This window comes from Thalia democratica, chromosome 9 (assembly GCF_965202585.1).
Source record: "Thalia democratica chromosome 9, ktThaDemo2.hap1.1, whole genome shotgun sequence".
Taxonomy (NCBI): Eukaryota; Metazoa; Chordata; class Thaliacea; order Salpida; family Salpidae; genus Thalia; species Thalia democratica.
The window spans coordinates 5,999,096-6,143,274 of NC_139173.1; the positions used below are offsets into that span (position 1 = coordinate 5,999,096).

Below are 144,179 nucleotides of genomic sequence, written 5' to 3' on the forward strand. Positions count from 1 at the left end.
ACAAAACAAGCTGTAAAAATTATTACTGGTAACGTATTTTATAAACTATTTACGAAATTGTTATGTTCTTGTATGTAAAAATGTGCACAAACTTTACATATTTTTAACTAAAATAGAAAAACTACTTATAATGATAATTTCTGCGTTTATAACATGTTAATACTTAACTTAGCTTTTTTTAATAAACTAAACTTAAAATTTATGCATTATCATAAAACTCGCTGATATTTTTGTTGTAGTTTTGCAGACTAATGTAATGGTTTTTTACTAAACTTATAAAATAATTAGGATTTGCGTACGTTAACCAAAATAATGTTAAGTTTTTAAGAATAACTTGGGAGCTAAATTCAATATTAAACAAATAAAAAACTAAAATGTTATTGCGAAATTAAAATATTATTTTAAATTAAGATAACTAAATAGCTATTGCAAATTATTGAATTTTTTAAATTTAAGTTTAGTTGATTTTATTACCTACATGTTTTTGTTTAGTAACAGTAATAACTGTACAGGTTTATATAACTTAAAGTTTAGACTTTTCTGAACAAGTTTCAATAAATTAATACAAAATAAGTCGGACGTACTTTACGGCTAAAAGTTTGTTTAAACTTATCTATTTTATACCAATAAATAGTTTTTTATAAAGAGATAAAGGTATACTTAAACAGGCAGTCATAACTTTCAAAAAAAAATTTAGGACCATGATTTAAAGATTTTCTCATAATTCTATGAATAAGCTGTAATTATGGGAAAACAGGTAAAACATATTGATGCTTAGTTTATGTGTGAAAAAAAATTATTTTGAAATGATTATTTTATACAAACTATTTAGTTAAAATTAATCTCTGACAATGCTATCTATAAATAAACAGTACTATCCTAATAAAGTATACTAATTGAAATGCTGAAGTATTTGAGCAACTTATTAATAATAATATTTAATAATAAGAAAATAACTTGTTTTTAATGTCAATTTTGCAACTGATCGATAATGCTAGTTTATCTAAACTTTTAGTTGGACTTAACGTAGTAAAATTTGTTTTTGACACTAAAAAAAATTAGCAAAATTTAAAATTTGAATGATCGATTAGGTAATCTAATTTGATTTTCTAATTTTAACCTTAAATGTGCAACATCCCAGCTGATATTAATGCAGCAAAATTTTTGATGTTTATCACATTTTAAACATCTGCACATGTTTGTTCCTCGTGAGATACTTATAAATTACTTAGCTTCACACGAAAGTGGTAAAGCCAGTCACGATGTATATTTGAATTTGAACTATTTTTTTGTATGCTAATTATGTAAAAGGCTTCCAATACAGTTTAAAAGGTGCTGAATTTTCTAAAGCTTTATTCTACATGAAGCTTTGTTCTGATAAAGTTTTAGTTTACGATAAACTAGTTTAATTTTAGTTAAGTGTTTTACTACACTTAAACTTATGCTTTAGTTTTAATTTAGTAAGTATTAAAAAACACCACTTTAAAAATGTTGCTTTTAAAATATATTATTTGTAAATAACAAATTCTTTACAATGTTTTGTATATTTTACTGGCTAGACTTTTTGATTTGTTTAAAAATACACGACAAATTGTTTACAGCTATTTTCTTTTAGATAACTGATCAGTTGGGATTTTTTGCCAAAAATACATGTTTTTATATAGTATATTGTTTATGAAACTAAACTATATGTTATATAATCTGTTTTTGTACTATAAAGCAGCTTATTTTTTAAAAATTTTAGTCAAAAGTCCTAGCTCAATATAAGGTATACGTTCGTGAAAGAATTTAGCAAGTTTTTTTGTTTTAAGTGTAAAACTAAATTTCAGAGAAAATATTGTTAAATATTTTATTTCTACACGGTTGCTGTTTTGTATACCCAACACCAGATAAAGTTAGTATATGGAAATAATTCATAATAGCAGTTTTTAATAAATACTATGTTCTAAACTCTGCAATTATATTAATACAAAGATCACATGTTTTATTTATAGTTTATCACACAGCTACATACTGATAGCTAGTCACGGAATCAGATTCAACATTTGTACTTAAGCTGTGAAATGTTCAAACCACGTTTAATTTTTTAGATCAGTTTGAAATACAAAACTCTACAACATTAAGTCTTAAGATTTTAAGATTTTTTGAAAACTTTAAAGAACTGAGGACAAACTTTTATGTATAAACCTTAAATAGATACTTATTACATTATTTTTCTTATAGTTTTTATAATTTTCATTTGCAAAATTTTTTGAAATCAGATACCATGTTTACGAAATGTAAACAAGTCGAAGAAATCTAAGAATAAAAATAACATAATAAAATATTTGTTTTTAAACATTTAGTTATATAAGAGTTTTACTCATGAAAAACATCTAAAATATGTTTTTGCTTCAGTGTAAACTGATAAACAATATTTTAAGAAGTTTGTTTTTAATAATTCAAAAATACTCATTTAACACAATATTAAAAAATAAAAAATTAAAGTATGCGTAAAAACTTTTTAGTTTGATTTAAACTTAAACTTCAAACAAAAAATTAAACTTTCAGATACAGCTAGTTATTGAGATTATAAAATGCGCTTATATAAATAATAAGTAGTGTTAGTTACTAATATAAGTAAAAGGGCTGTAATTTTTTTAAGCAGTGTAAATTATAAATAAAAATAAGGTAATAATCAAAAATAAAAAACAATTATACTAAAAAACTGTTTTGTAAATATATAGCATTTTGATCAAAAAATAACTAATTGCTTATTTTAATTATGTTGCTATACTTAAAACTTTGAGTTATAATACTAACTTATAAGTTGAAAATCGAAAGTTTGAATAGATGAAATTCCAGATTAGTTATTCCAACTTTAATTAAGTATCAAATATGCACTACTTTATTGTTATATGCTTGACATTTATGGCGTTCCAAGTCAATGGGCACCAAAACCCTGGTAGTTATGGTGACCAGTGCATAAACAATTTATATTCAAAACGATTGTGCCGTAAAAGGGTTATTTTGGACGAAGGAACATGCTTAGAAGCGTTAGTTTGATCTTAAAGTTTTTTATATAACATAGTTAGATAGCGTTTTGTTGTAAATAAAATTCATAAGTTAACATTTACAAATATACTGTTCATTCAATACATTATATATATATATAGATATATATATATATATATATTTTATTGAACGACAAAAGTAAAAAAGATCAAAATGTTTGGTCTTAGGACCTAGTTCACGAAAAAACCTAAATAAATAGAATTTAAAAGTAATAAAAATTTTAACTAAGATAGTTACCCGTGATAAAAATTAATAGCTTAATCAATATTTTTCCTTGTAAGTTAAAGCCGATTAAAAGTATGCTTTTAAGTGTACTTTAGTTGATAAAATATTTTGAAACGGTAATTAAGCTATGTAGTAAAAACATTTTTATCTATCTAATCACTATACGTACCGCTAAATTTACAATTATGATTAATTTACCATTCTATACGTTCAATAATTAATCTTTTTTTTTGCTAATGATATTTAAATGAACTGTTAACTGTCGTTTTTTAGCATAAACTTAATATTCTATGATATTTGTATAATTAACTCGAACAAGCTAGAAAACGTGTAATATCATTAGTATGAACAAATTAAAGACGAAAACTTACTTATAAATTTATTTAGAATCTATAAAAATTAATGTGTTATACACGATGAAAATATGTAGATTTTTTTACACCTAAATAGTATGTACCATAACTAGTTCAGACTTTACTGATTATTTTCTTTGTATAAAAACTTTATTTTTTAGAGGGTGTTGCTATGACAAAAGACCTTTAATCTCACCTAACCAAAGATGTTATCAAAAAGGTAATTTAGTTTTGAACAAAAATTTATTTGAAGTTTTCTATGCTGCATTTTTAGGTTTTTTGAAACTAAAACATATTTTATTTCAATAAAAAATATTTGTTTTTCTATTAAATAATAAAACACATTGTAGTACTACAAGTTATAAAGTTATTTTATTATTTTCTTTAATTTTTGTTTTAATCTTAAGCAAATTCTTTTTTTTTTTCAACTATTTAATGTAACAGAATAAATTTATTTTTAAAGGTGGTTTACCTTTTGATTTTACTGCAACAATTCAGCCAAACTATGAAATAAAAAGTTACAGCAGAGCAGGTCCGTTGTTTTAAAATTATATAAGAAAAAGTTTGAAATAAATAATACTAATATTCTATTGTTTTATATAGAAATTTTAAAATGTGTTTATCGATTATTTTATGTTTAACTTTTTTTTTAAATAGACCGTTTTACTTAGTCATGTTTTAATATATATCTTGTAATTTAGACTTTAAACTAAAAAATGTATACGTTTTATTTATGAACTATAAAAATATCGTGTATCTTAAAGTAGTTTTTATAGTTACAACTTTTTTTACGCTATGCGGTTTGTATATATTTTATGATTTAAAGTTCGTATTTTTTTTTGGTGAAAGCTTGTTGGAAGCAGTTGAAAATAACAAAAATGATTTATTGAGTTGTTTTTATGTTAAATAAAAAAAAGGTATGAATATATGGAAAGTTTGTAAACCATAAATTTCATTAGAGCAAGTATTTTGTCATTCTTGTCAAACATTCTTGTTATTCAAGATAAGATTTAAAATATACAATTTAATTTGTTAGTTTCACTTCATGACTTTATATTTACTTGTATTTTAAGTTATTTAGTAGTTTAGTAATTAGCGAAAAATTAATATGTTACGATAACAAAACTAAATTTGGATACAAAATATTTTAACATTTTAATTGAATTTTCTAGAGAAAATTTTTTAAACACAAAAAAAAAATTGTAATTGTATAAGTAAATTAGATTTTACATTCGCAATTGCTGTTTAGTTCAAATGAAGCTTTTTTTTTATAAAAATTAATTTTAATTTAAAAACTTTTTTATTACATTTTGTATACCTAAATTACGTAATTTAATATGCAAAAATAAAACCTAAACTGTTTTTTTTTTTCACAAAGTTTCTTTAATAGAGCTTTGCAAGTTTAAAAATTATAGTGATTTGTAAAATTACCTTGTAATTAGTATAATTATTTATAAGCTTGAACATTCAATTTTTAAACTTTTAAGAGAAAAACAAAGTATCTTTTTTTGTCTAGCCTTAAATTTGTTAAACTTAAAATTAATTACGACTTTACAAAAAATTGAGTATATATATATAGTAACTGTTTTAACATCTACGTTTAAAATTTTATGAAACAAAAATATCACAGGTACAGTTATAGGTCAAACACTTCTTTTTTAAAAATTAAGTTAGTCTGCTAATAACTGCAGAATTATCAATAAGAAATAGGCAGTTGTATGCACTGATGTGTAACGTTTGAGTCAAAAATTAGTACATATCTAATCTGTACAAAAAATCAATTATTTATAATAATGATATAATTATATGCTTTTAAATTAAATATATATATATCAATCTGGCGTTTAAAAAATTTGTATCATAAACACAACATTTTAATTTTTTGATGTTTGAAATTTAGCTTGATATGGTAGTTAATTGCTTTTTTAATAGAACTTTTACATAAACATTGAAGGGTAATTATTTAAGTTGTTTTTATGAACTTAATTAAACTTTAATGGTTTTTTTAATCTTTCAGATACTAAAATAAATTTTGATAATATTTACAGCTAGTTCTAAAACAAGTAGTCTAAATTGAATATACTTTTAAACTGACTTTAGAAACACAAATCAACTTATGTTTTATATATAAAATTAATGTTTGTTTAGTTACACCATTGTTTAATTACTTCAAAATATTTTAGAGAAAACTTAGAATTCGTACTAGTTTGTAACCACTTTTTTTACAATAAAATATTGAAAAATAAAACACATGTTAACCAGGACACTTGTTACATATTATACACTTTCTTAAAGCAACTGAACTTTTTGATTTAAGTCTACATTATCTTACTTGTTTTTATTTTTAAATTCTAAGGATTTAATTGTGATTATTAGCTTTTGAAACTAATAAAGCAACATAAGCGTCTTTTATTAATATTAGTTTTATAATAATATGCACTAACATTATAATTACTTTTATAGGTGTAAGAGTGATAGGAAATAACAGATACATGCTTATATGTGATTTTAACAGAAAATGCAACAATAATAACTTCTATCACCACAAGTTAACAAGGTTGTTAATATTATACTACTTTCAAAACTAGTTCAAACTGAAAAACTTAGAAAAGTGTTATATTTGTTTGCATCTGACACAAATATGCAATTTTTGAAACTAAATGTCTTAAAAGTTTACTATGTTTTGTAATATTAAAAATAGTTATATACTTTAAGCCGATAAAATTTAATTCAATATTTGTTGATATTTGCTCGCTATTTTAAGTTATAAGAACTAAAACAAGATTTTTTTTAGGTTAAAAACTATTAAGTCTTGTTTTTGTAACTATTGAAATTTAAGTTTTTAAGGGCTGACAGTATTAAACAAAAATAAAGAGAATAAATCTAAGGTTAAACTAGTCATACAACCAATTTTCAGACAAGAATGTGAAAGAAAGGGTTGTTGCTATAACAACGGGGTTTGTTACCAACAAAACTGGCATGTTTTGGATGAAGACCCGGCCACTAGCCCCGTATTGAAATTTATAAAAGATTTATTTGATAATAGATTTTAAAATTAATTAAATAAAGTATCTGACTTTAATTTTTTTTAATTATCTAAGGTACAACTACTCCGTAACTTTCAAACATTTGTTTTTTCAATAACTTTTTTGTCAACTGAGTTTAATAAAATATCTTTTCAATAATAGATTAAAAACCATAAACATATAATTGCTATATCATATCAGCTTTTAGATTTTTTAAGCTCAAAAATCTTAAGTTCGAATACTAAAGCTCACAAAAGATATGTTTGGTAACAAACTTAAAAATCATAAAGTAGTAATTCTTAAAAATTTTAAATTGATTTTTGTTTTGGAATCCCTAAGAAAAGTCTATAAACAGTTTTAAAGTTTCAACTGTTTGTTTTACATGTTCTAAACTAAAAAAAAAATAACATTTTTTAACTGGTTTTACTTCTTTTCACAATTTTGCTATTATTCCTTAACTTGAGTTATTAGAAAACTAACTTTAAAAACAATATTTACTTTTGAAATCAAATTTATGTCACTGCTGAGTTTTTTTAAATTGTAGTTTAAAAAAACTTAGCACTAACAAGCAAGTATTGATGTTTTGTTATTATATTTTTTTGGTTTATTTTCGTTTTTATTTTCTCAAAATATTTTTCATAAAACATTTTTTTACGACTAAATTAAAACTACAAATTTAAGATTATGGTTTATTAAAAAACAAAAACTTGTTTTGTTAAAATTTTTATAGCATTAAGTTTATTTTAAATATGTAAACAGTTTTAAAAACGAATCAATACAGTGTTTTGTAATGTTGTTACAAATAAAAAAGCAACTTCGAATAATAAATCTTTTTTAACAAACATGTGTTTTTAATTGTTTTTATTACTATTATTTTAATAAATAGGATAAATAGTATAATGCTATAGACCAGGATTGGCAGCCTTTTATTAAGAACATGCTAGACTTACAGAAAACAAAGGTCACAGTACTTGTAAAAAAAATCATTTAGAATAAAAAGTGTGTATTAGAACAGATATGTATTAAAACCAATATTGTCCTTGGTGTACTTTATTTGGCTAGTGGGCCGCAGTTTGCTGGCTCCTGCTACACAATAAATTCTATTTTTAGAATATTAAAATAGACTTATATAAATAACTAACAGAAGTTAACTTTTTTATACAAAAGGCTTGTTAACTCGTTATAGTGTAAGTATTATAACTGTACTTTATATGTTAGAATGAGATTTGTATAGTAAACTAGTAAACTATATATTCAACCACGACTGTTAAATATCTTTAAATACCAAATATCTCTTTGAGCGAAAAGTTTTATTTCAGTTATATATATATAATGTTTATTGAACGATAAAAAAATCGCCTAAAAAGTTTGGTCTAGGGACCTGGTGTACAAAGGAACCTTTCGGTTATCGAGTCGTACACAACATGCTTATAAAATTTCTTACAAGTGTTACACATAGTTTTTGTCATCTAAATATTTAATTTTTAGTAACAAAACAACCAATTAAACGAAATGAAAAAAAAGAAAACTAAACGAAAACTAACTCAATTCTGTGTCTTAAAATGTACTTAATAACTTTTCTAAAAACATAAGAATTAAAAAATATGTATATATATAACTTCGAATAAATTTATAAAAGGAAATAAACAAAACTAATAGCTATGTAAGCGATGTATGTAGTAAATACTTGAATGATAGGCAACAATTTTTTTTAAGAAGGTAAAAATTTAATACGCTGAAATATTTTAACGTTGAACTTTTTTAGTATTTTGTGCTTCAAGTGTAATTTTTTTTTTACTTGAACAGTAAAAATAGTTTTAAAGTTTTAAAGAAGCGAATTCTACCATAACTGAGCTTTTATAAAAAAATATATAAAGTTAAGCACTGTAACGTTTATGCAGTTAATAATTAAGTTATTTTATTAGTCTAATTTTTCTATTTTATTGAAGATATTTAGTTTTTTTTAAATATTAGTATAATAGTATTTATATTTAGTCTAGGTAATCTGGACTTTTGATACGTTGTTTTTTCACAGTGAATAACCAAAAGATCAGCTCATACAGATTTAAAAAACACGTATAAAACTATCTATAAACTATTCATTTTCATCATGAACAGTTTTACAAACAAAAAAATAGAGATTTTTTTTACTAAACTCTATTTATACAACAAAAACAGTTTTTGTATTTGCAATTTAAAGAATTAGTTTTCAACTAACTCCATGTTATACTAACCACACTGATACCATGAATCGAAACAGTTTGTCGTCTAAACTTTTATGCTAGTGTCCTTTAAAAACCAACAACCTACGGTTTTATTGCTAATAACTTTCGTAAGTATCGATTTACATTCAGATCTTATCAACAATTTTTTCCTAGTAAACGATTATTGTCTTGTTTTAATGCTAACATGATAAAATATATTTAAAATATCAAGCTCTTACAAAGATAAATCATATTGATATTCGAATCTTTTCCATATTGCAGTTATTGCTAGGTCAAACTTATACAAGAAAAAAAGTTGAAAAATAAAAAAATTGATAGAATTCTAGTCTATTAACTTCAGTTTTTAAACATAAGCTGTAAAAAAAATGATGTAAGCTTTTTGCTGTAACTTATTAATATTATAGACCCGTCATTTTTTTCCAAAAGTGTGAGCTAATTGTTTGCTTGTACCAGGGTTGCCACAGATCAAGCTTTCCGACTTTCTAAATCTAAACCCTTAACTTAGAATTATTCTAAAATACATAATCAAACACTTGAAACTAGAAAGCTTTCAATTTTATTTTTATACAGGTTAAAACAAGAGTTTTTTTGATGAATTAAATCATCTAACTTCCATTACATCACTTGAACTAAATGTGTATGATTGATGTATTTGCATTAAACAGCTCTATTAGCAAAATACTAATTTAAAACTTGCTACAGTTCTAGTTTAAATGCATACATATATTCTTTAACTCTTGTTCTGGATGTAATAGTTTCTGCTTTCATACTGTTACAGCTTTGTTAATACTAAACCCTCGTTCGACCTCAGCCTGGTCATTGTGCAACACATATATGGTTGCAATAACTTTCCGAGAGAAAATTTGGCAGGAACTTACAAAATAGAACTGGTCCAAACGATCTTTACTTTGCTTGAACTTTAATACATTCATTGGAAAACTTACCAAACTTCTAAATTGTTCAATGCTAGCATCACCTTTATAGTTGGAGCACATTTTTTACTTTGTTAAGGAGTGCACAATGTTTGCAAAACGCTTAACAACAATTGTGAATGTGACTCTAATTTTTTTCAAGGCATGACATGCTTTTTACGAATGTACTTCCAATATCCATTCTGCTCCGGAGATTTTCAACCGCTTTTATAACAAGCATTCTTTGTTGAAATGTAAGACCTTTTGTTTCTCAACTAGGTCTTTTATACTCAAATTGGTTGCAGCACAACCAAGTTTTATGGAAGCTTGATCGTTCAAGTAGGGTAGTTGTTCAATATTTAATTATTTGTCATTTTTACCACTATTATTTTACTTCAGGTCTACAATTTGAAATCCGCTATGTGGTGAAACTTAGTAATTGTTTTTCTCATAAGTAATATATTATCAACCTCCCTTGTGGATAGATTACTGTGTCTTATTTATTTGAACTCAATAGTTAAATTATTCAATCTGTTAAATAGAAAATTTTTGCAGTTTTATAAGAATATTTTTTATTAATTTTTGCCACCTGACGGCCTTATAAAAAAAAATATTAAAAATTGAACTGACAAAATCTGACGTTTTCCAAAAACCCCCGGTATTCCCGACTTTGTGGCAACCCTGTGATACAGATAACATCTTCCAAAATTAGTAGGTTTGCTACTCATTGCAGCAAAAACAGTAATTAAAAACTAAACCTTATAAAAAAACTATTGCAAAAACTGTGAGTTAAATTTTTGTTACGCCACAACTAAGTTATTAATGAATCAATCTAATTTATTTTTTTAATACTAGCCGGTAGATTAAAAATTATCGCAAAGTTAGCTGGAGTCTTGTATAGTTGAAACATATTTAGGTGATGAGAAATATGGGTTATATATGAGTTAATTAACAGTCTAATTTTAGTTCTACCCATATTAAAAAAAAATTGAGCTTAATTTATTTATCCTTAGTTTAGCATATAAACTGATAGTATAAAAATACTCATTAGCAAAAAAACTACTACTATCTTTATTTTCGCTGATTAGTAAGGAACCACCTTCTAACATTGAGAAAATACACTAAACAATGTTTTAATATTAAAATGCAACTGAAACTTTATTTATAAAAAGCGAGCAACAATTTTAAAAAAGTACATAAAAAATTACATAATATATTCAACTATTTACAGTCTAATTACTGCGATTTAAAATACATTCAAAGATGAAGGTAAAATTAATAATAACTAAAGTTTATATAACTAATATATATAATTAATTTAAATTATTTATTCTTCCATTGAAACTTCGGCTGCTGATGAATTGTTTTCTTCCACTGGTTTTTCCTGATTCTCAGCTCTAAATAAACAAACTAACAATAAATACAATAAAAAACTTGTAGTTAATCTAGGATTTTTACATTTAAAGTGAAATTTGAAAAATATATTTAGACAATTTTAAATTACTTAATAAAGCTTAAAATGGCACGAAAATAATAAGTTTCTAAGTTATACAAAATACTACTGTACAAACTTTAGAAGTTCACACTACAATATTAAATGCTGATTTATAATATACATTAGGATTTACAAAACTTCAACAAACTTTTCCGAGTCTCCATTTTCTTTTTCTTTTTTCAAATCTTCAGAAATTTCGAACGTCACTTCTTCTATTTCCTCAGTATGAATTTCAGGGCTTTGAGTTCTAATAATATTTTTTTATTCAAAAACTATTTTTCGCGTTTATACAAATAACAAATAAATGATATCTATCAAAATAACGAAACTTAGTACTTAACTTGCATTTGTAAGTTAGATAAAAATTATAATTTAATTTTAGTGGTTTATTAGTATTTTAGTTACAGTAGCGTAAACCTTATTAAAATAGACCTATATTGAACATACATCTACCTATTGCAACAGATTTTGTTGTTATTTACAAAAAAAAAAAAACTCTTAAATATTATGTTTTATAATATTACGTACTTATCTGGGCTTTAAAAAATTAATGTAAAAACTAAACTACACAGAATTAATATATTTAAAAAATAAATAAATAATTAACAAACTAACGATTCAATTTTAGCAACTACTTCAGTTTCAGACTTCGGACTTTCATCACCTTTATTGCTGCTAAATAAATTATTTTAATGTTATTAAACTAGCACGTGATTTTTCAATTTAAAAAATTTCTAAAAGTCAGAGAACAACAATATCAAATGTTATGTTAATTTTGTTAGATAACAACATAAATATATATACTCATCAGTTTATTTTACAGAACTAAACACTTATAGTTATGCACTTTCAAGTTTCTTTATATAATTTTTAGTGAAAACTTAATTCAATTTAATTGAAAAAACTTTTTGATATATTCAAAACTTGCTAAAGCACTTATTGTTTAGTTATTTTATTATCCATTAAACATAAAAAACTCAACTAAAAATTTATTCAAGCCTATTTCTAAATTTTGTCAACGTTTTATAATTAATTTTATTTTTTATCTCTGCTTTATTTAAGAGTTTTATAATTAATTTTTAACACAAATAAAAAATATAAATAATTATAAATTTTAAATACCTGGCATCATCTTCCATCTTACTGCGTTTGGGGCTGCTTGCGGATTTTTCACTAGATGGAGACGCGGAACGCTTCAGGTCCTTTTTATCAGGGCTTCTAAAATAAATATCAGATAAATTATTTATATTATAATTCATATTAATAATTATACTAAATATGTGTACTTAAATAACCTTCTGTATACAATGATATACCTTAAATTACAATCAAACTAACTGTCAAATAAAACATATTTAACAAAACCTGATTTTATACTTGTGTATATTATAAGCATTTTATACAACTACTCCAGAAATTTGAGTTTGTCAATTATTTAAACTAAGCTATGTGATAAAACTAGCTAGAGCTTTATAACAAAAACAAACTTAGACTTGTCTCTGCTTTCAGATCTTTTTCTGCTTTCAGATCTTTTCCTGCTCTTTTTAGATTTCTTGTCCTTACTCCTGGATCTTCTGCGGCTGAAAATTTATAATATTTATATTGTGTGTAACATTTAAGTTAAAATAGTTTAATACCATTTTTCCAAGCAAGACTTATTTTTTAGCTAAAAAGCTCTTAGAACTTGCATTGAGTTCTAAAAATATATAAAAAACATTTTCATTGTACATTGAAAAGACATTTCATTGTAAAATATCTGAGATAAATTGAAAAAACTTAATTTCAAAACAAAATTTCTTATGTATTCATAAACATAGTCTATAGTTTGAATTCAGCTGATATTGTTGAAATCAAAGAACAAAATAACTGCATTCTGTATTTAACTTTTAATCAAAACCACACATTTTTTCTATAACAAACCTGGACTTCCTGTCGCGGCTCCTCTTTCGTTCCCTGCTCCTTGACCTCTTCCTTCTGCTTGTTGATCTCTTCCTCCTCCTTGAGGTGCTTCTTCTCCTCCTGCTGTTTGATCTCCTCCTTCTCCGGCTGCCCGATCTCGACCTTCTCCTGCTCCTGGACCGCTTCCTCTTTCTGCTGTTGCTCCTTGACCTCCTCCTGCTTCTCGATCGCTTCCTCCTTCTGCTGGTCGACCTCTTTCGCGATCTGCTCCTGCTGCGGGACGACTTCCTGCTCTTCTTGCTGTTAGAAAGAGTTTGTATTTATAATAACAAACTCTGTTTTAACAGTTCATTCAAACATGTTGTAAATTAAGTTGGATCAAGTTTTACATTTCTATGAATGAGTTCGAAAATGAAGAACTATTAATTCTCATATTTTCATTCACAACTCTGTAGTCTCTAGAAATGTGTTGTTGTAATAAATGAGAAACTACGACTAAACCTGCAGATTTGATTTTATTTTAGATAATTGATAAGGTTCCTGTTAGTTTTTAATCAGGTGTGCACATTTATGTTGTAATGTTTTTCAAAACCTTTGAAAGTGTTATTGAATACATACATATAGCCAATATGAAATTTTAATTATTTAACAATAAAATTAATACGTTTCATATTATATTGTAAACATTTTAAATAATTATTCTGCTACAATACTATCTAACTCAACTTTTTCCCAATTATCAAATAAAAATCTTTATTTTAGAAAAAACTATAAAAAATTTAAAAACCTTTAGAAATTTATTAAAACTGAAAAACTGTACTATTTTTTATTTTGGTAAATTTAACTTATCTATATTCTAAAAAATGAAAATTTTGTAAATATTTAATGAAAAAAGAAATGAATTTGAACATTTTACTTAAAAATTAACTTGGCATTTTTAAATAAACTAAAAATCATAATTTATACTGTTTATTGTGAAAACTTAAAAAGCATGTAAAATCAAGGAAACAATCAAAAAGTTTAAAGTTTAATTGCTTAAAGTTTTAAGTCTACAGTAATCATAACCACTTTTATTAGAATAATTTTTTTATTGATTTTCCATGCTAACAAAAGAACACAAACTGCACAATTGTATCTACTTCAGAACATAGAAATTATTTACTTAAGAATTTAGCATGATATAAAATACTTTATAATTCCACATGCTTTTCATTTCAAAATTTAACTTGATAGTTTGTTTTTTATTTGGACTTATACTTTCAAAATTGGACATTTTTGATTGTATTTCCATATTACAAATTAGTTGCTTCATAAAAGAGATTAAATTTACATAAGTATAAAATAAATAAACAATACTAGAGTAAAGAACACAAAGTTAACAAATCAACTATTTAAATTGTTCTTGTTTAAAACTAAATAATTAATACGACAATAGATAAGCATATAATTCAAGTAATATATTTTATCAATAAAATTAGATACTTAATTATGTATTTTAAAGCTTATACTCAATAGTTAATTATGTTTATAGACATTTAAGTAATTATAAAATTTTGTATGATAATTAGATAAAAATAAAATGTTCAAGTTTTTTTGTAAATAAACCATAAGCCATTAATAATGCGATAGATTATTAACAAACTTTTGCAAGCAATTAAGTTAAACATTAACTGTGTTATCCAACTACAATGAATTATAAGTAAACAATGTTAACATAAATTAAATTTTATTGTTGATAAAAAATCAAAGCATATAATATAAGTAGAATACAACAATAAACACACTCAGATTTTCAATATATTTTTAAGTAAATTAAATATTTAACTAGCAATGCTTCGAAAAAACTAAGTCAAAACTAGCTACTTATATAGCTTAAACTTTACCAAGTTATAAATAACTTAAATAAAAAGTCATAAATAATTAAAACCTATTCTTTTTCTTTTCAAAACTGCATAATAAAATATTTATAAAAACATCATTTTGTTTATTTTTAACATGTCAAGTTGTAAAACTTAAATAAGTATTATTCCTAGTTTTATAAAATTGTTGTGTGTTTTGCAAACTGTTTTTTTAAATAAACAATGAAAAACAAAAAACTTATGAAAAACATGCGTATTATCATTCAACAATAAAAAATTTTACGTGTGGAAAGAATTCAAACAAGTTTAGCTTTGATGCTTTCAATCTATTAAGCTGTAAACTGCAGTGCAAAAAACAAAGTTTTAATAAAGACGAAATATTTTAACAACGTTAGATTACCTCTTTAATTATTTATTTCTATACATCTTATAAATGTTGAAATGGTAGTTTGTAATCAACTAGTTTTCAACTTTTAGTAGTTATAAATAAACTTTACTAATATATAATTTGAAGTGTTATTCTGAAATCTGAGATTGTTAAAATTATAGAAATTTTTAATCTTTTATAAATACTTTGATAAAAAGTTGTTCATTATTCTAAGACTGCAGCTTTCAATGTGTTCATAACTCTTTTTTAAATTAAACATGCATGTACTCATTAAGTTACATTCAACTATTGAAACAACTTAATTTTTTATTTGAAAATAAGTATTTTTATAAATATTTTATAATAGTTTTTCGTTAACTTATCCACATAAATTAAAAATAATACTTGAATTTATTTTTGCACTTATGTCTAGCGAAAGCACAGGCATCATAAAACCACATTTTTAATTTATTTAAACTTATCTCTTTACAAAAACCTAGTTAATTTGTCAACAAAAAACTGAAAATTATTTTAAATTAAAATTCACCTCTTTTTGCTCTTCTTTTCCTTACTGACGCTTCTCTCTTTACTGACGCTCTTCCTTTCTTTCGATGCGCTCTCTGCTCTCTCTTCGCTTTTCCTCTCCTTGGACGCACTCTCGCGATCTTCGCTTTTGCGATCTTCATTGGCAACACTGTTGTGAAAATAAAGTAAATAAATAAAAAAATATGTTGTGAATGCGAATATTGCTTGATGACTAGAAAGTACACCGGAAGTTCCCAAAGTAAAGGGCTTTTCAGAGTATGATAAACAAACTTTTTGCCATCTTGTTACAAAACTTTACTGTATTTAATTCCACAATAAAGAGCTCAACTGAAAAGGAGCAAATAAACATCAATAAGACAACTTCAAATTGAGAGTTTTTTAATCTGAGTTTTTAAATCGTGATCATTGCGTTTGCATGAAACACTGTGTAGAATAAAGGCTCTCAAGTTGAAATTGTTTAATTAATGTAAAAAATTTACTAGTCTAAATATTGGAAAACTTTCTCGAAAACCAATTTCACTCAAATCCTGGTTGCATGAAGACAGAGGGGGTATTTTTTTTGAAGCAATAATCATTGCTGCATGACCAATACTTCAAACAAAATTTTTAGTTTCCCAAAAGGGCGATACCACCCCTTTACTTTGGGAAATACTCATCTCTACACCTTAAGTTATTTAACTAACAAAAAAAAATTAAAAAGAAGCTACCAGTAATTTCTTGTAAGTTTTAGGCGTCATAAAAATAAAACATAAATTTATAAATTTAAGAAGCTTATAGTTTTTGTATTTTTTATATTTACCTCTTTTCTTTTTCTTCGTCATCACTTTTACTCTTGGATCTTGACCTTTCTTTTTCATCACTGTAAAAATTATTAGATCAAAAAATATACAATTGTAATGGTACTTAATGTTAGCTAGAAAAATATAATAATACCATTAACCTTTGAAAAAGTATAATTAATTTGTTTTTGATATTGGTTAGTGAAAAAAGACTTTTAAAAAACTATAAAGTAAAATTACTAATTATTCAAAACAAAGTTAAAAAAATAATTTACTCAATTATACTTATTATATACCTTTTAGCTTCTACTTCTTTTTCAACACTTTTTCGTTCCTCCCTTTAAAATTTTTTTAATTAAATTTATTTACAAGTATGCAATAAAAATTGTGTATCTTAATTTTATAATGCCTTTCTTAAACTTAACAAAAAAAAGAACTAGCCAATAGAACTAACTTTTGACCATTTTTGTCATCAGGACTTTTAGACTTGGAACGAGATCTGTAATAAAATATAAAATAATTTGTGGTCTTTATCACCATTATTTTACTTGTTGGTATACACCTCAAATTTGGAAAAATAAATAAAAAAACTAATAACACACATTCATAATTTTTCACTATTGCTTAAAATTAATAAAAACAGCAACACAATCTAAAATTGCTTTAAAAATATGAAGCAAATATTAGATGAATTATATACTAATATACGAATAATCAAGTTCTGTGTAGAAGAACAAAACATATAGTAACAATATTACATGGTTGCCAATTAGTCAGCAAAGTTTTCCTTAATTTTTTGTATAATCGGCAACCACATATGTACATAATTTATTGTCACTTTTTAGGTAAAAATTTGAAAGGCTGTTTTATTTGGCAAAGTTGTTAAAAAAAAACTTTTTCGATTAAGAAAGTGACAACCACGTATATTCTTTTTACTATTGATTTATTTCAAACTACTTTCAAGTTACCTGCTCCCCAAACTGGACTTGGAGCTGTTTGAGCTCGATGAACTGCCGCTGGAGCTTCTTGATCTCCTTCTCCTTGTGGAGCGAGACCTTCTCCTGCTTCTGGAGGTGGACCTCCTGCGAGACCTCGAACGCCTCCTTGAACGAGAGCGCGATCTGAACGATCTGTTTTTGTAAGTGTTGTTTAGTGTTTGTTCTTGAAGTTTTTGAAAATCAAAAAATAATAAAAAAACATGAGTTGTTTAGTATCATGTTGATTAGTGTTTGTTTTTAAAGTTTTTGTTAATCAAAATATTTTACATTAACAAAATAGACGAAAACTTCAATTTATAATAAAAAACTTTACTGATATTCTGTCTAATGCTACTGAAGGTTTAAGACAATAGATGTGTTATGTGAATGTGCTATATTCTAAAAAGTGCAATGTGAAAAGAAAGGTAAATAAAAATATCTGGAAGAATTCAAGGAAATCAGCAGTGTAATATAAATAATTTATAATGATTTTAAAGTGTTTTCACATATTACTTAATGCAGTTTTTTAAAGAAAGATCTATATTTTTTTTCATCTAGATTATCAAGTTATTATGATCTTAAAACCTCTATATTCCCTATTAAAATACCTGTTTTTTATAAACCTAAAACCTGTAATAAAAAATCATCATTCAATTTTGTTTTTGATCGTTGTTCATAATGAATTTTCATTAATTAATCATTAAAATCATTTATAATATCACAGTAGAACATAAACTTTTATTTTTGTACACCAATAAATACTAAACAGATCACTAGTTTAATTTCTTTTCTAGGATTAGGATTAATTCAAAATATTTGGCTGTGGAAATTTCATAGGTGGATCACTAGTTAATAATTAACAATAAGTATCAAATCCAATTTTCTTTCTTCAATAATTCATTCTTTTCCATTTGTTGAAATCAGAAGGAAAATGTTTGGACTATGTTGCATATTTCAGGAACATAACTTCTAATTAACAACTTTATATAATTTGCAAATATTTTTAACATTAAAAAATTATATACTACCACATTTTAAAACGTTTTAAACAAAGATATAAAAATAAAACTTACATACAAGTTGTAATTGTAAGCGCTAAAATAAAATTAAATGATTAAAGTTGTAAATAAACGCCATCCGTAACAATAAAACATAATTTGTACCATTTAAAGTGCGAGTTCTGATCAGCTCATAGCGCTTGCTGAAGTAGTTCACCGTCGATAAACCTCCACGGTATTTAGCTCAAGCGCTGTTTACGTTAACCACATTACTCCCTTGCCACTATTACCTGACTCATCCAATTACTTACACCTCCTCTCACCTTACACCTCGTTGCAGTAGTAAAATGCCACTATACAGTACAGATGAACAGTCTGTAATGGGTTATGTTTGAAAAAGGTTAATTGTAATTTGGTTAGTAAGCTGCTGAGTTAGGTGAGTTGCTGGATTTGTCTTAATCATCTCTTGACCGTTGAATTGATGATTCTCAACGTTGAACTCTATGCTCTGTCCATACTGCTCCCACACCTCACAACTCCATGCCTACACAATCCGTGTTGCTTGACAGATCTTACTGTTCTCCCATTTAGAGCTTTGCACACCCAACAGCGATTGAAGAAGAGACGTTCAGTTTGGTAAAGCGCATGTGCATAGGACCATTGGTTAATTAAGAAAATAAACAGTAAATAAATTGTTAAATTTTAACTACAAAAAGCAAACTAATGATCTTAAATATCCTTAAATACTTTTATTAAACCTTACACACCAACAAACAATTACCTCCTGAATTTGGGGCAGTCCCTGGATATGTGTCCCATCCGGTCGCAGGTGTAGCACCGCTTCTGGCTGTGCGGGGCGCCACCGAATCGTCCACCGAACCTCCCCCCAAACCTGTCCCCGTAGTAGGGTCGCGGTGGTGGTGGCCTCGGCCTGGAGCGACTCACGTTGTTGGAAAGGTCAACTTTAACCCGGTTGCCGCATATCATCCTTGAAAAATTAAAATTGAAATCACCCAAATAAAAAAAATTATAAGAAAACAATTAATATGATGTACTGACAAGATTATAATCAATAAATATTTAAAAAACACACACTAGTTATTACCTGACTTACTTCACTACCCAATAGAAAAAATATGTAAAAAACACTATTCACACTATTTACAGACAAACGTTTAACTGCAAACTGTCTTTCATTAATTCAAACAGTACGATATGAACTACAAAAACATGACTCACTTTCCATCAAGACCCCTGACGGCGTCTCTCGCGTCCTGGGAATCCTCGAATATGATGTAAGCGAACCCGGGCGGGCTTCTGGCGACCCACACAGAGGTTATCTTGCCGTAGTACTCGAACTCGTCTTCGAGCTCCGATTTCGAAGCGTTGTTGCCAAGGTTACCAACGTAAACCTTGCATTCCCTGGTAATTATGAATTTATGGATTAAATTTTTTTATTTAAACTAAGGCGTGAAGTGTCAAAAACTGTAAGTTTATCTGAAATATTTACTTAAAACTAAAGTTTTATAACTCAACAAATCAGTAAGTGAGCTTTTTATTTTCCAAGAAGCCTGACAATAATAAATTACAATCTATACATATTGTGTAAAAAAAAATTAACAAAGCTAACGTTTAAAAAGTTTATTTAAATCATAAATTTATATAAACTCAACATCCAGTTTATACTTAAGCTACAAATTGAAGATAATGCTAGTTGCTGTTATTTCACGTTGTATAAAATCAGCCACCTTAAATAATATAATATAACTTGATGCAAATAGAATCTAGAAAACATTGATAGGTAAACAAGCTATAAGGTTAAAGGAAGTTAATTATTTATACTCTTATGCTTCACTCCTACTTTTTTTTCTTATCATATTTTAAATAATTATCTATAGTTTATAATATAAGGTATTACATAGGGATAATGTTAGTTTTCATAAAAAAAAGATAAACCTAACAAGCTGTGGATAGAACTCATAGAACTCTTAAATAATAAGTAAATTTAGTTATTTAGTAAACCTGCTGCGACTCCTACTTCTCCGCCTTCGTCCTCTCGACCTACTCCTTGACCTCCTCCTGCTCCTAGATCTGTCCCTTCTCTTCCTACTTCCAGATCTCGACCTCTTCCTTGACCTGTGTAGAGTTGTGTAGGTCTTTATTACATTGTTATCTTTACAGTTTGTTTATTATTCAAAAGTAAATAAACTTAACAAATTAAATAAAGAGTTACTCCTCAACTAAATATAACACAAAAGAACTAGAAAGTAAATAGTTCAATTTATCTTATCACCTGCTTCTCTTGATTTCTCTGCTCCTCGAGCGCGACTTGGAGTCGTTACTGCTGTTGCTGGAAATGCTGCTGTCTCGAGCAGGCATTTTATTAAAATAAAATTCTGTTGAATATTGGTTGATAAAAACATTGAGATTGCAGATTGGTTAAAAAAGTACTTTTGATGAGGAACGAAAGATTAGTATCAGAAGAACTACAAAACCAAGAAATAAATAGCAAAAAGGATTTTTTTTAAGAAACAATTATCCAATCAAGTTCATAACTAATAAGTTTGAAAAACTTCAAATACTAGAAGATAAACCACATGTTCCTAAACACAATATTTAAAAGTTCCTTACATAAAAAAGGTTTCAGAAAAATTTAGCAGAAATATAACAAAATCTTTGGAAGTAATTGGTATTAATATTAAAGTAGCTAAAATTGGAAGCTATTTCTTATTGAAAGATCGGATTGATAATTTTTTCAGTAGTTGCATTGTTTATAAGTTTCAATGTCCAGGTACCTGGATACCCAATATATTGGAGAAACGGAGCAACAACTGTTTGTCCGAATTAAAGAACATACTAGGCCAACAAATAGTGCAGTATTCTCACATATAGAACAATGTAAAATTTTCTAAAATTATAATAATATTTTCAATTGTTTTGATGTAATTAAATATTGTAAAAATCTAAATATTTTATTAGCAGTAGAGGCAGTTATGATTAAAAAATTCAAACCAAAACTTAATCATCAACTAGGTCCTGATGAAGAATCTAGAATTACATTCAACGTTTTTAAAAATTCATTTTTGTTCTAATTGTCCTTTTTAGTTTTTAGAATTAATTTGATTATTTTAATATTGATTGTTTTTTTAAGTTTACTGGTATTTTGTTTTATTATTAAAATTAGTTAAATTTTGAAAGCACTGTTTAAATAAAATTGTCTAATGGAAAAAATATGATTATTAGCAATTAATTGGTACATCTTTCCTTTAAATAGTTTATCAATAGAACCTTTCAAATTTTTTTTCTAACTCTTAACTAAAAAACTAGTCTCTTACTTGCTTTTTTTCTTAACCATTTTTTATTTATTACTTTAAAAGCTCTAATTTGCTCATGGTTGCCACAGATCAAGCTAAGAAAAATTTCCTGAATTTTCTAAATCAAACAGCTAAATTTAAACCAACTTATTCTAAAATACATAATCTAAAACTTCTAATTGATAATCTTCTAATACATAATACTTCTAATACATAATCTAACGCTTCTAAACTATATAAAGCTTTCAATCTAATTTCAATACAGGTTAAAACAACAGTTTTTTTTTGCTGAATTCAATCATCAAAGTTCCAGCACATCACTTGAACCATCCGTGTATGATTGATGTATTTGCAATAAACAGCTCTATCAGAAAAATACATGTATTATTACCTTATAAAAACAGTTTGTCTGAAAAAAGACACAATTTTTTAGCATTTCCTAGCATACATGTATCTAAATAAACGAAACGACGTTATAAGGAACTTCTTAAGTTAATAACAAACTTTCACAATTAAAATCTTAAAAAAATAACTAACTTTTACAGTTGAAACCTTAAAACAATAAAAAACACAATTGTTTAGAATTTCCTAGCATAAATGTATCTAAATCAGGGTTTCCCTAACTTTTTTGCAAATTGCCCCCTTTAAAGAAATTGTAAAGGCATGGCCCCCTTCAACAAGTTTAACTACAATAAAAAACACCAAAGACCTTTTTTTTTTGCTCATCATCTGCAACTCAAGAACATCTAGTGTAAGTTTCAAATTATGACCTCCTGGCCCCTCTGTGGCTCATTTACTGCTCATGGCCCCCCTCTTACCCCTTTGCTGCTCGTGGCCCCCTGAGTATCTGTCATGGCCCCCAAGGGGGCCACTCAGTCCACGTTGGGAAACCCTGATCTAAATAAACAAAACAACATATAAGGAACTTTGACAATTAAAACCTTAAATTAATAAGGAACTTACACAACTAAAACCTAAAAACAATAACCGTTTTACAATTAAAACCTTAAAACAATAAAGAACTTAATCTTTTAGAACTTTTAAAAGTAAACTTTAGTCTTAGACTTTATATTATTTATTAGACTTAATATAAAAGTTGTAAAACAACCTAGAAGGTAAATTATCTAATAATAAAAAAATATTTACTTAATTCACTATGGAAGTGTCCTTGCTACAGATCATCAATACTAAAAAGCTTACAAAATCTGCTTGTTCAAGTAGGGTACTTGTTCATTATGTTAATAAAAAAAAATTGCGGTTTTATAAAGGATATTTTACTAATTTATACCAGATGAAGGCATTGAAAACTAAATAATTTTTAGGAAAATTTGGTACTTTTTTTTTGACTTTAAAGGATTTTAATTAATTTTTACCTTTTGAAGGCTTTGGAAAATAAGGAATTTTGTAAATCTAAACTGACAAAATCTTAGTATTTTTTAAATTTTACAAGTTTCCTGACTTTTTTTCAAAACCCCACATTTTTCCTGACTTATGTAATTTTTCCCGACTTTTCCTGACCTTGGGCAACCCTGTTTGCTACTTATTTTTAAATATAGAAGCTCACACTGTTTGATACTGTTGTTGAATCGTGTGGATGTATTTATTATTAACTATGGAAGGAAAGACTGCTTAAAATTTGAGAATTGACTTAAGAAACAATATGAAATTAAGTTTTAATGAATTTTTAAGAAGTTAAAAGTAAAACGATGTGTACCATACTTGTGAAAAGCATTGCTTTATTTACTCGAGAGTGGAATTATTAACTTAAACAAAAGTTATACGCTTCAGTGCTCAATTGTCATAACAACTATTAACATTTTAAAAACTCTGTTGTTGACTATAAATAAGTATCAGAAACTTTTCTTACTAAATTAACTCTATCTCAAAAACTAAATTGTTTCTTTTCCATATTATAAAAAATTATACTTATTTTATACTTAAATATAATATCAAAAAATACATTTCCTGAAAATTTAAAGTATAATGCTTTAAAAATAAAGTAGGGAATAGAGTTTTAGTGAATTTTTCAAAATTATAAGAAAAACAGCCATGAAAACTTTGATTTCATTAGTTATATTGGATTTTTTTTTTACAAAACTGATGTTATCATAAAAGTTAAATGATTTTTTTTTTGCAAAAAGTATCTTATAACATATACTCCAAACAAGAGCCAATGTTAATTTTTATAAAAAATAAAATTTTAGACCCCCTATGCCCTAAGTATATTAGTTGTTATCAAAAGTTCGTAACAGTACTAAAAATTTTTAATTATTAAATGCTGCAAAAATTTAAGATTGTTTAAATAGAATATATTTCTATTCTATATTTCTATAAGTTAATTCATTAGAATACTTGTTTCTAAATTTAAACAAACTGTTAATAATTTTTGTGTTGTTCATTTTTCAAGCTATTTTGTTTTAGACTTCAAGTCTATAAAACACTTAATATATATAGTTTAAAAATTTTGAACACTTATTTTGGGAAATACAGGTTGTTGAGTATTATTATACTGTTCATTATTTATCTAATGTGATTGGTATGAATATTTAAACTTACTTAACTTAAATACAAAGTTTCTTGAGGACAAAAGTGGGGTAAACATTTTTAAAACTACATATAAAAATAAGCTATAAAAAACTTATAAGCAACTTAAGTTTGAGATTTCAATAAGTTCCTTTTGGGAGATGCCATCTTACCAGGATTGCCACTCTATAAGTAAAAAAATATCCTGAGATACCAAAAACTATTTTGAGTGCACTTAAACTACCCTGAGTCATCCTGAATTTTTTAAATCCTTAAAACAATATTTTTGACTCTGATGCAAACTACCTATACCTTATGTTCATTTTTATTCTGTATAATAAAAAGAAAAGCTGTTTATACATGCTGCTACATTTTATGTTTTATTAAAAAATATAATTGTTAAATTATTCTTGTTTAATTATACAATTTAAATAAACTGAAACAAATATAAACAATGATAGTGAAACAGGATCTATTAAATCTTATTGAAGATTTAAAAAATATTTTCTGAGATTATTACCCTTAAATGTAACTTGTGTTTTTTATTAAAAAATATTTGGAATTAGCCTGAGCTGAAAAAATATAAGAGCATAGGAAGGTTAAAAAACTATTTTTGAAATTTGGCGTTGATATTTACATACTAAGCTACAAATTACTTTTTACAGGAATGCCACTCATTTTTTCAAAAAAATTTCAGGTTTTTAAAATTTCTTCCAGGTTTTTACAAGTACAAATTTTTGGGTCTATTTTTAGTTTAAAGTCAAGTTAATGGTAAAAAACTGTTTTAAATAGTATAAAAACATTGAAAACATACTGATCTATATGATAATATAATTATCTGTATGATAAATTTTTTGCTTTATATCAATTTTTTTTTTACTTCAAATGTAAAAATTGTTTGAAATTCCAGGTTTTTTAATGATTTTTGTTCAAAATTTCTCAAATTCCAGGTTTTTTTGATTAAGTTTTCAAATATCAGGTTTCCAGGTGGAATCCCTGAAATTGTCAAATTCAAGGATTAGTAGCATTTGTGTTTTAACTGCTTGTTGGAATTCTGAAACTACTTTTGCAATCAAAGAGGCTTCAATAAATTTTTTATAGGAACCGTAAACTAAAAAGGTGAAATTATTCTATTTAACTAAAAGTTTATCTTCACCTACAGTTTTTAAGCAATTGTTTTAAAAGTTTCTCAGAGTAATCTTTAATAAATTTAAAACAATTTGTAGGAAACAGATTTATAAATTTTGTATATATATTTTTTTCTTTTACTAAGCCAAAAAATGATTTTTTTTAGTTTATTCATAATCTTTTTTATTATCTGCTTCCTACAAGTTTTTTGTAATGTTATAATGTTAATTAGTACATTTCCTGTAAATTTGAAGCAAATTGCTTTTAGAGTATATGAGGAGATATATTTTTAGTGAATTTTTAATAATTCTGAGAAAATCAACCTTGAAAATTTTTGATTCTATACAGTTGTATTGGACATTTTTACAAACCTTGTTATATCTCAAAGATTAATTGTTTTTTTTTTGTTCTATAAAAATTATCTTACAGTTATTATACTTTACTCTAAGCTTTCAAATGAGAGCCTATGTTAATTTTTGTAAAAAGCAATGTTGGAACCCCTATGCCCATAGTTTTTTTTTTTTAATTATATTTTTTAGTTTTGTCTTTTTTTTTTTTTAAATCTGCTTTCTATAAGTTGTTTGTACTATTTAAAAGAATATTTGCTCTAAGTTTGAATCTTTTGAATCATAATTGCTTTAATATGAATGAAGAAACAGATTTCTAGTAAGTTTTTAAAACTCAGTGAAAATAGGCAAACAAAAACTTTAATTCCATAAAGTTGTAATGGATCATTTTTACAAAACTGGTTGTATCTTGAAGCTAATTTTTATTTTTTGTTTAGTAAAAAGTATTTTTTAGTATATTATATACTCTAAGCTTTAAAATAAAGAGCCAATGTTTTTGTTTAAAAAATGTTGATCCTGTTTGTATATGAAACCTGAAATGCATTATTTTATAGATTGTAACATGCTAAAAGATTTTGTTAAAAAATCTGTTTTCCATTACCATGACCAATTACAACATACATGAACAATATGCATGCTGCTTTAAAATATTTTGCATAAATCATTGAACATTTTGGAACTTAAAGTAAGAACTAAAAATTTAATTAAGAAAATAAATTATTTTTATAAACATGTTATAGAATGTGTACTTTTATGCATAAAGTACTCTTAAATCATAAACCAATAGTTAAAACTGCACAACTTCTTGAAATTAAAGATGTTAATACTATCAATTTCTAAATTATGATAGTAGCTTATAAAATGTCAGCTAAAATTGTACAAGCTAAAAAATTAGTTATACCATGTAAGCTATGTATTAATATTACAATCTAACAGAAAATGCAAAGTTTATAAGAGAAACTTTATTATTTAAATTTTAAGCCTGTCATTAACTTCATAATATGATAAGTTTATAAAATAAAAAGTTTTCTAAAAAAGACCTAATTTGATAAATACTGGGTTCCACTGAATTTTCAAAAATAAACCCTATGTCAATTTCAAGTCAGGCCTTTCTAACATGTAATAAAAAACAGTTATAAAGGGATGCTAGCTGCTTTATAAACAAATGAAAATATTGTTTATTCACTACCTTTTAGAGTTTTGGCTTTAAAAAATTCAAAAATTGCACAGAAAATAGTTTGAAATATTTTTTCTTTTAACATATTATTAATATTTAAATATGGCCCGCCACTTGGTAAAAATATGCAAGACTTTGTTTTTTTTATGAAGATTTTCTAAATTTTTTTCACAAACCTGTAAATAATTTGTCTTTGATAAAATTGTTTTAAGATATTTCTTCCAGGTTATCTGAAATTCTTCAAGGTTTTTAAAAGTACACGTTTCTGGGTATAATTTTAGTTTAAAGTCAAGTTTAAGGTAAAAAACTGTGTTTAATAAAAAAACAACATTGAAAAGATACTGTGAAGCTACTTTAAATGTGTTTTTTAAAAGAAATTTTTTTATTTATATGATAGTTTTTTTGTGTTGAATCAAAATTTTACTACTCTACATGTAAATATTGTTTACAGGGTTGCCAAATGTTTTGGCAAATTTTCTCTAGGTTTTTAAAAGTACACATTTATGGGTCTAACTTTTAGTTTCAAGTTAGGTTTAGGGTAAGAAACTGTGTTTAATATTATAAAAACATTGAAAAGGTACTGTAAAGGTACTTTAAATGTGTATTTTAATAATAATGAATTATGATTAAGACAAATTTTTTGATCTATATGATATATATTTTGAGTTCAATTGAAATTTTACTATTGAACATGATAAAATTGATAAAAATTCAATGTTTTTTTATGTGATCTTTGTACAAAGTTCAAGGTTTTTTTTTTTCAAATTCCAGGTTTTTTCAGGACTTTTGGCCTAAATTGTAAAATTGCAGGTTTTTACAGGTTATTCCAGGTTTTTTAGCAACCCTGTGTTTAAAATTCTATGTTTTTCCAGGTTTTTAGTGATTTATATTCAAAATTAGAGGTTTTTTTTAATTACTCAAGTTCCATGTTTTGGCCTGAATTGTCAAATTCTAGGTTTTTCCAGGATTGTAGGTTTTTTTACACCCTGTTGTTATTTCAGCAAACTAAAAGAGAAATAAACTCAACAAATAACTTTTAAATAGTTTTTTTGATGTCCGATAGTTTATAAAGCTATATGTAAGGTTATCAAAATTGTTAGAGTTAATTATACTATATATCTTTTACACTTAAACTGTGTATTTAAAGGTTGTTTTAAGTAGTCGAATTTTGGTATATATTTAGTTGAGTGTCAAGATATGTTTTTCACTCTTTAAGAATCTAATCCTAAAAATTAAACTTTAGGAAGATTTAAATGATTAAAGGATTTACCATGACAATTAGATTTCTATAAAAAAATTGAAATTATAAGGAACCACACCATCTACTGATGAAAAAAATCCCCTAAAAAGACCAATAAAAACACCATTAAAATATGGAATAAAGCTGCATTATATTGAGGTAACCTACCACAATAACCTAAGTAACCTGAAATATACATAAACACAAGTTTATTTGTTTCTTTGTCTTTTAATGTAAAAAAGTTTAATTAGTAGTAATCATTTATTTGTATTTGTCAACAAACTTAAAGTTGTGTTGATCAAAAAAGTTATACTATTCAATAAAATATTCTTAAAAGTTATATGGCTTGGTACTACAAGTTTTATCAAAATTAACAAATTCAATGAAGTTTTGTTCATTCCATATTTCTCTTTGTTTAGTTTGGTCAGTTGCACTAGTTTTTGAAAATTTTACTAAAATTTATGCAAATTCAATTTTCTAAGCTAGTGATAAAATGGACTTAAACCAAAAAATGAGTTTCATAACTTAGCTAACATAAGCAAGTGCTATGCGATGCGCAATGCGTATTGCGTATAAAAATAATTCTTTTCTTCTTCTACTTTTATTATAGTTTGAGTTTTGAACATAGAACACATGTTTCAACAAACTAACTTTAAAAATAACTTATGCTTTTTTATAAACTAAAAACAAACTTTTCTAAGTTATATTAAGTTATAAACAAACAAGCTTTTTATGTAGGTAAGGTAGTTTTATGCAAATAAAAGTTTGTATTTTTTATAAAGTTAAATCCAAAAGAAGAATTTTTTTAATTATAGATATTTTTATGTAGTGAAAGATTTGTTTAAAAAGAGATAAAAAATCATTTAACATATTCTTTTAATGCTAATGTTAATCAATTGTTTTGAAAATAATAACATACAAAAGATCATTTTTTATAATTAACGGTTCAAAATTATTTTTTTAAATATTCATTTGTACTAACACATTAGTAATAAGGGTACCTACAAAATAACGTGAAAGAAGTAAAATAGTAAAATAATTTTCATTTCCTTAAATTTTTCTAAATTTTCTTAATTTATAAACAAGTTTTTGTTCAGAGTTAAATACTTTGTGTTTATTGTACACAATGCAAACTGTAAAAAGAAGTAATATATATCACATTATTTATTTCTTAAAAGACTTAAAAGAACAACTTAAATGTTTTTTATAATGTACATTTCTAATAATTAATTAAGAAATGTATTTAACTCTAGACTAGGGGCGTCGCGTTGGGTGGCAGCGATTGGAGCTGTTGTTCTACGTAGTCAAAAGAAAAAAAAAGAAAATATTTTTTTTTATTAATTTTAGATTTTATGCCTTTTTTCATCGAATTTAAAAATAAATTTGTTCGTTTAAAAATTTTACATTCAATCTTTAGATATTCGGTAAAATATCGCTTCATTTTAAACATATACAAATTTTCTATACAAAAAGCTGTTGGAAAGCTCAATTTTGCAATAGAACGTAAGAAATGAACTGCAGCAACAAGTGAATTAAAAATAGTTTTTAAACATTATGCATTGGAAAATGTAGTTATTGTAAACCAATTGAATATACTGAACTGAATGTAAAGTTTACACTTAGAGTTGAATGTTGCAAGATCAAAACCCAGTGGTCAACACATATACAACAAAGATAAAACTATCAAAGCCAAAAGTTATAAAAAGATCTTGAAAAGCATTGTTAATAAAAATTACAAAACTTTATAGTTTTGTGTGTGCTTTATTAATAATTGTTTTAGTTATAGTTCAAAAAAAATTAATCACCTTTTCACATCAATATTTTCTTATTTCAGAATACCTTACAATATTTTGAAAAAATCTATCTATCTATGGCTATCTATTCCATTTTCGATGACTAAATAATTTTTTTTGAAAGGTTTTATTCTTTAAATAAGCAATACTTAACTAACAAGTTTTAAATATGTTTTTCTATATTGATACATATAGTGTACAAAAAAAGCTTTAAAAAAATTAAAGATACTCCATTATAAATAAGTTTGGCATTCAGTTAGTAAAATAATTTTTTTGTAAAAAAATAAGGATGAGATTGGATCCTCAACTATTTGTTAATTAAAGTTATAATGGGGTTGAGTGGTGAAAAAGTCTTTTTTGCTGTAAATATATTTTTTGAAGTTATTTCATAAATCTTTAGCTAGCTTACAAACTAATTTTACTTATTTTTAAAATTAAAATTAAACGTTTAGATAAGGCCGTTCATAGTAAGAATCTCTTATTAGAGGGAACGTTAAAAACAAATTATAAAACTATAAAACCTATATTTTTTTTATTACTTAAGCTAATAACCTAAAGTCTTTAGGAAATGTTACTAGCTTGATTAATAAACAAATTTTTATGACATAATTTGAAAATATTAAGATATATGAAATCATCATTAATATTGAATGTATTTACTTGAAAAATTAAATTGGAGATAAGTAATAATATATTTCTAGTTAGAAAATTTTGTACTTCGCTCACATAAAGGGAACTTTAAGCTCTCCAACTTTAACCAGCTATATGTCAAATTTCAATTCCAAAGAGCAATTAAAGCAACTTATTGTTTAGTTAAAACTCTACAAAGTAAGATTAAGTAACATTTAACAACATTTTTTACCAATGCTTTAATATTTGTATAAATTTCAAGTCAACTCATACATCATTCATGAACACTAAGCTCTTAAAAAATAAAAGGTATTTTGATCAGAATTTTACAAATGCTTTTAAAACTAAGTCAAAGCTAATTCCTTTTGTAAGGTTTTTAACAGCAAAAATGACTATTTCACTAAAACTTTATATCTTCCTTGATTTTTTAGTAATTTTTTGCAACTTTTTTAGCAAAATATATAAGATAAAAAAAAATTATAAACACATATTTTTAATTTTATAGTATTTTTTACTTAACAAAAGTATTTTCATACTTTTTGCCATAAAGTATAAAACATGAAATTTATAGGAATGTTGTTGAAGTAGTTTTGTTGCTTTTTTGTATTATTTTTCTTCATACTTTTTTAGAACATTGGTTTTATGTTTTTAAAAAGAAGTAAACATCTACTTTTTAATGCTTTCATAACATTCAAGTTTTCACTCTCTCTTACGACATCATAAATATTTATTTTAAGAAAAATATATGAAATTAAAAATACCTTTGTCTCCTAAATGCCCTTTTATTAATGATTAGATATTAGTGTTTATAGGTTAATTTGCATGTTTTATTTTTATTAGTTTGCAAGTGTTATACTATTTCATAGATTTTGCTTTATTCGTTAAGTTTGCATTACAAAACTAGTTTTCATTCAACTTGATTTTTTATTTGCAGAAAAAGTTTTTCGATTAGAGTTATATCTTTTTAATAAGACTTTAATGATTATAGATGATGATACAACTTTTAGGGTTTTTAGTTCGAAAACAAGGAACTTTTATATAATATTTTGCTTTATTTGCATGTATTAATATTATGCGTATTGAAAGCTAAGTCTGACTAAAATTTACTATTTTTTTCAATAAGTTTTTGTAAATGTCTACATATGTGACATAAAATTTACATTTACAATTATTATATATTATTACCTGTAGGAAGTTTAGGAGCTTTTATATAATGCCTGAATAAACTTTATCTTTTTTTTGCTCTATAAAGTTTTAGAAATAATTTTATAAGTATTTTTTTAATTAAATTTTAACAACTTCGTTCTTTTTAATCACTTGCATAATTTTTGTATTCTGTTTTTTATTACTAGTTAGTCAAGTCATGATTTTAAGTTAGTAAATATATAATTGTGCAAATATAGAAACTTACATGGATAACAAAAAGTAGCTATAGTTGTTAAAGAAGAGTGAAGATATACAAAGGTATGAAATATGTTTTTTTTCTATATATTTGTTATTTTATATTTAATTTAAGATTTATTTAACAAATATGTTCAAGTTTCTTTTTTTGAAAAATTCGCTATTTCTTTACATAAGTTTTATGTTTTTTATCTCAATATTTTCTAGGGGATTTTTTAATTTGACAATGTCAATCTGCAGCACCCCCTAACAAAAAGACCACGCAACACCACTGCCCTAGACTATAATCGGCTGTAATAGTAAGGTTTTTAAACTCTTTCACTACGCAAAAGGTGAAATTTCAATACAAAGCTGCACATTAATGTTTTTCATTGTAACTTAAGTTCTAGTTTAAGTTCTTAAGTTAACTCAAAAAAGTTTTTGTCAATAAAAGTAACTAATAAATTGTTTTTTAGTGGTAACATTTAGAATTAAAGTATACAAAGAACTTCAAAATCATATATTTAACAAGGTTTTTTAATTAAATTAAAAATTTATATTTGAGGTTCTAAATTGAACAAAATAGTTCTCAACTTATTTAAAAATAAGGAGACAAATATACAACATTAATTATTCAAGATTTTTATTTGCAAAACCAAGTTTCACCCTTTAAGGGATCTTTAGTTACAATTTAAATCTGAAAAATAAGTGTTAAACAAAACATGGAAGTTTTAATAAAGCAAAACAAAACAAGTAAATTAGAAATTGTAAATTATGTTAGTTAAAAAATTAATCAAAAACTTTTATAAAATGCTGAATAAACACTATGGGTCTAGGCTCTTAAAAAAACTAAATGTTTAAATTTGAAACTAGGTTTAAATTGATTGGCAGCCTTTTTAAGTCACCTGTTGAAAAATAAACAAAGTCTTTAGCAGATTGCAGTACTTAATAAAACTTACATAGCTTAATAAAAATATTTTTTCAAATAGAAATATTGTTCATTAAGCAATATTTATTTTTAACAAATAAATCACCACAATGTAGGTTTAAAAAACTTGTCGATTTTTGTTTTACGGCTGTAAAAGTTTATAAAACGGTTTATGAAATTCTTTCACTATGTAAATTCATTATAAAGCTGCTTATTAATAAAATCTAGACCCCTAACCAATTGTACCTAAAGTTTAAAATCTAAACCATAACCGCTAACCTTACTAGAGCATACAATAAATAAATCAAAAAAGCACTTAGAACAGAAAAAAAAAACTAGTTTTAGCCTATTTAATCACTTAGATTTTGCATCTTTTTACATTTTTGTTTACAAGATGTTTAGCTATATTTAAGTCGCAGATTTCTGCTTAACGCAGGGGTCGGCAAACTGTGGCCCGCATAGTTAAAATCTGCAGCCCGCGAGGTGCCTTTTAGCTATAATCGTAATTTTTTAATATGATCAAAAAATGTTTTCGTAGTAATAACGTACAATTAAGCTATAATTTTAATAATTACTAAACACTAGTGGCCTACAAACGCTTATTTTATCATGTTTTTGTTTTAAACAGTATTTTTGTATTGATTACTTAAATTATTTTTAGTAACTGACGTCTTTTTTCGATATAGTGCGATCTATAAGCAACTTTTTTTTAAAATGCCCCGCGAACTATTAAAGGCTGCCGAACCCTGGCTTAAAGGTTAGATTTTTGTCAGAGGGCCGTACTTTTAAGGACCCTGGTTTAAAGAACTACAGCATTATGACGCCATAATCAAAAGTTATTTTTTGATTTTGTACATATAAATAATGCTGCTGTTAATTTCTTGATATATAGACCTGCTTTTACCATGAAACAACTGTGAAAATTTAAAATCTGCGGGTCACTTATATATTTTTTAAAAAAAGCGTGCCCCCTGTGAGGATCGAACTCACGACCTTCAGATTATGAGACTGACGCGCTGCCTACTGCGCCAAGGAGGCTCACGAGCGTACACAGTTGCAACGGTTTATAAAGCTGTTTACGATAAGTATGCTACAAAGTTTTACCGTGCAACTGCTCTCAAAAAAATTTGCTATTGTATTATAATTTTAAGTACTTGATAAGTGAGTTTTACTTGATAAATGAGTAAGCGCAAAAAAATTGTTAGAACGACTTAATTCGATCATCATATGATGTAGATTACAACAAACATACCTTATTTAAAACATATCTTAAAATAACTTTTTTGATGTCTAAATTACGACTTGAGAAAAAAATTTAAAAAATTTAAGCTTATACATTTAAACCCCTTTCAAATACTTGAATTATGTTTATCAGCTTTGAGTTTGCGTTATTGGCTTGATCTTAGTTATTTTTCCAATATTGTTAATGTTTAACAGATTGTAGATCTGCTGATATTTTATGAACAGCAAAACAACGTAAATTTATGTTGTAAATCTCTAGGATATTACGTTACATCTAAAATTTTTGTTTTTAAAAATTAGAAACCAATTTCAATAGTACCATTTGTAAAAGTCTGAGTAAGTCTACTCTATTATCAATTTTTTGTTAACTTTAGATAATTTTTAATTCAAATCTATGTCTCTTTAATGCTCACAAAATAAAAAAAGTAATATAAACTAGAAGGCAAACATGATGTTAAAAATAAAACAAAAGTATAATAGTTTATTACTAAATTTTTGAAAAAAAAAAGAGTTTTATGTTTATAAAATCAAATAAAAAACATTATACTTTCAAAATAAGTTAAAAAATAACATTTTAAAAATTAACTTTATATCAAAGTTTTTAAAAATTGGTTGACTTTGTATCACAAAAAAACAATATATAAAAGTAAATAAATGATTACAAAACTTTTATAGGTTTTTCATGAAAAACTATTTTATTTTATTTATTCAAATTTAGAATTTGTTTTTCAAACTTAAAAAAAGTGTTTAGAAAATTGTATCACAACATAAAAAGAGATTTTTCTATTTTAAAAATATAGAAATAAGTACTAATTTTAATGAATTGAAATTTTAAATCATAGTTTTATAAAAAAAAAACAGTTTAAAACAAAAAGCATTTTATTCGTAAAAGTTATACAAACTTTTTGTTGTGGTTTTGTCAAAAGGTTTGTATTACTAAATAATTCTTTATAAATTTCAAAACAATCCGTAGTAAACAGCATTCTAATAAGTAGTAATTGCTGCTGTAATTGCCGTTCATGTCACTGAGGATTGCTGTATTGCCAAGCACCTGTATTTTGATTGATACGAAAAATTTATGTGAAATAAATAAAAACAAGCTCATTTTTGTTTACTAAAACTAAGATATTTACAAATAAGTTAGAAATTTTTTTTTGTTAAAAATAAAGATAATGAAAAATTAAGTAACAGAAAAGCTTTTTATTTCCTAAGTTTATTTAAAAATAAAAAACTTTATGAAAAATTATTTCAATTTTATCTACAGCTTTATGAACAATTCTAAACATAGTAAACAAATTCAGATTTTTTTTTTCACATGGTCTTTACCTAACACTTTAGTAACGTTTGGTAAAGTTAGACTTCCTGTCTTTAAAGCTTGACAGTGTATTTTCAATTGTTTTGTTGTTTAGTGCGGTTCAACTTTAAGCTTAATACGAGAGTTTTAGAGGTAAAAAGCTGAGTTAAAATTCCTTCTTCAAGTTAGACTACACTGAAAAACTCTTTTAAAATTGTCAAATTTTAATTATATTTGTAATTTTATGTGGACTTAAGATGTATTTTCTAAGTTTTTAGATTATCATAGTGAAAGTTGTTAGTCTATTCTAGCAAAGCGTGTAAAAGCAATGCATAACAAACAAAGTTTTGAATTTATTTTGAGTAAAGTAGATATTGTTTAGGATTTATTTTGAGAAGTTTGTGCTAAAACTCTATTTCTCTATAAGGTATAAAACTAAGATGTATAGTTTACCGCATTTTTTGATAAACATCATTCATGCTAAGTTGATTAGAAGTTAGTAATATATTATAAGTCTACTTTCCAATCTATAAAAGCACAAAAAAGTTTTAAATACAAGCAGTTATTTTTTTTTAATTCTTCATTTTTTATTAAACTACTTCTAAAAGAAACATTAAAATTACATTTAAAAAATCTAAATAACTTCAAAATAATTACTTTAATATAGTTTATTCTTACAAGATTTTAATAAGTAAACGTAGTTTCTAAGTTTAGAAGTTTAGATCTTTGTGTTTGTTTTCAACAGATCAAAACATATAATATACTTATTTTGAATAAAACAATATTCTTACGCTTTTTAAAAACGTTTTGTGTTGTACAAAAAATTTTAAGTTTAATTTATCAAAACATCTTAACTGAACCATATTTTTTATACACTTAAAGCAAATCGTAAGTTTTAATATTAATACAAAAAAAAATTCTATAAAAGATATCTAATAATTAAAGTTAAAGCTTTTGTTTTAAAAAAGCTAGCTTCAAGGTTTTCTGTAGGCGTAATTTTTATAAAAATAATTTTTTTTAGACGCTTTTAGTTATTAGACTGCACTTAGAACTTCTTAAAAGAAAAAATTAAGTATTATATAAAAAAATAGAGCCCATCTAGAAAGATTAGTAACTTAATAAGTATTAAATTAGCTATAGTTTTTTTCTTAATTTATAAAAATAATGACAAAATAAAGTAAAAGCTTAAGTAGATATCAAAATTAAAAATTATCACTAGTTCTTGGACTTTTTGCTTTAGCATTTATTTAAGATAGTTTGAATACCATAATAAGTTTGTAGTTAGTCAAAAACTAATCATTAAGTTATAAGTTTGAGACTATTTTTTGCTATTGAGATTTATTAATTTCATATTAAGTTATTACTATTATTAGGTTGTATATATAAATTCTTTAAAGTTTATCTGCACATCTTTATCTGTTTTTACTACTTCTATAGCTTCTAAATTAAATTAAAATCTTAATTTATTTTGCATTAAAAAAAAATCAAAGGACACACTTTTAAATGTATTAAGATTTTTTACAACAGCTTTCTTAACCTTAAGTCTAGACACAGCTGTCAAGTTTTTCTACTTGTTTAAATTTATTAAAGTTTTTGAAAGGTTTCTTGAAAGTATCTCAATAGCTTCCGCGGGATTTTTTGTTGTTTCTTTTTACAACTTACCACAGTTTATCTAAGTTTGTTTTTTTGCTGTTTGTTAAGTTAAAAAAATACAAATTTATAAAATACTACATCGCAAATACTTTCAAGTAGCTATTGTATTATTTAGAAAAGCATTTGTATTTATAGTTTTTAAAGTTAATTTACTCTGTTGTTTGAATTTTACTTACTTATTAAAAATGTTTTTGTTTTTATTTTTTTAGAAGTTTATAACTGTAAAAGCTAAACTTTAAGTTTAAATGAACATTAAACTTATTTTTAATGGTTTAAAATAGATTTATTAGAGCAGAAGTTAAAATAAACTGATTGTAATTATAAGTTTTGTTACTACTAAATTATCAATCCAGTAAAGCTTTACTATCTAACAGCTTTGTTTATAGTATGAGTTTAATTTTAGTATTTTTGATGAACTTGATTTATGTAAAATCATTCAACTTGGTACAAGACAACAGCATAGAAAATTTTATCAAGCCACACACCTCAGCTTTACTGCATTTCAAAGATAAACCAAAATATTTCGGATACACTTTACAATGGAAACCTACGGGGTAAGATTTTAAACTTTTAGTAGTTTAAGTAAAATAAAAACTTACTAATCTTATTTTTTTGTAAACTTAAAATACTTTTGAATTCTATGCAACTTTTTTTTCATTTTTGAATTATTTATAAGAAGTTGTTCAGCTAAAAATTCAACAACTTAAATTTTCTGATACAAATTTTTATCATAAAAAAATTTCTAAAGCTTTTCACTTTTTATTAAATATGTTTTATGCTTAGTTTAAAACTTGTTTAAGTAGAAATCTAAATAAAAACAAAACAAAATTCTTGTTTGTATTAAAAAATTTTCTCTTTATTACTTTAACGTTTGTTACACTTTATTACTTTGGATATTTTTTGTTTTGATCTTAATTTTGAAGTTTTTTAAACTAGGTTAATTTTAACAGAGATATTGTCGTCGGATCTCCCAAACATGTAGAAAGTAGAATGAATAAGTTACACAAACATGGAGAATATGGTAAGTTTAATTTAGTTATTAAAGTTTGATAACAAACTGCTTGATAATTGCAAGTATTAAACAATTACTTTTTATTGAAATATAAAGCAAATAATTGAAATTACGCATAAGTCTTACTTTAGATAAAATATATTTTTACAAAATCATGTAAAAAGAAAATTAAAGTACTGTTTTCATTTCAAAATAATTAAGTTGTTTTTAATGATTTTCTTAAATACTTTGAATAAAAAACTTTAAAAAAAAGTTTCGTTTCCGTTTTATGCAAATTATACAATAGTATTGTTTTATATTTCTCCTTAATAACAAAAACTAACTACTTGCTTTCAGTAAAATGTACCTTGAAATAAAGGTTTGTCAAACAGTTTTGTTAATATATTTATTTTTATAAAATATTACAAGTGTTAAGCAATTTAGCTGTCATAAACAGTCGTTTTGATTTTATTTTATTTGAAACTAAATAGTTTTATTATAGTTTTCTAGAAAAAAAAATGGTTTAATTTTTTTTTTATTAGTTATCTTATAAACTCAGTTTCTTTTTTATAAATATAATCCCTTAAGTGAATTTGTTCCGATTGAGTTAAGTATAAGCTTATGATAAAAAGATATTACATTAAAAACCTGTGTTAAACTATTGTTTATGAATTGATCAAATAGCGTAAAAGCAGATATAAGTTGTTGTTTAAGTAACTATGCCTGTTTATTATTTTTTGTTAATTAATGGTTATTAAACATACTGTAAAAAAAATTTCTTTGTAAACCTAAGTTTCGATGTAGAATAACAAAGATTAATTGTAACAAAAAGGCTTGTTTAATAAAAAGTGAAGCCAGCATACATAAATCAACATACCAATCTCTACAAGGAATTTTAATTCAGACTTTTTACATAAAACACTTTACAGACTCTCGTGCATCACCCGGCGGTATGTTTTTGTGCGGAAGTTCTTCCCATTCCACGATGAACTGCAATGACATTTCGCCCCGACAGTTGGTGTCAGGCGACAATTTTGGACTGCAGACTCATACTGGGCACGATCACAATGAAGATGAGATTAAAGTTTTCCTAGTAAAATATTATTAAGTTTTAAAAAATCACCTATTATTTTTTTGTGTTTTTGACAATTTTAAATTTGAATTCAATATTTTGCATGTAAAACTTCTTAAGTTGTAATTCTTAATTTATACTTATAGTTCGTAAACTAACTTATGTAATCATGCATTTCGTTTAAAATACTTACCAAGTAGGAAGTTACTGAAAAGTTAACACTGTTAAAGCACATTTTTTTACTCAAACAGTCTAAAACTGAGAAAAATTAACTTTAAAGCAAAGTAGAGTTTTTATATATTAACATACATGATTTGTTAGAAGACAGTGTTTGTGTTATGCTAGAAAACCATTATGAAATTTATTTGTATGCAGAATCTAAATCTAATAAGTGCAGCCTATCATATCAACTTAGAAAAAAGTTGTCCATTCAAGTACTTAAGCACAAAAATATATGAAGAAAAACTTAAGAATTTTTAAAATTGCAATAAATTTAATCTACCCTATTCTTTAGGCTTGCACACTTACTCACATTTTAAACTGCAAATACTCTTTTTACTCAACAGGCTTGCACTTAAACAAAATATAAAACTTTACATAATGTGTTTCTTTAACATAGTTTGTTACAAACTTTGTTTCTTACTGTTTTCATGACCAAGTTACTTCTTTAGGCTTGCACCTCGACCCACACTAAAGATTGCAAATATTCTTTGTACCAGCCAGGAGCTTGCTTCAAGAGCAAAGATCTCGGAGCTACTTGGAGAGAGAGCCATCAGAAATCTTCTCCACGTTAGATAATTCAATATATCTCGATTCAATTTATTTTATTATTAATCAGTGACTTTATTCTATTTATTTTTATAACTTGTATTAGTCAAGGATATTCGCAATTAAAGTTCCTAAAAGTGCTTGATTACTTTTACATACTAAGTTGTGTTTACTGAGAAAGTTGGTGTGTTTTATTATATTATTTAATTTATATTTTTAGATTGTCCCCAAACAGTGATGGACATCATGTTTGTTTTGGACGGGTCTTCCTCAGTCAATTTGACCAATTTCGAAAGTGTAAAGTTGTGGGTCAGAAAACTGTCAGGACTGTTCCTTGATCAGAGCCCCAGGACCCAAATTGGGGTTTTGCAGTACTCCTACTACATGGAGGACACTCCCAGGCATGTTAATAATGTTTTAAGTTTATTTACACTAAGAGATGAGCTTGCTTGTATTTTGTTGTAAAAATATTATATTTCAGATAATTCTTTTAGTAACTCATTTAGTAGTAATTAATTTAGATTGTTTTGAAAACTTATGTATGTTTCAATAGTTTGTTGCAAGACAAACTGTTTAAAACTAATATTTTTGTGAACGATTTTGAAATATTTGAAAAGTTTATTAAATGACCACTTATTATATATTTTTAAGCATTGAGTTTAAGACAATCAGCTTGTATCTTGCTCTGTAGCAAAAGTTTATTTATCATTATATCTATTATAAGTTTAATAAGTAGTATTGGCTTCAAGTTCGTAAAGTTAAAGTGAAAAATATTTAGATTGCCTTTTCAAAGTGGTTTAAATACTTTTAGTAACCTTATCTTTCCTTGGACAATTTGTAAATGCTAAAAAATAGCAATAACACAAACTCAAATAAACTTAGGTAGTATACATACTAATATTATTTTAATGGTAAAACTGAAAAATAAAAGCTAACGTAGACATATATCTAATTAGAAGCTTAATAAGTATCATTTTATCAATAGTTTGGATCAAAAGTACATAAAAACTGAAATACCTCTCCATGAAATAAAACAAAGAGAAAAATTCTTTGTGGGTAACTAATTTTTGTTTCTTACTTGTTTTGTTAATTAAAACCACATAGTTTTATAAACAAAGAAGTTTTTTTTTTCTTATTCAAACTGCTATACTTAAAAAAAGTACTAAAAACGTTAAAATTTTTTTCGGTATTCCTTAAACATATTACATGAAAGTTTCTATTTTTTATACTGTATATATAGATAGAAGAAATTTAATTTAATTTAATTTAATTTTTTCTAAATGTACTTATACCTCTATTAAGCAAATTTTAAAGTTTTTTGTTAATGTATATCAGTGGTATTTACTTAGTATCTAAAATCTACGCTTTTAAACTCAAAAGATTTAGAAAATTTTCGACTTAACTATTCTATGCTTAAATTCATTCACTTAGTTGTCTTTTAGTTTTATTAAAAGAATAAACTTACAGGACAAAGTGAAGCAAATAAAACTGCAAGGATTTCAAACATATACCGCTCATGCTCTTAACATTACAATGGAAAATTTCAAAAATTCAAAGAGATATTCTCAAAATAATGCGAAAGTTCTCATTCTCATCACTGATGGATCGTTTGTTTTGTTGATAAAACAATGTTTTATATAAAAATTGAAATAATATCAACAATAATTAATAGAATTTTTTTTTTAAATTGAAAATTTTTTTGAACGTTTTCTGAATCGACTTATACGATTAAAATCAAAACAGGTAACTATTTTTCTAGTATTTAAACAAAAAACTGTTTTTTTTTAAAGTAGTAGCAAAGTTCTTATTTGATATTAATATTTAAAATGTACAGAGAAAATTAGCTATTTTTTTAAAATAAAATTTACGTTTTGAAAATATAAGATGTGACATTAAAAGGCGTTAAATCCTAGAGATCCTGATAAGCTAAGCTTATCAGAATATATACCACAGATGTTTTTATTCCAAACTTTGCTTTTAAACCATAAAGTTCGTTTATAGTTACTACTCACATAAATATATACATAATCATACATGCATTTTTTTTCTAATGTGTGTTAGTATTTTATAGATTCTGTACATCTGTTTTAAAATTTATTTGAAAGCAGTGAAACGCCGTCGGAATAAAGTTAACACAAAATAATTTTGAAAAAAATATATATTCGATTTTGCTTTTACACCTACTTCTGCGACTTTTAAATTCTAAGTAAAAGTCAAAAATTACTTTTTAATTTTTTTAGTTCAAACGACGCGAAGTACCTTCCTCAAACTGCGGAGTTTCTCAAATCAAATGGAGTTTTGGTGTTTGCAATCGGAGTTGGAAATGTTGATAAAAACGAACTTGAAGTAAGAATAATGTTTTATACATATACTTTTTATCTAATACTTGTTTAGTATTTATTGGTATGGTATTTTCAATTTGGTCCAAATTTATAAAAACGAGCTTGAGGTCGTTATCAAGTATTTACATTTTTTCTTACTTTACACATTTTTTATTTGCTACTTCTTTTATTTAAACAGTATTAGTTAAACAAAAGTTAATAAATTATTTTAAATATCTTTTTGCGTCGCAATCGACAAACTGTATGAAATAAACTTTAAGTAATTGTCACATGATTTCTTTATTATTACGTAATAGCCCGACCTCAATAAAAATTAATTGGTTATGTGATTTTTGTAATTTGTTTACTCCAGTGAATAGTTTGTTTTGTTTTCAAAATAGAACATGTTTTCAAAAATGTTGTTTTAGTACAAAACGTTTGCTCTATTGACTTTTGAATTGATTATTATAGTTTTATCAATTCAAATTGTACTAATTCACAACAGTCTTACAAAATTTATTTTCTTGATAGTTTTTGTGAAAGTATTTAATTAGCTGCCAAAAATTTTTTGAACAATCTAAATAAACTTCCATATATGCTAGGATTGCAATAACGTAAAACTGTTTTTAATTCAAAATAATTTGCGAAGTTTTATTTAATTATAGTTTAAGTACTTTTTATTGAACGATAAAAAAAGCGCTCAAAAAAATCGGCTTAAGGACTGGTGTACAAAGGAACCTTTCGGTTGTCGAGTCGTACACCACGCTATAAACTTACTACAAAGTACTTCATTTTAAACAACTTAGTCTAAACTAAAGTTCTACCTTTTCCTTTCAGTTTAGATTTTTTAAGTATATGGTTACTTTATATTATAATAAATCTAAAGTAACAAAACATTGTGCCTGTAAATCGTCCCAAGAAATTTAATCGAAAATATTGATTAAAGCAGTAAACTGTATTCCACACAGCTGTTATTAAAGAAATAAAACAGTTGTTTTAAAGTTTTGTTGTTCAGAAATTTTTACAGCTAGTTTTCTGATTAATTTCTTTCGATAGATTATAGTCACTAACGAAAAAGAAAGAATATTTATGGTAAATGATTTCGATAAATTGGAATCTATCATTCACATTCTGCAACGGCAAATTATATCAACCACTTTAGAAGGTTTGTTTTATATCTGACTTTTAATTTAAAAACTACTTCGAGTTTTTGCTGTCGACGTATTTAAATTAAGTAAACACTGTCCAAATTTAGAAAATAAATTTAACAAAAATTTTTTTAAACATTTCATACATTTAAAATAAAAATAATGTTCTTTAAAATCTAAACAGGTTCTACAAGCTCACACAAAGTAGGTAGTGAAAATGAATTTCAACAAATTGGATTCTCATCTGCAATTCAAAAAGTTTGTAAACTTTAAACATGTTAACTCAAATATTTAATTGATGTTTTATAACTTTTAATCGAAATTAAACATTTGAAAGGTTCAATATTATTTTTAAAGTTAATGATTAGTTTCTAACTTATAAACTTAAGATAAGTGAGACTTAGAAAATGTAAAAAAGTTCTTACTGTTTTTTAAATAGCTACACTTTGATAATTGTTTATGTTTTGTGAATGCTTGAGAACTTTTGTTTGTTGTATTGAAAAAAGAAGATTTGTTCAAAAGTTAAACGGGACTAGAAAATTGGTAAGTTACTTGCTTTAGTTATATAGATAAATAACTAAATTTTAGATATTGATAAATACTTAAAAACAATGTTTCTACCTAAAATAAATTTTAACTGTGTTTAGTTAACCTAGTTACAAATAAATTTTGACTAGTTTTTTGTTTTTATAATAATTAGCCACTAGAGTTTTAGATTAAGAAGCTTGACAGAATGACGATGAAAACTGGTATTGGATAAAAAGAAGCATTTTTAGCAAGAAACATACATATTGTAAAAACTACAACTTGTTAAATTTTCAATAATTAAAATCTTTATATCTTTCTGCATTTTTTTAAATTTTACCTGCAGCTTTAAAAAATTAAATAAACTTATTTAGAAGACAATGCACTGTACTGTTTTAATTATAGCTTAAGTTTACAAAAAACTGTTGAACTAACAGCATACAAAATGCATTAAACTATAAGTTTAAATTTAAAGTTTGAGCTAATGCAATAACAGTTATCTAAAACATTTTATGAATGTTTTCAAATTTTTTTTTTGTTATTTTAAACTTTCCAGTTCTATTTTGCTGAAGTCTAGATTTATAAAAGTTAAAATTTATGTTTTAAGTAATAAACAAGCAAGCTCAGTACATACCATTGACTGTTATTATCAAGTTGTTAGAATATTAATATTTAATTTAAAACAAAGTAAACTCGAGCTGGTTTTGTTTTTACTTCTAAGTTTAAGGTTTTAACTAGCGAAACTTTTCTAGTCGGCGGGCCAGATTTGACAAAAAAAAATTAGTAGGCTGCGTATTTAAAAAAATTGTACCATAAAAGTTCAAAAAAAACTTTCTAAAAATGTTTTTTAAAAACATCATTTAATAAACATTAATATGCAATTATAGTCAATATTTAAAAGTAGAACTTAGGATGTTTGTTATTATAAAGCTAAAATTTAATTAGTTTTACCAAATGTTTTAAGATAAAATATACTTTGCGGGCCAGATGTTTCTAATTGCGGTATCAGATCTTTTGACCCCTATATTGAATAAAAATATTTATGTTTTTGACTTTAAAACAAATATTAATTTTTAGAAATCTAAAGATTACCTACAAATGTTTGCTAGACTAGATTTTTAAATACAACATAGGGTTTTTTAGCTTCTGTAGTCACTAATTTTCAGCATAATAAATTTATCACAAGCCAAATTCTAAGTATTTTGAAGCATAAATTGATTATTTATTTTTAATTTTTTGTAATTTACACTTTACTTATAACTTTTAATAAAATTAACTATTTAATCGAGGACTAGGGTAGTATGCACTTCAAATCTAGTACTTTTTTATTAGTAATATACACACGGAGATTTAAGTTTAAGGAAGTGTAGAGCAGGGGTCGGCTTGAGAGGTTTTTTCATCTTAAATAGTGGCCCTTGATAAGTACAACCTGCGGCCTACGAGCAAATGCGGGCCGCAAAGAAAAAATGTTGAAACGTACGTTAGATGTTCTGAGGTTCAAGGTGAAGAGCAAAAAAAAAGTCGTATGGTCAAATGTATGGGAAATTCGAAACTTACATTAGATTTCTTGGGTATGTTTGGGAAAGTAAAAACTAAAATTACGATTGCGGCCCGAAAAATATTTTAATTTACGAAGTTTTTCCTGCGATCACCAAATGCCTACCGACCGATTTACAAAAACGTAGGAAAAGAAAATTTTTCTGATCAACGAGACAGATTAACCAGAAAAAGTTTTTCGGCTGAGAAAAAAGTAGTTGTAAAAGCGTTAAAAAAAATTTGTAATTAATAAACTATTGTATAAGAACTATATATGATTATATAACTGATTGTTAAAAGAACAGGAAACTAAGAGCATAACTTTAAAATACTTTTTATAAATACGCTTAATTTAGTTTGCTTTGCACTGATTGTTTTAGTATTTGCTCATTTAAAATTTATTTTAAGTTTTCTTTTTTGACTTTTTTTATAAATTAATAAGTAAGAGTTCGAAACCTTACTACTTATAACTTTATACTTTTTTATTAATTATTCAGACATCTAACTTTTTATAATTAAAGTTACTTTCTAACTCCAAAGTATGCGTCAAAGTTATTTTAAATCCACTAGTAATATTTTATTCACATATATAGAAGTACATTATTCCTTAAACGCTTAATTTCTCATTATTTAGTATAATCGTGATTGTAGTCAAATTATTAAGTTAACGAAGTTGTAATTTACGTATCTGTGTAAAATTTACACATTTGGAAACATGTATTACAACATAAAATAAAAAGTTATTTTGATAAGCAGCTTATAACAGATGTAATAATTAAATTTATTGTTTTTAAATTATTTTTAAGCATCAGCGAATAGATTTTTTAGAGCATATTTTTACAAAAAAACTTTATTAAATAAAATATTTAAAACTTATTAAGTTTTAGCTAATATTTTACTGATCAAAGTAAGCTATCGAACACAAGTCTTATACTGGTAGTTTTTCTTTTTAAAATAAATTTTCCACTGTTGTCGAGGATAAGATATAAACACACATTTAAATAAGAAATTACTTTAATAATTTTTTTTATGTATAAAAAGAAAAAAAAAGTTTGTTACCACAAGTTTTAATAATTGTACATTAAACTTGAAATACTAAAATGGAATATTTTTTCAGCATAATTTATTGCTTGTTTTAAACTTTATAAATCCTAAGAAAAGAATAGTTGTTTATTATAGCTCAAACATTTTTTATGCAAAATAATAGTTTTTATTTTTTTATCTACCAAATTTTATCTTTTAGTTAGGTTGCACATACTAAAAGTACAACTGTTACAATAGAAAACGTTAAAACTTTTATATAGATATATTATTATAAATAATCATCGTTTAATATTGTATCTACTAAAAGAAAAAAACTGAACATAAGAAAAACTGAGAAGATAAATAATTATCATAAGAAAATATACTTTAAGTATTAAGTTTTATAGATTCTACCGGTCATTAAACTTTTAAATATATAGAGTCAAAAAATTATGCATTAAAATACAAATCGAATGTAAGGTACATTATCCTAAATAAAACTATGTGATTAGAAATTAAACTAATTTGCAAGTGAATTGTTTTAACAAAACCTCATTGAGGAAAAGCTTTTTATCAAGGAAAATTCTTCTTTTTTTTAAAACTTTTATGAAAGTTTTTGTTTCATTACAAATCTTTACTTTTAAAGTTAAGTAAACTCACAGTAAAGTAAACAATAAAGAAATAAAACTAATTAGATATATCTAATAATATTACTCTTTTTATTATTGAGGTTTCCCTTAAACAAATTAAACTTATATAGTACTACACTGCTTCAAAACAATTTAAGGATAAGATATATTTTTAGATGCATTTTAAGAACTTAAAAATAAAGTTTAAATAAAAATTACAGATACTTGATATTAGAAAACCTTTAAAATGTAAAGTTAAAAGTGCAAAGTTTACTTTTAAACTTGAAACAACAAATAACAATTTTTTTTAATGAGCTCAACGTTATCAAAAAAAAACAACAAAACAAAATTTACAAAATCAAAGAAAAATTTTTAAAAATAGCAACAATCTTAAAAGCATCAACCAGTTAGTATTGTAATCAAAATAACTAAATGTTAATAAAAGGAAATTTAACTTAACACTTCCTTTACATTAAACAGTGAGAGTTTTATTTGTGGAGGTTAGTTTAAGCTAAATAATGAGAAAGTTTTTAAACTTGTATTATTTGTTTGAAAGTTATTTGGTGAAGCTAAAATTTCTTCAGATAACTGAACGTTTAAGTACTTTAAGCAAGATATAATGTAGGTAACATATGAGTAGATTAATTTAAAACTTTAAAGATAAAAAACACATTAGTTTATTAAAGTAATCACTTATGTAATCTTACTTTTATTACTTTAAATTAAAAATAATTAAAAGTAATAAAAGTAAGATTACTTAAGTATTACAACTTGTTTAGTTTCGAATTTCAAAGTTTTTAGTTTAGATTCCTAAAATGAGAACGTTTTTAATGTGTTAAATAAGTTCATTCTATATTAAAACAAACGTTACTACACTTGTTTAAACTTGTTTTATAATTTATACCGATTTATTAAGTTCAATACAAAAATAGTTATGTTGTGTTTTAAATTTCACAAACAGTATACTTTGTAGTTTCAAAAAGTTCAAAAACACTTGTTAAAACATTGCATGTTATTTATTTACTTTTTATAATCACAAGACAAACGGAACTAAGTTGTTTTTAAAACTGCTTTTATCTAATATGTAAACTTTCGTTTCTTGTGTTAAAGTATCTTACTAAGATTTATAAAACAACAAAGTTTCAGTAATCTAATTGAAAGGTTTTATTAATGTTTTATACTACAATTTGACTAGTTAAAAAAAAATTAGTAACTTTTTATTTTTTTAAATTTTCTCTAAAAAAGTGCACTGAATGTATAAATCGATTAAGTTAAGTTATATTTATTTAAGACAGTTTAGTAGTATAAGGAGAAAAAAGTAAATATACATGTTTAAGTGTCGAAACATTAAATTCGTGATTTTATATACATTATACAATGCAAATTTATTAATTACTACTAGTACGTGTTAATTATGATGTCTTATATTGCAGTATTAAGCACTTACCTTAAATTAATTTCAACTTGTTTTATTAACCTTTAGTTTTTAGTTTGATAACTTAATTAGTTTAAAAAAAAGGCATAATCTTCATTTGCTTAGTCTTGTATTATGAGTAGTTTTTATGACTCGAGTATTGTAATACTTTTAACTTTGTATGCTTAGAGAAAAAAAAAGTTTTAGTATTTAGCTTGTCTAACTTTGTTTTTGTAATTTTTATTAACTTTATTAAAGTAAAATCAGTTAGTAATGACTTAGATAAACTTTTAAAGTAAGTTATTTAAAATTATAATTTGCTGTAAAAGTTTTTTTTTAAGTTGCATAAAAAGAAAATAAAGTCTAGACATTCAAAGTTGAGTTATTTATAGTCAAGACAGGCATAACAGTAAGCCGTTCATACTAGAAATCGATAAATAAGTTATTTTATCATTAGTCTGTGTTGCTTTAGTTTTAATTGGTGTTAACTTGAACTTACATTGAAAACTAAAATTTATTAATTTTTATTACACCAAACATATGAATTGAGTTGTTAAAATAAGTATAAAATGTATCAATAAACAACAGAGTATTTATGTTATAAGACAAATTAAAAATCAATGATTTATCTTTGAGTTTAATGTTAAAGCAGTTTGTAATTTACGTTGTTGCTTTATACATGTGAAAATTTTAGCATTTTTATCAGCATTTAACGTAATTATAAATTTTCCAAACATTAATTCTTAAAAATCGTATTTATTTATAACAAAGAAACTTTATATTGAATTAAAAGCACAGATAATGTTTAAGTTCGTAGCTTGTATATTTTTCACTCTGATATACAAAAGTGCACAATTTACCATAGAAGTTCGTTACAACACCACAAAGTACATCCAATCACCATTAGTTGAAAGAAATGGTGTCGACAGTGGTTTGGATGGTGTCAAATATTTACCAGATGGTTTTCAACCATCGTTGTTTGGTTACAAGATAACATCTTCTGATTCAAAGTTAGTTTTTTTTCGGTTTTGAATTTTACTAAAACTTTCTGTTAAGTGTTTTATTTTTTGTTCGGTGAGGTAAAAGTTTTAAAATTTTTCATAAAAACTTGACCTTTTTTTGAACATATGGAAGTTTTTATAAATAAAAAACTGTCGATAAATAGTTAAAATAGTGTTTTACAACATTTTCTAAAACTATCAACTTTCACTAAAAAATTATTTTTTTGCATATTGTGCACAGAAAGTAATATTTTTGAACTATAAAAAAAAACTAATTTAAAGCTAGCTTTCTATCTAAAGTTTGATTTTTACCAGTTTTACCAATACTGCTATAAAACTTTTAAAAAAAGTATAAGAAAGTTTTTATGATAATATCTATTAGTACAAACTTCATTTTTATGTTATTTTTAAACTGTATGTTTTTTTGTAGCACTGTTAACTAGGATAAATATCTGCTTGAACCTTTAAATTTTCAGCGATCTTTAAGATAGTTGTGTACTATTAAACTAAAAAAAAATACTGAACAGATATCTGATTTTAGTAAGTATTTATTTATACCAAACTAACTTACAAGCGAGCTTTGATAAAGTTGTAAAATAGTAAAAATAAAACTATATTTTAGAGAACTTTTAATTGGAGCTCCATACAAAAATGGAAGTTCTAACAACATCAATCAATATAAAAAAGGTAGTTTTTAAAAGTTGTATATGATACTTTTTTTTGTTTGTTAATTAAAGCGAATATATTTTGAATAAATTATAAATATTTTTGTTCGTTTCTTGTTCGCAAGTATAAGAAAAAAAATTTAGATCTTTTGGTTAAGATTATATTTTGAATTTGTTTAAACGTACAAGTAGTTTACGAAATTGTAAAACTTTTAAATAACTTGATTGTTTTTCTGTATAGATTTATACAGTAAAATTTAAACTAATAACAAGTAAAGTTTAAAAAACAAAAGAAAATAAATAAAGCAAAGTTAAAAAAAAAATAAATTCTGTTACATGTTTATTAAGTCAGTATCTTATTTATTCATGAGAATTCTTACACAAGTAAATTTCTCTAAAGTTTATCAAAAAGAATTAAATAAATCAAAAAACTTTTTAAAACCATAGGAACTGGAGGACTTTTTAACTGTGAACTGAGAAACATGTTTTCGGAAAAAGTTAAAACGTCATCAAAAGTTGATGCGTCACCGCTAAGCTCTTGTGTAGATTTGACACTTAAGCTAGCCGAAGAAGGTGACAAATTTGGCACAGATATAATATCTCCCGTAAAAAACGACGACTTTATGAAGGTTTTTCGTTTACGTATTATTTATAAGTAGTACGTAAACTATTTCTAGCATAATAACACTTAAAAAATATAAAATTATAGATATGTTTTTGTTTATTATTATTAAAAAAAAAGATAAAATTTAAAACGCTTACCTACTTAAAGTGATGTTATAAAAAGACCAGATAAATATATCAAAAATTATACAAGTTTTGTTTCAAACATATATGCTACAGCAGAAAAAGTTTATTAGAGTTCTTAATTTACTTTCTTTACAAGGCTTGCGCCCCCTTGCGTTTGAAAAAGTGCAAGAAAAATGTCTTCCAGCCGGGATTTTGTTTTTCCAGCGACAATGGAGGTAGAACTTGGGATAAACCTAAACCTCCAGTGGAAGTCTGTGAGTAAAATTTTGAGATTTTATAAACTATTTTGTGCACACTATCGTAAGTACATACTAACTAATGTTGCAAACAATTAATAGAGCTGTTAAAAAAGATTAAAACTCTTACTTTTTACTTAGCGAGTAAAATTTTAATTTTACTCAGTCAAGAAAAAACTATACTCAAAAGTAACATAACTTTCGTGCAAAACTTATTTCCTTTCCTTACTAATCTTTTAAACACTATATCGAGCTATAAAAATAATAAAAGTTAATTTCAACCCAGCATGCGCGCAAACACTGGACCTGATGTTCGTGCTGGACGGATCCAGATCGGTAGGAGACCATTTTGGACAGATAAAAAGCTGGACCAGCATCGTGGCATCCGGGTTTCTACAGAACGACAAGACCACCAGGGTGGGAGTGGTCCAATACTCACACTACTGGGAAAAAAAGTAGTTACTTGTTTACTTTGTTAATTTAATGGCAGTAAGTGAATTTTTTATTTACTTTCGGTTAAAGATTTTTGAACAGTTTTATTTTTGTTAACTTCTAATTTTTTATATTTTGAATGAGCCGGACACAAGCTTAGTATGCAAGAAAATACAAAATGTTTTACTTTAATATAATACTTTTCAGCGAATTGCACGATCAGCAGTACATTAAAACTGAAATTAAATTGGGACGGTACACGCCAGAAAAATTTCAGGTATTTTCTATTTATTACCAGTGAAATTATTTTAACTAGTAAAGAATATTACAAATATAAAGTGTACATACCAATGAAGTTTTATAAGTATCAAATTTAAATTTGTACTCTTTTGTATTTTTTCTAAACAACCTAATAGTATGTAAAAAATCAAACTCAGGTGTAGTCGAAGATATTTATTTAAAAGTTTTGATGTTTAAAAGCCATCAGAAATTTCAAAAGGGTTGATATGAAGTAAACACTTTTTTGTAATTGTGTTACAAAAAATATATAACTACTATACGATAGAAAGAATTAAAGAGTTTTTATATAAATGTTGTGTTCTTTTTTTCAAAAAATTAGTTAAATCATAACTAATATTTATCTAGTACATTTTTTGAACTTTACTCTCTCTGATTTATGATTACAAAGTTGATAACATCAGACTAAAAAACATTTTTATTGAATAAGAGTTAGAGTTTGTTTTGCACAGCTCTTTGTTAGATAACAAATTGATTAAATAATTTATCTTAAAGTGTTGAATATAAGTTTATTTTCTTTTTCTCTTTTTGTGTGTCCTGTTTAAGTGGCTCAGGTTTTGATGCCCGAGTCCAACATTGCACAATAAACAATATAATAATAATAAAATTTAATACTTTATTTGTAAAAAGGAAATTTTCACTTTATTACTAAAAAAATAATCATTCAGCAAAAACTAAGCAAAGTAAAGTTGCAAGCATACACAACTTTTACTGCAAAAGCTCTGATGAAGACAGTTTTGGATTTCCAATCATCAGACCGATATAACGACTCAAACAACAACAAAGTTCTTATTCTACTAACAGATGGAGAGTTAGTTATTTTTAGTTTTTTTTGATCAGTTGTTTTGAATTACATTTCCGTTAAATGTCGCTAGTGAGCTTATGTATAACAAAGCGCTGATAGTTTAAACAACTTAACACTAAATATGTGGTACACCATAAATACATTTACCAAGAAAAAAAGGTAGTTTTTGGTAATTTCTTATATCGTTACTATACAAGACCATTACCTAAGGATCATTAAACTTTTTACAGAACTTCAGCTGCGGACGTTCCATACTTGGTTCCTGCCGCGGAAAAATTGAAAAAATTAGACATTACGACGTTTGCCGTGGGTGTTGGCAAGGCAGATTATGAAGAACTCAAGGTTTGTTGGTTGTGACGTCATAAAGATATAAAAAAACGTTGACAGCGAATGTGATATAATGATGTTAAAGACTCCTTTTTTGTTTGATACTAATTGTTTCAAAAATCAGAGCTCTGAAAGTTTAGTTTTTGAGTTTTGTTTGTATAGGTATCTCTTACTTTAGATATAAATTACCTACTGAACTTACAATAACATTATTTTTGTAATAAAAGTTTTGCTTTAATCAATAAAACTGTAAGCGAGTTTGTAAAATTTTTATTAAGTTCAAAGAGCATTAAATACCCAAAAGTAAAGCTAAATATTTAAAGTAGTTATCAAAAAAATCTTGTCTAGGGTACGAAACATTTACTAGAAACTTATAAAGTTGTTAGTAGCTAACATAAGTTTAAAAACAACAAAACTTTGTTCCTTTTTAGCCAGCTTAGGCTTTGTTATGTTAATAAATTAAACGATTATTACAATTTCTATGTAAAATTTTGTTTTATATTATTTGGATATTGAAAGTTTTTCATAAGTAAATACATAACTTGTATATTGTGGTCTTGAGTATTAGATTTAAGTCAATACGTACAATGTAATGGTTTTAATGTAACAAGAGTGCTAGTTATAATATATAGTTGTAAATGATAGTCAAATGTGCATAGAGTTAAGTGTAAAAACTGCTGAATAGCATATAAAACACAGTAAGAATGTAAATTTACAGTTTACTTAACAAAATAACTGTTATGTTTTATAAATTTTACTAAAATATTTGTACTATTATTTTTCTTCAAGTATTAAAAACTAGGTTTAAAGAATAATTTTTGATACAGATAATCACCACTTACCGGTAACAATAATTGAAACTTATTCTTTTATACAAAGCTAATGTTTATAAAATTTTTCTACAGATAATCACGAGTAACAACACTGACCGAATTTTCAAAGTTGACGAATTTGATGAGTTGGACAACATCATTAAAAAGCTGCAATCAAAAGTCATATCTCTAACTCTGGAAGGTAGTTTTTGTTTATTGTATTAACGTGAAGATTATTTGAAATGCTTGGTAAAAGCAATATTGATATAAAAAAAAAATTATGTCTAACCAACTAACCGTTCTTATTTAGATAAAATTTTTACATGATAAAACCGAAGTTGTTTATACATCTGAGGCTAAGTTTTAATGTACACTAACTTTTTTGTTTAATTTTATTTGTATTACGCCGTTTCACTACAGAGCAGCTCATCAAATAAAAAAAAAAGCTGAAAAACAAAATACAGCGCGATGACCTAAGATAAAAATATAATTAAAAAAATGTATAGCATTAATATTTTGTAAATAAAACATGTTTTTATATTATCTAAAAAGTTGAATACAAAAACGAAGTTGATTAGCTTATTTATTTTAGGAAAATTTATTATTGTGTAGCTTTTGAATGTAAAGGTATGCTTTATTAAAAAAAAAGAGAGGTTTAAAAAACATTTTTTAACTGATGAAGATTTAATAAAAAAATTAAAGCTTGCGATGTTAAGCTATAAAGATTAATTAAATTTTACTTAGTTTCTTAACATAGTGATTTGTATAAGCTATTATGTGAACAGGCTTATTTTTGCTGTAAATAATAAAAAGGTGTTTCTTCTACTTAAAAAAACTTGAATCACAATATAACAAACAATTGAATTTTAAAGGCTAGGGTTTTTAACAACTAAGTATTAGAGCTGTTTTTATGCTTTAAAGAATTAAGAAAAATACTTCAGCCTTATAATCAAATAACTTACACTGTTATTAATACTTGTTTATATAAAAAAGGATCTGGATCAAGCAGTAATGCCTCATTGGCACATCAGTTTGCACAATTCGGATTTTCATCAGACAGAAAGGTAACATGTTTGCTTTATTTTATATTTACTATATGGTGAAGTTTTATCTAAATTCAGTTGATAATGTTGTACTGCTGTATGCACAAACCTATAACATAGGTTTGAATTCTAAAACGAATTTTATATAAGCTATTTGCACAAACAATTAAAACATAAAAGAGTTAAGTTTATTTAGTAGCTTTATACAAGAGGAAAAATTTAAGATAAACAATATGTTCAACAAAAAACTCAGCCTACTTAAGAAAAAGAAAAACAAAATTTCAAATAGATATAATATAAAATGATTTTAAAAACTACTTATTTGATATTATATACCTAAGATTTAATAGTTATTTGACAAAAATAGTTTTTATAACTTTGTTGTGAGTTTTGAGAGTGTGTGTGATCTGTGGATCTTGAAAGAAGAAAAATGGAAAACAACCAACTTCTAAAGAGGTAACTTTGTTTTCATTTTGTGTATTTTTTGATTTAAATAAATTGTTCAGCACAAACATGCTTTAAAAAAATCAGTAAGATTTGTTTAAATTGTAGCTTAAAAGATGAATATTTTCAAAGGTTTAAAAATATAGAATACATGTTGTATTAAAAGTTTTACAAAACAAATATTATACTCTTCCATAGGATTAAATTTGTAAAAACTCAAAAAGCTTTTTTACAATGAAACTTTCGTAGTATTTTCAATGTCTTTTTGACACTTTTGAAGTCAACTCAATTCCGTTTTCTTAAAACAATACCTGCAGTAACAGTCTAATACCTTTGATTTATTAAGCTTTAATACAGCTGCTATAGTCATATCAACTTAAGATAAAAAACTTAATCTGGAAAAGTTTTTAAATGTTATAAATTTATTTATAATTTACAATTATAACATATTATTCCAAACATCAAGATTAGATAAAGTTGTAAATATCAAGATACAATAATAATTTTGAAAGCTTGATTTTAAACTCGGCGCATTTTAAAGTTTAATTATTACGTCATATCAAAAATCGAGCTCATCCGTAGAATAAATTTTCTTAGCTGTTATTACTGTTTTCGTCTGCAGGAAACTACTAAGTTATCTAAATTAAACGGGGTAAAAACAGCTACAAATTTAAAACTTGAAAATGAATTGCAACGAAACAAATCTGGATGTGTCCAAAAAATCACTGCCCAAGTGCATCGATAAGATCAACACCAACCACGGGCAGGTCCTCATCTTCGACGAGAAGAAGACCTGGAACGAGGCGGAGATGGACTGCTCGGGCCGCAGGACGCATCTGGCCGACCTGCACTACAAGGGCCTGGTCCAGACGGTGGCCAAGTATCTTGTGGACTGCATCAACGACCAGGGCTACGAGGTCAAGCGGCACGACGTGTACTGGCAGATCGGGCTCACGCTGAAGAACAACTTGGGGACATGGGCCGACGGGGATCCCTACGACCTCGAGAACCACATCCAGATCAACTCGAAGGACGGCAACGTGGGCAGGCAGTACGTGACCTTGTTGCCGTCCAAGCAGGAGCTGTTCTCGAGCGGCAAGGGCGAGAAGCTGAGCTATCTGTGCAGCGAACTGCCTTACAAGGGATTCACGGTGATCATGTCCGTCTTCGGGGTGATCTGCTTGCTGATGATCCCGATCCTGTTGCTCAAGATCTTCTACAAGCCCCCCAAGAAGAAGCTACTTGACGTGGAGCACACGCACAGCGACGACAGTTTGTCGGATTTCCCGAAGCCGCTGTTCGACGACGACGACGATTTTTACCGCGAGGAGGAACAGGAGCTGAACGTTCCCAACGAGATGCTGAACGAGGAGATAGAGGTGGAGCAGAAGCACACCGCGCAGGAAGCGAGGCAGGTTCACAGCAACCCGGAAACTAGTCAGAGTAATTTGGATGTTGCTCAAAAACAAGAACATAAAACTGTTTCGTGATCTGAGAATAAACACCGTTTTCATTAAAATCAGTTTTCATTAAAAGTTAATTAGTTTAGTTGTTTTTTTTATTTTTGGTGTTTTATTTTTGTAACTAATTGGTGGTTTAACTTTTTGCTTATTATGTTAGTTTTTAAATAAAAAGGACTTCATGCAACCAAGCAAAAACTATTTTACTTTTATTTAGTTATAATATATAGGCAAATAACTTAAAAACTAATTTAATGTTTATAACAATCATTGGATTAATGCCCAAAAGTAAGACTAAAAGTTTGAAAGACTTACAGACTTTTTTGAGTTTTATTGTTGTTTAACTTTTTATTTAATTTAAATATATTTTTACGATTATATTGATTCACGTTTGTAAAGCATAAATATAATTTAGATAAAACCACACTAAATTCTATTTAGTAGCTTAGCACAGCAAAAACTCTCACAAATGAAATTTAACAAAAACAAAACGTTGGCTGAGTCATTTTTTATTCATACTTAAATTTTGTTTGATTTATTAAACCAGAGAAAATATACTAATAAACAATTGAGTTTTGTAAAATTGCGACTGTAAAAGCTTTTTTGTTTTTTCATGAAAAAAATGTTTTCTCCATAATTAACTAATTTTTTTAGTTCTGTTGAGGTTTTGTTTTTTAGGAGTTTCTATTTGTGTGTTGTAAGTTTAAACTAAATATAAGGAAAAAAATTTATTGTAAATAAATAAATTTAGATTGTTTTCTAAATACTATAAGTAAATAGATGCTGTAATTTGTTATTAGATAAATCAGTATTTTGTTACATTTTAAAAAGGTATTATTATAATTTATAACAGATAAATAAAACCGTACTTTTATCTTCTCTGAAATAAACAAGTTTTAAAGTCATTTCAAGGAAATGTTTTCTACTTATATCTTTTAAATTCTAATTAAAAGCTGTTAAAAGCATTTTGACATGTTTTTGACTTTAAAATTTCGGTTTAAAAGTGTTGTAATTACATTAAAAACCTAAACGCTTTGACAAACATAAACAATAAACTTTTAGTTGCTTTTAGGGAAAATTAGTATTTCTCTGTCTGGTGAAAAGGTTAACTTCTCTGTCAACCTTACAGAACTTTTGTGTATTTGATCATGAAAGTAAAAAGTTTATAAACACAATTTGTGTTGCACAAGTGCTTAAAAGCAAAAGTATAGAGCTTTCGTAAGCACCTACTCGAAAAGGTCAGTCAACAAATGATTTATAAGTTTGCTCTTCAAAAGTATTAAATAGACAGACTTTAATAATAAAAGTAGTTTTCTCATGAACGTAACTATTTTATTTGGCAATTTTACAAAAATGTGTGCATTAAAGCTGCTTACAAGCGTAAAAAGCAATCAAGGATTAAGATAAAATGAATTCAAAATATTTTGATTTTGAGTGTTGTGATTGTTTAATTATGTTTTGTTTGTCAACCATTGTTTGTTTTTCGAATTGACATTAATTTTTTAAAGTTTGAAATATAAAAAAAATTGTAAAAGAAATACTTTAGATTTTTATAGAATAAGAGGGCAAAGTGTACGTTTATTTATAAACAACTTGAAAAATAAGGTTATTTAATCAAGATAAGTTTTAGATTACATATACAATTTATTAAAAATTAGCTTTTAACAATTATAAAATGTTAAGTTTAAAGAATTTAAATGCATATAACAAGTACAACAGAATAACTTTTTTTTGAGTATAAAAAGTTCTTACAGAATTCACAAAAATTTAGCTTTTGAGTTTTTTTTGGGGTGTTGCTAATAAAACTTGTAAAATAAAACATTGTTATAAAAAAAAAAGATGAAATATAAAGAGTAATTGATATTTCAGACTAAGTTATATATTTTGCTTTTGGTTTAATTATGTGTGTATAAATCATATGCTGGCTTATAGCAAAGGTTTGCATTTTATAGACAAAATAAGCAAACACTTTAATTTTCTCCTAGCTAATATTGCATAACTCTATTAATTTAATTGTAGCATGCCTAGCAAAAAAACAAAATTAAACATTAAATGATAATTATGAATATAAAAACTATCACATCATATTTACTAAAACGTTTATACTAAAATAGTTTAAAAGCATGATATATGTATGTATTCAACTCTTAAAAGTGAAATGTTTGTTTATCATTGAAGCTTTCGTTATATAAAAGAAATATAAAATTCTAAATTTTTTAAACTTGTTTTTTAAATTATATGAAACAAGTAAAGTTTATTAACACAGAGAGTAAAACTTTTTATTGTTATATATAAAAGTAGTTATCATTAGTTTTACATAGCTAGTATTGTGTTAATAAAAGTTGTCAAAATTATTAACACAATGTTGTGATAAACATCTTTTACAAAAGGTTTAAAATAGTTTAACTTTAGCTTAAGAAATAAAAACATGTTTCAGTAAATAATAAAAAAATAGTAAATTATTTTGTTTAGCTATAAAAAAAATGAATAGCTTATAATAAACAAACGAACTTTTATAATAACCAAGTAAAAAATTGCAAACTTTAGCTTTGAACTTCGTTAAGTGTTAAACAAACAAAGTAGTATACTGTTTTTTTAAATAAGCAGCTCAAAGTATATCACTTATAACGTTTTCTATTGTTACCGTTTTAAAGCAAACAAATACTCATTTTTTGTCGCTTAAAGTTGATTTAGCAGCTAGAAAATCAGAAATGACAACTTTTTAAATTTTGCAACATTTCCTAAAAGCTGTAAATTTTTGTGAATGATCATAATTATGACTAATTTCATTTTAGTGCGTTTGTGTTAAAAACAGTGTTGTTATGAAAGCGAGATTTGTTAAGCTTAGAATTGTAGTTGAGTACAAGTATTAATTATTTTGATTTGTTTTAAACTTGTGTTTTCTGAATTTGTGTTTTAAGTTTTATTTTGTTAAGTAACTTCTTTTTTAAAAGCGTTGGATTAAACTTACTAAATTTTTTAAAGTACTTAGTAATATTTTTTTACTAAAAGTAGGTAAACGGTTAAACCTTTCAAATAAATATTATATTTTCTTTGTTAAAGTTTATTAAAATTTAATTTCCTACCGTTTAATTTTATTTATTTGAAATTAAATACGGCTATCTAAATAACATAAACAAAATAGTCAACAAACGTTTTAAATACAGATACTTAATGTTTCTATTGTAGTCTTAATTAAAATTTTTTGCTCTTAAATTCCTATTGTTTATCTGTTTTTATATACAACGCTATGAAAGCACTCAAAGCTTTAAATTCAAACAACTTTAACTATTTAATTAACATGTGTAGGTGTTATGATTAAAGTTTTTATGTTTTAAAACCTACTGTAACATAAACAGTTTTTATTAGTAAACAAGATAAGTTCTCTCATTTATAGCTAGTAGCAAGTACAAAGCTAAATAGTTAGCTAAAGGAAATGTGATTACAGTTTAGTCTACTTAAATTTATTAGCTAATTAATGACACTTAATTTAGTAAATGGCTCCATTAGTTTATGTACGAATGTAGTATATTTTTGAAAGTCAGTTTCATTTGCTTTATTTAAGTATTTGTTTTATTTAAGCATCGCCATAAGCTACTTATTAAAAAGTGGATATAGCTTTGTTGAATGAGGAAACTATATTTTGAGAAAGGTTTCAATAAAAATGCTAAAGCAAAGCTTGATAGTTACGTCATAATTAATTTTTTAAACTTTTGACTAACAAGCTTAGTAAGACTTTAAAAGCTCAACAGTATTAATTACTTCATGTTTCAGATGTTATAGTTAGTGTTGTTATTCTTTTAAGTTTTATATATTTTGCTAGTTTCTGTGTATTTTATTTTTAGTGGTTTATTACTTAATTATGCAGAATTAAACTTGGTTAAAGGTAAGTTTACCGTTAGATTTAAATTAATTAAAAAGTTTTAAAGCTTTTGTTGGATTTAAGCTTAATTAGGAAGATACTGTTAGCGTTCAAGAAAACTAAGCTAATATTTTTTATTTTGAACTAAAGCTTTAAATAATTACTTCTTAGACTTTTTATAAACTTCATTTCAAAGATGAATCAAATTACAACTATGTAAAAACAAATCTACTCATTTGTATTAATCTTTAAAAAGGCTGTTAAACAAACAAGAAAAGTTTTGACAAGCTCGAATTTGTTTCAATAAAGCCAAGTTTTATTATTTCAAGCCAAATGAGATAAACACTTGTCTTTTGTCTAATGAAACAAGCCTGTTATACTAAATATATCAACTTTTTATTTATTCAAACTCAATGTTGTAGATTATTGCTAGCCAGAAAGTGTTTTGTGAGTTACTAAGCTTGAAAAAGTTTGTTTGTTGATTGTAAACCTATAGTTCTTTTTTTCTTTTTGTTTAGTTTTTATGTTTTCATATAGTTAACTTTTCTTCCTCTTTATTAATTTACTATTAAAATAATAAAAAAGAGAAGAAAAATATTGCTTTATTCTTATAAACAACTTGGATTTTTACCTTACTTTTTTTTTCAATCTAATAGTCTTTTAAACATTAAAAAAGTCTTATCAAAAATCTCATATAAGCTTATGTTTGTTTTTTTTAAACTTTTCAAATAGTCGAAAAACCTAGTCTCTAAAATCACATTGTCTATAATTTATTTGCATGTTTAATTATTTATCACCTGTTATACTGTACTATTCAACAAGAATGACACTTAAGTTTTTTTATAAACAACTATTTTATTTATTATTACATATTAGTTTTTATGAAGTTGCTCTTATTTCTAGCCAGATAATCAATTTAATAAAAATGGAATGAAGTTCTTTTATTGAAGTTGAATTATTTTTAAATTCAGTGTGTTAGATGCTAAATAATCATTATTTTTAAACAGTAACATTTTAATTCCAAAAATAAACATGAGCTACTCCAAGCTCACCCCAACGACTCACCAAAAACCCCCGAAAACAAAACTCGTGTTGAGTTTGACATTCTCCATACTCCTCCTCTTCACCCTCATCGATGTCCAGATAATATTGAGAGGGGATTTCCCCAAATCGGAAGACCTGTGGCCGTGGTGGGAGGAGTACTCGGACGGGGAAGTACCTGAAATGGACGAGTTATCCGCAGAGACCAGGGACAACACGAACACGTTAAAGTGGTTTTCCGACAGAGTTGTCCTGAAATCCCCGGTTGTTATTAGCAACCAGATGGTTTTCGTGAAGGGGAACCTCGCGGGTTTCGACGGAGGGAAAGTACCGGGGTGCAGGGTTGGTTGCGAGGTCGTGTCGGATGTTGCCATGGCAACTGCGGTGGTCGTGAACGCTTCAGTGTGGAAAAATGTGGCAGATCTTGAGAGGTTAGAAGTTTAATTGTAATACTTTATTTTTTTGATTATTGAAAACGAAAAAAAAAATATTTACAATTTTTTTCAAAAGTTTTATTGCTGCTTTCTCTTAATTTAAACTTTTTTACTAAAAATTACTGTTTGTACTTGAATAACTTTACTTGGTAAATTTGTACTAAATAACATAAATTATTAGAAATATACTTTAAGCTAGAATTTAATGTTTAAACACATTTTGCTGTTAAAGAAAAAAAAAAACCTATTAAGACTTTAATTTGCTTAAGTTTTTAAAAGAAAACTTAACTACTAACATAAACATTACAGACTTAATTATTAACATATTATGATTTTATTATACTACAACTATTTTTAGAATCATATATTTTAACTGCTTTAGATATGAATGGTTTTTAACACTTTTACATCGATTTTTTTTAGTAGTTAACTAAGTTAAAACGTGAATTCAGCAGCAGTTATTAGTATTTTTACTTAAAAAAAACTTATTTTTTCTAAAAATTGTTTTTAAAGTTTTGTTTAAAAATATTATAGGTTTCCCAATCAAGAATTCGTTTGGTTTGGCGCAGATGGTAGTAAGAACAAAAAAATAATTGAAAAAATCAATTCATTAAAGTAAGTTTATTATTTTTTTTATTGAATAAATCGAAATGAATTATTTTAATAAAAAAAAAGAGATACAATTTACGATTTTATTCATTAACTGAAATACAAGCCATTTATGAATATTGAATAGTTAATTTGTAACTTATTTTGTTATGTGCTATTGTTGAACCTTTATTTTCTTGTCTTTGCAATTTTTTTGTTGTTTACTATATTGATACTTCACCTAAGCTAAAAAGTTTTATAAAAATGAAGTTTTACACAAATACTTGAGCGTAGCTTAAACTTGATTTACAACTAACGGTAAAAATAAACAAACATCATTTGATTACTTTTGTAAGTAAATCATCAACAACGTTGAATTTTTAAAACAACTTCTAATAACTTTATAAAACTGTAAATTTACAAATTCAAATGTTAACTTCAAGAACAGCCTACCAGATCAAAAATTTATCTTTGACATTAAATTAAATAAACGTTTTGCAACCTAAAATAAGTATTGTTCCCACGACAATGTTCAAAGTAGTATTTTTTTATTTTATAAAATCTATGCTATGTTTAAATTAGTTATTAAAGTTTATTTGAGCTAACAGTAAAAAACGTTTTACAAATTTATTTTTTGTCATATTTTCAAAGTTAATAAAGTAGTTAGTGATATTTCTTACAGTTTAATTTTTAGCGCTAAAACAAAAAGCATTAATATGTAATTTTGTTAAAAAAACTAAATTTAATTTGCCAGAAAAGAAGGTGATCTATACGACAGTATTTACAAAAATTTGTTCATTAAAAAGGAAGATAAAAAGGAAAATATTGAAGACTTTGTTAATAAAGAAAGAATATGCTATACAACAAGTTAGCTGTACAAATTTTTCTATATTACCGGTTTCTAAAAGTTTTTATAACTCATAAAAATAATTACATGACTAGTCTGTATTTAAACAAAAAATATATTTTCATATTTTTTCAAAACTTGCTAACTTGAGTTTAAGTTTAGTTTTTTTTAAGTGCTTAATAATGAAAGTTTGTTTATTGATTAACTATGAAAGTTTGTTTACTGATTAGCTATGAATTTTTTTTTAATTAAAAATTAAAAAACCATCATACATTTTTATGTGTAATGTATGATGGTTAACATTAAGCTTATATTTAATTTCTAAGTGTGCTAATACAATTGTAGTTCAATCTAAATAAAAAACCAAAAATTAAATTATACTGTTATAAAAAGTTTATTAGAGCTAAGTAAAAGTGTAGAACAATTAGTAGGTCAATTGACCAAAAAATTAGCGCAGTATATATACTACTTAACACAGTTGTCATTTTCGAATCCAAATCAGATTCAAATTTATTTTGTTTACAAAGCATGGTCGTTATAGATAAGGCTATTTTTAGTTAAGCAGTTCTAAAAGTACTTTTTTGTTTTGAATTTGAGACTAAATTAAACACCATAAACGTTAAAAAAACTATCAAAGCTACAATCTTTAAATTTGAAATTCTATAGTTATTTCAAGTTATTTCAAACATACTACTTAAATATTTGATTAACACAGGGGTCTGCAAAAGGCGGCTCTCAAAGTGAAAATCTGCGGCCCGCGAGCTCCTTTTCAATCAGAAATATACATTTAAAAAACAATAAAAATTAAATATTTTGTAATAAAAATTTACAGTTAGACTTTTAATTTAATAAATACTCTTTATAAGTGCTCTAATGTTGCTTAAATGATCATATTTTTCATGTTGAATAATATTTTTCAAATGATTAGTAGAACATTTTAAAATAAATGCGGCCCTCAAAGTTTTTTTTACTAAATAGTGCGGCCTTTATAGCAAAAAAGCTAGTTTGGGGAACCTTGAAATAGTTTAAAAGCTAGTTTGCAATTCAATTTTCTTTGTTCACTAATCTTGTTTGATAACAGACAAAGTTACATTTACTTAATTCATTTATATTAAAATACTGTAAATATTTAGAATGTATTGAAAAACAATATATTACCTAATTAAAACTATAAAAAAAAGTTTCACCTTTAATGTCACTATTTTGTTTGTAGTCTTTTCTACTTTTAACACCTTTGCAGTGAATCATTTATGAAGTTGTTTAAGTACTTTATGTTGATAAATACGTTTACTTTAATAAATTTGCGGCCTAATTTAAATTAATAAACTACTTATGGTTTAACTTCTTTGTAATAAAGTATACTCCATTCATAGAATAAAAACTAAATAATAAATAACAAAGAACAAAAAACATTGGTAAATTTTTGTTCGGTATTCAAAATAATTTGTCAATATCTAACGAATTCGGCTCTTTGCTAGTTTAGTGTTTTTCAGTTTGCGCACAACGATGTGAAGAAAAATGATTTCTTACAAAATTTGATAAGTAATTTTGTTTGCTTTAAAATATAACTTTTCGTATCTTACTTAAAAATGTTTTTCTTTAGAATACTAACATGTTTAAAACATTCAAATGTATATTAAGTTGAGCCTAACTGTATTTTTTTCGATTAGAGTAAACGAGAACACAATCGGTAACTAATAGTTTAGTTTTCAGTAAACAACATTTTGAACTTGTTACTAAAAACTAAAATAAACTTTTATTTTCTTCTAGATGAAAATTTCGACACTGAAGCTCTGTACAAACTGCACCTAATGAACATCACAATCGACTTTCAAAAGCGGGAATTACCCTCAAAATATTCCCCGTACAAGTTCTACCTCCACTTTAACTCACAACCCTGCAAATTGGACCAACAAGTTTTTGATAGTATCAGGTAATATCCTTATAGTTTAAAATTTAAAAGAATTAAAATAAATATCATTAAAGAAAATTATAATAGCTGAGTAAAACATAAATAAACAAAAATATTTGATAGAAAAACTTCTTAGTAGCACTGTTACAAATAAGTTTATCCCAACATAAAAAAAAGATTTTTGTTCATCATTGAGTAGCAGTGTAAAATAAAAAGAATAAAAATTTACAGGTTCGGGGAAGTCCCTGTAGTGTTCGGTGTTGCTGAGTCGTTGTTGAGGGACAACCTGCCACTAGGGTCGTACCTGAGCGCTGACCAGTTTGCGACGGCCCCTGAGTTGGCAGAGTATTTGTTGTACTTGGACGAAGAAGCTGAAGCTTTCAGGTTTCAATAATTTTTAAAAAATAACCATTTTTTTTTTATAATATGAAACTTAATTGTTATAATAGTTTTGCATACCTACTTATACTTCACATTTGTATAATTCTCTTTAACGTAGCAAGTAATTTCAAGTTTTAATGTTAAAATTTAAATTTAATGTTTTTAATTAACATATGCTGCATTAGTTTTTTTGTCTGACAAAAAATGGTTTAAAACTTGTAGCAAAATATATTCAGCCATATTTCAATAACATCATTTACAGACAATACCACTTGTGGAGAACCTTGGATCAAGAACAATTTACAAGTCAGTTTTTGTGCAACATTTGCCGTAAGGTGGCAGGAAAGAGCAGTAAACAAAATGAACAAGACTGCAGCAAAGCGTTTTATCAAAAATTGAGTATCTTGCATAAAATAAACCGTTTCAGAATGAAGGTTAATTATTATTTCATGCGAAATGTTGAAATTACAAAGGAAAAAGTCACTTATTTCGCTGCTATTTGTATAGTTTTGCTTTTATTAAGCTTGCTGACTTCTATTTTGTTTTGGTTCGAATATTCTGAGAAAAGTTACAAATTTTTTATTCATAAAATGAAAATGTTAAAAGTTTTTTTAAGATGCAAGTATAAAAAATTGATGGAAAAATAGTTTAGTTCAGCAAACTAGTGGTTTTTTAAAATAATTTTAAAGTTTTTAAAGTTACTTCAAATATAATTTTGTAAATTTTTTCCATTTAAAAACTGAATATATTGCACTGTTGCCATAGTTGTTTTTACTTGTTTTTTTAAACAGTATATTTTCGTTTTACTTGTTAATACTTTTTGTAAAATACTATTTGCTACAACTTGATTGCAAACTATAAGTAGCAACTTTTACCTCTTTTTCAATGCTTTTTCACTTAAAAATTCTTTATAGATTGCATTAAAAGTTTTATTTACGCTTTTTAATATTACACAACGTTGTTCTCAACTCTAAAAGTACTTGTTAAGCTTTAAAAATACTGTGCTTTCAAAGTAAGTGTCTACAAGTTTTTTTTAACTTGGTTATATTGTAATCACTGTTGTTTAAGTTTTGTTGTTTAATAAAGGTTCTTTAGATTGCTAAATAGTAAGTAGTAATATTCTGTTAAAATCTACGCATGTAATGAACTAATCTTAGAAGAATTTTTTTACATATTATTGAATTCAAATTAAAAAAAAATAATAATGAATACTGTATTTTACAGTATTTTCAATCTATAGCATAAAAATTTGTAAATAAAAAAATTTAAAACTTAGAGTGTAGTACATACTTCTTTTTATAAATTAATTTAACACATTTTATATTTTAACAAAATGGAACTTTAAAATATACTCTTCATGATAGTAATGAATAAACGACTTACAAAATTAATAAAATAAAATAAAAAAAAGTGACACCATTGAATGAGATTATAAACAGTTTACCTAGTTATAGTTTCCAAAAGTAGCTTCTACATACTTGACTTAATTTATAATAAACATTAAGTTAAAGATAAAACTAAAAAATACGGAAACTGGACCGAGATCTTTAACAACAACATTATAAACTAGTTTTCAAACATCTTGTTTCAAACTATTTTTCTTCAGAAAATTGAAAAAAAGATCCTTTAAATTGAAACAGAACTTCGAACTATACAACTGTTAACTTGTTTTTCTACCTTATCTGATAACGTTTAATTTTCTGCTAAGTAATTTTTTGATTTCATTAAGTTCAGCTTATCTATGTATTGGTTTTTATTTTCCTAGGTGAAAGTTTTACTGGTATATGAAATAAAATAAGTAAAAAGTACGAGTAATATATTTAAATTATACGAAAGTAAGCAAAAAATATTAGGAAAATTGCATTCAAAAATAATAAAACAGTGAGCTCAATAAAAACCATTAGTAAATACTTTCAAAAAAATTAATAAAAACAAATTAGTAAATACTTTCAAAAAAAAAACAAATTAGTAGATACTTTCAAAAAATTAATAAAAACTGAATAAAATAAAAACATATTAAAAGGCGTTTTAAACTAAAAATAATGCAAGATATAGGCATAATTAAAAAAAACGTGAAAAAAAAACTTTTAAAGCAGTTTAAGGCTTTGCATGTATAAAAAACAACTCTTCAGCATAAAAACAATAAAGTTATCAGGGACGTAATTTGGTCAAAAACAAGTGTTTTTAAATGTATATGAGTAGAAAAATAAACAGTAAATTTTGTTCTATGAAAAACTCGTTTTGATAAAATAAAAAAGAAAAAAACTTCTGTTTGATTAATAGCCGCAGTAAGAAAAAAACAAAATAAGGCTACAAAAAAAAAAAGGAAACAATTTTTAATAGAGGAGCAATAAAGGTGAAATTAAGTAAAAAAACAAACAAAATAATTTCTTAGTAGCACTATTGTAGTGGTAAAACTAGTTATTTTATCACCATAAAATTTTACAAAACTTTGATAACTTTTCAAAGCTCATAAAGTAAAAACAAACTATGAAAAAAAGATTATTGTAAAACATAAAGTTTGTTTCCATCTGCTATAAAACTGATACGGTCATCACTTTTATACAGAAACTTTGTTAAGAAACAAATATTCATTGTAGCGCTTTAATGTCAAAAACATCATGTCAAATCAGCTGATATTGAAACCACGTGACCAAAACCTCACGCTTGAATGACCACAAAGAATTCAGCAGGCCGCAAGAAAAATTTGGTTGCGTAACGATATTTAATTGCTAAATTGTTTTATGTGTCCTTGTATCATTAAGACAGCGCAATTAAAGATAATTGGTTCAGTGTGTTTTTGTAAAAAATACCTTTTTTGATACGTGGAAGGTGTAATGATGAAAGTTAAGTTCAATTTAAAGATTGTTGAGCAAAACTTCAATTTATTCAATAAATGTTTCATAACTATAATGCAAATATGCAGCTTCAATCGTACTTTGTACCTTGTTTTTCGAAACAAGTTTGCTATGTTAGTTCTGGTAACTTATAAACTAGTCATTGAAACGCGTTTTAAACAAAAAGTGTTGGTTGTTTTTACTGCTAAATGTCAGTTATAAACATACAAAACTTGGTCAAGTACATAAATATACGTAGCTTTTAATTTTGTCATTGAAATAACAAAACGCCTCGTTGAGTATTCAAAAAATTAATTCCTAATACGAACCACTGCTAGCTAAATGTCCCGTTTCTCCTTTTCTCACTGGGCAAATAGACCAAATCGACCTCAGCGGCCTGGACCGTTCCTGATTGGTTACTTTGGTGCGACTCCAAAATGGTCTTTGCGAAACTGGCGCCCAACGTCAGGGCCACATATGTCACGTGTAGAATGTTCAGGAAGAGAAATGACACTAAAGTGGTCACGTGGTGGCAGCAGGTGTATATGACGTGGTAGATCAAGCGGAACCTCAATCTCGCCCTCCTCCACTTTGATGATTTGTATTCTGTTTCTATGGATTTGAGGTCGTGAGTGACTGAAGAGAGCTTTTCATCGATTTTTTGAAGCTCCTCCAGGAATACCTGAAATATTTTATTTAGAATAATTTACAAGCAAAATGTAGCTCCTCAAACTAATATTTCAAGAAAATAAACGATGAAAAAAAAGCAACGCTAACTTTTACTTTATAATTTTTACTAATTACTTTTTATTGCTATAAAAGATACTTATTTGTAAAACTTTATTTTAAATATTAGGTTGAAATACTTATGGAAAGTTTTAATTGTAGTTGATAAAAAAAGTAAACACAAGCAAATCTTTAATTTTTTAATAAGAAAGTTTAGGTTTTGAAAAAGTTTTCAAGCCTCAATTACTCAAAAACCTAAAAAGCTTACTTATCGCTTTTTTAAAAAAGGTTGGAAAGTTTCCATACTTTTCATTGTGGTTTTTAAGTTAATGTGGTTAAAACTAAATTAAAAACATATACAGAAAAACTATAAAATGTTCAACCATATTTTAAAGTTAAGTTTAAATAGTTAAATACTTATCAATTAATTATAATATAATGAACTTAGTTTAACATCGAAAAGTTTTCATATACCATAACAGTAATGTTAAATTGATTTTACTAGTATAAAAACTGCTTTTAATGATTCTTGTAATAAGCTTTAAATTAAGATCGAAACCAGTTTTATAAATTTAATTGTAAAAACAAAATAGTAAAAATTCATGATTAGTTCATATATTGTCTATGAAATGGTTTTGAAAGTTTTTTAGAAAACAAAAATAGAAAATAAAAAGCTTTAAGATAGTACTTTTCAAAATATCAATAATTAAATCACTTAATCCAAGAGTAAAAGATTTTGTCATTTAAAATTCATGAGATAGACTTAAACTTTTTACAATTGTAATTGAAATAGCATTAAGAAACTTTACTTTCAATTCTTTTCTGTAAAAAATTTAAAAATCAAAATAGTTGTTATACATAACATTTTTAAAAAGTTCAAAAACTTAACAGGGTTAAGTAAATAGTTCATAACTTAAAAGTTAAAGTTTGTTAACCCTTAAAAAAATCTTCAAAAAAGCAAAAAAGGATAGTTTCGAATTAGAGTAACTGAAACCAAAAAGTTTTTTTTACTACATGTAACAAAAAAAAATTAATCAGTGTTACTTTTTGAAAGAAAAAAAACCTAAAAATTTACGTGAAAACAAAAAAGTATTTTTGTGTTTATCTGAACAAATCTTAGTTTGATATTTTTCGATAAACTTCTATATGCTAAAATATGCATAGTAGAAAGTGAAAAACTATTTTTAAGCATTTCTAATACAATGTTTTTATTAATGTATTTATTATTACTGTACTTTTTAAGTATTTTTTCAAATTGAAGCTAAAATACTTGAGTATAAAATTCTAAAAAACATTTAATACTTAAGACTTCAAACTTGATATATTTCGATAAAACGCAAAACCTTAAAATATTTCAAATTTTATGTAAAAATATGTTTTCGTAGCTAATAATTATTCTTAGTTTCTAAATCTTGAATGTTTTAATAATTTCAGAACTAGATCATAAATAAAAGGTTTTGTGTTTATCTAACTTCTAAATATAGGTTTGAAAGTTCAAACAAAACACCAAAATAAATATAGCTTGAGATATATTTCAAATTAATACATTAGAAAGTTCGAAAATCAAAAGCACAAACTATTTTTTTTAATCAATTTCACAAAACATACGGTACTTTATTGTTGAGGTTATTCAAGGATTTTTCTTAGATCAAAGATGACATAAAAATAAAAAAATAATAAAACCAAAAAAACTCAGATTGATTGACATGTTCCATATTTCAAGTTTTAATTCTTAAAAACAAATTTTGATAAAGAAACATAACCTACAACATTTTATAGTTTATGTAACGATAAAACTTTTTCGTCATAAATACTTTATGTTGGTTTAAAGCTATAGGGTTCAGAAAAATGCGATATTTTCATATTAACTTCAAATAAAGTTTACTTACGTAACTATAAATTTGATGACAGAATTCTTCAGGAAACGTTCTACTAAACTTTATTTAATTAATTCACCACACAGTTATTTTCAATTTTTTCATTAACTTGTAAGTTTAAATAAAAGCAAAGTTTATAATTGTAAATCAGTAAAAATTTTTTGTATCGTTTTATTAGATTTTAAAAGAAACTAAAAGATATTAAAAAAATATTTAAACAAATATTTTAAAATGACTTTAAAATATTCATTGTTTCCAAACAAAATTTCTGCTATGAAAAAATACGAACTGTTAAACAAAAAATATTCTTTTCATAATACAACATAAGACATATGAAAAACATAATTGAATTTTTTTCATATGTAAATTATCACAAACTGTAAATAATTTTAAACCGGCATAAAATAAACAAATGGTTTTTAAATGCAACATGTCTTGCACGTTTGATGAAAAACCACAATAGCTACAGAATAAATATTTTTTACATGCAGTTTTACAGTTAGAAAAAAAAAATCTCCTGAAAGTTTTATGTTTTTAATATAGACTTCAAGTTATTGAATTTATTTAATTTTAAGCAATATTTCACTAACTATAGAAAATTTACATATTTTACCAAGTAAATTGGTTTATTGAACAAAACGAAAAATTAATCAAAATATTTTGGTTCAAGGACCTGAATACAGAAAAAGATCTCTCGGTCATCGAGTTGCATCCCCAACTTAATCAAAATTATAATGAGCTAAAAATTAAAAAGAAAGGAAAGAAAAACTTTACAGTCAACATTTAAACTATAAAACGAAAAGCTCTATAAAAATGAGACAATTAAACTTCACAACATTAAATATTTTTCTAAAAAAAAATTTAATAAAAAATTAAAATAATTTTCATACAATATTATATATACATAAAATATATATTGAACTCTACATTAAAAGGACAAGTTTTAATCTGAAATGTAAAGTAAAGAAAACTCAATTATATATATTTTTAACAACTAACAAAAATTACCTGTCTTTTGTTATCCAATTTAGCTTTTTCCCTGGCCAGTTCAATTTTCTTTCCTTCCAAAACTTTGAGGTCCTTATTAGTTTTACTTAGTTCGTCCAAGGTCGCATCCATAACACAATAGAATTAATACTATTTCAATTTTGTGTTAGTTTTATATTTTAATATATAAGACATCATTGAATAAAATATTATCTGAAAAAAAATTAAATTCCTACTCTTTTAGTATTTTAGTTGTTTGGTCTTTTGTAGGATAACAATTCAAATAATTAATATATTTGAAATAAAATGTTAAAATGTTTTTGAGTTAATAAATTTTTTTTATTGTATTTATCTTATGTTTTAAAACATAAAAAACTGTTGAAAAATCATTATATGAAATAAAATATTTGTAAAAAACTAGTGTTTACGATTTATACCTAAATAAAAGTGTGTTGTTTGTTTAATTAATTTTTCGTACAATTTGAATTTTACATTATTATCTTACATGAATTCAAAAAAATATTCGGCTTTAAGTTTAGCTTGTTTTTATAATACAAATAATACGTCTTTGGCTAACATGCATTGTTTGAAATAAAAAAAATTGTAATAAGTATGAAATAGGTAATTCGATTTACAAATTATAAAGGTTCCAGAATTATATTGATGTTAATTAGATTAATTTTATGAGGTTAAACAGCTAACAAACTGTTAAAAATCAAGAGAATTTATTGAACCGTTTGTCTTGAGATTATCTAACTTTTAAAATGTTTTGGACATCTTAATTTATTCAAGCATATGTTTATTGCATGCTTGATGTCTTTTTCAATAATCTAAGTGATGCGATTCAAAAATTACAGTTGTTTTTACCCAGCTGTCTTGTTTTTCTCCAAACTAAAAAGTTATTCAAAAGTTTGTTTGCTTAAATGACTTTTGCTTTACTTTCTTCTGTGAACTAAACATATTTCGTAATAAAGTCTTGTACTACATAAACAAATACATACTTTGAATAGCTTAACTTTGACATACAAAGGTATTTTTTACATGCTAACTAGTGATGTACCGGACTCACTATCCGGGTCCGGGTCCGGCCGGATATTGCCATTTTTGTCTGATATCCGGATCCGGCCGGATTCTTATTTGAAAAAAAAGTCCGGATCCGGTTCCAGCCGGATTCTAATTTGAAAAAAAAGTCCGGGTCCGGTTCCGGCCGGACTCTAATTTGAAAAAAAAGTCCGGATCCGGGTCCGGCCGGATCCTAACAAAGATCCGGCCGGACCCGGATCTAGTTAGTAAAAAAGAGCATACTGAAAAGTATTTTTTCAAAAACAAACCCTGTGTAAATTAATAAGAGTTATTTTCGTCAGTTAAAATCAAACACCCTACCGTGATTGGCTCATTTTGTACGCGTGACTTATTAACATTTGTTTACATTTAAACTATGAAATAAACATTTCATGAAATGCAACTCTTTACATATGTTGTAAAATCGAAAACTTTGGAATGAATACTTGCATTATTTATTGTTTAAAGTTGAGCTCAGAGAATATTAAGAGTTAATACGGTTGAATGTAAGAGCCAATGAGAATCAAATGACGAAATGTTTCAAACTAAATACTGACGCAACAAAACATCAGAACATGACAGGCAGTTTATATGTAAGCAGTTAGTTAGTTCGGTGTGTAGCTTGAAGCAACAAAATATCTTAAACGTTTTTGTGAATGCTTATTGTAAGTAGTGTTTTGTTTTAAAAGTGAACATTTCAACAGGTATTTAATTGTTTAAATATTTAAGCAAGGTTTATAGTTTAATAGTTTTTTAGAAATTTTACAGTTTCTTGTTTACTAAAAGTTTTATTTAATTTTTAGTGTTTTGTTTTAAGTCTTTTGATATAGATTTAAATAGCTTCCAGTTTTTAAAGTGTTACCAAAGTAATTATTAATGTTGTATATGCTAGTATTTCTTGTTGTGTTTTATATAAAAGATTCATCACTCAAAACTGTCGTGTCTGATTATAGAAAGTAGTCTCAGTTAGAATTTAGTATTTGTTAGATATTAATTAAATAAGGTAGGATTTAATTATGATGGGTAGTGCAAATAAGTTAAGTGTACCACAATCAGTCCACAACTTTACTACCAAATTGACAACCTTTTCTAGCTGTTCTACTGATTATTAGATTAAAGTAATTTTTTAAGTTTTTAAAAACCTCATTCTGACTCAGGCTTGTTTATACTCACTCTAGCTAGTTTTATTGACTTAAACAGTGGCAACCCTGCTAGTTTGAAAATTTTTGGGAATTTTAGAAAATCTTGGACTGCCTCAGGCTAGTTTAGTTTTTTATATAAACTCAAGCTAGTTTTCTTTTAGTTTTTGAATGAGTTTGAGCTGATCCAGTTTTCAATATTTTGTAATTTTCTAGTGTATTTTGTTCAAGAACTTGATTTAAGATTTTTAATTGTAAATAACACCTAAATTTAAAAACCTTGTGGCTAGCTGTTCTACTTATTATTTGATTAAAGTTCTTTTTTTTTCAGTTTTTAAAAACTTCTTTCTGACTCAGGCTAATTTATTCCAGTGATGTACTGGACTCACTATCCGGGTCCGGCCGGATATTGCCATTTTTGTCTGATATCCGGATCCGGCCGGATTCTAATTTGAAAAAAAAGTCCGGATCCGGTTCCGGCCGGACTCTAATTTGAAAAAAAAGTCCGGATCCGGTTCCGGCCGGATTCTAATTTGAAAAAAAAGTCCGGATCCGGTTCCGGCCGGATTCTAATTTGAAAAAAAAGTCCGGATCCGGGTCCGGCCGGACCCAAAATTGTGGGTCCGGTACATCACTAATGCTAACAAACTTATATTTGTAAAACAATTTTTACTAAGATTTTGATAAAAAGAAACTAGTTTGGTGCAAAGTATTTTAAATTTTTGTTCTTTTTTGATATTAAAGCAGTTTTGTTTTAAAGGTTTATTTTCAAATTCTGCCTATAGTAAAATTAAAGCTTTAGACTGCTTAATACGTTTTTTAAACGTTATCTTGGCTTATCCTTAATTTAGCTATAAGTAAACATTTTATAACCCATGATAAACATTATAAACTTTAATAAGCGACTTTAAAGAAAAATGTTAAGAAAAACTAATAATGAAAATTTTAATTTAAATACTAACTTTCCGTTACATGAAAGATGCCTAATCAAAAAAAAAAATCAATCAAAAGTTTCAGCTAAGTAAACCAGTTTATTAAAGTTATCTATTAAAATATTATCCTTTATAAAATGAAAATTTGCATATTTAATACATTTGGTTAGCTTTATTGATTTTTAGTTAGTTTGTTATAAAAGATATAAACTAAAAACATCTTAATAAAATGAACATTAGTTAAAGAATAGTTTTTAACTAAACAAAAACTTTTTAAAATTTGTTAAAAAATAAGTAAACTTTACTTGAACATTTTTATACCACTTTTGTTTTAAAAATGTATGACATGCTTATAAAATAGTTTTTAGCTAAAGTTTAACTTTTTAAAAAAAACAAACAAAAGACACGTAAACTAAAACTTTGCACTTTGAGCAAAACTTTGTGCTAAATAAACATTAAAACCAGTTCATATAAGTCTATCTATCTTAAAATTTGTTTAACTTCCAAGCCAGTTAACTTTTTCATTAAAAACAATTAGTTAAGTTGAATGACTTTGGCCTTATTTGTTTTACTTGCAGATAAAATTGTTTCATAACAACATAATTGAGTCAGAAAAAACATGTGATTAGAACAATCAAACTTCAAAACATGATAAAATAAGATTAAACTGTCGTGTTCATGTTATTGAAAGCTGAAGTTCTGTATTTAGTATTTTGAACACACGCTAGAATATTGGAATAAAATTAGTTTTCTCAAACTATTGTTTTATGAATTAAGTGTAGTTTTAAAGGTGTTTTTCATTTTTAAAACACTTATCTTGAAAAAAACTTTGTGCATTACAAGAAAAACTATACAATTAACATTAAATCTAAACCACAGGTACTACTATTTATAATTTTTTTAAAATAAGTTAAACTGACAACAGTCAACTTAGCTACCTTAAGAAATTTACTTATATAATTTTTATAGTTTTAATTTATATAAAATTTTCAAACAACTTAACAAAAAACACTTAATTATTAGAAAAGTCTGTTCAAAATGCAAAGCTTCCAGTAAAATAAAATTTGAAAAATTATTTTATAAAAACTTAAGCTTAATCCATATTTAGATAGCGTTTTATATCTAAAATTTATAGCATTAACTCAACTAACATTTTGAGTTCATAGTAAACAAATGAAAGACACGTAAGTTGAAAAACTTCTGTATAACGTAGCAACACTTTCAGTAAAAAAAACATTGAAACCAAAATACTTGTAAACAGATTACCTAAAATAAATATTAAACAGACTTTGAAATAAACAAAGTTTTGAATAATCTTTTTAATTTAAATACAATTTCAAACTAGACAAATAAAAGACACAGAACTATAAAAATTGTATTGAAAAGAAAAGCTTTTAGCAAAATAAACATTGAAAATCTACAGCTTCCGTTTTACTACATGAAGCTTGAAACTTTGCTCATTTCTCAGCTTGCAAAATAGTTCAATTCAAAAACTCACAATTCTAAAACTTTTTCATTTAAACAAAAAGACTATGTTGTTAGGTGTAGTTCCTTTTTCAGGTAAAAGTTTTCATTAATTTGTAATTAAAAACACACAATTTTAATTTGTTTATATTTTTAAAACTAGTTTACTTATACTTAAATACTTGCTGATTTTTAACGATTTGTAAACTAACTTCAAAAACGAGCTAATGTATCATTTTGTTAGTTTTTATAACTGTTTTTAAACAACAAAAAACTAAAAAACTTACATTATTTCCAACAAAAACCAACATAACACTTGCTAATCTAGCTCATTCAATCATCCTTCTGAAATGCTACGTTTTTGTGCCAGGGCGAATGGTTCTCTCGTTTTAGCAAATATTTCATGAACATGAGAGAGTTTTAAACTGTTCAAAGTTCAAACCTGTACTTTTTGTTGCAAAACAATACTTTTCTATTTACACCGATTTTTGTGAACCTGCGTGAATTTTAATGAAAAAAATTGCTTTGAACTTATTTGTTTTTTTTTTAACCGACAGAGTTTTATTAAAATTTTAAGTTTAAATTTTCAAGCATACGAACAGATTTTTTTAAAGGTTCTGAAAACTTTAATAATAAAACATCACTTTTGTATGGTTTTTAGTGTTTTCTGTTGCTTATCAACAGACTTTGAATACAATTAAAACTAATAGAACTTTTATAATAATATTAATCTTAATTTATTTATAGAAATTAAATGTTAAACTAATTATGACTATTAACCTTTATGTACTATATCGCGAACCTTTTCAAAAATAAAACTTGTAAACTATTTTAATTCATGCGTTTTCTACGTTTAATTGGTATCATTAATGTTATGGGTTAATCAAAGTTTTTTGATTAAATACTATGGAAAATATAAATATATATATTTTTTTCAATACAGAAATAAATAAATTTCTTTTAGCTAATACAAAACTTTTAAATATATTACTACAAAGTTTGTAAGTATTATGGTCAATAGATCATTTAAACATTACATTAGTTTCAATAAATTAAACATAAGTACGTTAGTGAATAAAATTTGAGTAGTAAATAAAAAACGTCAATATTGATCAACACAAATATTGTTATGCTTTAGTTTGTTTTGTTTAATTTTTTTAATAAAAAACTTTGTGTTAAGTTTTTGATAAAAAAATTCAACTAGTATTGCAAAACACGATACAAATTAATAAGGTTTTATAGCTTTAGTTTATTTTATAAGCCAGTGGTTCCTAAACATTTAAAAAACAACTGTGATTTAAACGTTTAAATTACGCATTTTATACAAATTGTATAGTTGAGCCATAACCATATAAAATTATCATCATTATGTTTTTATAGCCTTCGTAAAAGTTATTTTAAAACACAGTAACAATAAAATTTTAAGAAACTTGGTTTGCAATAAAAAGATTTAAATTCGTACTGTATTTTGTGGATTGTGTAATAATTTATATGCACACTACTGTTGTGCACAGGTTCACAATTTAAGAAACACGTAGTTTAATCATGCAATCGTTAAATTGCATAACATTAAGCAAACAAATTGCTTCGATAGAAACTTTAACTATACTGGTGTAAGTGATTTTTCATATTTATAGAAATAAGAGCTAAAAGTTTAATAAGTATCGCATTTTTTTTCAACGCTTTTAATGTTTTAAAACAAAAAAAGTATTTTCTATAAAGTTTTGTTAAACTTGAAAATTTATAAAAAGCACAACAAGTATTAAGTATTAATTTATACAATAATTTCTATAATAATAACATAAACTTTTTTCTTTGGTTTGTTTTAATTATACTAAGATATTAACTGAAAAAATTGTTACTTAACACTATAGTTCTTTTTTCTAAATTTATTTTCACTCACAGCAGTAGGTACATTTTAAAGCTTCACGAGTCTTTTTTAAATTTAAATGTGAAGTAAATAATTTCTTAAAAAAATAAATAGTGGTATTTTTTCTTATTGTAAACCCCGTATTCTGATATAAAATGTGTTTTCAAAACACTATTAGTAAAACAAACAAGCCAATATCTTTCATAAAAGGTATTACACATGGAGAAAATAAACAACATATTACTACTATGTTTAATTTATTTTCTATGCAAGGTTGTTTATAATTAGCAGTAACTTCTTTTAAATACTTTTGAATCATGGTCCGAGTTAAAATGATTTTTTGGAGTCAGTTTTATTTAATGAGCTTCCAATTACTTTTTAAGACAGCTTTCAGTTTTAGTTTTTAAGTTTAGAAACAATTTGAGTAATTTCTCATAAAAACTGGTGATTTTTTTTTCAAATAGGTCAGAACAATATTCAACTCATTTATATGTATATATTACTGGGTTTGGAAAGGATTTAAGATTGAGATTACCACGATGAGCTTATTTTAAGTATATATTTACTTGCCAAACTTTTAACAGAATTAAGAACATATTTTAACATACAAAGTAAAAAATACAGTACTTTGATAGTAATGTTTAGCAGAGGTTGACAAGTTACGACCTACGGTATTTATTCGGCCTACAATGTTTTTTAAACTATTTTAAATAGTTTAACTCAGAAAAACAACAACATTTTTTTTTTATAAATATTTTAAAAAGTCTATTAATTTTAATTTTTTGTAGACAGTATTGCTTGTTTAATGATGATTTAAATATAACATTGCTTTTAAAGAGTTTGTTATTTTATTTTCATTGTGATTTTTCAAATATGCGATGGCCTACGAAGGCCTACGAAGCCTACGACAGCCTACGAAGGGAATTATATTAAAAGTTTGAGCTGTTACTTAAAAAAAAGCTTTCTACTCTTTGAATTATGACTTGCCAAGCAGTTTTTTCTAGTTTACTTATGGATTACATTGAATCTATTTCGTTAGTAGCAAGTCTAAGATTAACATGATAAAAGGTTTTTATATCTCATTGATTGAAACAATTAAAATCAAAATACAATCAAATATTTATTAAGATTTGACTCAGTCTATAAGATGAAGTAGTTATAACTGTTTATTGGTTAAGTTTTTCTGAAAGTAATAATAAAATTAGTCTTTGTAACAATTTGTGTTCTAAGGCTATATAATGCTTCAATTAAAAAATAATAATTTTATATCTATGCATTGACATATATTTCTTTTGTAGCCGTTAAGTACTTCAATTGTTATAGTTTCCTATAGTTTACTTTTTTTTTGTAAATAATTCCCAATTTTTTAAATTGATTTTAAACAAAACTGTATTAAAGTACAACTGACAAATTTTTAAATATGAAATATTAAGCAGATACAAAACTTATATTACAAAAAAGTGGTTACAGTCACCTCTCGCGAATCTAGGCACATTGTGTCCACAGCAAAAATGCATAATAGAACGAGAGAACGTAACTAAACGACCTGTACTAGAAATACCTACTATGTTCTAATAACATAGTCAATGAAGTGTGGAAGCTCTTTACGGTGAAAACCGTAAGAAATGCTTTTATAAAAGCCGATTTGAAGATGAACCTCTTACATTTCATATGGGTTGATAAACGATTTTTCAAAAATTAACATTGATTCATAGGAAAAATATGTAAGCGTTTTTATTACTATTGATGACAAAAAGAGGGGGTTGAACAATCATGAAACTGATAAAGAAAGTTTCGGAGAGAAAGAAGAATAGTTTGAATTTGGGGGTATTAACCGATGTTGATGTAGACCATCCATTTCAACGCACAGTTGTGTTCTTCCAAAGCTGGAAAGCACTGCAAAGAATTGAAGGCCGCGTGCGAAAATTGAAAGACTGTTCAAAGCAATTTAAACAGAAAAAAACGTAAAACGAGAATTTATGATATGGTTACTGAGAAAAACAAATACGGTATTTGTATGGATGTTTTTATTCAATAAAGTTTGCTGGAAATTTTATTTTGAGATGTTTCTTTAGATGAATTTTCATACAAGATTTTTCATATACATTTTTCATGTACATTTCAATTACAAGAATTTCCATGCAAGAGCACTGTTACATATGTTTGTGTTGTAAACTTTCGTTATAGTTAGTCAAACAGTCATTTTTATTTAGAAATTCTAATCAAGACTTTTTTACTACTAAAATTAATGGTACAATGAAGCAAAATTAAATATTTATCCATCAGTCAAGGAACACAATCTTATAAAGTCTAAAGGTATAAAGAAGTGATTTGAATTTAAAATGCTGTATAAAAAATCAAGCGTTTTGTTAATTCAATGCATACGATAATTTCAAATTGTACAATTCTAAACGTTTTTCAAATTAGTTTTGAGAATTCTAAAGTAAACGAGAATGCGTAGATTCGTGAGAGGTTACTGCACATATATTTTAAGATTTTAGTAAGTTTTTAATTTATGGGTATAACATAAAAATTGTAAATTTTTATTATTTTCTAAAATGTCACAACTTTGTGAAATAAATTTAAAGCAAAACTTTAGCATGACAAACAATTTATTTAATTTTTAGTTGCTGACCAAAGCTACTTAAAAATGTTTATTAATATTGTTTTCATAATCTCAAATACAAGTTTTGCACTCTATGAAACTTTTGTAACACTTAAGGCCGATTTATTTTTTTTAGCTGGTACTGGAAAGATAACTTTTAAAATTATTCTACATAAACAGTTCTATTTACCTTTTTATCAATAACTTCTTTTATAACTACCCTTATCTAAATTACAGGTAGTTAAGGTTTAATTTAAACATATCTTGTTTGAACAATAGAGAACAACATTTAAATTTCAGAGTTATTTTTTTTTTTAATATTTTGAACAAGATTGTTTTTGAACTTTTTCTTGATTTAATACTGTGATTATTCTTCTCTTATTCTAAGATGTCTTAATTAAATTTATGTTCTTTGTTTTTGTCGTCGATGGTATACCTTGCAAGTTTCTCTTCTAAAATTATGTAACATTTGCTTTACAGTAACAAACCTAGGTTTCTGTGTTTCATTTATTTAATATTTGTTGTTCTTCGAATTAATAAAGTTTGATAAACAGTAAAGCTCTAGTATTCCAATTAACTTCTGCTGAAAAATAAGTTATATTTCGCATTTAACTTAAAATAAAAGTTAGAGCATTGTTGTTGTTGTCAGTTAACTGAAACAACTTTTGCTGTTTTGTTGTTAAACTAAGTGTATGTTAGAACAATTAATCACTAATCTTAATAAAAACGAACATTGTCAAGTTCTACAAAGTATAAAGGAACCTGTACAGCAAAAAGTCAACATTATCTTGAGAAAAATTTTGTTTGATTTTCTTATTGTAAAATCATAAAAAAATGTTTTAGGATCACTAACTTTTGGATAATAAAGTTGATAAATTATATACAGCTGTTAAAACTTTATTTACAGTTAAAAAACTAACATATAATTACAATTTAATGGTTTTCTAATAGTAATTTAAGTTTAAATTTATGAACAGTTTCAACTTATTTTTGAATAATTAAGTTTTATCGAAGGTTAAACCAGTACAGTGAACACTAAATATAAGTCAGCGGGTAAGATTTTTTAAAATCAATTTTTTGCGGCCCGGACTAGTTAAAAAAAAAATATAAGCGAACTATCTAGTTCTCAAACATTTTTCTTTATATACACTCTTTAAAAGTAACTTAACCAAAATAAATAATCAGGACTATGTTACTATAAATCAGAACATATCAAAATATTTTCTAATAAGAAGCTCAATTTTAATTGATTTAAATTTTTAACGTTTTTAAGCTAATAGGACATATATTTATGTTGCCTGGCCGTACGTTTCCCACCCTTACACAGTAGTGGGCACACAAACACTATACAAAGCTAGATTTTTTTTATAGTTATTAATGAAATACTATTTTTTAATAAAAATTTAACGTTTATAGTTTTGTTTATAACAAACTGTATCCAGCTTCTAAAAAGTTTTTTAACCGTCGGTTTAAATAACTTATCATTGTATTTGTTCTTTCTGAAGTAAAAACGAATGATTTTTCAACCTAATCAAAAACAATACTTGTTTTAAATATGTTGTAAATTGCCTGTCACAGTGTTTTGAAATATCTCAAAAAATTTTGATTTCTAGAAACTACTTCGCTTAGTTATCAAAATATCAAAAAAAGTTTTATTTTACGCAACTAAAAAAAGTTGTTGCCAAAAATTTATGCACAATAAGTGGAGAAACTAACTTATCTAGATTGGTTAGTATAATGTAGGAGTAGATAGTTTTATTTAAAATTAAACAAATGATTTAACAATAAATTAGTATTTTAAGTAACAATTTATTTATATTAACTTATTAAAACAATTATACTATTCATAATTTCATACTTATAATAAATCACTATTAGTAAATTCATAATATAGCTAAAAAAAGGGTTTTGTAGCTGCATACTAATACTCACAGAATAATTTCTTTAGAACATTTTTTTTTATCAATGACTTCATTTTAAGCTAAAGCATTAACACAAAAAAGTTGGTCTAATTTTTTTTAGATTTGTTACATGATTAAAATGCTCAAAAACAGCCATTAAAACTTTTCATTCCTACAATTATAAATATTTACTTACATATTTTTCATATCATACAAAACTTGGATTTAAATTAATTAGTTTGACATTAAGATGTGATACAAATATTGTAATTATTCATGTTGATATTTAATAAAGTATAGCAGATACATAAAACTTATTCTAAAGACCAAAACAAATATTGTTAGTATTTAAGTGAGCAGTTTCAATACAATATTCAAGTAAAACTTAATGTTATGAAATTTTATCTTAACCATGCACTATGTCAACCAGCAGCTATAAACTTAGAGTTGCCAAATGTTTTTGAAATTTATTCCAAGTTTTTAAAATTGCATATTTTAGGGTCTATTTTTTGTTTAAAACTAAGTTCAAGCTAAAAAACTGTATTAAATAGTATAACTACATTGAAAAGATGTCTTTAAGCTTATTTAAAAAAGTTTTTTAATAAAAAATTTCGATGATGACAAAAAATTTTGATTCATATGATATACTTTTGTGCCAAATTAAAATCTTACTACTTGACATGTAAAAATTGTTTAACATTAAAGGTTTTCTATAGATTTTTGTTCAAAATTTATCAAATTCAAGGTTTTTTGGCAACCCTGTAAACTGCAAAACGTTGAGTACAGTAAATGTGTTCAACTTCTATAACCAATTATTAAACATGAATTTATTTTATCTGAAACTACTAGGGTTGTTTAGTTGTGTGAAAAAGAAGAATAAGACCATTGAAAATACGTTCAATGCAATATACAACATGTTAAAAGGTTTTTTTGATCAAATCTTATACTATTTGATATCTTTTTATTATTATTTCAAGTCACCCAAGTTTTGTCGGATTTTAGTTAGATAGAAAGATTTGTATAATTAAAACTGAATAACGGTGATAGTTGAGAACAATTCTATTATTTTGATTTATACTATCCTTCATTATTTTAATATAGTCAATGATTATCATTAGCTTAGATTAGGGGTGGGCAACGTTTTTCAATCAACGGGCCGGATCCGGAAATATTTAGTCTTTTGCGGGCCGGAGCATTTTGAATTAGTTATTTACCGGATCCAGTCGAATATTGACTTTTTAGATCCGAATCCGACTAGATACTAATTTTAAGTCGAGATCTGGTCGGATTCTAATTAAAATATAAGCTTCGGATCCGGCCGAAATCTAGTAATATTGATACAGTGGATCAATTTTTTGAATCCTTAAAATTCACAAATCTTTCTTAAGACTGACTACTTAAGATATATATTGAGACATGTCAGATGTTAAAACAATGTCTATAAATATAATTGACATTCTAATTGACAAAGGTACGTATGTAAAACATCGTACTTAAAAACACTTTGCTTGGGATAATTTGACATAACTACATTCCAACTAGGTTAGAACAAAATAAAGTATTAGGACAAAATGGTATATTTATTAGAACACACTAATTTAAAAAGTCATTTTTTAGCATGTTTTTGAAGTCGAATTCTTACAGTTTTGATTTGTAAAAACATGATGCAAAGTTTTATAAAAACGTTGTAGTATTGACCCTTTGCGGGTCTGTCACTTCGCTTACGGGCCGTACGTTACCCACCAGCTTAGATAATATAAGCTTAAGGCTGTTACACTATTTTGTTATACACAGGGTTGCCACTCGTTTTTTCAAAAATTTTTCCAGGTTTTTAAAAGTACACATTTTTGGATCTATTTTTAGTTTAAAGTTAAATTTAAGGTAAGAAACTGTTTTAAATAGTATAAAAAGATTGAAATGTTTTTTAATAATAAAATTTTTGGTGATGACAAAATTTTTTTTATTTATTTGATAAATTTTTTGAGTAAAACTGAAATTTTGCTACTGAACATGTTAAAATTCTTAAAAATTCCAGGTTTATTGTTTGAAATTCCAGGTTTTTGTTTGAAATTCCAGGTTTTTCAAGGCTTTTTTTCAAAATTTCTTAAATTCCAGGTTTTTCCAGGTTAGTTTTGCCAAAATTGTCAAATTCCAGGTTTTTCCAGGATTCCAGGTAAAGTGGCAACCCTGTATACATTAATTTTGTAATCAACTTTTATATCAGACACAAAACATAACTGCTCATGTGAATACTAAACATTTAAATACTAAAATAAGAAATTTTAAACCTTTCTTAGTAAGTATATAATTTGTGTATTTATTATTTTAATATAGTTGAACACTAATTATCATATAACTCTAAAAAATAATGCATAATTAGCTTTCAAACAGTATACCTTTTAGTAGATAATTTATTGAAATAATTTTCACATGATTAAATTAACTTTTAAGACACAAAATATATTAGTTTTGGCTTAGTTCGAACGTACATAGTATTTCAAAAATAGTACCATTGGATAATAATATATATATTATGAACAAATGAAAAACTGGATTTAATGCAAATATTGCTATAGTTCAATAAATTATATGATATAATTGACACAGTTATCAAACAAAACTTATGGCTAACAATTTAATTATAAAAATAAAACTAAACTATAATATCTTACTAGTACAATATAAACCTGATATTTCAGATTTTAAATAATATTACACAAAACTGTATTAATATTAACAATTGTAAAGCCCATGTTATCATCAATAATTTTTTCACTAAGTAATAATAATAGGTATAATTGTATAAATATTAGTAAGCTTATTTATTATAAATTTTGTTCTTCTGTATCAAATCTCCCTTCGGTCAGAGTCCTCAAAATTTTTCCGATCTGTCGCAAATAAATCAAGCTAAATGTTTACAAATAACATTTGAACTTTATTAGCATTTCTATTTGAGTAAAAAATATTTGGTGAAAAATAAAACCTTATATGGTATTTCAATAAATTATAAAACTATAAATCTCATAACAGGGCGGCCACTGGTTTTTTAGAAAATATGTTTTAGTTTACTGATTATCTTCCAAGTTTTATTTAGGGAAGTTTATCAAAAAGCACTATTTTGTATATTTGAGGTAAATTTGGTGATAACCTTCCACAAAGGTTAAGAACCGCTGCTTTTAAGTCTGAGTTACCATAACCTAGTTTGAGCTTACAGGAAATTTGAAAAAATGCAAAATCTAAAATAAATATCAATCAAGCCTGAATATTCAAAAATATTATTAACTTAACAGCAAATAAATAACTTAATGTTAAAATAAAAATACCCAACCGTCGAGGAAAAAAATTAAGTCATTAAAACTAGCCTAATGTTCAGTTTAAATATTTTCATAAAACCTGAAAATTTCTAAACTTGAGTAGGTGGCAACCCTGTAAAAAAATATTATCAAACAAAATAACTAACAAGTTCGGGTCTAGGCAGGGTGTTTACCAACATTTTCTCCGTGTTCCTCATTATAGCCACTAGTTGGCGCCCTTCTATGGGGTGCTTTATCTCGCGTTCCGGGGCCCCTGGATACCAAAAGTTGATGGAAGTGTTGGTAGGTACTACAAGGTTATTATTTGCATTGTTGCTATGGATCACTTGGATGTTACATGGCTTGTTGCTAGGGATATTTTGGTTGTTATTTGGCTTGTTGTTAGGTATTACTTGGTTATTGTTTAGATTGTTGCTAGCGAATAATTGGTTGTTAAGTGGCTTGTTACTAGGGATCAATTGGTTGTCAATTAACTTGTTGCCAGGGTTCAACTGGTTCTTAAGTGGATTGTACCTGAATAGTTTTTTATTATTTGTGAGAATCACTTCGTTGTCATGTGAATTGTTGCTAGGGACCAATTTGTCGTTGTGGGCTTCTTTTTTGTAAGGGACATCTTTGTCATTGGAAGTGTTTGGATTCGTTGTTGCTTGGTTGCTAAGATTTTTTTTGTTGGTAGAAGCTTCTTTTTTGCTGATTATATCTTGGCCCCTGGAAGAATTTAGTTGCTGGAAGGCAAGGTTGGTTGCCAAAGTGTTCAGGTCATTTGATATTCTGTTGCTAGGGACTTCTTGGTTGCTAGGGACTTCATCATCTTCACATGATACAACTTCTACATGGTGCCACCTAAAAAATATTAAAAAAAGTTATAAAATAAACTACACACAAGTTAAAATAATCAATAATGCATTAATCACTATAAATAAATACAAAATTAATCAATAGACAAAATTCTAAATAACTAACCAATACGAAAAAAAAGCAAGTAAAATAATTATTAAGCAAACAATTTACTATTAAAATAATTTTAAACAAACCAATACATGGGAATATATAAAACGTCTCCGGGTTCCAATACTGTCATCTGTGCTTTTGCCTTTTTGAATTTAGGAAAGCGTTCGTAGTCAGGATTGTATAAATCTACCTGAAGTTAAATAATATTTTTATTTGAAGAATTATTCAAATACATTTATACAAAACAAGCTTGAAAAATTACACACAAATAATTAGTTTCATTCAAACTTTGCATTGTCAACCCATTAAAATATGAAGAGGAGTCTAACTCGAATTACAGCTTTTTATTTTGAACTTTAGAATTAAATATTATAATATTTGAAGACAAAAGTTATTTTTTAAGTTTTTACATTTTGAAAGACAAGTAAACCCTGAAATATTCTAAATTTATGTTTCTGATATAAAAAAACTTAGATTTTCTTTATTCCAACATAATATCTTTGTAATTGTTTTCAATCTCAATTAAATATCAATTAAATAATCAAAAAAAAACATTTTTTTATAATTTTAGGTACAATTAGGCATTTATTTGATGTAATAATAGTTATGTTTTTAAATTGAGATACTTAAATAAACTTTACTACTTTACATGTAAATTTTGTTTAAAATTCCAGGTTTCTTTAGTAATTTTTGTTCAAAATTTCAGGTTTTTCCAGGATTCCAGGTTTCTTTTTAGCAACCCTGCATTTAATAGAAGTTATATTATGACCCTGAAGCACAGAGTTGTCACTTAAGAGATTATAGGAAGCTTCGATTGTAACTGCCCTCTTTTGAAAACAAAATTAGTTTGCTCCAAACCTGGGGCCAAAACGATTTATAGTAGAAACTAACACAGCAAACATTCATATTTTCATAAAAACTTGATAGTCTAAAATATTTATATTCCCTTAAAAATAGAAACAATAGTTACATGTACAAATGTATAACACCCATGTTTTTTATAAAAATTTTACTTAATTATAATGGGGTAAACATTCAAACTGATCAGGTGACAAATAAAAGTTCTTTCTTCCTTTCACTTTACAATTAATTAAACTTTTTTACACACTAAATTGACACAAATATACGTAAACATGTGAATAATACAAACTTGAGACTGTCTATCGCAGGGGTGAGATACTGGGTGTGGGTAGAAACATTCAAATTGCTCGGGTGGAAACAAATAAAACCTCTTCCTTCCTCGCAGCTGGCAAAAGAAATTTTCCTGTTCGTCAAAGTGGCAGGGAGTCACGCAACCTGTTAAGTTAATAAAAGTTGGGACCAAAGTTGTTGCAGCCATTAAAAAAAAAGAATTGAGCTGTGGTGATTATTACTGTAAACTTTTTAAACTTCTGTAAATTAATTGAAGCTGTGATATCATTTATTTTGGTTAACTTGTTAAACATTTTTTTAGATTGTTCATAAACTGTAAACACAAGGTATAATGTGATCGTTTTTTAAAATACTACTTTTGTTGAAGTTATCTTATTTTCAATGGTATGAGTTTCGGCATCTATCAAAATTTGCCAAAAATTATTATTTTATTGGCTTTTATATAACTTTTTTGTAATTAACTAAATCACCTTCCATTGCAATGAACAGACTGTTTCCGCTGCAGTTGCCCCACTTCATATCACTTTTCACACTATTCGCCCAATGCCAGTTGAAATTGACGTAATCTCGCTTTATTTCATCACCGGCACCAACTGTTATCCTATGTTGCAGGTAAATTCTGACAACAATAAAACTATAAAAGTAATTGAGGTAACGATTAATAATCCGTAGATCTGTTCTTAAATTTATTTGAGAGCAGGGAAACGCCGTTAGTTGAAATAAAGTTTTAGCACAAGAAAATCTGTAGTAATGCTTTTATTAAGCCAATTTTTACAGTTTTGATTTCAAATAACTTCCAAAGTTAAAAGTCCAATTAATTTTTTTTTTGGAAAATTTGGCCTGCCAGCTAAAATTTTTCCCAACCCCTAGTACAAATAAGTGTGATAGGTGTGCTGTGATAAGTAACAAACAAGGAAACAAGTACAGAGGTAGGTATCTTAGTTAGTAAGCTGTCAGAAGTGTGCAGCAACTTCATTTAATGATTTTATTATAAGTATTTGTAAATGCCCATATACTGCAAGCCTGTATTTGTTTAACTAGTTTTCGTAATAGTTAAGAGCAGGGTACCCTTGGGGGTTATTACAGAAATTTAGAGGACCATAAGCTGCAAAGGGGGGCATGAGTTCATAATTTGAAACTTACACTAGATATTCTGGAGTTGATAAGGAAAAGCAAAAAAAAAGTTTTGGCCTTTTGAAAAAAAGTTTGGTCCAACACTGGAATAAATGTGCAAAATTTTCATGCTTACAACTTGAGTAAAAAATTTATCATCCTTTCTTAAAGTTACTTAACTTAACAAATGTAATATAAAGTTCTATTTAAAGTATCAATTAACTTTCTAGAATGTTTTTATTATTGTAGTTATATATAACTGGCCAGAGTTTTTTTTAAATAATCTCAAAAACTTTCACACTGGCCCGAGCTGGTTTGAGAGTTTGAACTTAAAAAAGCAGGCTTGTCAAATGTTTTTGGTAAATTTTTTCCAGGGTTTCAAAATTTCTTCCAAGTTTTTAAAATTGCATATTTTAGGGTCTATTCTAAGTTTAAAATTAAGTTCAAGGTAAAAAACTGTCTTAAATAGTATAAAAACATTGAAAAGATATCTTAAAGCTTCTTTAAATATGTTTTTTTTAATATAACTTTTTTGATGATGAGAAACTTTTCTATTCTATAGATTTTTTGTGTAAAATCGAAACTTTAGTACTGAACATGTAAAAGTTGTTTAAAATTCCAGGCTTTTTAGTGATTTTTGATCAAAATTCCAGGTTTTTTTTCAAAATTTCCCAAATTCCAGGTTTTTTAGCCTAAATTGTCAAATTTAAGGTTTTCCCAGGATTCCAGCTTTTTTCAACCCTGAAAATGGTCTTAGAATGTCTTCAACTCGTAACAAATTTTTTAAATTTTATTATTCATTATCATTTCCTATTTTCATAAGATATATGAATAAGTTACTATAGTTTTGATAAAAATATCATTTTTTTCAAAAATAAATGTTTTGGAAAGTTTTGGTCAAATTTTGAAAATATTGAACTTGTGAGTAGGTAAAATTAGCTTAAGTTTCTTTCAAGTCTTTAACTTAAAGAACAAAAAGTAAACAAACTTTAATGGTGTTTTAATTTCTTATAAAGTTTAAAAAAAAATTTGTAGTTTACTTGTTTCATCAGACAATTTTTTTTACAAAACTGACTATATATCAGAAATGAAATAAATTTCATATCGTATCAAAACTGACTTACAATTCATACTTCAAGATGACTAACAAGAGCTTTTAATTTTGGGTAGCTGTCAAATTTGCACACGTTGAAACACCGAGTTGAATAATTATTCATTTATTTTTAAACTTTTTAAATAGCTTAGTTTAATTTTTTTATGTTTCACTATCACTGTTATAGGTATCAAAAACTTTATGTCTTGATCATACTAATTATTATTACAAAAATGATAATTAAAAAACACAGGATGGTATAAAATTTACAATAAACAAAAATATTTTTCAATTATAAACTTAAATCTTAACTCACTACCAACCTCTCTTTACAGTTTTTGTTGTGACAAGCCCGCAACTTTTGTAGAAACTCATCAAACTTTACAGAGCTATTTTTTGTTGGACACTTGAATTGGTGGATCAATTCCTTCTTGCTGTCACAATACTGTTATATTATAAAAACATTAGTATTTTTTTTTAAATTAATTAATGTTTTTAAAAATTTTTGTGAGTTTTATTATATAAAATTAATGCAAAAATCAGAAGTTAATCTTTGTGATAAAATATTTGACTAAATTAATTTATAACTATCAACGAACTGTATTGTTTAAATAATTTTTGATGGTAGTTTTTATTATTTTTTATTATTATTTTGCATACATTTTTTATTATTTTACAATTTTATTTTGCTTCTGATTTTTTTAATGCAACTGCATCACAAACTGATGTTATATCATCCTGCTTTTCTAAGAGAAACTACTTATTTTGTTATAATGTTTCATAAAAACATTAATATTTTTTTTACTGTTTTCAGTGATAACTCCTCAATATGAAAACTTAAAAAAACGATTTATCCTTGTAAATGTAGATTTTGCTCAAACTTGAAAAAGTAGATTTAAACAAAATTTTTTAATATATTTTGATTTAAAATACTAATGTTTTGCTTTTTAACTATCCATATTACTTCGGTTAAACAAGGACCATGGGGTTTAAAAGTTAGTATTATTGTTTAACACTATTCACTAGGCAGAAATTTTCAAATTTAGTCTGTTTTCAAATTTTATCTAAAGTTTATTAATTTAAACTGAGTGATATTTCCCACAATGGGTAAAACTGATCTTAGGGGCAATTTTGACTATCTAGGGGTGGGTGTTGATAATAAGTAAGGCAGAAAATGTAAACTGTTAAACACCTAGCAACGACCTTAAAATACCTATTTTTAAAATTCAATCTTTTTTTTGAGATGTACAGTAACCTGCCAACTAGGTACGAACTGCCAATATGCATATTTTAGTCTAAAGGTGCTGTGTTCAAAATGGCTTTTTTTTTGCTAGCAAATCAATAAAGCTTCAAATTTGTAATACAAAATTCTTGTACTTCACAAATTAAACTAAAACCAGAGGAACAACATAAATTTTGTATTAGATTTAGTATTTAAAACAAACGTATTAGAAGTTATTTATATTACAAAAATAACAAACAGTGAAATTTAAATTTGCATATCAATAATTAAAACATAGGAATAAAAAATATTTAAAACCTTCTTAAATATATTTAATAAATATTTAAAAATTATGAAACACTTTTAAGAAACCAACTACTATATTTCTTTCTTTAAAAAACATTACTTTCAACAATATATAGTAAATCATTTCTTTATTTTGATTAAAAAATTTAAACAATGTTGTAAGAAATTGACTTTCTTAATTTTGTTCAAAATTTTGAATAGAATATTTCTTAAAAATATACTTGAGGTGAGTTGGTTAATAGAAAAAATGAAACTTGTTTTTCCATTTCAAGAAAATAGACTATTAATTATTTTTATATAGATTAAAAAAAAATTAAAACAACTGATCTAAAACTAATTAAACATTTATTTTGTTCTCTAAAAAGCATCCGATAAGGTATACTATGAGCTTTTAAACTAAGGTTGATTTAAGCAGGGTTGCCACATTTTTATGCAAATTTTCTCCAGATTTTCTAAATTTCTTTCAGGTTAGTAAAAAGAAAGTACGTCTATGGAAGCAATTGTTTTGAACTACTAGAATACATAATCTACATAATCATGCTAGAACTGTCTGCTTACAGAAGATTTACCTCGAATACTTTTCTCTAATTCTGATGAGTATATAAAATATTATAACTATACATTGGGCATAAAACATTGCATCAGACGTTTTTGATTTTCTGTTGCTCTTAATTTTCTCTTTATCTAAACTCTATATAAGTTCTATCAGTAATAGTTTCTTGTTAACTGACTCTACATCAGGGTTTCCCAAACTTTTTTGCAAATGGCCCCCTTTAAAGAATTTAAAAAAGCAATGGCCTCCTTCAACAAGATTATTCTTTTTTTTTTGCTCTTCATCTGCAACTCAAGAATATCTAGTGTAAGTTTCTAAACTACCATAAAATACACATAAGACCTTTTTTTTGCTCTTCATCTGCAACTCAAGAATATTTAGTGTAAGTTTCAAGCTATGGCCTCATGCCCCCCTCCCTGTGGCTCCTTTACTGCTCATGGCCCCCCCTCTTCCCCTTTGCTGCTTGTGGTCCCCTGAGTATCTGTCATGGCCCCCTAGGGGGCCACTTGGCCCACTTTGGGAAACCCTGCTCTACATGCTTGACATTCAAAACAATTTAAAAAGTAGTTCTATTTTTCAGTAATAATTTAACTAATATTTTATCAATAACTAGTTAAAAACCTGTAATACAACTTTTTCAAGTCTAAAAATGCTAAAAATTACTGAAGTTATGTTAAAAAATTGTTAAAAAACACTTTTTTAAATACCAGGTTTTTTTATTATTTTTTGTACATATTCCAGGTTTTTTTTTTCATAACTTCTCAAATTCAAGGTTTTTCTAGGTTTTGTGGCAAGCCTGTTTTAGTCTTTGTAAAAAAAATTGTATCTTTTTATGGTCTTAATCAAAAATATATTTCAGTCATAAACTTAAGAAAAAATACTTACAAATAAAAATATTTGAAGTTCTGACTTAAAGTATAACTATATAAGTAATTATTGAGGACCTTATCTTTGATAAAAGGCTATATATATTTTTTTAAATAACAAATTTGTTTTATATTGTTGTTCTCTTTTCGGAAGCACCGGAATTATAAATTTTGTGTTATAATTTTGTGTTTTTATATTAATTTTAAACTTTAATTAGTTAAACTCAGTTTTTTTTTTTTTTATGTACAATTTTGGTTTATTTTTGTCTTTTTGTTGTATTTCTTTCTGTATAAGTGGCCTAGGTTTTGATGCCTGGGTCCTTTGTATGACAATAGACTTACAATAATAATAATAAATGCTGGCTCAAACCTCACACAAATTTAATTATAAGCATTTAATTCATATTAGTTTTTAGTATGAATGTAGCTGTATAAAGATGCATGTCTTTATAATCTTCAAAGTTGTATTTTTAGTTTATATTTTTCTCAAAGTAAATCTAGTAGAACATTTTTTATAACAAACTTCAAGTGTTGTTTTAAGAAAACTGAAACTCTGCAGTTTTTATCAACCTATGTCCTTGCTACTTTGTAGAAAAATACTACTACAAACCTTGAAGATGTTGTTTTTTGATTCACACACATTAAAGTCGCAGTTGGCCATGTTTTCTTTTAAATACTTCAAAGTCCATTTTTCACATGGTTTGGCAAGATTTGAGCTTTTAATGATCACTGGTAGCTGCAGAAGTTTATCTAAGTTTACAACACAACAATAACAAAATCAAGATCACATGTATTTGAAATATAAGACTATAAAAATATTATTTAGTTTTATTATTGTCAATGAAAATTTAAGCTTACAAGAAGTTATTTTTAGCTTACAAAGTTCTATTAAAAGGAATAATGAAAAACTTTTAAATTTAATAAGTTTATCATAAAAACATCAATCTATAAAAAAAAATAAAAAAAAACAACTTGGAAATTATTAGTTTAATTAAATGAACTACAAAATTATGATTAATTACAACAAAACTTAAAAATAAGGTTGGTCAGTTCAAAGTTGCCATAAAAAGTGTTTTTTTTTTTAATTGCAGGTTCTGATATTTTTATTAGATTTTATGCAAGTTCATATATAAATTAATTTAAAAGTACATTTTAATTACCTTTTCTTTTATCATGGTCATCATCATTGGGTCGGAAACTTGATACGCAGGAACTTTTGTGTGTGGACAAGGTATTCTTGGTTCATCGTGGTATTTGTGATAGTACCCTTTATTCATTTTTATGTTTCTTTAAATAGTAACTGAAATTAATGTTTTTAAGCTTTAATTTGCAAAACAGTCGGTTTCAAATTTTTAATACAACAAGAATTTGTGCTTGAACAACTATTTTGGTTCACATTAAAAATTAAATAGTATTGTAAAAAAATATTTTTGTGATGCTTCTAAATTAACTTTGAAAAAAAAAACCTATACTTATTTTAGAATACTGCTTAATTTAATTTTTCTGAAGGTATTTTACAAAGACTCACTATAAACATTAAAAAAAGTATATAAACTTGAAAATTTGCACTGTAGGTAAAAGTTATATATAGTTAAACAAACTAAGTGATATGTTTAATTAAAGTTTGTACAAAGTTGCCACTCTTTCAGTCAAAAAAAAAAAATATCTTGAGCAACTACAAACTGTCTTGAGTCATCCTGAATTAAAAAAAATTTTTTTTTAAACTTTTCAAAACTAAAAATAATCAAATATTTCAATAAAGTTGATTATAAAAGAACAAAATATTAAAACTAAATCTCATTCAAAAAAAAAGTCCTGAGATTTTTTTTAAAACTAAAACTTTCCTGAGTTTCCCAAAAAAAAAAATATCCTGAGTTAAAAAATAAAATTCAAAATATCTTGAGTATGTGGCAACCCTGTTAATAACTTAAAAGCTTAACATAAATTATAATTAATTGTGTTTAAAGTAAATAAATTGATAAAAAAATCATTTTTTCTGATTATCAACTTTGCACAAAACGATATGATCCTCTGAACAACATACACGAGGTACAAACATATGATGCATATAAAAATCTGAAAATTATCAATTCAGATAGAGAAATAATACTACACTCCTGCAAGACAGTTCTCATACATAACAACAAAGTCTGGATCAAAACGTATGCAAAAAAAGACCTCTTTGACGCCCCAATGGGAAGTTACCAGGGGGCTGAAGTTTGAGAGTGTTTTATTGCTATTGAATAATCTGAATCAATTTTTATCTAAATAAAATTTTGGTTTCTACCATAATAATGGAGTTTGAATAAATAAAAAACGATCAAAAATAATGTAGAAAAGACAACAAAATATATTAAGAATGTTTTTCTGAAAAAAATAAAAAAATAAAGATCAAATTGGACAGCAGCAAGATAGACTTCCTGGATATATCACTTGATTTACAGAATGACTTATATCATCCCCACATATAATCCAAGAGAAAAATACAACCATCAATATTATCCAACCATTTGCCAAACATCAAAAGAGAACTACCTAATATGATACAAGTCAGATTATCTACTTTATCAAAAAATAAAACCATGTTTAATAAATACAAGGAACAATATAAGAAGGCACTAAAATCAGTGGCTTCAACAATGTCTTAAAATACACAAAACAAAATAATGATATGATTGGTAGCAAAAGAAGAAAAAAGCAAGTGATCTATTACAGCCCCCCTTTTAGCTCCACCTTAAGACCAACACAAGAATGGGCGTAAAGAATTTCTAAAAATAGTAGATAAGCATTTCCCTAAAACAGATTTTCAATAAAATTCTCAACAGGAAGACAAGTTAAATTACTTATTTATGTATGCCTACAATCAAATGTAAAATCACCAAAACCAAATCTCAAAATTATAAAAGAAATTAAAAACCAGAAGAAAAATGAAAAAGTTTGCAATTGTAGAATTAAATCTTCACGCCCAGCTTGAAATTAAATGCCAAATCCAAAAGTGTCATATACTGTCATATATAATAATAAAGAACTGCATTATATTGGATCCACCACAAGAAACTTCAAAACAAGATACAAGGAACACATGCATAGCTTCAAAAATAAGAATATGAAAGAATCCACAAAATTAAGACCTCTAAGTCCTTGATAAAATTGTAGTTTCAGAGTTTCAGAAGTAAAGTTTGTTAAAAAGCTTGTTTAAATTATAACAGAATTACAATGAGTATGAAGGAAATTTTAACCATCTGTATTTTTTATAATTGTCGTGTGACTAGGTTTCACGGCTACATATAAAACAATTAATTGGTACAGATCAGTCACAATAATTGAAATTTGTGCACACTATAAACTATGAAAAAAACTGTGCACCCAAAGCTAAAAAAAAAAGCCAAGAACCTTTATCTCTTCACCATGAACTCAAGAATACTTAGTGTAAGTTACACAATGAACTTTGTTGATTAATATTTATTTTGAACACTAGTGTGCAAGGGTGCACACCATGAAGACAAATGGTACAAATTTTGCTATTGGTTTCTTAGGTAAAACATAAGAAAATAAAGAGTAAGTTTATAATTTTTTATGTGATTTTGTTTAAAAAAAATTATGTTAAAATCAGGGCTGCAACTCTTTGAGTCAAAAAATCTTCCCTGAGTGACTAGAAACTTCCCTGAGTTTCCCTAAGTTTTTTTTCAAATCCTTAATAAATAATTTCCAATTACAATTTTAATTCTAAGAATATTGAAGAACCAGTTACCTAAAACCAGAAACCTAAAAATTTTCTAAATAAGCACTTAAAAATAAACAAAATTAACTTTTTCGAACAAAATATTGAAACTGGATTAACTAAACCTCATTCTAGATCTAGAAATAAATTTCCCTAAGATTTTTTTGAAAATCTTAAAGCTTCCCTGAAATTTTTAGAAAAAATCAAAACTGCCTTGAGTTTAAAAAAAATCTAAATTCCTTAAGTTTCCCTGAGATTTTCTATAATTTGAAAATTTCCAGAGCGTGTGGCAACCCTGTAAAATATAAATACAAGTTTTTGATAGTATCCTCTGTTTATAAGAATTGGCCTAACTGAATATAGAGTGTGAATAATAAAGGATTGCCACTCATTTAGGCAAAAATAAATAAAAATAAAACTTGAGTAAACAAACAATTTTGAAAGAAAGCACAGAGATGTCAGAACAAGAAAAATGTTACAAAATGTACCATTGTTGAGATAAAGATTGACTGATACAAAAAGACAGTTTTATTCAAACAAAAAACCTTCAACAAAGATGTTTATTATTTAGTTGAATTAAATTGAGAAAGTTGTATTGAAAATGGTTAAATACCATGGAAGATAAACTTTTAGTAATTATTTTTTTGTTGTTGTTTTACTTTAGTTCTTCTATTAAGAATTAACAAAAGGGTTGATCATGCCAATTCGATCATCAGACAAAAAGTTTTGGTAGACTGAGACCGGTTTTGTCCTTATTAGCTTATTAGTTTTGTCCTTAACATGTTTTTTGTTGATTGTACTAAAACAAGCGTACCAGATGTCATGCCTAGTGGACAATGTTTTAAACAATGCTGACGCCACTGATTATTGCCAGCAAATGGTTGCTTCATGTGAAAGCATGATAAACCGTTTGTAGATTGAGACTGCAAGTTTTTTGGTTGTGACTGACTGATGAGTCCTAATAAGGACGAAACTGGTCTCAGTCTACCAAAACTTGTGGTCTGATGATCGAATTGGCATGATCAACCCTTTTGTTAAACTTGAGCTAGCTCACGGCAAACAAAAGTCCGGACTTCTGCTCTGCAGACTTTTGCAGATGTTTTTTATTAAGAATTAATTGAGCTTTCTGACTTTTTACCCTCATATCTCAAAAACTAATTACAATTTTACAAAGCCAAGAAACTGCTAGCCAAGTTAAAAATCTTTGCAATAAGATCATCATGTAAAAAGCCTTACTCCCTATAGCCTCAAGTGAAAAATATATTTTATGAACAATCAAGCAGCTTAGAGTCATTCAAGCTTTGGTTGTTGTCAAATCTTAAGTACAAAACAGGATTTAACCAAAAATACTAAATCATTCTTCTTAAATGGAAGTTCTGTTACTTAAGCAAATGATGGCTATAGTCAAGTTATTATAAATACACTTATCTTATATTCTTATTATAAATGATGTAATATATTTATTCTTTCAAAATTTATTTTACAAACTAAGTTTTGGTCAAAGACCTTGTCAGTGCTTAAATAATTCTTTTTCAAATAGAATGATGTAATGGTGGTAATAAATGATGTAATAGTGGCTGGACTAGAATATATTTTGCGTTTAGGATAGGAGAGTATTGATGATACAAATATAAATAAGAAAATTGGTTAATTAAGGCAAAGGATATGACATGTGATGCAACAAGGCACTTTACCCTTATTGCCTCAGTTTTCTACAAGTCATCATCAAAGAAATCTTAAAAAAAACCTTAACAGTATAATAATTTGTAGTATTTGTGGCTAATGGGCTAAAAAGTTTGTATGTAAAAACATCAAGTACATTGAAGCTTATGTATGTTAACAATGCTGGTCAAAGTCTCACAGAAAAGTACATCAAAAAATATAACTTGCTGATGAAATAGACTTTTGGTTGGTGAAATTTGACAAGTCTGCTATAAAAGACTCAGTTTTCATTAGAGCTTCAAGTTAATGTGAAGAAGTCAGTTGTAAACTCAGTAAAAAAAATTTCAGGTTAAAAGTAACTAGGCCTTGGGTATTTAACATACATTTGCTTAAATTCTTAATTGGTGGACTTATGAAATTTGAAAACATAGCATAATGACTATAGTTAATGATCTTTATAACCAAAACCTAGTGGTTGTTATAAACAAAAAAAAAAGAATTATATTTTATTTATTTATTATGGTAAAAAACATCAGTCTCAAACTCTATCCTTTGCAACAACAAACATTTTTCACAGAAAAATGAGTGTGTTACATTGAGGTGTAAAAAGAAAAATGTGAGTGCTCACAACTATGGTCAATGGAGAAAGACCTTTCTGTCATCGAGCCTCACACCATATATAAATCAAGGTCTACTGCAATGGAAAACAACTTTTTTATTGCATTGTTAACAAAGGCATAATTCAGAAGAAGTGATGGCTTGTTTAGTTTTGTTAACCTAATTTCGTAGTTGGAGCTTCTTCAGACTTGCAGTTTAAGGTGATGATATTGAATGAACCCCAATCAAAACACTTAAAATAAAAAAATCCCCTACAATCAACAGTCAAAACTAATAATAATATGTATTAAAAATAAAATAATGAAAATTTACGTATAAAAGCGCTCAAAATATTTGGTCCTAGGAACTGGTGCACGAAAAACCCTTTCGGTTGTCGAGTCACACACCACTTGGCACTTGTATACCTTAAAACGTCTTTTCTAGAAAAATAAACACAGTTAAAACAATTCACCATGGTGGAAAACAGAGTGGTTTTATTTTGGATAAAAAATATAATAAAAAAAAATAATTATTATAATTAATAAAAATAATAATAGTAAGAATAACAATAATAATATTAAAAACAGATATAACTAAAAATAAATTTAAAGTTTTTCAGGTAAAATATAGTTATTTATATTACTTAACAGAATTAGCTTTTAACATTACTGTTTTTAATTGAATTTGTTTGACTATCTATACTATTAAATTGAAAATTTATAAAACGCTTATTAAAGTCTATTTTTTAACTAAAGAGATAAATTTTATCAAGTTTTTAAGCACATTATAAAGATTACTCTTTAAACAAGCTGTTAAAAATGATCTTTTAGAAAATTACTCACATAAACAAAGTTTTATTTAGAACGCTCATTTGTATTGATAAATCTAAAAAATATTGAAGTTTTTAAGAAGATTTAGTAATCGTGAATGTTAACTTAAAACTAGTAATGTACCGGACCCGGACTTTTTTTTCAAATTAGAATCCGGCCGGAACCGGATCCGGACTTTTTTTTCAAATTAATATCCGGCCGGAACCGGATCCGGACTTATTTTTCAAATTAGAGTCCGGCCGGAACCAGATCCGGACTTTTTTTTCAAATTAGAATCCGGCCGGATCCGGATATCAGACAAAAATGGCAATATCCGGCCGGATCCGGACCCGGATAGTTAGTCTGGTATATCACTAGAATAAACTAGCGTGAGTCAGAATTAGGTTTTTAAAAAATAAAAAAAAGAACTTTAATCTAATAATAAGTAGAACAGCTAGCCACAAGGTTTACAAATTTAAGTGTTATTTACAAGTAAAAATCTGAAATCAATTTCTTGAACAAAATACACTAGAAAATTACAATATATTGAAAACTGGATCAGCTCAAACTCATTCAAAAACTAAAAAGAAAAACTAGCCTGAGTTTTTTAAAAAACTAAACTAGCCTGAGGCAATCCAAGATTTTCTAAAATTCCAAAAAAATTTCAAACTAGCAGGGTTGCCATTGTTTAAGTCAATAAAACTAGCTAGAGTGAGTATAAACAAGCCTGAGTCAGAATGGGGTTTTTAAAAACTGAAAAAATTACTCTAATCTCATAATCAGTAGAACAGCTAGCAAAGGTTGACAATTTGGTAGTAAATTTGTGGACTGATTGTGGTACACTTAACTTATTAGTACTACCCATCATAATTAAATCCTACCTTATTTAATTAGTATCTAACAAATACTAAATTCTAACTGAGACTACTTTCAATAATCAGACACGACAGTTTTGAGTGATGAATTTTTTATATAAAACACAACAAGAATTACTAGCATATAAAAAACTATTAATTACTTTGGTAACACTTTAAAAACTGGAAGCCATTTAAATCTATATCAAAAGACTTAAAATAAAAAACTCAAAATTAAATAAAACTTTAAGTAAACAAAAAACTGTAAAATTTTTAATAAACTACAAACTATAAATCGGCTTAAATATTTAAACAATTAAACACCTGTTGAAATATTGACTTTTAAAACAAAACACTACTTAGAATAAGCATTCACAAAAACGTTCAATATATTTTGTTGCTTCAAGCTACACACCAAACTAACTAACTGCTTACATATAAACTGCCTGCCATGTTCTGATGTTTTGTTGCATCAGTATTAAGTTTGAAACATTTCGTCATATGACTCTCATTGGCTCGTACATTCAACCGTATTAACTCTAAATATTCTCTGAGCTCAACTTTAAACAATAAATAATGAAAGTATCATTCCAAAATTTTCAATTTTTCAAAATTTTTAAAGAGTTGCATTTCATGAAATGTTTATTTCATAGTTTAAATGTAAACAAGTGTAAATTAGTCACGTGTACAAAATGAGCCAATCACGGTAGGTGTTTAATTTTAACTGACGAAAATGAATCTTATTAATTTACACAGGGTTTGTTTTTGAAATAATACTTTTCAGTATGATCTTTTTGACTAACAAGATCCGGGTCCGGCCGGATCTCTGTTAGGATCCGGCCGGAACCGGACCCGGACTTTTTTTTCAAATTAGAATCCGGCCGTAACCGGATCCGGACTTTTTTTTCAAATTACATCCGGTACATCACTACTTAAAACTCCAATCTAAAAATAAAATAAAACGAATTATATAACAGTTTCAAAATTAAAACTTAAAAGTGTAAAAAACTAAAATTTGTCACATTACAAGTAGTATTATTTAGAATGTTAAAGAATTAAGGAAAACTTTGGGTAAGAAGTTTAATACTATAAACAACAACTAACAAAAAAAAAAGTATTCTGTAAAAGTTTTGTGCTTATGTTAAAAATTTTAAAAACACTACGGTAGATAATGAAGTATTTACTAAACTTGAAAAACTTAACATCTAGAATTTTCAAAATTTAACTAAACTTTTAAACTTAAATAAATAACTGAAGTCAAAATAAGTATGATACGAAATATATTTATTTAAGTATTAAACACGCGATCTTACCACGAACTAAGCAACAAAGTTTAATATTAAGTTACTTACTACCATAGACAAGCTTATAACAATTTTAGTTTAAAGTTTTATGAAGTTTTTAGAGCACAAATTTCAATCATAGACAATTTCTATCTTATGAAATTAAAATGTTTAATTATTACTCTACACATCTACATTACTTATGTTGTTTTTAATTACTTTGCCAATCAAATCCCATCCAAACCCATCATGTTAGCTTCTACCCTGTTAGTATTATCTCTTTTTAATACAAAACTCTAGTTGTTGTTGTCTGATTTAAATAAATTTAGTATAGTCGGGAATCGGGATGTAATCTTTTAAAGATTAAAAAAGGTAGTCAGGATCAACTAAAAGATAAGGAAGTTGTCAGACGAAAACTAATTTGAATGAAAAATGTAAAAACTGAAAATATTTAAATGAAAAATAGGAGAATTGGTAATGAACTGTTAGACATTAAACTGTGATAGCAAAGTTACTTACTTCTATTTAAATTAACATTTTTTGTTAATAGTTTTTTTATTTTTCAACGATTCATGCTTAGATGCATTTTACCGGAGTTTTACGATCGTAAATTTACTTAACTCTATTTAAGAACTATAACGTAGTAAAAGCTAAAAAAAAAAATTCTATGAAATTATTTTAAAGTCGTATTAATGTTGTTTTTTAATTAGATATAATTAATCACATTAAAAAGTGATGCCCTAATTTAGTTATGCTCTAATCACCAAACAGTAATAGTTAATTAGTCATCATTAGATTTTAAGGTAAGAGGTTAAAATCTATATTTTAACACAAAACTACTAATATACTATTTTAGAAAGGTCAAAAACATTTGCTATGATATAAAATAAATTTTAAGAATAAAAAAGTCTTAGTAAAAATGTATTTAGTAAAATCTTTTTTTTTTAAATTTTGAAGTAATAAAGTTAAAACTTTTCTAATACAAACGTATAAAAAAAGTTTTTATACTGAAATATTTAGAAATTGTCAAAAATGTACTTTACGTTTTTAAATGTAACATTTGTAAATAATACCAATAGATTATTCGTTTAAAAATTTAGAGTTCTGGTTTTTACTTTTGTAATAGAATAATAAACTTTTACAATTTACCAGTTTATGAGTTTACTTTACTCGTTTCAACCACTTCGAGTTTTATTTATGTTTCTATTTAAAACTGAGAAACTCTTGATCAAATCTTAAAAACAGTAAAAACTTACTTTACTTCTTTAAAAATTGTAAAAAACAAAAAAAAGTATTTCAATTTCAAAATAGCACAACTAAAACTCTTATATTTTTAGAAAATACAAAAACATTTTGGATATATGAATGTAAAAAAATTTAAGTTTAATTTTTTTTTTATGATTTAATAGTGTTATAATTTTAAGTTTTATTTATAATTTGAACCGTTTTTCAAACGGCGTAAAAGTTGGAAATAATTTGATATTGTGTTTTGTATATCTAGTTAAAACATTATAAAAATTAAATTTATAAAAACAAACAGTCTTTTATTACTATTATAGCTTGTTGTTTTACACGTTAGATGAGTTTTTTTTTTAAATTTTAGTTCTAAAATGAAATCTTACTGTTTATTTACATCGTTTAATTTTAAAATATTTCTAAGTTTTACTTAACAAAAATTACTATCTTTTATATCAGGTAACTAGATTTAAATTCTTGTCAAAAAAAAAATTAACTTTGTTTTTCCGATAAACATAAAGTACTTAATTTAAATTCAAATATTTAAATAACTCAAGCTTGAAATATGAGTAAGCACATTGATTTAAATTTTTCCTTGCTTTTTGTTGTTATGCATAAAACCAACTACTTCAAAAATTAATGAAATATCTTTAAATTTTATGAAGATCTAATAATTTAAAAGCAATTAAAATAAAGAACGTTTACTTAAAACTATATAAGTTGTCGTTAGATAGTTGGTTAAAACAAAAGTTTATGTTCAAACAATAAAGAATGAGCAGTTTGAACTAAAAACTTAACATATAGCAATTTTTTATATAAAATCTGAAGCTAGTTTTACTGATAAAAATATTTTTACTAGAGTTTAGAAAAATATTTACTTAAATAAAATTAATTAACTATTGTCATTTTATTACCTTTAACCCTAAACTTTGTATTTTTTATAGATAAAGTGTTTCAAACAGAACTTTGACATTCTAAACACTTTTAAAAACTAGGTGTTTAAAAACTTTTTTTTTCTCTAAAATATTTAAAACTGCTTAAAACAAAATTTATAGCTAGTTTTTCTTTAATAAAAATGAGGTAAATTTTGAACTGAATTTAAGCTAGCTAACTAAACAAGCAAACAATACAAATATATCTACTTAGAATTAGTTTTTGTTAATTAAATAGACAAAATTGAATACAAAAGCTTTAATACTTGATACTTAAATGAAATTTTAAGCACACTCTAAAAAAAATTTTGACTAGGTATAAAATTAAAAAAATTAAATGTGTTATATTTTCAAATAAGTTAATTACGTAAATTATTTTATCCGATTAAATTGTTGAAAATTTTTATAAAAATAATGATGAAGTAAATTTCACCAATAGTAAGTATTTTTTACTTTTAATTTCACATGAAATAAGTGGAAACAAGTTGTTTTTAATTAAGTTTAAATGAATTTTAAGAAACAAAAAGAAAAGTTTAAAATTAAGCTAAGAACTTAAAAAATTTTAACATTTTTACTAAAAGTTTTCGTTCTAACTTTCAATCAGTACGAACAAAATGACAGTTAGTTTCGGATTGAGACAATCATACTCAGAAATTTATACTTTGCAAAACTATATTCTAAACAATTCAAATTAATACTGTTTTTCTTAATCTTCAGTACAAATATAAAAGTCAAATTTATAAAAAAAAACATTAACATTTAAGCAAAGAAAAATAGGATTTGCATTCAAAAACCAATGTTAAACAAGTAAACAAAACAGTTACCTCTAATGTACAAAATAACAAGTTAAAATAAAAAAAAATATTTTAGATTTTTACAAAATTTATGTTATACTAAAATTATTCCAACCAAATTAGTTGAATTGAATTCAGACTGGATAAAATTTTTCGCCGTTTTTTAAACGGTTTACTGAACTTAAAAACAGAATTATAACTAATTAGATTAGTTTAATCGTCTGAAAATTCTTAGTTTATTTAAACACGTGTTTATATTAACCTTTTATAGTATAATTTTTTTTTTACTTATAAATGCCTGCAAACAACTTTAATTTTTAATTTTTAAATAATCTCAATTGTATTATAAATGTATACAGATATATATTTATAATAAATTGCTTTTTTGAAAAAAATAAATAATATAATATTTATTATTTGTGTTAGTTGTAAAAAACTATTAAGTTAGAATTAAAAATGTAACAAGGTAGTAACATTGATTATAAATTGAGTAATGTAATTTTTGTACTAAAAGTTAAGTTATGCATCTAAATATTAAACTTGTATGTTAGTATACTAAATATGCACAGATTTAAGTTCAGTAAACTAAAATTATTTTGTATAAAAAAAATATTGTTTAGAGTATAAACAAAATTATTGTTTTGGACTAGTTTTGTTTATTAGTTTTGCAAGAGCTTGATTCTAATTAGACAAGTTTCAAATTTATGCATTGTTTAATAGTTTACTCAAGCAACTTAAGTCCAAAGTATAATTTTTCTTTAAAAACAAATTTTAGTTTCAAAACAACGTTTTTATTTATATTAGTATAAATATTTAACTTTTTTTGGACTGTTAATCGTAAAAAAAAGAATTTTGATTAACAAAATATATATAACAACTTGTGTGATATTTTTTTTTGATATTTAATACTTAACAGAAATGTTTTACCTTTATAAACAAGTGAACTGAAAAAAATAAAAATTAATTTTCTTTAAGTTTTGTAACAGTATATGGTTTGATTTTTTCAAATTTAAGAAATTTTATTTGATTAATTTTCTTAAAGCTCATGTTATTTAAACAGGTAGTTTTAAACAGTAAATTTTGTTTTCGTTTTACTTTTATTATATCTTTTATCAAAAAACTTTCAATTTTTTAAAACAAATTATAAAATGTATAATACTAACAAAACAACTTTTACTTAAATTTTGCTTAAAAAAAATTCAATCTGTGATAAATAAACTCTTAATAACTTTAAATACCGTTTTATTTTGTTTTAGATTCAAACACTACATGTTTCTAAAAATGTCCAAGTTGTCTTTTATTATTATTTTTTATTTACTTTGTGATAAGTTCTAACCAATTTCAGTTTGGAAGTTAATCAAAATAAATGATGAATAGACAAACTACTAACAAAGTTGTAGGAAAAACTATTTTATTAAAACTCAAATTTGTTGCTTAAACTTACAGGCTATACTTTAACTTAGGTTCTAAACTTAGTCGGTAATTTTCCCTAAATACAAATTTAATTTTAATTTATTAGTATATTTTTGTGCATAGTTAAGTAACGACTATTATTTCGCTTTATTTAAAATAGGTTTCCAAGTTTAGTGAAATTCAAACGAAATCAAAACTTATTAATAAACTTAGTAAATACATTATAAATAAAAATTAATTAGATGAGTTATAACCATAGTTGCCAGAATTTTTCTGCTATTTTTTTCCTCATTCAACTTGTATTGGAAAATTGACATATACAGATTTTTAACCGTTAAGTATCGCCCAAGAGCTAAGTTTGGCTTTTTTTGAATTTCAGTAAATAAATTAGTCTACAACTAAAACACTATACTATAGTGCTATTCTTATTAACTTTCAGTTTACGGAAAATAACTTCTTTATACTAAAATACTAAAAGAATAATTCTTGCAAACTTAAACTACAAATTCCGGTATCATTCTTTAGCTGATTTGAAAGTTGTTTGCAGTTTTTTGTTCATACTTAAAACTTTCAAATGCAGAAGTCTATCAGTTAGGTTCGTGTTTTTTGAGTTCACACAGTCGCTTAAATTTGCAAAATTTGAGTTCGCACTGCTGTTTAAGTTTGGATTTTAAATTTAAAATATTTGCTTAGTATGTAACTTTTTCAATTTTAAGTTAAGTGAATATGAGTTTAACATAAGCTTCAAAATATTACTTATAATTGAGTAATTTTTTTCTAATGTATTTAAATAAATATATAAAAACTTTAGAAAAAAAACAAAACGTAAAACTTTTAAATGTACTTTAGGTTCTAATCAAGGAAATAAATTTAATTCAAAACTTAAATTTTATATTTCTGTAAACTCAGTCTCAAAATAACAGTAACAAACACTTTTATTTGAAAAAAAGTAAATTATAAGATTGTTTTTCAATTTTTACTAAAAGACGATTCTTTTAAAAATCTTTAAATGAAATTGTACTTAATGTTTAGACTATGATTTTTTTATAATTTACAGTAACTTCAAAATATGTAAACTTTTTGTAATAAATGTTGGTTTAAATTTTAACGATAACAATGGATAAAAGCATTTTTTATTATTAATAGATTAATTTATAAAATACAGTAATTAAGTATTGAACTCTAATATTTATATAGCTTTAGACTTTTACACTGAACACTAAGTGAAATTTAGTAAGTGTATTTAAAAAAAGGTTATTTATCAGTTTTATAATAAATATTATAAAAAAAAAACTCTTTAGTTTATTTAGTTTGCATATATTCCTACATCGAACAGGATTTTTGGATAACCTTAGAAAAACAAATGATATCATTTCTAATAATTGGACGTGTACAAATTCGGTGCATTTACCTATAGGATACAGAAAACTTTTAAATGTAAAAAAATCATTAGTTTAAAGTTTAGTTTTTAAAGCTAATTTAAGTATTTTTTCCAATACTTGAAATATATTAAGTTATTTGTTGAATAAATTTGCGATAATTAGCTAAAAAGAATATATTAAAAACTAAAGCTTTATCATAGTCAACATATAAAAATTACAAACAATAAAAACAAATCAAAGCAATTGCAGAAATTATTTATTGAAGAAATTGTAAATAGTTCACTGTCTAAAATCCAGCAAAACTATTTACATAACTAAAAAACACCTTAAAAAACATCTTATAAACAGTAAAACTTATTTTACAATAACTTTACAATATAAAACACCTAGAAGAACTTATTTCAAATTTTATGCTGGTCTTTTAATCTTTTTTGTTCATCATAATAATGAAAAACAAATGGATTAAAGCTATTAGAATTAAATTGCTTCTATTGGTACTTCTTAAAACTAAATTATAAAAATAATAGGTAATAATTTAAGCTTCATAATTAACTGTTTTATGTCATTATTTTAGGTATTAACTTGAAAAATTAATAAGAAATAGGTCAAAAAACATCATATAATCTACTGTGAAATTAAAAAGACTAATCAAATAGATTTAAGATATTTTCTACACTATTTATTCTTAAAAGGTAGTTTTCACATAAAAAGTAGAGCTTACTTTTGTAGTTTCAAAATTTCATTTCTATAAAAGCTTTTGTGATAAAATAATTATGAAAAACTTTAAATTTGGTATAAAGAAAATTAATAAAAAGATACAGCTTAAAGTGCATTTTAAGATCAAAAATACTGAATATCAAAATGTTCTATTAAAAACAAAACTTCCAAGGTACGAGGTAAAAATTTCACTTAGTTTTAAGCATCTGAACGAAAATATCGGTTTAATAAAAACACAAATTAAATTTAAAAATATTTTGAAATGTTACATAAGCTTTGTTCATACAACTAATTTGTTTAAGCATTTCTAAAAAACTAGTAAATCAGTAAATCAACAAGACAAATAAGTTTTAACAAAACTAACAATTCATAAGTTGACACACTGAATAAAAAACTGTTTACTATTTCTAAAATTTTTAATAAAGTTAGTATACTAAATTAGTAAATTTTTACATTAAAGTAAAAAATAGACTAAATAGACTAAAACTAAATAAACTCTTATTTAATAAAAATAATCAGAAAAAAACATCAGTAATAATATTGTAGATTGTAAAGTTGGCTTAAAACATAAAGAAACTCTAAAGCAATTAAAACAAATTGCTTTAAACAGTAACTGTTTTTATTTTTAAGCCACGTAATTATTTATTTCTGATTGAAAAATAACACTAAAATGGAACAAAACTACACAAAGGAGGAATTTTCTAGTGAAACCATTAATTTTTAACATACATCACTTTAAAAAGTCAATTGCCACAGTATATAACTTTTAAAATGTTTGTTCTTTTAATAAACATGACTATAAATAATATCCATAAATTTATGTTTTTGTTCAAAATTAAATAAATTTAAAAGATCTAATAAAACAAAAAATATTTTTTGAACACATTTTAAATAAAAAACAAGTAGTTTATATAATTACTAAAGTTGTTTTACAAAACAGTTAGTGATAAAACTATTAGTTCTATAACTTCAAAAAACACAAGAACAACACTTTGTGAACATATTTAACACAACTAAATTTACTTAAGTGCAAAATTTGTTACATAAAACTGTTAGTAATAAAATAATAAATATACACTGAACTAATTAAAAATTAAAAGAGTTATATTTTTTTTTTATTAATATGAAAAAACATTTAGAACAAATTACTTTAAGTTGCCCTAGCAGTGAAGTATGTTATTTTTAATGTATAATAATTAAAATTGCAAACAATTAGGAAATTAAATAACTGGCATATAACAAACATTTATTTATTTATAGTTACAGAACATATACCTTTATATATATTTATTTAAAACTTTTCTTCTAGTTCAAATATCTATCTAAATCATTTAATTTTTTATCATTGTAAATTTAAAATTTTTAAATATTTTAAAAATTATTGTGCTCTCAATTTTAAACAGTTATATTTCAAAATTTGTTTAATAAATTAAATAAACAGTAAATAAACAACATAAAATTTAGTTAAAAATCTACAAAGTAAGATCGAGCTATACATTGTTTTAAAATTCTTTAGAATTTATTAAACTTCAATTCAACTGATACAGTATTCATGAAGTAATACTTAAGTTAACCAAAAATAATAATTACAGTTCTTTTGATCAGAAAGTTGTATTACATGACACAAAGCAAGAGCAAACTATAACAAAAATAAAGCACTTTGAGTATTTTTAATCTCTAATGTTTACTAAAACTTGGATTGGCATTCTAATAAAAATCTTTATACAAAAGTTTTAAAATTTGTTTATTTTTGAGTAAATTTATATCTAAGTTTAATTGATAATTTTATGTTTTTCTTCATTGCAAAAAAAAAATAATTCAAGGTTTTTCGCTTAAGAACATAAGAAAAGTTGTGTAAATTAGTTAAAACTTTTAAATATAACTACAAAAGCTTTGTTTTACATATGTTTGTATTTGAAACTTTTTATATAGAAGTAGAATTTCAAAAACTTGTTTATCACTAAAAATATTTTTTTAAATATTTGAAAATCCATTGTAGTTAAATATAATATTATTATACATTTTAAAACGAAGAGTTAGAAAAACAATATAGATATTATGAAGTGGAAAAATTGGAATCATACTTTTATTTAAGTTGAAAAAAAACTTTAGAAAGGTAAAAATCTTTTTTTTTAACTAACTTAAAGACCAAAGTATCTTTTTAATTAGGAAAGATGGCCTAAAAATAAATAAATAGATAAATTACAAACACTGATGAGTTATATAGAATAAATGAAATATTAAAACAAAAACTAACTTAAAGAGATGAGTGGTCCTGGGACAATAAAAATCCTACTTGTTTTACAACTTTGACAGGCACTATCAAATTGAAAAATTCTCTTGAAATCTTAACTAACTTTTTGCGGTTGGCTTTACTAAAATCAGTGCTTCAAGTGATATAAATTCCTGTTTAGTCAAAAAAAAATTCTAAAATAGGTTGAACTAGAACAAACACATTTAATACTAAACAAAAAATATAATTAAAAGTAGAAAGCTATAAAATTTATTCAAGTATAAAACATTAAAAATTGATTAATTTGTACAAATATTTCAATTAAAAAGTTAAACAAAAAATAAAAAACAATTTTCATACAAATACACTTTATCAAATTTAATAGATTACTAGAAATAATTGTATATTTACTGATAATACTTTTATCATGTTTATAAAATGTTCGAATATAATTTAATTAGACTTAAATTGCTTTTATATGCAAAAAAATGTACGTGTTGTATATTATTCTTAATTATTTTTAATAATGAATTTTAAATTGAATTAAAAACTTAATAGTAAACATTCTTATTAAATGAAAACTGTGGACTTAAATACTTTGGAAGAAACAATATCTCAGTACAAAAAAAATATAAAAGTATTGAATATATAAATATCTCATTTGTGGCCTGTGAATAAAATTAAATTATGTAAGCTTAAATGTAGCAAATTTTTCCTTTTTAAAAAAAGAAAAATAAGTTGAAAAAACCTAAAATTTTTATCAAAATTAAGGCCAACATCAACTGCTAAAAAATACTTTAGAAGCTTTTATATAAAAACTTTTTTAGGTTTTTCGATTTCTTTGGTTTAGTGTTAAAAAATGTCAGAATTCTTTAAAAAATTGAAAAAAAAGTGTATATTTTCTCAATTTAAAACTTATAATCTTTTGAAAATTTCATTGATGATTTATGGTAATATACTACAAAGTATTTTTAAAAGAGAATATTTCAACTGCTTGGTGCTGAAATATCTTCATTTTTTTATGTTTAAGCAAATGTGATAAAAATTATATGTACAATTTTACAAAATAAAACAATCATTAGGAAGTTAACTAATATTAGGTTCATACAAGCAACATCCTGATGACTATTTGCACTTTTTTTTTTGAAAAAATATCAAATAAAAAAAAATTAAGTTAAAAATTTTAAGTTTTTAAATAACTTATTGTATTTTCCAATACTATTTCAACAAAGTTTAAGAAAAATGCTAAAAAAGTTTCTCTAATTTAGTCTTACAGAAATTTTTCTCTAACATTCTGCAAGAAAATTTTGTCAAAACTTTTAAGAATTTGGAGTAGTTTTCAAACTGTATAGGCAAAAACTAGTTGGATTTAAACTTACATAACTTCTTAAATACTTCAAGCAGAAAAACAAAAAAACAAATTTTAAAACAAAAAGAATCAAACTTTGTTAAACTATGTTTGAAACTTTGTAGAATTTTTTTTTTAGCAAGATTATTTTATTATAACCAATGGCCGCTTTAACCCGTTTTCAGCTTACTGTGTTCCATGAGTTTATACAAAATGATAATATTTAAGAAAACAAGCATGCATAATCTAGCCCATTTATGAAAAAATAATGAATAAAACCTGTTATTGAAGTTTTAATCATGAATATCTATGAAAACTACATTCTAATAGTAGAGCAGTATGAAAATTAATTTAGTTATTTTTAAAATCAAGAAATGCAAACAAATTTTAATAAAAGTATCAAGGGCATAGGAGGGTTAACACTTTTTTCACATTTTGATCTTATTTTATTGAGTTTTTAAGCTACAAAATGGTTTTTACTGGTTTTAATAATAAAAAAAAAATTTTGAGATATATCAGGTCAAAGTGGGAGGCAACAATAGGTTCCTTTAAGGAGGGGCAAACTAAAACAGCAAAAAAAAGACTACTTCACTAAAAATTTATATTCTCCTACGTTTTTTGAGATAAATACCTCAAACTTTCAGGATATGTTGTTTAAAGTACTTCAAAACTTTGTCAGAAAGAATGTTTTAAAAATTAAAAAATAAAATTATAAAAAAAAAAAAACAGCTTTTTTTTTGTTTTTTGGTCACAAATTATCTATTTTTATTTGTTTAAATTCTCTTCCGACACAATTTTTTTAAAATTGCAAGGAGCATATTCTGAAAGTTTGTGGCATTTATCTCGAAAAACGTAGAAGAACATAGATTTTTAGTGAGGTAGTCTTTTTTTGCTGTTTTACTTTGCCCCTCCCAAAAGGAACCTATTGTTGCTGTCCAATATGACCTGCTATATCTCAAAAAGTAATTTTAATTTTTTAAATTTGTAAAAAGCAACTTGGAGCTTAGTTAAAATTTAATATTATAAGACTAAATTGTAAAAATGGTGATCTACATCCCTATGCCCTTAATATGTTTTAAATTGTTATTCAAAATTTTTGGTAGGATGATTAATTAAAACTAACTTTTTTCAAATGTTGGCTAGTATTAGCATGGTATTTAAGACTTAAATCTCTTCTTAAAATATCTACACCATTACGTGGTATGAACTAGAAACATCAGGCATAATCCAGTCTATTAGTTAAATCATATTCTATATTTAATAGATAAGTCTTATTTATGTAAAGCAATAATCAACTACTTTACCTTTAAACTCAGGAACAGATTTCCTTTTAGAAGTGTATTTTTGTTTATTCTTCCTAGTAGGTGCTTCAATTTTGACAGTTATCATTTTTAACCAGCTGTGACAAATATATGTTTTAGTGCTTTATATTAAATAGGCTGTTATAAAGTTAACTATCATAAAATAACAAATAATATTTTTTTAGTATTTTGGATTAAATAAATATTGGGAATCATAATTGTACATATGTTTTTAGCAATATTGTTACTTTTTTTAAATTAATCAATTTAAAGTTCTTGACTTAAGTGCCTATTTCAATATTTTGTTTTTAATTTTATTTTACTTCCATTTATTTGGTCAAACTTTTTTTTTCAAATTTGTTAACAACAACTGAGGATCTCCTATATGCAAATATAGGAGTAAAACATTGTTTTGTTAGTAATAAGCTATTAAAACAAATATTATTTTTTTTTCTTTACTTAATACTTAATAAAAATTCGTTAATTAGTTGGATAGATGTTTTTCCTACTTTTTAAACAACTTACAAATGTATACTTTGCTTTTAACTATTCTAACTACTAAGTTAATGTAATTATAATTTAGCTGAGTTAATAATAATCAGAATTGCCACTCTTTGAGACAAAATAGTCAGTCTGTGTTACCTCAGACTAGTTAGAGTTTATAATTAAATAGAAACAAAACGTTTTTGTTATAAAATTTTTGATTAAAAATAATACTAATTAAGTTTAAATACAAAAAGATACATAAATAATTACAGAAGAATTTAAAAATCAATATTTGTAAGAAATAAGAAATAATTAAGGCATATAAACTGGTATGATATACTTAAAGGATATCAGCACTAGCATGAGATTTCAAAAAAAGTTCATACTAGCCTAAGAGTGCCACACACAGTATGTATCTGAAACTTTTTTTTAACTGAATATATCTTAAAAGTTAATTGAAACTGTTTTTAGTTGTATAAAATATCTTAGTATAGACTTGATGGATGATACTATAAAAAAAACTAATCTACTGATGTTAAATTTTTACATGATACAAACAAACTTTAAAACTGAAACATTAATTTTTAGCACAAACATTTTATCTAAAGTCCACCACAAAAGTTAAAGTACATTTTCATTGACTATTTGAATGCTTTAAAAGCCATAACTTTACTTGTTTGCTCATATATTGTAGGATATGGGAAATGTGAGCTGAAAACTTTTTTAATGAAGCAAATCCATCAAATTTTATAATGAATATTTTATTAAAACTGTTCTTCATGATTCTTTTTTATAACAATTAGATGATTAAGATCAATTATTTAACTATTATTTTGTTATACTTATTACACAAAACTTATTTTTAATTTTTTAGGATTATTTTGCATAATACTTGATTAATTGTTTTTAGTGAATAAAAGACATTGTTTAGTTTTGATTTAAACACAGCTGTTTTTAGAAAAATTTGTACACTTCTAAACTTAAGCTATAAAATCATAACTTCTATAATTCTTGAAAAACATAATTTATTAAAACCAAAATTGAAACAAAAATATTTATCAAATAACAAAAGAACTTATTTTAGAAATCAAAGAAGAGCTAAAAAGAGTAAATAAAATGATAAATATTAAAAAGAAAACATTATATAACTGTTAATTTCTAAAATACCAGGTGAAGTGTTTTTTACTAGTCTAAAGTCATTTAGATAATTCTTGAATAATTAATAAGTATACAGTTAAAATATTTAGTTGTTACAAAAGGAGAGTCTTCAAAGATATTTTTAATAAGAGTTAGCTTATAAAACTGGACTAATTTAATAACACAGGTTAACCAATTTCATCATTTCAATGGTTAACACATTTATGCACATTTGTAGGCTACTTTGTATATGGCTACTATACAAACAGTCCTAGACTTTATAATGCAAGACATAATTAAATTAAAATTTGCAGATAGATTGTTACAAGAAATCTTATTTACCAATTTTATTAAGACTCAATCTGTTGTTTTTTTTGAGTAAAGAGTGACCAGCAAAAATGTGCAAAAATTAAGTCAAAGAGACATTTCTAAAAACTAAAAAAAAATGTTAAACCTTATTTTTTTTTTTGAAAAAAATGATAAACTTATGTTTGAATAAATAGTAATTTGAGTATAGTAATGTTTTGGTTATAAACTATATTACTTGAATGAAATCATAAAATTTGAAATTTAAATAAGGCATTTGAAAATTCAATATACATTCAAACATATAAAATAGAATACAAAAATTTAAATAAAAAGAAAACTTTTTGATAAAAATCTTTAAGTATTCTAAGACTTTAATCACAATTTATTATTTTATTTCTAGGATATTTTAATTTTTTATGGTAGACAACCATCAGATTTACTCCACCTTCCTCTATTTTGCTTCTTAACATTAAATTGAACACTTTGTAAATTTAAAAATTTGTATTTTTAGTGTAATTAAGGATTTGGCAATGTTTCATAAACAACTTACTAAGCTTACTATTTTGCTGAAAGTCTTATTTCGTCTTATTTTCGTAAAACAATATAAAAAAGTTTAAATAAGTTTAAATTAACATTTAAATAAGTTATTTAATTTTCTATCTGAAAAAATGAAAAATATATATTACTAATTGAAATTTTAAAACATACTAAAAATTGGCTTTTTAATACTGATGATTTTTTTTATAAAAGTTAAGAGCATGAGCATTTTTTAAATATTTCCAAATTTACTTTATTTGAAGAGCAGTGTTCCTTTAGAACCTTTTACAATGATTTAACTTTTCACAGTTTAAATTTATTATTTTAAACCTTACAACTTGTAGTTACAAGCATTGTTACTACAGTTTATAAACTTTGATAAATTATTTTTCAAAATGTTTTGTATAACGAGATTCCCCTTTACGTTTACGTGACGCCCCTTAAGGCCGTTCTGCTACAAAAATAAAAATTTAGGTTAAAAGAGGTTTATGCTAAGCTAACAGTTATTGTGGAAAATAGCTCATTTTTAAACCAATTTTCCGCGTTTCAGCTACATTTGGCTTCTATGGTTATAACAACAATATGTTCTGAACAATGCTTTAAACTGTATCCAAAAGGTTTACGACTCGATAAACAAAAAAAATGTTTTTTCACTAGGTCTAGGACTAGTTATTTTTGCGCTTTTTTTCGTTTAATAGAAATTGATGTGTAGCTTTTGGTATATTGATTTCTAACCAAATTAACTCTGTTTAAGTTGATGTGTCGGAAAACTGCTACCCGCAAATAAAAAGTTTGCGGCTTTCCATACATTTCGATTTTTTTTAATAACAATACAATAATGCATTTTGTACTAGAAACTTTAAGTAAATAATTGATAAAACTATAGTATTGATTGTTACCCATGTTTTTGGTGTAGAATTGTAATTTGTTACTGACTGCAACAGTTTTTTAAATAGCTTTAACATATGAGCAATTTTTCTGGAAGTTTCAAAAAGGTTCTATGGATTTTATTGCATACAAGTTAATAGTAAAACATTAGATACAATTTTGTTAAAATTACATTCTTACTTAGCTTTAGTTTAAAATTTATACTGACTTGTTAATAATTAAAGCAACTTTTTGTTAAATGTTTAAACGCATTGTAGCTCGCTGATATCTTAAAGTAAAAATTAAAACTAAAATATTTTTATTCCTACGTTTTTTAAGTATTTTAATACAAACTTTAATAATTTATAGTGACATTAAGAACAACTTGTAATAATTAGTAATTGGTTAAATAGTGAATTACAAATAATAGTGCTTAAAAAAATGTCTACATAAACATCAATAAAAGAAAAATTAGTTCAACTAAGACTTCTTCAAAAATAGACTTTGCTTATATAACTATGTATTTTTCGAACTAACTTTGAAAATTTTAATTTGAGAATATTAGTTATAAAAAACAGATTAAAAACCGCTCAGCCCTAGATTTAACATTTGTAAATAATTTTGTTTACTTTAAATGTTTATGTATACATTTAAAGCTTCAAAACCAGAATTCAATTTAAAGAATGTCAAGTTATCTTACTTTAATTTATTTATAAAAATAGAAAAAAAAATGAAAATTACAAGATTAAAACTATAAAAATATTCTAAACTACAGGAAAGTTAAAATGTTTTAATGCTAAAGTATTTACAAGTTTAAGTACTTTTTGTAATGATTTAACAGTTTTATGTTTTATATTATTTAATCTAAACCGTTTTTATAACGGCATTAAAATTGAAAAGAAAGTGGTTAAAACAACAATTCCAGAGTTTAATCATTTCATGTATAACTTTAAAGATATCTGTAACTTTTCATTAAAGTTTCAGGTTTTTATTTTATCCATTAGGAGGTATTTTGTTTCTTCTTTTTAACCTTGAAACTTTAAAAGTAAAGACTGAGTTGTACAACATTTTTCATGTTTAGCTATTTGAAGTTTAATTAAAGTTATATAATTGAACTAGTTAGTTGTATGTTCCTTGGTTAAAAACTAATGTATTAAAAAATACTGTTAAAATTATTTTTAAACATAGAAAACTTAGTATAAACAACTCAACTTAAAATTATAAGTGCCTATAATGACTTTTATATGTAAATTTAAGCAATTTTTATTGTAAAGAAACACGAAATTTAAATGATTTTAGTAGGATTTTAAGTACTGTTTCTCATTTACTTTGTTTATAGACTTCATTGAAAGTAAAAGATGTATTGCTTTATAATTATTGCGTTTCGTTCGTTTTATTCCATAAAATTTAACACAATTTTGTTTGATTTTGAAAAATATTATAAGGTTTTACTAGTATAATGCACTTACTCGAAATTATAAAAATAAGTTGTTTTTCAAAGAATTAGTAAAACAGCAAAAGATTTATGAGACAATTTAGACTGATTTTAAAAAGTTAGTTCGTTTTAGTTAGTTAAACTAAAGCTTTTTTTTTATATAAAATTTCGACTAACTTTTGATTGAAAAAAAAAACTTTTGTTATGAGTATGATATGGTTGTTTCTTCAGTTTAAAAAAAAAATTGTTTTTTTATTTGTAAGGCCGAATGGTTACTTTTATTATTGAAAGATATTTCAAACTGGACTTAGCATTATTTTTAATTACTTATACAAACTTCGTATTTAAAAACAAAAATGTTTTTTTAGACAAACAATAAATTTAGTTTTTTTAAGTTAAACTTTGAACTGAGTTAGTTAAGTAAACAAGCAGACAATTAAATATATAAACTTATTAAATATATTAATTTAACTAAATTGGTTTGTTTTTTTTTGCCAAAGAAATAAACAAAACTAAAAAAAAGGTTCAATATTTTATACTTTAAACATTACCTTGTTGTTTACTTGAATTGTTTTTTTTTACATTATTCGTATATGTATTGTTTTTTACATATAACCTTAACAAAACAAGATAATTGTTGGAATTTAAAAAATATTATTAGATTAACTTGTCTTGTTTGTACATTTATGAAAAAAAAATTATATACCAGTAACATTAGAAGCTAGTACTAATTAATGTAGTAATTTTTAGTAATGTATAAACTAGAATTGTATTTAATTGAATAAAGAAAAAAAATTCAAATTTAGTTTTGAACAAATTTGTAGAAAAAAAACTACTCATATTGTTCTGAGAAATTTATAACTTCTGATTGTTTTAATAAGTTTTTCAACAAATTTACAGCTAATATAATTAAGGTCATGGAGATATCTTTACTTAGTAGTTTATGTTTTAAATAAATAAATTCTAAACAACAAGTCAAAAAATGTTTTATTTTAAATATAAGTGTATATCTAATTAATAACTTCAAAAGTAAACGAAATGAATTAAACTAAATTGTAGCCAAAGTTAGAGAAAGAATAGTTAATAATGCTAAACAAACTACAAGTTTGAAAAGTAATTACTACAGCAAGCCAAAAATATTAAAAAAATGATAAGTTTTTGTAAAATTACTGTAAAATATAAATAATTTAAGCGAGTTTATCTAATTAAATTCAGACTGAAAGAAAATTTGACACCGTTTTATAAAAAAGGTTTTTATTTGTAAATTCGTCGTAAGACTTTTTTTACTTTTAACTATACTTCCATAGTTTATAGAATATATTATATTAATCATGAAATTTATACTATATTTTTTAGAAACTTTTATATAAAAGTTTATTTGTTACCTTTTGTAATGAAGAGAACTTAAAAAAAGTAGTTTAAACCTGTTTTAAAACTACATCATTGGATCAAAAAATTTATTTTATAGAACACATTTGTTACTTATTTAAACTTGTTTTATTAATTTTTTTTTTAAAGTTTGTCAAAAATTTGTGATTCAACTGCTTTAGTATTTTATAAATCATAATATGTTTATACATATTATAAATATATTGTGTATAAAATAATTTACTAAATATATAATATAATTTAGTGTATATTATAAAACATTGTAATTTTAAACATGTTAAGTGAAATTTTAAAAAGTTTTTAAAATAAACAAACATTTTAATTGTCCTGTTTGAATTTATTTTATTTTTCAACAGTGTTTTGTTTTTAATGTTTGTTTATTTTTTCTAACTGTATTGCTAAGATAAATGGATCAGGTCACAGTAAAAATTTCAAATAAAAGCAATTAAGCTATATAATGAAGCTTTTAATGTTAATTTTATTGAACTTTGTGTAGATAACTTACTATTTTATTGTACTTATAATCAAATATTTCAAAGAATTGTCTACGAAAATTTATTTAATTAATAATTGTCATAAACTTTTTGTAGATCATTATAAATAAACATTTTTCTCGTTTAAAGTACGAAAGTTATTTTGCAAGAAACTTAGTCTAATTAAATATGTTTCCAATTTACTTATTGCTTTTTAGTTCACTAAATTAACTTAATTTCAAAGTATAGTTCTCTGCTAAAATCAAATTGTAGTGTTTATTAAAAATATGAATTTTATTTAAAGTTTGTATAGGCATTTAAAGTTTTGTTTATTGCTATTCTCAGTAAATGATTGTTGTTAACTTAAAAAATGAATTTCATGTAATAATAATAAACTAGTTTTATTTTAGATAATTGTATACATTTTTACTTATCTAGATATCTACTACTTAATGACAAACATTTGTTTTCTGAATTTAGTCAACAAAGAAAATTAAAAATATTGTTTGTTTTATTTTTGTAAAAGTAAACGTTTAGATTAGGAATGGTCAACGTTTTTCAATCAACGGGCCGGATCCGGAATATTTAGTCTTTTGCGGGCCGGATCATTTTGAAATTGTTATTTACCGGATCCAGTGTCCGGATCCAGTCAAATAATGACTTTTTAGATCTGAATCCGACTGCATACTAATTTTAAGTCGAGATCTGGATCCGGTCGGATTCTAATTAAAATATAAGCTTTTGATCCGGCCGGAATCTAGTTATATTGATACAGTGAATTCACACTTTTTGAATCCTTAAAATTCACAAGCTTTTCTCAAGTCTGACAACTTAAGGTATATATTAAGACATGTCAGGTGTTAAAACAATGCCTATAAATATAATTGACATTTAATTGACCAAGGTACGTATGTAAAATATCGTACTTAAAAAAACACTTTGACAAAACGATATTTAAGCTAAGTTAGAACAACACAAAACATTAGGACAAAATGGTATATTTATTAATTCATATTAAATTACAAAGTCATTTTTTAGCATGTTTTAAAGTCAAATTCTTACAGTTTTGATTTGTAAAAATATGATGCAAAATTTTATCAAAACTTTGTTATATTGATTCTTAGTGGGGTGTCACTTTGCTTGCGGGCCGGTCATTTTAATTTGCGGGTCGGATCCCATTAATGTTTAAAAAACGGTCGGGGCCGGTCATTTTCACTCTGCGGGCCGGATCCGGCCCGAAGGCCGTACGCTGCCCACCCCTAGTCTAGATTATAATATTGTAATTTAATACTGCTAAAAAAGAACATAAGTTCTAATATTTAACGTATACTGATAAACTATATCAAAACTACTGATAAAATATAATAAAATTACTTTTCTTGAACAAATAACCACAACTAATTGTTTAATTGAAGTTTTATTTCGATAAGCTTTCTTTAATCTTACTTATATTTTATATACCGATAGAAGCTATAAAAAAATTATAAAACTTTGTGTGAAAGTTTATTTTTACTTGTCTTTATGGTTGAAAATAATTTCAATATTTTCAAATATGTCTTCTATAAAACTTTTAAAGTTACTTGATTGTTCTTGTTTATTCTAATTGGGAAGTTACCCAAAACGATTGACATAGGAACCTGTACAACTAATTGTATTTTTTTTTCACTTCAAATAAATTTCAGTTTGTAAATTAAGTTTACAGGTTATGCTTTCAGCAGTAAGTTATTTAGAAGTGTGTTTACTAAATTAAAATTGATATTAAATTATTTAAAACTAGTGAAGTACCGGACCCGGATCCGGACTTTTTTTTCAAGTTAGAATCCGGCCGGAACCGGACCCGGACTTTTTTTTCAAGTTAGAATCCGGCCGGAACCGGACCCGGACTTTTTTTTCAAATTAGAATCCGGCCGGAACCGGATCCGGAATTTTTTTTCAAATTAGAATCCGGCCGGATCCGGATATCAGACAAAAATGGCAATATCCGGTCGGACCCGGATAGTAAGTCCGGTACATCACTAGTATTAACTAGCCTGAGTCAGAATGAGGTTTTTAAAAACTGAAAAAAAAGAACTTTAATCTAATAATAAGTAGAACAGCTAGCCACAAAGTTTATAAATTTAGGTGTTATTTACAATTAAAAATCTGAAATCAAGTTCTTGAACAAAATACACTAGAAAATTACAAAATATTGAAAACTGGATCAGCTCAAACTCATTCAAAATCTAAAAGAAAACTAGCCTGAGTTTTTATGAAAAACTAAACTAGCCTGAGGCAGTCTAAGATTTTCTAAAATTCCCAAAAATTTTCAAACTAGCAGGGTTGCCACTGTTTAAGTCAATAAAACTAACTAGAGTGAGTATAAACAATCCTGAGCCAGAATGAGGTTTTTAAAAGCTGAAAAAATTACTTTAATCTAATAATCAGTAGAACAGCTAGCAAAGGTTGACAATTCGGTAGTAAATTTGTGGACTGATTGTGGTACACTTAACTTATTAGTACTACCCATCATAATTAAATCTTACCTTACTTAATTAATATCTAACAAATACTAAATTCTAACTGAGACTACTTTCTATAATCAGACACGACAGTTTTGAGTGATGAATCTTTTACATAAAACACAACAAGAAATACTAGCATATACAAGATTATTAATTACTTAGGTAACACTTTAAAAACTGGAAGCTATTTCAATCTATATCAAAAGACTTAAAACAACAAACTAAAAATTAAATAAAACTTTTAGTAAAGAAGAAACTGTAATATTTTTAATAAACTATTAAACTATAAGCTTGGCTTAAATATTTAAACAATTAAACACCAGTTAAAATATTCACTTTTAAAACAAAACACTTCTTACAATAAGCATTCACAAAAAAGTTCAAGATATTTTGTTGCTTCAAGCTTCACACCAAACTAACTAACTGCTTACATATAAACTGCCTATCATGTTCTGATTTTTGTTGCATCAGTAATTAGTTTGATACATTTTGTCATATGATTCTCATTGGCTCGTACATTCAACCGTATTAACTCTAAATATTCTCTGAGCTCAACTTTAAACAATAAATAATGCAAATATTCATTCCAAAGTTTTCAATTTCACAACATATGTAAAGAGTTGCATTTCTAAAATGTTTATTTCATAGTTTAAAAGTAAACAAATGTAAATTAGTCACGTGTACAAAATGAGCCAATCACGGTAGGTGTTTAAATTTAACTGACGAAAATGACTCTTATTAATTTACACAGGGTTTGTTTTTGAAAAAATACTTTTCAGTGTGCTCTTTTTTACTAACTAAATCCGGGTCCGGCCGGATCTCTGTTAGGATCCGGCCGAACCCGGATCCGGACTTTTTTTTCAAATTAGAATCCGGCCGGAACCGGATCCGGACTTTTTTTTCAAATTAGAATCCGGCCGAAACCGGACCCGGACTTTTTTTTTCAAATTAGAGTCCGGCCGAATCCGGATATCAGACAAAAATGGCAATATCAGGCCGGACCCGAACCCGGATAGTGAGTCCGGTACATCACTATTTAAAACATTAAAATATCAAAAATAAGAAGTTTTATATATAAAAGTTTATAAATATGCTCTAATGATTAGAGTCTAATCATAATATTTAACAGTAATCGTTGTTTAAAGGTCTATTTATTTAAATTTAACTCTTAAAGAGTTTTGTTATCATAGAATTAATATATTACGAAGTTAAAGTTTCCTGCAATTATATTTTTAAGCAGTCTGGCAAGTTAAATACTTATCTTTCATATGAAACAATTTTTCTTTGAAATGAAATACTTATTCTTCCTAGTGCTGTCTCTTACTTATAAATGTCTGCAGACCACTGGTATAGACTAATGTAAACAAGTATACGTAAGTTACTCGTATAAAGTTCTAATAAAGTTAAAACAACAAATAAGATGCTGAATGACTTTCAAACACAAATCGATCAATTTAAAAAAAATCGTGTATGTCGTAAAAGTTAAAAATTTAGCTTTGAATTGATAAAAACTTTTGTAGCAAACCAAAAATATCAGTAAACTTCTACAAAACAGGAGTATTACAAATCATAAAAGTTTTTAATACTGAGGACTGTAAGTGCTTTATGGTCAGCTTAGTGTTTTTTCAAGGAAATCTTTGCTTAATTTTAGCAATATTATTCATAATGTTATACCATGTTCTTTTTAAATATTTGTTTTTTGGCTGTTTTTTTAACATTCAAGATCTGTTCATATACGGTAGATTAGTACTTTAGAATTACTTTAAGTATTACCTGAAAAAACATCAACCGTTTATAAAACGGCGTAAAATTGTGACCATAAATAAAACCTTGTCGAGTTAAACTTTAACTATTCATAAAACTAATAATTATATATATTTTTACAAAGCTTTGTACAAATATATTTTACTAAACTAAACACTAGAGGTAAAGTTTAAATTTGAATATAAAATAAATAAAGTTTTTGCATTATAAAACTCAGTTTAGTTTGCATTTAGATATTTTTTTTTCTATTTTACCTATTTGCTGTAAATAAAATTTACATTAGCTTTTTCTCAACAAGTTTGGTTTATCAGTTTTGTTTAAAATGTGTGAAAATATTTGAAATTAAACTTAAATCAAACAAATGATTGTTTTTCTCCAAACTTAGTATCAGTTTAAGTATTTTATTTTTTATTTTAAATTGTTCATAATTTTATAAGGCAACTGTTTCATTCATAAATATCAATTTTTAACTTCTTACTAATTTGTTGTCTTCGTTTACATATAAATATGTACTTTAATAGAAATAAAATTAGTCTAGTTCAAAGATGAAATCCATGCTGACAAAAATCAAATATTTTGATTGTGTTTAATAGTATTGTTTGTTGTATGAACAAAACAAAGATAAAAATAAATAAAATAAAAGTTAAACACATTGTAAATAACATAAAGCTAAGTATATAAACTTTAATAAGTTAACATAAGAAAACTTGCATACTAATAATTACTTACAACTAGTTTTTGACAAAAATTCTCATAAAATTTTAAAGCGATTGTTACGTAATAATAGGAAGAAAATTGTTAAAAACTTAAGAAACGGATACCTTTAAGTTTTCATACTTTTATAATGTTTTACACATACACTTTTTATTTTAGGATAATCTGTTAAATTTCTTGTAATTGAAACTAGTCTCTTAAGTTTATATAGATAACTTTGATTATGTATGTTTTGAGTTCGATGAAAATAGTTTCTAATTTAAAAGCAGTTTATAGTCTAACTTTAGTATCCTTAACTAACATGGTAACTATCTATCAGATGTTAAACAAAACAAACTAAATAGATAACTGTATGTAAAATATATAGAACTAAAATTAAACTTGAAAGAACGATCATAATGTTTATTTATAGCCAATGTACATTTCAAGTGCAAAATAATACAAGGTTTGGCTTATATTTAAGTGACACTAAATCTACAGTTCTCTTATAAGTTGTAAAAAAAGATGAATAGTGTTTTATAACTTATATCGGGAATACTTTAAACATTACTGATCATTTACATTTATCTCTTGATCATTTTAAATAAATGTAAGTTAAACCATTATTCGTACTTTAAAAAGTTTTAATAACACCATCATTTATAGATGTTGTGTTTAATTGAAACTAAGCTTTTAAATGTTTAAAGATTAAAGGACTTATTTAAAACTTAAGATCTTTAGCATTATTTTCAAGTGTTAGTTTATATTTTAAATCAACATAATTCAAGTTTTATTTTAATTGATTATACTAATCCTATACAAAATGTTATTTGTAAACCTTTATGATGTTTTATTTAACGTTTATTTTTATCAAGATATAGACAATTTTTATCAAGATATAGATTACGTTATAAGGAAACTTGAATAACTCAAATTTTTAAATTTATTAACCCAATAGGTCTAAAGTTAATAAATTTAGTAATTTATCTGTTTTCACTAAAATGAATTAGAGCTCCCACATGTATAAAATTATAACCAAACCGATAGTTTATATAGATAGAACTATCAAAATAAAGTGATAGCAATGAATAAAGATCATTTATAATTACGAGTTTAGTAACCCGTTACAAATATAAACAACTTGATCAATTGTACTGATATTTAGTTTGTTGTTTGGAATTCGTTTCAGTCTATTATTATACATATAAATTTTTTAAGTCAAAAAAACTACTATTCTAATTAGCCACTAGAGGCTTTATAAAAAATGATCAAAACTGTGTTATAAATATTTTTTTATTCCCTTTTTCAGAAGAAAGCATTCAATTTTCGAGTGTTTTTATATCTAATTTTTATCTTAAAAAATATAGAACCGTTTTGATCTGAATAAAGTGTGATTTAAGTTTGTTTCAATTAATATTTGATTTTATTAATAAAGCTGTTATTTTACTAACTTTTTAAAAGTCTTATTCAACAAACGTAAAAAGGTAATCTTAAAAAAAAACTTAAGTTTAAAATGTTAACACTTTATCAAACTCTAAAGATTTTAACATACAAAATTGGTAACTTTTATTTTACGACAAATACCGTAAAATATGCTTTAATATTTTAAAGTAAATATATTGACGAGTTCTAGATTTCAGTAGGAGTTATATGCATTAATAAAAGGTAAACTACTACTTTAGATTTAATTTAAATACTTATAAATAATTAACTATATTTTAAACAGCATTATATTGTATCATGGAATTTAATTATCAAGTTACCTAAAATGTCAAACTGACTTAAGTATTTCTAAATAATATCTGTACTAGTTTCTTATACTACTAGTATATGTTATATAACAAATAATGCAAATGCCATATCATGCGTTTTATAGTTAAATGTAGTTGTTAAGTTTAAATTGTAAGTTTTAGATAATTTTTTTTAAATATACTATTGATGATTTAAAAAAAATATTGAAGTTTTACCAGCTTGATAGCAGTAACAGTGTTGCACAGAGCTGTGCATATAAGAATAATTGTTTTGATTATATTGAAGTTTGTAACCAAACTGGTAGTTTATGTAGAAAGAATCAAAACCATTTGTTTTTGGTTAATCACAATCCAAATAGAGTTGTTTTTATAATATTAATTTATAGTATCAGCATTTTTCTTTAGCTTACACTAATTTACCGTTAGAGGTGTTTATATAAAAACTTGTTGCACAGAAAAGTAAATCAATTGGTTACTAAACTTAGAGAAAACTAAAGAAAACTTAGAGTATGAGTTAACCAAGTGATTATATAAACATTATAATAAAACATTAAAAAAAATACTCGTTAATTTTACTTTCAAACTTTTGATGTACAAAGATAGGTAGTAACTAAAAATAAGTAATGATTAAGAAAAATAACAAACGCATTTGTAACAAAGAGAAAAACTTCTTAAGTTTCATTCCCACATAGTCTTTCATACCTGCTTAATATTAATTATATTATACTTGTTCTGTGTTTACTATTTGTCTGATTAATAAGAGATTTGAAAGAATGCTTTTAAGTATATAGACACATAAATTTATATTATCTCAATTGTTAATATAAAAAACCAATTAGTTTTCAACATTAAAGCTTTTTTGTTTGAGTAATATTTCTTACTAATAATTTTTTATTTAACATTATAGAATTTACATACTATTCTGATATTTGTCAAGAAAATTCACTTAGTAACACATTTTCTAATATTAATTAGGAGTTTGGTTTTTGTCAACAATTAAAATTTCAAAACTGATTGTTACGTAGTAATTAAATAATTTTGTGTGAAAAATTAAAGCAAATGTGTACAAACTTTCTTTGGTAATATTAGTACTAATTGCTTCAACATTAAAAACAACCTACTTTTTAGGAAGACTTTTATAATTAAAGTGTTTTATATTGCAAACTTCGAAGTAAAACTTATATGATTGTTTCATTTATGTTTTTTAATTACTTTAATTTGCTATTAAACTAAATAGGACATTTTGATTAAATAAAAATATTATTGTTTAAATAGTTTATTTTTAATACTTAATTTAACATAAATAGTCTTATTTTCAGCATGTTTGAATTCGAGAAACATAACACAAAGAAGCTTATTGATTGACTTAGTTATAATTTACTATAGTTTAATTTGTGAGAGTAAAATTCTTTGAAATTTAAAATTCGAAAATATGATACAAGTTAAAAATAAAAAAGTCGTGGTTAAAAAATTTGTAAACCTAGTTGTCGAAATTAAACTGTTTTAATTGACAAAAATCTAATCGTTGTGCACCAAGTTTTAGTTAAAAAGTTATAAAATATTAAAAAAAGATTTTAAGAAACACATATATAAATAAGTTTACTTAGTTTCGATAATAAAGAACAAGCAACCATAAAGCAAGTTTTACCAACAAATAAAAAAGACACAATACCGAACTATCAAACTATATTTGGGAATTAAAAGACGCAAAAAAAGACTATAATTTAAAATGGGAAATACTCTGCAGAACCAAAACAAAACCAAAAAACAATAAAACATGCCATTTATGTTGCTTGGAAAAATACGAGATTGAAAAAATTAAAAAAGATTTATCATTAGATAAAAGAAAAGAAAGGCAGCAACCCTGCCTACATAATCAAAATATGTATTTCAAAAGAACCAAAACCACTAAATAATAACAAAAAAATAACAACAAAATAAATTTAAAAACAAGAACAAACAAAGCAAAGATAAGTTAACTTGTATATAAGTTGTTTTTAAAATAGGCTAACTAAAATTATTCGATTTAGTTGAAACGTCATAATGTGTTTTTTTGTTTTTTTCTTTAAAAATCTTACTTTGTTCTTTATTATCGTTCTGAGGAGATGCATAAATCATCGAAACTAAGTAAACGATTTGAAAACTAGTTGTTTTTTATATTATAAATATAAATAAGTTTATATAGGTTTTGTAATATAAAAAAGTAAATGTCTGTTGAAGCTGAAATCAAAACATTGGTCGAGTCCTCAAAAATTGGAAAACAGCTGAATAAAAAACTAATTGCAATTGGAAATAAGAAGGACAATGAATTTAGTCGTTTTCAAGTTGAAATGCTTAAATTGAAGGAAGATTATAATGAAAAAAGTAAAATCATTGAAAATAACATTGATCAGAATCAAAAAGATGAACTCAGTAGAAAGAAAATAGACAATATAGAAAATAGAATTACAGAATTACAAAAAAGTTTCTCAGAATTTAAGTCTGAATTTTCTTCTAAATTTGACAAGTTTGAAACTAAATTCTCAAACTATGCTGATGATATGCAGAAAAGTGAACCAACAGAAATTATCACAAACATTAGTACCAAACTAAATTTAGTAGCAGAAAAAATAGAGGCTGAAAATGAACAAACACTGAAAGAAAAAAAAGGCTTTGAAAGTCATAATATTTAACATTCTAGAAAGTAAAAATCCAACTAATAGTGCACTAGAAAATTGCAAAAATGATCTAAAATTTATTCAACAAGTATTAGGAGAAAATAAAATGAAAAAAGAAGAGTTTAAGTCACTTTATCGAGTTGGTAAAATTGTAGATAACAAAATCAGACCCATTATAATCAAATTAAGCAATTTAGCATCCAAACACAGACTGTTAAGGCTGAGAGATTTGAAAATTTTTAATGGTGAAATTGAATCAAAAGTCTACATCAACCCTGACAGAACTTTCTTGGAAATTGAAGCATTCAGAGCTCTGAGAAAAGAAGTCAAAATAAAGCAAGCCATCGCTGATGAGAAAAAGTTAAAAATAAAATATGTTATAAGGAACAACAAGATAGTTGAATTAACAAGACAGCTCTTTCGTTACCGATCCCAGGATATCTAGGAATAGTGGAGAAAATCGTGAGCCAACAGATATAAACTTATTAACTGATAGGATTATTTTAAAGCAAACAAGTTTTCCTATATAAATTGTAACAACAACTATTTAAAAGTTGGTTACACTAATATAAGATCTGTTTTAAATAAATTTTATATTTTAGAGAACTATATAAATTTGAATAATATTGATTTATTTGTTTTGACTGAAGCACGGTTGACTAATAAGGTTAACGATGCCACAGTGTGTCCTTTTAACTATAACATTTACCGAAGTGATAGGTCTAGTAGGGATGGAGGTGTTGCTATCCTTTTCAAAAATTCGCTTAAAGTTATTAAAGTTAAAAACGATTCTATCTCTACTAGGAACATCAATTTCGAATACTTATGTGTAGATGTAATTTTAAAATAGATAAAACTAAGATTTTGTTGTGTCTACCTTTCTCCACTGTCTGCGAGATGCGCACTGACTGTTCAAAATGTAATTAAATGATTAAAATGGTTTTTCCAAAAGAGTGTTCTTTTTATGTTCTTGTGATTTTAATATGCCAAACATAAACTGAGAATTCCTAGCACAGATTTCAATAAACCCCATGAGTGTTTACTTAATTTTTGTACGGACAATTTTTTAACCCAAGTAGTTGAAAGTCCAACCCATAAGAATGGTAACATTCTCGATTTCATAATTTGCGATCATTTAAATCTAGATAGAATCATATCACACTCAACTAGTTTTCCATTAACAAACACTTGTGACCATAACTTGCTTTCACTAAAAATTAAAAGTGAAAATAAAGTAATACCTATTGCTAAAAAATCTTCATATGACTATAAAAGAGCAGATTTTGAAAGCATAAATGATTTCCTGTCAAAAAAATTGGACCTCTTTATTTAGAAATTCAGAAAATCTTTAGCATTTCCATGATCAATTCATTAGCTTAATCCAAATCTCACTTAAACGTTTTATTCCAATTTATTGTTAAAATAACAAAAGTAAAAAATATCAATCTCATATTAAAAAGTTATTAAAAGAAAAAGCGAATCTAAACAAAAAATGTAAGACAAATAAATCACTTTTGATAAACTACAAAAACAAGTCTAAAGATTATAAATTAGCTGTTAAAAAATACAATTTTGAATATGAAAACAAATTCTGCAAAAACCCAAATTAAAAAAAGTTTTATAGCTACGTGAAATCTTAACTTAAATTAAATATTTCCATACATCTCTTATATGATAATGATAAAAACAAAATAGTAACCTCAGATTTTGAAATAGCCACATTTTTTAACATAAATTTTCAAAAAGTTAAAAAAGATGAGAGTTGCCAGTTTTATAAGCTACCCCAAAAGAATTGTAGTAAAACGCAAATTTTTTATTTACTTATGAAGACATTAAAAGTTCAATTGACCACCTAAGAGATAAAATAATTAGAACGCCAGAAAATATTCCACCTTATTATATCAAGCATGTTATCCAATCAATAATTTTTCCACTATCATTAGTATTTAATTGCTCTCTAGAACTATCTGATGTTCCGAAATAATGGAAAACATCTTTTATTATTCCAGTGCACAAGAAAGGTAATATACACGATGCATTAAATTACAGACCAATACCTCTAACAAGTGGCTTTTGAAGAATTTATGAACATAAAGTATCTGTAAAAATTCTCAATCACCTCTTTGATAACAGATTATTAACTAACAAACAGTTTGGTTTTGTCCCAAACCGCTCATCAACCATTCAACTGTTAACATGCTTACATTCTTGGTTAGTTCCTTATCTCAAAAATTAAATTACTAAAGTAGTTTATACGGATATTCAAAAAGCCTTTGATTCAGTATCACACAAAAGGTTATTGAAAATTTAAAAACAGTATTGGCTACATGAAAACTTAATTGATTGGTTTGATAACTTCTTAAATAATAGATCACAAAAAGTACTCATCAATATTACGCTTTCTGACTCTTTAACAATCTACAGTGGAGTACCACAAGGTAGTGTAGTTGGTCCCCTTCGTTTTTCAATTTATATTAATGATATTTGTTCAAACATTGATATTAAAAGTGAGTTAAGCTTATTTGCAGATGATGATGCCAAAATCTTAAGTCAGTCAAATACTTCATTACAACTTTTAGATAATATTTACATATGGTTAAAAACAAGAAAGCTAAACTTAAATCCTAGCAAATGTAAAATTCTAACCATTAACAAAAAAAATCTTCTCCAACTGACCTCTTAATTAATAACACCAAGTTACCAGAAGTTTCCAAAAATTTAAAATGGAACGAACATATTAACTATTTATATAAGATTGCACAAACTTCATATTATCAAATATTAAAAAGTTTTAAAACTAATTCTGCTTCAATTCTGACAAAACTATTTAAAACATACGTTTGCTGTAAACTTGAGTTTAATACTCAAATTTGGTCCCCCCCATTTAAAAAAAGACATTAATAAAATTGAATCTGTGCAAAGGAGTTTTACCCGTCATATTTGTAATCGTTGCAACATATCTTACACATCATATAATGATAGAATGATAAAACTTAGCTTAGAATCACTGGAATAAAGAAGATGGGAATTTTTTCTATTAACTGTTTACAAAATTATCTATGGCAAGTATAAAAGTTTTTTTAACCAGTTTTTTAGTTTTTCTCAAAACAAATAACAACTAAGAGGAAATAATTTGAAAATAAAATGTAAACATGATTTTCAAAACAGTCAGTGGCAAGGTGTATTTTTTCACAGAGCAAAAGCTATGTGGAACAGACTACCTCAGGATATAGTATCTTGTGAGGGGGTTGAACAATTTCGTTTAAAGTTAAAAAGATTTGATTTAAATACAATAAATACCAGTAAAATTCACTAATTTTCCACTATAAACAAAAAAAAAAAGATATTCTTTTACCTACGCCTCCCCCCTACAAACTATTAGTTTACTTTTATTTATTTTGTAATTATGAATTTTGTTTTATAAGCGATGATTTTAGACAAACTTCTTTATTGTGTGTACTAAATAATGTATAAGTTTGAATTTTTTGAATTGATATTTTTTTTAATTTAGTTCATTTGTATATCATATTGTATTTAACTTGTGTTTTCATTTAAATTATGTTTTTGTATATATATATATAATCTATCTTAAAGTGTTGAATATAAGTTTGTTTTCGTTTTTTCTTTTTGTGTGTCCTGTTTAAGTGGTTTAGTTTTTGATGCCTAAGTTTAACATTGCACAACAAACAATATAATAATAATAATATGCAGTCAGATAAAATAAATTTAGTATGGTTCTTCTTTAAATAAAACCGTATTTAATCGTTTTGTAAATCGATGTTTTTCAAGTGTATAATAATAATAAGGCCCGCTATCAGCCGAGATCGGCTATGCGTGTTGTGCACAGAGAAGAAAAAAAAAAATTACATGTTCAAAAAAAAAAAAAAAAAAAACACAGTGATGCAATAAACAAAACACAAACACACAAAAAAAAAAAAAAACAATTAAATTCATTCTGCTTCTTATTTTTTCATCTTCTTCTTCGTTTTTCTAAAATATTCCTTTTTTCTTTCTTGCAGTCTTTTGTGTATAGTTGATCTCCATTTGGCACGGTCATTTGCAAGCAACTCCCAATCATCAGTTCCAATGTTCAAGCTTTTTAGGTCGCGCTTGCATACATCATTAAAACGTAATTTTGGACGTCCTCGGTTTCGTTTGCCAACGACCAACTCGCCATACAATAAAAACTTTGGTATCCGCTCAGTATTCATTCTCAGGATATGACCGAGCCAGCGAAGCCTGCGCTGACTGAGGGTAAAGTACATAGTGGTAAGACCAGTACGTCTCAATACTTCCTCATTGGTGATCTTTTGCTGCCATGTAATTCCAAGGATGCGACGAAGGCATCTTAGGTGGAAGGTATTGATTTTCTTCTCCTGTACGCTAGGTAACGTCCATGTCTCGCTACCGTAAAGCAGAGTACTGCAGACACAGGAACGGTAAACGTTAGCCTTTGTTCGAATGCTTAGCTTTTGGTTATCCCAAACTCTTGCAGTCAAGCGAGCGAAAGTGCCTGATGCTTTGCCAATGCGACTATTTATTTCTTTGTCCAATGATGCGTTTGAAGCAACATTTCAAGTGTAACATGTAAAAACTAAAGGTTGCTTTTAATTAAATATCAAATGATTTTTATAATCAATTATCTTAAACTAAAAATAATAACAATAAGTTTATGCAAATTTAAAATCTTTAGTTAAGAGATTGTCAGTTTTAAATGGCTTTCAATGATTAATTTAATGGTTTTAAAATTAACTTTATTAAAAGTTTCAAAATAGTAGTGACCATTATTGACAAACAGTGACAAATAATAACGGGTAGCTGTCTAAATTGCACGAGCGTACAAAACTGCACGAAGATACTTTTGCACGAGGGGATAAAATTGCACGAAGGGTCGTTTTTGCGTAAAGACACATTTGCACAGGTTAAACTCTTGTTGATTAACAAAAAAACATTTATGTTAAAAAAAAATCGAGTCTTTTTTTATCAGTGTTACCCCTAACCCTTACCCTCGGTCGGTAAGTATATATATATTTTTTTAATTATCACTGTTACCCCTAACCCTCGATCAGTAACTTTTTTTTTATTAAATCATTTTTATTTTATTTTTTCTGTTTATTTTGTATTTTTATTTATTTGTTTAATTAGAAAATAAACATTTTTTAAGGGCATATGAGGTAAATCAATTTTTTAAACAACTAAACTTTGTTTTATAGAGTTTATATTTTTTTTTAATTATCACTGTTACCCGTAACCCTTACTCCTGTCAGTAACTTTTTATTTTATTAAATACTTTTTTTTTCTGTTTATTCTCTATTTTCACTTTTTTCTTTATCTATTTACTCATTTGCAAAATAGTAATTTGTGCAAAATTGACCTTCGGTGCAAAATCGTCTTCGTGCAATTTTGTGCCCTGGTGCAACTTTGGCTTTGTGCAAATTTGGCTTCGCGCAATTTTGTGCACTAGTGCAATTTATTTACAAAAATTGGGGCTGAATATTCTACACATGTGTCGCTGATTGGCTGATCTATTTTCATAGAGATAAAACTATCCAACCGTAAATTTTAATGCTATTTATCATATTTTGGAGCCACAAGTTGTTACAAGTTAGCAAAAGACTTAGTTTAAAATTCAAAAGTCTGTTCTCAAATATTAAACCTTACTAGTTTCAGAAATTTGTATACAATTTAACTGTTATACATCTGTAAGATGAGAAAAAATTTTTAAATAACAATTTAATTTAGGATTATTTATTTTTACTTCTAATATAAGATTATGAGTGGCAGGGTTCATTATTTTGGTTTAGAAATTCACAGTAATTACCTAGGATGAAGTTGCACCAATGTCAAGCTTAAATTATATTGAATTTAATGTCTTTCTAACCATTATTTTAGGCTAAAAATCAATGTTTTATGCTAACTATGTTTAGCCTGAAATATATATTGTTTTAAACAAGGTTTAAATACATAGTGGGAATAAAATTTATTTATGACAAACTAAAGTATTGGATTGATTATGTTTTACAATATCATAATCAATGAAAAAAAATTGAAAAGATTTAATTGCTTTATATTGTTTAATAAAAGCAATTATATATTTAAGTTTTATCAATTTATGATATATATATCAATTTATGTACTTATAAATATAAATTTTTAGCCAAAAATTATAGTTTAGAGTACATCAAATACAATATAATTTCAGTTAGATATTGGTGCAACATCATACTAGATAATTATCAAATTCACATTGGCTTTTATGTAATAAAATATATATAGGATTGCCACACACTAATGAGCTCACAGAAATTTCAAATAATAGAAAATCTCAGGGAAACTCACGAAATTTTTTATTTTTTTTAACTCTGGGAAACTCAAAGCAGTTTTAAGATTTTTAAGAAAACCTCAGGAATTTTTTTTTAATAGTTTATTAAAAGTATTTAAGGATTTTAAAAAAACTCCGGGAAGGTTAAGGTTACTTACAGAAGATTTTATGACTCAAAGAGTGGCAAACAAGTATATATTAAGATATAATTTATATTATTTCTTGAAGTATTAGCTTATAATATTTACAGTTATAGTTAGTTTTAATTAAGTTCAGTTTAAATGTATAAAATAAAGTTCCCAGGGTAACTTAGGCCTCTGATTGTTTTTATAACTTTGTTTTGGATCTAAAAAATTGTTTGAACAACAGATATCTAATTTGCCACAAGAAATTTTTTAAGGGTATAGGGGGTTAAGAGCCAATCACTTCCATGTTTTTGCTTATTTATATAACTATGATTCTTCCATTTAATAAGCATAAGGAAATTACAGTTGAGTCCAGGGGGTTACATCCATGTAAGATACTCACTAAATTTTTAAAAAATATATGTTATATATTTAAAGGGTATCTTTAAGAAGTACGCATCCGTGTAAAGTACGCTTAAATTTTTCTAAATATTTATCTATTACATTCAAAGAGTATCTTTAAGAAGTATGCATTTGTGTAAGGTAAGAATAAACTTTGAGGCATAGGGGGGTTATAACACTTTTTTTTAGAAATAAATATTAGTTAAAGGTTAGTTAAAGGTCAGTTATTCATTAAGAAAAAGTGTAACCCACCTGTAAAAATAAATTTAGGGGCATAGGGGGGTTAAAACACTTTTTTCGTAATGTGATCTTGTTTTGTATAGTTTTTAATAAGCTACAAGTTGCTTTTTACAGACTTTAAAAATTCAAAATAACTTTTGAGATATAGCCGGTCAAATTTGGAGGCAACAATAGGTTCCATATGGGAGGCACAACTAAAACAGCAAATAACTAGATTTCACAAAAGATATATCTCCTAGCATTTTTGAAATTACCAACACAAATTTTTAGGAAATGTTCCTTGCAATATTTATAAATAGTATTATTAAAGGAATTATTAAAATTATTAAAAAATATATATAAAAAATAAAACATTTTTTTTTGTTTTTTTGTTATAACATTATAATTTGTTTTTGCAAAAGAATTTTCTAAACATTGCAAGGAACATTTCTTAAAAATTTGAGGTAGTTATCTCAAAAAACCTAGGTGAAGATATATTCTTAGTGATTTGTAGTTATTTACTGTTTTAGTTGTGCCTCCCATAAAGAACCTATTGTTGCCTCCGACTTTGACCGGCTATATCTCAAAGATTGTTTTGAATTTTCAAAATCTGTAAATAGCACCTTGTAGCTCAATAAAACTATATGAAATAAGATCAAATTCTAAAAAAAGTGTTTTAACCCTCCTATGCCCTTAAACTTATACTTATCTTACACGGATGCGTACTTCTTAAAGATACTCTTTGAATGTAATAGATAAATAATAATTGGCTTTTTATTTATTTTTTATAATTATATGTGGTTACTTACATAATTATATAAATAAATAAAAATATGGAAGTGCAGGGCTTTGAACCCTAACACAGGTGTTTCTGAGCAAAAATATACTACCTTAACCACTCGTCCATGTTGCCTGTGATATAGCAGCACATTTTGCGTTTACTAATGTAAAAATTTTAACAATTTTTCAAAAGTTTTTGCATTGAAATTTATTCATAAATACTAATTCAATAAAAATATGATAACATAATTAATTATGCACCTATTTTGTTAACATAACAAAACAACTAAATTAATATTTAAATTAATTTAATCATTACATTTAATCAAGTATAATACTTGCTATTTAAAAAAATACAAAACAACAAAACAAAAATTATACGTAATACACACAACAAGTTAATACACAAAACAAACAAGATAATTGACTTACTTAAACTAAATAAAAGTAATAGTTATATTAATTTAAACTGTTATGCCTAAGTATAAGCTTAATATTTAACCTATAATTAATAAACTTTTTTGAATCCTACGCCTACCCCTTACACTCATTTTATTTCTAAACTAAATCGATCTTATAAAATTTACTCCTTTATTAAACTAACTCTTAACTATTTTTAGAGTTTTGTTTTTCAATAATTTTACAACTTTTTCATTTATACTTTTATGTTTATTTTCGCCAAAAAAAATATTTTAAGTTTAAATTAAAAACTTGGTTGAATAATTTTTTACTATTTTTTGTTTATATGTGATAAAAATCTCGAATCAAGATGTTTTGTAAGCGTTTTGTGTTAATTTTATTCAAAATTTTGTTTTCTCTGAGTGTTTTTAATGAAAATAGCTTAAATACAATTGAAAAATATTGTTTTAAAGTACAAAGAATTAATAGAATTCTTTACTAAACGGGTTATTAACCAATGAGAATTTGAAATAAAGTTTTTGATTGTACGAACCTTGATTTAATTCCTTTGGTAAACCTGTTTTGACCATATATTTAATATTCTGTCATTTATGCATTAAAGGGTTATAAGTAGAATTCAAAATGTTTTTAAAGTGTATTCTTGTCTCTTAAAACGTGAAATCTTATTTATACTATAAACTTCTCATCAAACCATCTTTTAATAATATTTTGATATTTACATACAAAAAATTGATCTATACATGACGTTTAAACGACGTTTTATTATTTATTTTATATACAAAATGTACTAAATACCATTGTTTTTATTGAAACTGATTAAGTTATAACATTTTTAGGTTTTCTTATTTTTTTCTGAGTTTTAACATAAAAATTTAATCACTATTGATTGTTTTTTATTTTTTTACCCAAAAGTACGTTTCTTTTAGTTATTTATTTTAAAATTTACGTAAATTTGGTTTTTTATAGGTAATTATTAAAAAAATTATTAATATTTAGTGGTTTATAAAAACACTATGTAAACACTACTTATGTTTGATGTCATTTTTAACCATAATTAAAAAAAATTTTATAAATTATTAAAAAATAACTGTTTTATGTTATATTACTTAAATTAGTTATTTTTAAAGTTAACTTAATACATCTAAGTTTAAAATATTAGAGTTGTTTTAGATTTTTTATTAACAATATGTTTGCTTTTTAATGTTATCGCATCATTTTGTCCCTGGTTTCGTAATAATTTAAAACTTTTTTATGCTCTTTAGCGCTACAAATTTTAAACAAATCAGTGACGCATTGGTGGAATATTCAGCAGCAAAAATTGACTTTACAAAAATTGTTTAACTAGAAATAAACATTTTTTATTATGTTTAAGGGCATATGAGGTAAACCAATTTTTTTAACAACTTAATTTTGTTTTTGAGTGTTTTCATTAAGCTACAGGATGCTTTTTACAGATTTTAAAACTTTTAAAACCTTTATCATAAATTCAGTTAAAGTTTGAGAGCACTATAGGTTCCTTATGGGAAAAGAAAACTAAAATGACAAATAAATAGACATTAATAAAATACTCTCTCCATGTACGTTTTTTAAGAAAAACAACTCAAAGTTCAGGAGATTTAATTTGCAATATTTAGAAATATATATTTTAAGAAAATTTAACAAAATGACATGAACAAACAAAAAACACAGTTTTTTGTCATTAAACTTTTTTCCAACTTTTTTAAAGTTCATCTGAAAATGATAAAATATACTTAATATCATTATAAAAAGTTTATATTTTGATTATCAAAATCAACAAAAAAGGGCTCAAGTAGTTCATGTTCATTCAGGCGTTTAAGAGAAAATTAATCTTATTAAACTTTTTATAGGCATATTTATATAAAAACTCATCATTTGGAAAGAAGAACATGTGCTGTTGCTAATATGTAGTTCAACAAAAGAATTTTTCTTTGTTGTTAAGTTCTTTTTTATTTGTAAGCAGGTTTTTGTTTTAAATTATAAATAATTAAGTATAATATGATTTTATTAATCTTAAATATCTTTCTCTGAAAACCTAAGTTGTTTTAGAGTTTTTATAACATTTAAATAAAATAAGCATAAAGTGTTTTTACATTGTAGTAGATGGTTTTTTTTATAGTTGTTAGTGATTGCAATTTTTCTTTAACATAAAGTATACATTTATTTTTTATGCTTAGTTTTTAAAGGTAGCATACATATAAGCTTTAAGTATTGATTATTACTAACATTTGAATAGATAGGTATAACTTAGTTATGGTTATTTGTGTTTTATTATAAACATTCACATACTAAGACAGTTATACAAGCTTTTTTTAATCTTTACGGTTTGTGAAACCATTTATAAATAAAAAAAAAATAAAAAAGCAAAATCAAACTTATTAAAAAGTAAATTTTCTAATTCAAAAACATTTATGAGAAAAATTTAAGTTTTTTTTTTCCTAGTGTAGGAATCAGGAAAAAAGCATAAAAAACCTTAGTATAAGTTAGTCAAATTGCTATTTGAAACTAAAAACTAGGATCAATTTACAATTTTAAGCAAAGTTCTTTCAGCTTTATTTGTTTTAAACTTTTGTGCTTAAATTAATAAAAAAATTGTCATATATTTAAAACGTCCTAATTTTTTTTTTATTTAACAAATTCTGTTGCAAATTTAAAAGATTGCTTTTAAAATAATGTTAATATACAAAGTTTTCTTTTTAGAAACTTTGTTTTTATAGATAAGTTTAAATTTTGCTTTTAAGAACTGCAATTTAATTTTTGTCTTTTCTATCAATTTATACATTTTAGTGTTTATAATTCTGTAATGAGTAAGTCCCAATTGTAGTATCAGACTAGGTACTAGATACTTTTAAATTTATAAGTTTCTAAAAGAAAAAAAAAAAAAACGTTTTACTTTTAAATTAGCCTTTTATTAAATCATTTAAAATATTTTTTTTGAGTAACAGAAGAATTTCCAAAAAAAAAGTACTTATGCATATCTTTATTATAACAACTACAGTAAATGTTTTAAAAAATTAATAATGTTTGACTTTAAAATATCTAGAAATTACTTTAAGATTAATAGTATTTTGAACATATAAAAATGTTTAGGAAAACTTAGTCTATTCCTTATGATTTTGGTTTAATATTCTCATAAACAAAACAAAAATTGAGATTAAAGTGTTGAAACAGTTGCCTTGACACATACTGGATAACTCAGAAAAAAAAAAACTCAAGATGACCCAGAATAAATCAAAACAGACAAAATTTTAGATAACCTGAACAAAACAGTTTTTGTTTTAGTCTTTGCAAATGACAACCTTTTTTAAAATCAAAATGTGTTTTACCCTTATGGTCAAAAGAAAATTAACTAACCTTTGTTTTTACTGCTGTAATGGTTACATATTTTAAAATTAATATTTAATTCTATTGAAAAGTTCAACAGCTTGACCAACTAAACTAAAAAAAAGTTGAGTTCGTAAGGAAATGACTGTCATTCAAATTAAGAAAAAAAGTTTCAAAAAAAGAGACCTTAAGAAATACTATTTCAAATAATGAACCCCTAAAAAACTATTTAACTTAAAAACTCAAACACAAGAATATTAGGTATAGAAAAAAATAAACAAATATCTCAAATTTTGTAAAAAAGTTTGTGGAAAAATTTGAAGGACAAATAAACCTCTTTAGGACCTTTTTACATGTTTTTCTTATTTTAAATTTTCAACACAGCTAATAATTACTTTTAAAAAAGTCAGAGAGTACAATAGTTTTATTATAATAGGAAAAAACTAAAACAGCAAAAAAATACTTTTTTACTAATACCTATAGTTATTTTAAAATTAGTTGTTTTCAAAATTTTTTTTCATCCTTATGTTTATAACATTTTTTTGTTTCAGGGAAGTATTTTTATAAATAAAAATAAGTTTTTATTACTTTTGTCAAAACTTAATTTTCTTAGTGTTAAAAAAAGCTATTTTAGCAAACTGTTTTATATTATAAAAAAAAAACATCTCTTAATGATTTTTGGTGCCTAGCTTGTAAATTAAAGAAGAATATACATTTTTATTGATTTTATTTATTTGTAGTTTTACCTTTCAATAAGGATTCTTTGAACTCTCTGACTACAAATTACTATCTCTCAACATAAGTTAATATATACTTCTTAGTTTTCTAAAATAAAACTTGAAGCTAAACTGTTTAAACTGTATAAAATAGAATCATTAAATTTTTCTTAAGTAGAAGCTAAAACCAAAACTTTATCTTCAGGTAGAAAATAATTCAGTTGTTTACTAACTTGATTTTTAATTACATCCAATTAATTCCCTTAAAGTTATGAAAATATTTAAATTATTTGTGTTTAATAATATTTTAAACTTTTTCGGCTATATTCAGGGTTGTCACACACTCAGTGTACTCAGGGAAACTTTGGCAATTTTTAAATTCAAAAATATCAGCTCAAGGTATCTTGAACAGTACAAACCAATTTTTAAAAAACTGAGGCTGACCAAAACAGTTTTTGTTTTTGCATTTGAAATTGACAACCATATTTAAAATATAAAAAATATATGTTTTACCCCTATGACCAAGTTCAAGTTAACTAACTTATTTTTTATTGCTGAAATGTTTACATATTTATAAATATACTTTTCTGATAGTTAAGATTTTTCTTAAAAACACAGGGTGACACAGAGCAGTTTTAATTTTGTTTAAAAATCTCAAGACATTTTTTCCACAGATTTTAAATGATACTTATATGATTTAGTTTCAATGCTTTGTTATTTTATAACTAATTTTGTTATAAAAAATAATTTATTTTAGTTTAGAATAACTTTAATTTTTTTTTAGGGACTATAAAAATCTCAGGGTGTTAAAGTATGTAAATCAATTTGATTCTTTTGAAATTATTAGTCTACCTTATTTTAATTTAAACTTTTGTTAATAGTAGAACAGTTATAAGAAAGATTTAATTAAGTTAATACTCCAAGTACCAATGGCATTCCGTTTTTTTTTAGAAAATTTTTATTTCTTTTTTTCCCATGCTTCCTCTTTGGGAAGGAAGTAGCTTGGATTAAAACTGGCTTCAAGTACATTTCTAACAAATCGTGGCAAGATGGAAAAGCCATGAAAATCACTTAAACATAAAAACAGCATTATCTCGTTTAACTAGTTAGGAGAATACTGATAAACATGTGTGAATAGGCTCAATTTAGGTAATTTAAGCATAGAGCATAGGTAGTTTGAGAATAGATCATATGCTGTTTTTTCACTGTGGTCAAACTGCGTACTTAAGGGCTAGGTTATTGTATTTAGCGAGCTTCAACTTTGCTTGATTAGTGTTTTTTGCAATTTTAAAAAATGTCCAAGCTTTAGATTCAATTATTTTCCTTGTCTTTCTAGCTAACTAAGATTAACAACGCTCCTTTGCCTTAAATTAAAAAAAATAAATGGATTTGGGTTTGAATTTTTGAGTGGGGCCGCTTACAAATTTTTTTTTTCTGAGATTTTACTCTAACCGATAATTTAACCGGAAAGTATA

General features: G+C 25.2%; 5 protein-coding genes and 1 non-coding gene across 8 annotated transcripts; 2 read left to right on the top strand and 4 right to left on the bottom strand.

Moving 5' to 3' along the window:
• Positions 1 to 10,939: 10,939 nt before the first annotated feature.
• On the bottom strand, positions 10,940 to 21,106 carry LOC145843805 (uncharacterized). Of its 3 annotated transcripts, none has more exons than XM_082951039.1 (15): positions 21,008 to 21,106; positions 20,737 to 20,850; positions 19,954 to 20,136; positions 19,496 to 19,702; positions 17,708 to 17,869; positions 17,194 to 17,238; positions 17,036 to 17,077; positions 16,760 to 16,819; positions 15,962 to 16,108; positions 13,210 to 13,488; positions 12,777 to 12,869; positions 12,412 to 12,504; positions 11,905 to 11,964; positions 11,438 to 11,536; positions 10,940 to 11,191 (listed from the first exon to the last, which is right to left on the bottom strand). In XM_082951039.1, exons 1-15 carry the CDS (start codon positions 21,091 to 21,093, stop codon positions 11,122 to 11,124), a joined length of 1,740 nt encoding a protein of 579 aa, XP_082807165.1. In that variant the 5' UTR covers positions 21,094 to 21,106; the 3' UTR covers positions 10,940 to 11,121. The 3 variants fall into 3 exon arrangements, with proteins under 3 accessions (XP_082807165.1, XP_082807166.1, XP_082807164.1); XM_082951040.1 differs by having other exon boundaries at positions 11,905 to 11,961; positions 12,412 to 12,507; XM_082951038.1 differs by having other exon boundaries at positions 12,412 to 12,507.
• Positions 21,107 to 34,139: 13,033 nt separating this feature from the next.
• Positions 34,140 to 34,212, bottom strand: Trnam-cau (transfer RNA methionine (anticodon CAU)). The gene has a single exon. It is a non-coding gene; the product is annotated as a tRNA-Met (tRNA).
• A 3,549-nt stretch (positions 34,213 to 37,761) lies between these two features.
• On the top strand, positions 37,762 to 55,806 carry LOC145844365 (collagen alpha-6(VI) chain-like). The gene is made up of 20 exons (XM_082951760.1): positions 37,762 to 37,917; positions 38,314 to 38,384; positions 39,284 to 39,438; positions 40,098 to 40,215; positions 40,415 to 40,599; positions 41,662 to 41,801; positions 42,435 to 42,540; positions 43,572 to 43,680; positions 43,848 to 43,921; positions 49,562 to 49,800; positions 50,414 to 50,478; positions 50,904 to 51,085; positions 51,343 to 51,460; positions 51,729 to 51,897; positions 52,082 to 52,151; positions 52,840 to 52,982; positions 53,207 to 53,318; positions 54,209 to 54,317; positions 55,109 to 55,179; positions 55,801 to 55,806. Exons 1-20 carry the CDS (start codon positions 37,775 to 37,777, stop codon positions 55,804 to 55,806), a joined length of 2,385 nt encoding a protein of 794 aa, XP_082807886.1. The 5' UTR covers positions 37,762 to 37,774.
• A 6,130-nt stretch (positions 55,807 to 61,936) lies between these two features.
• Positions 61,937 to 67,084, top strand: LOC145844268 (uncharacterized). Its single transcript, XM_082951651.1, has 6 exons — positions 61,937 to 62,396; positions 62,934 to 63,014; positions 63,742 to 63,854; positions 65,605 to 65,767; positions 65,978 to 66,130; positions 66,390 to 67,084. The coding sequence occupies exons 1-6, from the start codon at positions 61,957 to 61,959 to the stop codon at positions 66,772 to 66,774; spliced, it is 1,335 nt and encodes a 444-aa protein (XP_082807777.1). The 5' UTR covers positions 61,937 to 61,956; the 3' UTR covers positions 66,775 to 67,084.
• Positions 67,085 to 67,934: 850 nt separating this feature from the next.
• On the bottom strand, positions 67,935 to 72,763 carry LOC145844136 (uncharacterized). The gene is made up of 2 exons (XM_082951497.1): positions 72,576 to 72,763; positions 67,935 to 69,646 (listed from the first exon to the last, which is right to left on the bottom strand). Exons 1-2 carry the CDS (start codon positions 72,684 to 72,686, stop codon positions 69,299 to 69,301), a joined length of 459 nt encoding a protein of 152 aa, XP_082807623.1. The 5' UTR covers positions 72,687 to 72,763; the 3' UTR covers positions 67,935 to 69,298.
• Positions 72,764 to 86,155: 13,392 nt separating this feature from the next.
• Positions 86,156 to 95,396, bottom strand: LOC145844099 (uncharacterized). The gene is made up of 8 exons (XM_082951448.1): positions 95,258 to 95,396; positions 94,708 to 94,833; positions 91,474 to 91,595; positions 89,415 to 89,563; positions 88,943 to 89,088; positions 87,876 to 87,982; positions 86,988 to 87,684; positions 86,156 to 86,415 (listed from the first exon to the last, which is right to left on the bottom strand). The coding sequence occupies exons 1-8, from the start codon at positions 95,372 to 95,374 to the stop codon at positions 86,353 to 86,355; spliced, it is 1,527 nt and encodes a 508-aa protein (XP_082807574.1). The 5' UTR covers positions 95,375 to 95,396; the 3' UTR covers positions 86,156 to 86,352.
• Between the last annotated feature and the right edge of the window lie 48,783 nt (positions 95,397 to 144,179).

Excerpts from the sequence above, each read along its gene's own strand:
- LOC145843805 (XM_082951038.1), bottom strand. The coding sequence starts at position 21,093 with ATGCCTGCTCGAGACAGCAGCATTTCCAGCAACAGCAGTAACGACTCC. Across the intron at positions 16,820-17,035 it reads AAAGAAGTAGAAGCTAAAAG|TGATGAAAAAGAAAGGTCAA; the intron begins GTATATAATAAG and ends TAATTTTTACAG. Across the intron at positions 11,192-11,437 it reads GAAAATGGAGACTCGGAAAA|AGCTGAGAATCAGGAAAAAC; the intron begins GTTTGTTGAAGT and ends TTGTTTATTTAG.
- LOC145844365 (XM_082951760.1), top strand. The coding sequence starts at position 37,775 with ATGAACTTGATTTATGTAAAATCATTCAACTTGGTACAAGACAACAGC. Across the intron at positions 52,152-52,839 it reads ACACGCCAGAAAAATTTCAG|CAAAAACTAAGCAAAGTAAA; the intron begins GTATTTTCTATT and ends ATAATCATTCAG. Across the intron at positions 53,319-54,208 it reads CAGATTATGAAGAACTCAAG|ATAATCACGAGTAACAACAC; the intron begins GTTTGTTGGTTG and ends ATTTTTCTACAG.
- LOC145844268 (XM_082951651.1), top strand. The coding sequence starts at position 61,957 with ATGAGCTACTCCAAGCTCACCCCAACGACTCACCAAAAACCCCCGAAA. Across the intron at positions 63,855-65,604 it reads AAGAATATGCTATACAACAA|ATGAAAATTTCGACACTGAA; the intron begins GTTAGCTGTACA and ends ATTTTCTTCTAG. Across the intron at positions 65,768-65,977 it reads CAAGTTTTTGATAGTATCAG|GTTCGGGGAAGTCCCTGTAG; the intron begins GTAATATCCTTA and ends AAAAATTTACAG.
- LOC145844136 (XM_082951497.1), bottom strand. The coding sequence starts at position 72,686 with ATGGATGCGACCTTGGACGAACTAAGTAAAACTAATAAGGACCTCAAA. Across the intron at positions 69,647-72,575 it reads AATTGGATAACAAAAGACAG|GTATTCCTGGAGGAGCTTCA; the intron begins GTAATTTTTGTT and ends AAAATATTTCAG.
- LOC145844099 (XM_082951448.1), bottom strand. The coding sequence starts at position 95,374 with ATGAATAAAGGGTACTATCACAAATACCACGATGAACCAAGAATACCT. Across the intron at positions 89,089-89,414 it reads TCTGTTCATTGCAATGGAAG|GTTGCGTGACTCCCTGCCAC; the intron begins GTGATTTAGTTA and ends TTAACTTAACAG. Across the intron at positions 86,416-86,987 it reads CCCTGCCTAGACCCGAACTT|ATCGGAAAAATTTTGAGGAC; the intron begins GTTAGTTATTTT and ends TATTTGCGACAG.